The following is a 144,179-nucleotide window of genomic DNA, read 5'->3' on the forward strand; positions in this document are numbered from 1 at the left end:
TGCATGAAATAATGTTCCAGTTACTTGCAATATAGCAGGATTTTAGGCTGCCATCCTTTCGATTATGTTTAAATGTTAGCAGCACTGCTAGCTGGACTGGGTAGTCCCTAACGTTAGTTAGTTAGCTTAACGTTATCTGTCAGTACAGCTTTTGAGTCAACATCTTGAAAGGAAAGTTCCTCGAATATGGCTTACTGTGAGGTCAATAACTCTGAATAACATCATCATGGGCTAACAACATGTACTATAGTAATAGCAAGATAAAAGTTTACCTCTTGTTCTCCTTCTCAACTTTGGGCTCTCTCCCTCACAGAGTGAACATCTTCTTCTTCTTCTTCAATGTGGTTTAACGGCGGTTGGCATCCAATTTGTTGCATTACCACCACCTACTAGACTGGAGTTCAACTCCCTTATCTTTCCTTGAAAAATAAACCAAAGCAAAGAAATATCCTACCATCTAACACTACACTCACACCTTCAACACTACAACTAATAATTAACCCCACCCTTCTCCACTGTTTAAATACACTCACTCCTACCTCATGCCCTCAACCTGAATTGAAGGACATCACCACTTAACACTCCCTGTAACTCTTCTGCTGTCAAGTCTCACACACCCAAATACCTCTCTGCAGCTGCCACCACCACCTCAATTTTCTTCGATTTGCATTCCATCCCTGCAGTACAATGAATAACCATTGCTATAAACGCTAAAAATCCAATCTTGTTGAACCATATATCACTTTTTGGTTTATCTCTCTGTACTGGTACATCTCTACTACTCACACCATTTCTCTCAGGATCCCTCCCCCTTGACTCATCTTCCTCTACTTTCTTCACTGCCTCCGCATATGACAACTTCTTCTCTACTCTTACCCTGGATACCTCAACCTGCTTCTCTCACACTGGACATGTCTGATCCCCAGCCCCATGTCCACCCCTACAATTAGCACACACCACCACTTTCCCCACTGCTTCACACTCCTTTGTCTCATGCCCTTCTGCACACTTTTCACACCTTGGAATCTCCCTCCTACACACTGCTGCCACATGCCCATAAGTTTGACACCTGTAACATCTTAAGGTATTCGGCACATATGCTCGCACTGGATAACATATATCCTAACCTCACTTTCTCAGGCAAAGACTCAACTTCAAAACTCAAAAGTACAGACAATGACTCTTCTGTTTCCCCACTCTCGCCACCCTGTTTACGTCGCACCAAACGATGAGCATCACACATCGGGAATCTTCCCCTTCAGTTGGTCAACTTTTACATTCACTGCTACTCCAGTAATCACTCCTCTCAATGGCGCCCTTTTCTTAAGAGCGAAACAATTCACAATTCTTTCCCCCATTTGTTTAACTCTGAGCGCCTTCTCCCTCTGCCCAACAGAAACACAAACAATTATCACTAGACCACTTCTGGTTACCCTCACCGATTCCACTTTACCCAACGCTCTTTTCACCCATCTTGAAACCACAATTGGATCAGCCAAAAGGCAAGGATCTATTTTTTCCACAAACTTCACTCCTACTGTCACAGACTAATCTTTATCCTGACCCGCTGTGCAATCCTCGGGCTCCGAGTACTTCACCACACCTTCCACCTCCGAAACATCACCCTCATTCACTTTGTCACACCCTGGCTCTAGGACTCTATATGTTGAGCCAGGGTGTGGATATTCTATAGGTTGTATTTCTGTGTTGGCCAGAGTGGTTCCCAATCAGAGGCAACGAGTGTCAGCTGTGGCTGGTTGTCTCTGATTGGGAGCCATATTTATAGAGGCTATTTGCCCACATATGTTGTGGGATCTTGTTTCTAGTCTGTTTGTGTTAGACCGTGAACTGTCACGTTATCGTTTTGATCGTGTCTCTAATAAAGAGTATGTTTGCCTGCAACGCTGCGCCTTGGTCCTCCTCTGTATACGACGATCGTGACAGAAGATCCTACCAAACCAGGACCAAGCAGCGTGTCCAGGAACACACGCAGGAGGTAACGCTGGTGGATGTCCTCCTCGGCTGGGGGCAGATTACGAAGGAGGAGGCCGTCCGGTACCGGAAGGCGATGAAGGGGGAGACCCAGGCAGGAGTGGAGAAGCGGCGTCAACCGGGCCGTGGTCGGACAGGCGAGAGGCACCCCCAATAATTTTTTAGGGGGGGGCACACGGCATGGGCGACTGGGCAGCAGGAGGCTGCCACAGGGCGAATTGGGAGATTAGGAGAGGAGGCCACCGGGTTTTGGGGGCCAGAAGGCAGGTTGGCGGAGCCTTGATGGAGAGCAGAGCCAACTCCCCGTACTCAGGCATGGCAGCATGAGACTGGGCAGGTTCCGCGGTATGCGGAGCTGCGCACTGTGCCACGAGTGGTCCGGCATAGTCCGGTACGTCCTGTGCGAGCACCCCGCACGTGTTGTGCGAAGGTGGGCATGCAGCCAGGACGGAGTGTGCCGGCTCAGCGCTCGTGGCCTCCAGTGCCTCTCCTCGGTCCCGGATATCCTGCGCCAGTGTCACGTGCTGTTATGCCAGTACGGGTACACAGCCCTGTACGTCCTGTGCTGATGCCTCACACAGAGTGTGTGAAGGTAGGCATTCAGCCAGGACGGGTTGTGGCAGCTCTTCACTCCAGGTCTCCTATCCGTCTCCACATCCCGGTCCGGCCTGTCCCTGCTCCACGCACCAAGCCTACGGTGTGCGTCGCCAGCCCGGTCCGGCCTGTCCCTGCTCCACGCACCAAGCCTACGGTGTGCGTCGCCAGCCCGGTCCGGCCTGTCCCTGCTCCACGCACCAAGCCTACGGTGTGCGTCGCCAGCCCGGTCCGGCCTGTCCCTGCTCCACGCACCAAGCCTACGGTGTGCGTCGCCAGCCCCGTCCGGCCTGTCCCTGCTCCACGCACCAAGCCTACGGTGTGCGTCGCCAGCCCGGTCCGGCCTGTCCCTGCTCCACGCACCAAGCCTACGGTGTGCGTCGCCAGCCCGGTCCGGCCTGTCCCTGCTCCACGCACCAAGCCTACGGTGTGCGTCGCCAGCCCGGTCCGGCCTGTCCCTGCTCCACGCACCAAGCCTACGGTGTGCGTCGCCAGCCCGGTCCGGCCTGTCCCTGCTCCTCGCACCAAGCCAGGGGTGCGCATCGTCAGCCCGGTCCGGCCCGTTCCTACTCCACGCACCAAGCCAGGGGTGCGAGTCGTCAGCCCGGTCCGGCCCGTTCCTACTCCACGCACCAAGCCTACGGTGTGCGTCGCCAGCCCGGTCCGGCCTGTCCCTGCTCCTCGCACCAAGCCAGGGGTGCGCATCGTCAGCCCGGTCCGGCCCGTTCCTACTCCACGCACCAAGCCAGGGGTGCGCATCGTCAGCCCGGTCCGGCCCGTTCCTACTCCACGCACCAAGCCAGGGGTGCGAGTCGTCAGCCCGGTCCGGCCCGTTCCGGCTCCACGCACCAAGCCAGGGGTGCGCGTTGTCAGTCCAGCACAACCCGTGCCTGGGTCACCGGAGCCAAAGCGGTCCGCTTCTACGATGTCCGGTCCAGCTCCAGCCAGCGGGGCCAGACCGGACCAGGGGCGCCACGGGGGGATGGTGGAAGGGTGGTGGTCAAGCCCGGAGCCGGAACCGCCTCCGAGGAGGAATGCCCACCCAGCCCTCCCCTGGTGTGTGTACGTTTAGGCGCGGTCGCAGTCCGCGCCTTTAGGGGGGGGGGGTACTGTCACACCCTGGCTCTGGGACTCTATATGTTGAGCCAGGGTGTGGATATTCTATAGGTTGTATTTCTGTGTTGGCCAGAGTGGTTCCCAATCAGAGGCAACGAGTGTCAGCTGTGGCTGGTTGTCTCTGATTGGGAGCCATATTTATAGAGGCTATTTGCCCACATATGTTGTGGGATCTTGTTTCTAGTCTGTTTGTGTTAGACCGTGAACTGTCACGTTATCGTTTTGTTGTTTTGATCGTGTCTCTAATAAAGAGTATGTTTGCCTGCAACGCTGCGCCTTGGTCCTCCTCTGTATACGACGATCGTGACACACTTCCATTTCTACTTCTGTCTTCAGCTCACTTTGCTTACATTTCCTACCACTCTTCTTTAACAAACCTTCTCCCTTTTTCCCGCCATTTTTAACTGACTCAAACTCACAATCTTCCTCCATCTCTCTCTTAGACTTCCTCTGCCTCTCTTTTTCCCTCCATTCCTCCTCATTCATCCAAGTATACGTCTCCTTATGATTATACTGCATTTCTCCAAACCTATATCTGTTTCTTGCCTTCTGTAAGGACCCCATTTTCCCCCTCCTTTCCCTTCCGGCGTCTATTCTATCCTCGGCCTTGACCTCTTCATTGCTCTCCTCTTCTGATCCGCTGTCTTTCTCTCCTGAATCACCATCGTCTTCCGATCCCTCATCCGAGCTGTTATCCTCACTATCATCGGGACTTACTCCCTTTCCAACTGCTCGTCTTTTCGCTGAAGAAGCCATGCTCGACCGCTTGTCTTCTGCTCGGGTAAAACACAGAGTGAACAGTCGCCCGTGCGCGCCAAAATATAATTTATTTGGACGAATCAAAAATGACTTTGGAAAACCACTTTGACTCCGCCTCCTGAAGTGCCACTGTACACAGAAATGCTGGTTTTAGGCAGCACTAAAAAGGCAGGGCAGGGCAGGGCACATGATTAGCACGTCGACTGACCTGTATGGTGGACGGAGAAAATAAATTCACTTCATCCATGCTACTGTTCTTTGATGAAGAGTCTCTCCCTTCTCATGTAAAGTTAGGATTCATGAGATACCCTGTAAGAGCTTTTGTGCACAAGCCCCTTCAGTGTCATGAATGTAAAAGATTTGGTCATGTGTCAAGTGTGTGCAGAAGGGAAAGGTTGCAACTGTGGAGGTGAACATGCGCCTGAATTCTTGGAGTGCCCTGTTAGGGTGAAGGAGAATGAAGTGGCAAGGGTAAGGCGTGTCCAGCGTGTCTCCTATCTGGAGGCGGTGAGAAAATTGGAAGGAACCAGTGACGGGGAAGAAGCAATGGTAGTAGAGCCCCCACGACCAGTGACGGTTTCTCATCACCCGAGGGATAGTGAAATGCTACATGTTAAAAAGGTGGACTTTGTATTATTTATTGCAACTGTACAGCACAAGCGGAGAAGAAGTCTAAGAAAATTGGAATGATTGTGAATGCTGCTGAACGCTTTTTGGGTCCTCGTGATTTCACAGCCGAGGCCGTGCAAGAAATCCTGGCGGTGAACGTACCCATATCACAGGCCCCTGAGCCTGTGTAGGGATGTATTTTGGAGTGGACTTTGATTGAAGGAGTGTGATGGGTTTTCTTTTGTATGATGTCGTTTTCCCCCTTTCCCAAAATGTATTTTTGTTGTTTCTTATTCAACACCCCGTCCAGCTGGTGGCGGTAATGCACCATTAAAATTGGATGCCAAATGCCGTTAAACCCCATCGAAGAAGAACAAGAACAAGAAGAAGGCACATGATTGGAGTATTCATTGCAGTGTGTAATGCAGTGTAGGCTAGTTTGTTTTACACCATCCCAGCAGGGCAAAAGAGTCAAGGCTGAGAAAAAAATCATTCGGGGCTAGAGCCCTGAAAGCCCAGGTCTGGTGACCCCAATGCCCATGGGACTGAAGATCGGAGGTGTCCGATGAGAGAAAGGCAGGTTGAGGTTGCCAGGGTTAGAGTAGTACAGAAGGTGTCGTATCCTGAAGCAGTGAAGAGAGTGGTAGAGAAAGATGGGTACAGGGTGAGGGTGGCGGCAGCTGCAGAGAAGTACTTAGGATTGAGAGGTTTTACTGCAGAAGATTTGCAGGGGGTGTTGAGTGGTAGTGTTCTGTCCTCCCAGACCGTTGAAGTAGGATTAGATAGGGTTAAATAGTGGAAATAGCCTAATAGTTGGCAAGGTAGTTTTCCTTTTCCTTTTTCCTAATTTTGTATTACTGGAAGTTAATGTTGGTAGGCCGTGACTGGTCTCACACTCCAGTACAGTAGGTGGCGGTGTATGCACCTAAAAGGAGGATGCGATCCGCCAACCCAACCCCAACGAAGAAGAAGAACTCCACTATCTTGGTTGTGGAACTCTACTCTACTATCTTGGTTATGGAATTGTGTTTTGCCACAAAAGTCCGGTTGTGACTGGTTTGATCCAGTCTTTTGAGCATGCGCAATCGGTGTAAACAGGAAGAAGCTGCGAAAACCAGGGAAAATCTAGAAGACGACTAGATATTCAACGGAAATAATCATAACGTTCATTGATTAATCGTGATTATATTATTTTACCGCACGAGTATGTCAACAAATACAATATTATATGATATTTATTCTGAATGAAGTATTTTAGCACAGTGGTACACGACGATAGTCAGCATTGCCAGCAACGTTACGTTAGCTAGTAAATTTTTTTTTGACAGATTGGCAACTAACTGAAGCTAGTAGCTGTCGTTTCGTTTTACTAGAAAATTGTTCGCAAGAACCTAATTTGGACAGACAAGTCGAGCAATATTTTTGCACACTGCGGCCTGTGAACAACGCCGGGGATTGTCAGTAAACTAACGTTACACGTTAGTAAACTACACGGTGTATTTCCCCTCTCCTTTCAAGTCCTCGCGATGGCCTGCTAACCTCCTATTGTCGGAGTTTCAGGTCAGACTCCCCTCTTGTTCAAACAAGTTTTTTTTACAACAGACAGTCTATAGAAATGGTTCAGAAAGGTAAGGCGGTGGTGGGGACGTCTCAAGTGGAGGTTGAGGCGAGCCCAAACTCGGGGCCGTCTGAGGCTGGTTCCGAAGCCCCTGGCTCAGTGGAAGAAACGAGAAGCATCGGGGTGGAACTATCGGGCCGCAGGAAATTCATCAGTGGAGTCGTGGAGGGTGAGCAGAACATATTATATTGAAAAAAGCACGTTGATTTGCTATAGCTAGTGATTTTCGTGTTATGATTTTGATGCATATAGGATTTGCAGACTAGTCAGATGCAGAAAGAATGCCAGAATAATTAGAGAATGATTGTGATTATGCAGGACTCTTATTAACACTGTATTGTGCTATTAACAACTACTCAAGGTCGATGACCCATCCTGGATGTTGTTATTTTTTAATCGATCAGGGCCTGGTTTCCCAAAAGCATCTTAAGGCTATCATTAGAAACTTCTTAGGAGCATCTTAAAGCTGCAATATGTAACTTTTTGGGCCACCTGATCAAATTCACATAGAAATGTGAGTTATAGATCTGTCATTCTCATTGAAAGCAAGTCTATAAGAAGCGATCGTGTGCAACTGCAGCCCACAATTCGGGTTGTTCCTGCATGTGGCCATTCCTGCATCTGCAGGAACGCCCCTCTCCCGGAGCATCCCATTGGTTCCTTCATGAACACCCCCCCTCGAGCCTCCCATTGAATGTATTATCAGAGTTTTTTGCGCCTCCCGGAGTCCTCCTTGTTAGCGAGCGGGAGCGACACCAGTAGACAGGGTTATTTTCTCCCGCCTCCCGAACACCTGCACTCACTGTCATTAACAGAAATGTGGGAAAACGGTGCCTGATGGGCGGGGCGAAAGGACACTGTCTACCGGTCGCGCCGCACGTCCACCCCCCCCCCCCGCTAGCACAGCAGGCGGGAGGCTGGGGCGACACCATGTGTTCACTAACTATAGCACACAGTGTCACCCCTGCCTCCCGCCTGCTGTGTACCGGACTAGCTGGCTAAGCTAGCACACAGTGTCCTTTGCTCCCGCCTGCCGAACACCTGCCCACGCTGTCATTAACAGAACTGCGAGAAAACAGTGCCCGACAGGCGAGGACGAAGGACAGGGTCTACCGGAGTATGGCTACCTAGCTACCGTTGTGCCCCCCCCCCTCCTCTGTGTGGTTTATCAGTGGCTGGCATACAACGTTTATTGTACATTAACACCACCTACTGTACTGGATCGCTCCCACCTCCCGCCTGTCCTAGCTTCAAAATGTACCAATAGAGAAGTATAGAGGGGTTCCTGCAGATGCAGGAATGCCCACATGCAGGAATGCCCCGAATTGCAGGCCACAATTGCACCCTTCTCCTAAGAAGTGGTAGATCTGTTCTATGTGAGCAAATGTTTTTTTTTAACGTCATTTAGCAGACTTACAGTTAGTGACTGCATACATGTTTTTTTTTTATACTGGCCCCCCGTGGGAATCAAACCCACAACCCTGGCGTTGCAAACACCATGCTCTACCAACTGAGCTACACAGGACTATTTCTTAGCTTCCCCTTTATTACGTTTTGTACACCAGCTTCAAACAGCTGAAAATACAATATTTTTGGTTATGGAAAATACATTTCACAGCGCTTTAGATGGTACAATGATTCCCTACACTATACTTGCTTGTTTTGTCACAAACTGAAATTAGGTGAAGCCATTAATGTTGTACTTAAATGCTCGTAATCTAACGCCTGAATCAGACCACTCGTAGAACAGCGAAGTGCGTCGCTAGATGCTTTTTTGCCCTCCTGTGTCACTGTATACACAGAATATCTCACCTAAACATAGAATCACATGGTTTATCCACCTCTCAGATTTTTTTTGTAATGACAGTAAAACATTGAGTATAACATTTGTTGGCACCTTCAATTCTTGCACATTTTCTAATAACAAGTATTTTTCAACACTCTGCCTACTAAACCAACCAGAACTCCCGTACATACCCCTCGTGATGAAGGCAGCCAATGGCCTGCTTCTATCTACGATGTAAACAGTCTCTTGTGAAAACGCTAGCTACTCTGCGTTAGCACACTCCACCAACCCTGATGTTCTAGCAGTGTCTGAATCAAGGCTTAGGAAGGCCACCAAAAATTCAGAAATGTCCATCCCCAACTACAACATTTTCCATCTAGATAGAACTGCCAAAGGGGGCGGAGTTGCAATCTACTGTAGAGAGAGCCTGCAGAGCTCTATCATACTATCCAGGTCTGTGCCCAAACAGTTTGAGCTTCTACTTCTAAAAATCCACCTTTCCAGAAATAAGTCTCTCACTGTTGCCGCTTGCTACAGACCCCCCTCAGCCCCCAGCTGTGCCCTGGACACCGTATGTGAATTGATTGCCCCCCATCTATCCTCAGAGTTCGTACTGCTTGTTGACCTAAACTGGGATATGCTTAACACCCCGGCCATCCTACAATCCAAACTAGATGCCCTCAATCTCACACAAATGATCAAGGAACCTACCAGGTACAACCCTAAAACCGTAAATATGGACATCCTCATAGATATCATCCTGACTAATTTACCCTCTAAATACACATCCGCTGTCTTCAACCAGGATCTCAGCGATCACTGCCTCATTGCCTGCGTCCATAATGGGTCCGCGGTCAAACGACCACCCCTCATCACTGTCAAATGCTCCCTAAAACACTTTAGCGAGCAGGCCTTTCTAATTTACCTGGCCCGGGTATCCTGGATGGATATTGACCTCATTCCGTCAGTAGAGGATGCCTGGTTGTTCTTTAAAAGTGCTTTCCTCTTCATCTTAAATAAGCATGCCCCATTCAAAAAATTCAGAACTAAGAACTGATATAGCCCCTGGTTCACCCCAGAATTGACTGCCCTTGACCAGCACAAAAACATCCTGTGGCGTACTGCATTATCATCGAACAGCCCCCGCGATATGCAACTTTTCAGGGAAGTCAGGAACCAATATACACAATCAGTTAGGAAAGCAAAGGTTAGCTTTTTCAAGCACTAACACCAAAAAGTTTTGGGACACTAAAGTCCATGGAGAATAAGAGCATCTCCTCCCAGCTGCCCACTGCACTGAGGCTAGGAAACACTGTCACCACCGATAAATTTCAATAAGCATTTTGCTACAGCTGGCCATGCTTTCCACCTGGCTACCCCTACCCCGGCCACCAGCTCTGCCCCCCCCCCCCTGCTTCTCCTTCACCCAAATTCAGATAGCTGATGTTCAGAAAGAGCTGCAAAATCTGGACCCCTACAAATCAGCTGGGCTAGACAATCTGGACCCTTTCTTTCTAAAATTAGCCGCCGAAATTGTAGCAACCCTTATTACTAGCCTGTTCAACCTCTCTTTCGTATCATCTGAGATCCACAGAGATTGGAAAGCTGCCGCGGTCATCCCCCTCTTCAAAGGGGGTGACACTGTAGATCCAAACTGTTACAGACCTATATCCATCCTGCCCTGCCTTTCGAAAGTATCTCACCTGCCTCAACGACGCACTTAGCGAACGTTCTCTCTGTGTTGTGTTTTGAGAAACATATGTTACATCTTCGGCCGTTGTAGGAATGATGCGTCGTTAAAACACTCGTTAGCCAAAGTTCCATCGCTATCAGGAAACCGGGCCCAGCTTCGATAATGGCTTCTGCAGAAGCTTGAAATGGGACCCTAGCTACAGTTGGAGTCATTAAAAATCGTTTTTTTCAACCACTCCACAAATGTCTTGTTAACAAATAATGGTTTTGGCAAGTCGGTTAGGACATCTACTTTGTGCATGACACAAGTCATTTTTCCAACAATTGTTTACAGACATTATTTCACTTATAATTCACTGTATCACAATTCCAGTGGGTCAGAAGTTTACATACACTAAGTTGACTGTGCCTTTAAACAGCTTGGAAAATTGCAGAAAATGATGTCATAGGCTTTGACATCATTTGAGTCAATTGGAGGTGTACCTGTGGATGTATGTCAAGGCCTACCTTCAAACTCAGTGCCTCTTTGCTTGACATCATGGGAAAATCAAAAGAAATCAGCCAAGACCTCAGAAGAAAAATTGAGGCTCAGTAGTGCTTGAAGTCTGCGATGCATCGACATCACCAGACGCTGGGTATCTTCCCTGGTGATGCTCTGCCAGGCCTGTACTGCAGCCATCTTCAGTTCCTGCTTGTTTCGGGGACTTATTGCCTTCAGTCTCATTTTACATTTACATTTTAGTCATTTAGCAGACGCTCTTATCCAGAGCGACTTACAGTTAGTGAATACATATTTTTTTTATACTGGCCCCCCGTGGGAATTGAACCCACAACCCTGGCGTTGCAAACACCATGCTCTATCAACTGAGCTACATCCCTGCCGGCCATTCCCTCCCCTACCCTGGACGACGCTGGGCCAATTGTGCGCAGCCCATGAGTCTCCCGGTCGCGGCCGGCTGCGACAGAGCCTGGATTCGAACCAGGATCTCTAGTGGCACAGTTAGCACTGCGATGCAGTGCCTTAGACCACTGCGCCACTCTTCAGCATGTAAAATGCATGTTCAATTGGATTCAGATCCGGTGATTGACTCGGCCAGTTAAGGATTTTCAACTTTTTGGATGAAGACAAGTGAGCCTGTTCCACTGGCAGCCATACAGGCCCAAGCCATAACACCCCCTCCACTATGCTTCACGGATGAGGTGGTATGCTTTGGATCATGGGCATTTCTTTTCTCCACACTTTCCCCTTTCCATCACTCTGGTACATGTTCATCTCTTGGGGCTCTTTTTAGGTGCTTTTTAGCAAACTGTAATCTCGCCTTTCTGTTCTTCAGGCTTATCAGTGGTTTGCATCTTGTAGTGTACCCTCTGTAGTCCTGCTGGTGTAGACTTCTACGTACAGTGGGGAGAACAAGTATTTGATACACTGCCGATTTTGCAGGTTTTCCTACTTACAAAGCATGTAGAGGTCTGTAATTTTTATCATAGGTACACTTCAACTGTGAGAGATGGAATCTAAAACAAAAATCCAGAAAATCACATAGTATGATTTTTAAGTAAATCATTTGCATTTTATTGCATGACGTAAGTATTTGATCACCTACTAACCAGTAAGAATTCCGGCTCTCACAGACCTGTTAGTTTTTCTTTAAGAAGCCCTCCTGTTCTCCACTCATTACCTGTATTAACTGCACTTGTTTGAACTCGTTACCTGTATAAAAGACACCTGTCCACACACTCAATCAAACAGACTCCAACCTCTCCACAATGGCCAAGACCAGAGAGCTGTGTAAGGACATCAGGGATAAAATTGTAGACCTGCACAAGGCTGGGATGGGCTACAGGACAATAGGCAAGCAGCTTGGTGAGAAGGCAACAACTGTTGGCGCAATTATTAGAAAATGGAAGAAGTTCAAGATGACGGTCAATCACCCTCGGTCTCCATGCAAGATCTCACCTCGTGGGGCATCAATGATCATGAAGAAGGTGAGGGATCAGCCCAGAACTACACAGCAGGACCTGGTCAATGACCTGAAGAGAGCTGGGACCACAGTCTCAAAGAAAACCATTAGTAACACACTACGCCGTCATGGATTAAAATCCTGCAGCGCACGCAAGGTCCCCCTGCTCAAGCCAGCGCATGTCCAGGCCCGTCTGAAGTTTGCCAATGACCATCTGGATGATCCAGAGGAGGAATGGGAGAAGGTCATGTGGTCTGATGAGACAAAAATAGAGCTTTTTGGTCTAAACTCCACTCGCCGTGTTTGGAGGAAGAAGAAGGATGAGTACAACCCCAAGAACACCATCCCAACCGTGAAGCATGGAGGTGGAAACATCATTCTTTGGGGATGCTTTTCTGCAAAGCGGATAGGACGACTGCACCGTAATGAAGGGAGGCTGGATGGGGTCATGAATCGCGAGATCTTGCCTCAGTAAGAGCATTGAAGATGGGTCGTGGCTGGGTCTTCCAGCATGACAATGACCTGAAACACACAGCCAGGGCAACTAAGGAGTTGCTCCGTAAGAAGCATCTCAAGGTCCTGGAGTGGCCTAGCCAGTCTCCAGACCTGAACCCAATAGAACATCTTTGGAGGGAGCTGAAAGTCCGTATTGCCCAGCGACAGCCCCGAAACCTGAAGGATCTGGAGAAGGTCTGTATGGAGGAGTGGGCCAAAATCCCTGCTGCAGTGTGTGCAAACCTGGTCAAGACCTACAGGAAACGTAATTGCAAACAACGTTTTCTGTACCAAATATTAAGTTCTGCTTTTCTGATGTATCAAATACTTATGTCATGCAATAAAATGCAAATTAATTACTTAAAAATCATACAATGTGATTTTCTGGATTTTTGTTTTAGATTCCGTCTCTCACAGTTGAAGTGTACCTATGATAAAAATTACAGACCTCTACATGCTTTGTAAGTAGGAAAACCTGCAAAATCGGCAGTGTATCAAATACTTGTTCTCCCCACTGTATGGTAGACTTTGACACATCTACACCTGCATCCAGGAGAGTGTTTTTGATCTGTTGGGCTGTTGTCAGGGGGTTTTCTTCACCATGTAGAGTATTCTCCGGTCATCCACTACAGTGGTCTTCCTCGGTCTACCGGGTCTTTTGACATAATTGAGTTCACCGGTTTTTTTCTTCTTCTTGTTAATGATGAACCAAACTGTTGACTTGGGCATGGCCAGGGTTTTTGCAATGTTCCTGTTTTCATTTCTGAGCGTTATGACGGCCAGCTTCATTTGCATCGACACTGCTGTCTTCCTCATGTTGTCACACCCCAACAACAACCTCCAAAGGCAATAGCAAAGTCTAGAATCAATACTATTCATCAACAGCTCTCCTGCATTGACTAACGACACAAATGAATACCCCTGCCTAACGACACACATCTGTGAAGCCAATTTAACAGATACTTAAAATGGGGGGACCATGTACAAAAGGTGCTGTCATTTCTAAACGGTTCATCCGATATGTAGGAAAATACCCTCAAATTAAAGCTGACAGTCTGCACTTCACCCTCATTGTCATTGTATCCTTTCAAACTCAAAGTGCTAGAGTACAGAACCAAAATAACAAAACAATGGTCACTGTCCAATGAATTATGGAGCTCACTGTAGATACTTTTGTACCTGTTTCCTCCAGCATCTTTACAAGGTCCTTTGCTGTTGTTCTGGGATTGATTTGCACTTTTCGCAACAAAGTACGTTAATCTCTAGGAGACAGAACTCATCTCCTTCCTGAGCGGTATGACGGCTGCGTGGTCCCATGGTGTTTCCACTTGCATACTATTGTTTGTACAGATGAATGTGGTACCTTCAGGCATTTGGAAAAAAATTTCTGAGGTCTTGGCTGATTTCTGTTGATTTTCCCATGATGTCAAGCAAAGAGGCACTGAGTTTGAAGGTAGGCCTTGAAATACATCCACAGGTACACCTCCAATTGACTCAAATGGTGTCAATTAGCCTATCAGAAGCTTCTAAAGGCATGACATCATTTTCTGGAATTTTCCAAGCTGTTTAAAGGCACAGTCAACTTAGTGTATGTAAACTTCTGACCCACTGGAATTGTGATACAGTGAATTATAAGTGAAATAATCTGTCTGTAAACAATTGTTGGAAAAATGACTTGTGTCATGAACAAAGTAGATGTCCTAACCGACTTGCCAAAACCATTGTTTGTTAACAAGACATTTGTGGAGTGGTTGAAAAACTAGTTTTAATGACTCCAACCTAAGTGTATGTAAACTTCCGACTTCAATATGTTGTATGTTTCTGGACAATGCACCATGCTGCCTTGTTGACAACATGACCGAGGTGCGCAGATTACTGTTCATTTGAAAAGGGCGCTCCTTCCGCTTTTGGCTATTTACGTCACAGGCTATAGACCGGTGCACCGCGGCTCAGGTTAATAGAACTCCTTCAATGGCCGTGTTCGAGTGCATCAAAACCTTGATATATCTGGGGTAAATTGTGACTGTCTGATCTACAAGGAATGAGTCGTTATTTATGTTGCAATGTGATTTGTAGATCAGTCAGTCGCCTACACTGTAGGCAGCAATGTCGAACAAGCCCAAAGAGCATCGCATCAAGGCAGTGTTTTTCATTAGCGCTGGCTGTCGGCTAATCAGCCGGTTACAGACACATTTTCAGCCGGATACATTTTACACTTCTTATTAACTAGGCTACTTTTCATTTAAAAGTTTTAATTCGCTAGTCCGTCGAGCCCTCTTCTGCTGGAATGAACGATATGCATCTTCTAGCGATCTATTGATAGGATAGACGCATGTCAGTCACAAAGCGAGTGATGACAGAGAAACGCTGCAGAGAGGAAGAGCGGAAGCGAGAGGTTTCACTCTCGCCTAAATCTGTCCAAAATAAGCCTTTTTGCCGATTTTAACTGACAATTTAAAATAATGAAAACATCAGAAAAAGATGGTCAATCATCACTGCAGGAACAATAAGTAATGGAGAGCTCCTTCTGGTCCAAATATGATAATTGTGACCCTCACGGAATCCTGGCATTAAAACGGAATTCAACAATATAAAAAAATATCTTGACCTTAGTAGGGAATCAACTAAATGTATTGAAAATGAATTAATTTGCCCAATTTTATCATAATACATTAACATAATGCATCAGTGATTCATATTTCCTGCAACTTTCTGAAGAGGCATTGAGAATGCCCCTGCCTGTGTGTGTGTGTGCGGTGCGCAAGTCTACCTACTTTGTGTAGCCTTTAGCAATTATGCTAATGTGAACAACCTTCTGGGAGATGGAAAGGCTTTCCCAAAAACCTTCTCAATTAAATTTTAACTACAAAGTAGCCCAATGATATGACCTGGCAGAATGATATCATTATTATTTTCATCAATCCAGTTGGTTTTTGTTTTGCAAACTCTACCAGCACATGCGCTACAAAAAACACTGCTAAACAACAGCCTCTTGCTATGTGTGGAAAACACTGATCAAGGAGGAGCCCAAAGCAACACCCATACTGTCTTCAGGGCAAACACGTGGCAGCTGAATGTACACTGCCAGGGGAATAGATAAGGGTGGATGTCTGCAGGCCTGGAATGTTTGCTGTGTGTGTGTTAAGGGATACTGCGAGATTCTTTAATTTAAGATTCTCAAATTTTTCTACTTACCCAGAGTCGGATGAACTCGTGGATACCATTTTTATCCAGTCATTGCGCTCGCTAGTTAGCATTGGCTCGCGAAACTACCGCTAACTTCCTTCATACTGCACGTGGAGACATAGTATCCACAAGCCTCTGGGTAAGTAGAACAAGGGCTTAAATGACAATCTTTCTTATTTTGTTTGCAACAGGCTTCTACGGCCGGCCATGGACAATGGAACAAAGGAAAGAGCTGTTCAGGAGGTAATATAATAGTTATGTCCAGCAGGCTGGCATATGGTGTTGACTAGTGCTCTATCATAATGGAATCAGTGAATGTACTGAAGTTTTCAATATCATCAAATTAGAAGTGGCTTAAATCTATTTTGACAATATATTATATGATAAACAAAGCAAACCATGTCGCACAAAGCATGTGTTAATCACAATATGTGTTTTTCCCCAGACAGCAGAAATGGGGCTTGAACACATACCTCTACGCTCCTAAAGATGACTACAAACACAGGATGTTCTGGAGAGAGATGTACTCAGTAGAAGAAGCAGGTGAGGCTGTCTCATCATGGCCATGGGTTGAAATGATTCCTGTCACATATACATACAAATATGTAATAAACAAACCAAGCCTCACATATTTCACATCAATACTGAGTGAGTGTCACACTGATGTGAAATAGTATCTGTAACTAATGCATCTCTCTCTTATAGAACAACTGATGACCCTGATCAGTGCTGCAAAGGAGTATGGGACCGAGTTCATCTATGCCATCTCCCCGGGCCTAGACATCACCTTCTCTAACCAGAAAGAAGTGTCCACACTCAAGAGGAAACTGGACCAGGTAACACAACCTGTTTTAAAAAATGCATCTCTCCTTCTTCCTTACCTTTCTGCTAATACCAACTGCTAATGTGCTGATTGAGATTTTTAGGATTGTGTTAGAGGAGTACTGTCTTATCTACATCCTTGACTGTCTGCACTCACTCATTTACCGGAGTCGTAACATGAAATTCATTCTCTCCCTTAGGTGACTCACTTTGGCTGCAAGTCATTTGCCTTACTGTTTGACGACATCGACCACAACATGTGCCCCGCAGACAAGGAAGTGTTCAGCTCCTTTGCCCATGCCCAGGTGTCTATCACCAACGAGATCTTTCAGTACCTGGGAGAGCCTGAGACCTTCCTATTCTGCCCCACAGGTAACACATACACCCTGTATCTATGTATGTTGTTACTGAAATTTGGGCTGAATTCAAAGTCGAAGGAAGATAGAGTTCATGTATGTTTTTCTTTGTATTTCCCTAAACCAGAGTACTGTGGAACGTTCTGCTACCCCAATGTGGCCCAGTCCCCCTACCTGCACACAGTGGGCGAGAAGCTGCTGCCTGGTATTGAAGTGCTGTGGACGGGTACAGTAGATCCAAACAAGTTCATATCCCACATGTTTTGGCACTCATTAGATGGAATTAACCTTACTATTATAAGATAAAAACACAGTAACAGACCTTGTAACATATATTTTAATATACTTTATAACTTGCATGACTCCTACATCTACAGTTGAAGTTGGAAGTTTACATACACTTAGGTTGGAGTCATTAAAACTCGTTTTTCAACCACTCCACAAATTTCTTGTTAACAAACTATAGTTTTGGCAAGTCGGTTAGGACATCTACTTTGTGCATGACACAAGTCATTTTTCCAACAATTGTTTACAGACAGATTATTTCACTTGTAATTCGCTATCACAATTCCAGTGGGTCAGAAGTTTACATACATTAAGTTGACTGTGCCTTTAAACAGCTTGGAAAATTCCAGAAAATGATGTCATGGCTTTAGAAGCTTCTGATAGGCTAATTGACATCATTTGAGTCAGGTGGAGGTGGAGGTGTACCTGTGGATGTATTTCAAGGCCTACCTTCAAACTCAGTACCTCTTTGCTTGACATCATGGGAAAATCAACAGAAATCAGCCAAGACCTCAGAAAAAAAATTGTAGACCTCCACGTTCATCTGTACAAACAATAGTACGCAAGTATAAACACCATGGGACTACGCAGCCGTCATACCGCTCAGGAAGGAGACGCGTTCTGTCTCCTAGAGATGAACGTACTTTGGTGCGAAAAGTGCAAATCAATCCCAGAACAACAGCAAAGGACCTTGTGAAGATGCTGGAGGAAACAGGTACAGAAGTATTTATATCCACAGTAAAACAAGTCCTATATCGATATAACCTGAAAGGCCGCTCAGCAAAGAAGAATCCACTGCTCCAAAACCGCCATAAAAAAAGCCAGACTACGGTTTGCAAATGCACATGGGGACAAAGATCGTACTTTTTGGAGAAATGTCCTCTGGTCTGATGAAACAATCAAGACATCAGTCAGGAAGTTAAAGCTTGGTCGCAAATGGGTCTTCCAAATGGACAATGACCACAAGCATGCTTCCAAAGTTGTGGTCCAACACCCAACTTATTGTGGGAAACTTGTGGAAGGCTACCCAAGTTAAACAATTTAAAGGAAATGCTACCAAATACTAATTGAGTGTATGTACACTTCTGACCAACTGGGAATGTGATGAAAGAAATAAAAGCTGAAATAAATCATTCTCTCTACTATTATTCTGACATTTCACATTCTTAAAATAAAGTGGTGATCCTAACATGGCATTTTTACTAGGATTAAATGTCAGGACTTGTGAAAAACTGAGTTTAAATGTATTTGGCTAAGGTGTATGTAAACCTCCGACTTCAACTGTATGTGGCATTATGTTTCAAGGTCCTAAGGTGGTATCCAAAGACATCACAGTGGAGTCCATAGAGGAGGTCTCTAAGATCCTGAAGAGAGCTCCGGTAATCTGGGACAACATCCATGCCAACGACTACGACCAGAAGCGTTTGTTCCTGGGGCCGTACAAGGGGCGCTCCACGGAGCTCATCCCCCGCCTCAAGGGGGTTCTCACCAACCCCAACTGTGAGTTTGAGTCCAACTTCGTGGCCATCCACACCCTGGCCACCTGGTACAAGTCCAACATGAATGGAGTGCGCAAGGATGTCGCCATGAGTAAGTCTGATTTCTGGCACATTCGGATTTGGGTATAGTGAAATTACACATAACATCATCGTCATGGGTACGTCTAACCAGGATGGACTTCATTTATTTATTTGTTCACTTACTTTATTAGATGTATTTGTCAGGGACATTTATGTTCTGTAATGTGCCAGATTGAGCCAAAAATACACATTTCTTAATGCAGGGATGTACAGCTTTGGTCCTCAACGACTGCTGTGTGTGTTGGTTTTTATAGTTGTCCTGAATCTGAGAGTGGTATTGCCAATTAATGACAATAATTGATCAACATAGAAACCAAGAGCAGCAGGACAGGACTGTAACCCTTGTAGTCATCCCTGTCTTAAAGGCTTAGGGTCTTTAGCAGTGTTATGCATGCTTGTTAATCCATGTGTGAATTCCTCAGGGTATCGTGTTGGAGACACGTGTCTATTTGGACCAGTGAATATGTTTGTTTTGGTATTTATAGAGTAGAGTAGGGTCACACAAGGTACACGAAATGGCTGCCCAAGTCTCGTGTCTGTTGGTTTTTAAGAATGACAGAAAAATATGATATGGTCTCGAAAGAGGACAGCATTGTGTCCATTCAGATTACATGGCTTTCAATTAAATCCAGTCACATTATTGATTACTCCAATAGAAGAAGGGAAGGAGGCACTTTCCCAGTATTCAAACAGGCCTCTACTTATCAGTGTGGCAGCCCCACGCACCTCTCCAAAACCTGTATGTGTCTTTCGGATGGGTTGGGTTAAAGCAGTATTCAAATTTCGGTTGGACTTTGTGTGCAATTGACCAATTAAAGTAATCTTAATCTTATTCATCTCCCTCTCTTCCTCCTCTTCTCCCTTCCTTCCGCCATCCTCCTCCCTCCTTCTCTCAGCGGATGGAGAGGACAGTACCGTGTCTATCCAGATCAAGCTGGAGAATGAGGGCAGTGATGAGGAGTTAGAGACAGACATGTTGTACAGCCCTCAGCTGGCCCTGAAACTGGCCCTCACAGAGTGGCTGGGGGAGTTTCTAGTGCCTCACCAGTACAACAGTAAGCACCGTCACCTACCTATCATCTCTAATGTATACAACGGGTGGGTCTAATCCTGAATGCTGATTGGTTAAAAGCGCATTCCAGCCGGTGTCTATTCCACAAGTTACCACCGGCTAAATCTATGATGTTAAAATGCCTATTTACTCTGTTCCATCTGACTGCGCAATCCACTGTCTCATCAGCCCAGCCAGGCATTTTATAAACTTGATCTCCACTATAAAAAGCATCTAGACATGATCTCACATTTCTTTTAGACTAACATTTCGTTTTCAACTGCGGAGATTTGTATAAACCTTGCTATCTGTCTCTCCGACATTTGCAACATTGTTTCAATATTCAAATTCGATCTCCAGCTGTCCCATAGTAATGAACGTGTAGGGGTCGGGAGTCAGGACTAGACAGAGAGGCAGGCAGCGTTTCTCAGCCAGTCAAAATCATGAATCAGCTGGCATCATTTATATGGATATATACAAAGAAATTTAAATTGAAAAAAGGTCAAACGAAACGAAGTGCAGCTAGTTTGCAGTCTTTCCAGCTTCAGTTTGAAGTGATTGTATTAACTGTGTTGTTGGCTAGCTCCTCTGAACAACCGTGTCCTGACGAGAGAGCACATTTTCTATGCCAGGCGAAATCGCCCCTCATTAGCTTATTGTTATGGATGTATCCAAATATATGTCACTAGAAAACAGCTTAAACAAATGCAAATGCAGCTACTGTTGTTATTCTGTCTGCACTGTTTGACGTGACTGTAAGTTAGCCGTAGTTGGCTAGCTAGCAAGCAAGGGATAAGAACGTTGCCAGCCAGTATGGCAATGGAACATTTAGAATGAAAGACTGGGTCGCGTCCATAGATACAGAACAAAAAGACTGAACGACTGGGTCGCGTCTCTGTCAACAGAACCAATAGAACGAACGACCAGCTGGCTTGGTTAGCAACCCTAGATTTGTGTCGGGACTATATCTTGTGGAAGTATGAAATAGTATGAAAAAATGCATCAAAATAACGTTTTTAATGAAAAACAGTACCATTCAAAAGTTTGGACACACCTACTCATTCAAGGGTGTTTCTTTATTTTTACTATTTTCTACATTGTAGAATAATAGTGAAGACATCAAAACTATGAAATAACACATGGAATCATGTAGTAACCAAAAAAGTGTTAAACAAATATATTTGAGATTCTTCAAAGTAGCCACCCTTTGCCTTGATGACAGCTTTGCACACTCTTGGCATTCTTTCAACCAGCTTCACATGGAATGCTTTTCCAACAGTCTTGAAGGAGTTCCCACATATGCTGAGCGCTTGTTGGCTGCTTTTCCTTCACTCTGTGGTCCAACTCATCTCAAACCATCTCAATTGGGTCGAGGTCGGTTGATTCAGGTCATCTGATGCAGCACTCCATCACTCTCCTTCTTGGCAAATAGCCCTTACACAGCTTGGAGGTGTGTTTTGGGTCATTGTCCTGTTGAAAAACAAATGATAGTCCCACTAAGCACAAACCAGATGGGATGGCGTATCGCTGTGGTAGCCATGCTGGTTAAGGGTACCTTGAATTCGAAATAAATCACAGACAGTGTCACCAGCAAAGCACCATCACACCTCCTCCTCCATGCTTCACGGTGGGAACCACACATGTGGAGATCATCCGTTCACCGACTCTGCATCTCACACGGCGGTTGGAACCAAAAATCTCCAATTTGGACTCATCAGACCAAAGGACAGATTTCCACCGGTCTAATGTCCATTGCTCGTGTTTCCTGGCCCATGCAAGTCTCTTCTTCTTAATGGTGTCCTTTAGTCGTGGTTTCTTTGCAGCAATTCGACCATGAAGGCCTGATTCACGCAATCTCCTCTGAACAGTTGATGTTTAGATGTGTCTGTTACTTGAACTCTGAAGCATTTATTTGGGCTGCAATTTCTGAGGCTGGTAACTCTAATGAACTTATCATCTGCAGCAGAGGTGACTCTGGGTCTTCCTTTCCTGTGGCAGTCCTCATGAAAGCCAATTTCATCATAGCGCTTGATGGTTTTTTGACTGACCTTCATGTCTTAAAGTAATGATGGACTGTCGTTTTCTCTTTGCTTATTTGAGCTGTTCTTGCCATAATATGGACTTGGTCTTTTACCAAATAGTGTTATCTTCTGTATACCAACCCTACCTTGTCACAACACAACTGATTGGCTCAAATGCATTAAGATGGAAAGAAATTCCACAAATTAACTTAAGAAGGCACACCTGTTAATTGAAATGCATTCCAGGTGACTACCTCATGAATCTGGTTGAGAGAATGCCAACAGTGTGCACAGCTGTCATCAAGGCAAAGGGTGGCTACTTTGAAGTATCTCAAATATAAAATATATTTTCATTTGTTTAACACTTGTTTTGTTATTACATGATTCCAGATGTGTTATTTCATAGTTTTGATGCCTTCACTATTATTCTACAATGTAGAAATTAGTAAAAATACAGAAAAACCCTGGAATGAGTAGGTGTGTCCAAACTTTTGACTGGTACTGTATGTCAATCATTATTTGAATATATTGGTAACCCGTTGTATAAAAGTGATAATGCCCTAAAAGCCGGTGTTTGGAGGATATATTGGCACAGTTTGCCTGCCCTCCAAGGGCCTAACAACTCCTGTGCCAATATATCCTTCAAACCGGCTTCTCGGGCATTATCACTTAAATAACACCTGTGTGTGTTTCCTTAATTCATGCTGTATCATTTGGAGCAATGGTAAATGTCTCTCCAAACATCCATCACTGGATTTTAAACACTCTCTTATTTCACTCATGCATTAAAGCTAGCCATTATATTTTTGTCTAGTATGTTGATATTTGTTATAAAAGCCTCTTGTATAGCATGTTGACAATGTCTCTGTTCTTGTCTCCTCCAGGTCGCCAGGTACCCCACAGCGGAGCTAAGTGTTCAGCTATTGACGTGTTATCACTAGGTGCCTCCTCCCTCTGCTCTGCTACTACAGTCACTACAGTGTTCCAACAGCCCATCATGGCCCCTACAGGCGCCCCCGACCCCAACAACCACCCCATGGCCAAGAGACTGCAACAACAAGAGGTGGAGGAGGTAGTTACTGATTTAACTTTGATCATTTTATATTAGATAGGGAAGAACATACAGTATGCAGTGCACATCCAATGGTTTTGAGTGTGTTTCCCTGGTTTGTCTCCATTGTGTCAAACAAGTCTCAGTCTACAGACAGTACAACAAAACAAAAGATTTCATTCCAACTGATCAAGGATAAACACACAATCGAACGTTTAAAAAAAATTCCACATGGGATCACCAAGATGGTGAGGCAATAACTTGTTTTCTAAATGTTTATAATGTTGTTCAGGTGGATGTTGAGAAGAAGGAGTCTGACGAAGAGCCCATGGAGATGGTTGTGGAGAAACCAGAGGAGACGGACCCAGAGTCAGACCCTCTAGCAGAGGCTGCAACTGAGACCAAGAGCAGCCTGGTCCTCATAGACAAGATGGCAGAGGATCTGAAGCCCATGGACACAGACAGGGAGGTCCTGGTTCCTGAGTCCAAGTCTCCAGAGGAGGACATTGACATGGCCCCCATGCAGACAGACGAACAGCTCAAACAGGTAAGTTGTTTGTGTGTGTGTCTGACCTGGGTTCAAATGCATGTGTATTTTGTTATTTAAATACTTATGTTCTGTGTATTTTAGTATTTTAAAATAATGCGGCCCTACTTCTATTGGAAGTATTTGAAAGTACTTTCAAAACAGTTCCTACAAATAGCTTAGTATTTGAAACTATTTTCAAATACTTTTTTCCAAACATTATTTCAAATACCAGACCTGGGTCCAAATGCATGGGAGTATTTAAATATTTGTATTTGAAAATACACTTCTCTGTGTATTTCAGTATCTTCAAATACATGCCAAGTTTATTCCAATATTCAACTACTTGTATTTTCAAACAAAAAATATACAAATTCTTACTTTCAAATGTCTTTTGAGAGTAATTGAAATACCTTAAATAGTGTGTGTGTGTGTCCGTGACTCAGATTATCCAAAGTGATTTATGTTTAAACAATTACTTTTATTTGTCTTTCAGGATGTCTTTGTGCCTGGTCCCAATGAGAAGGCATTGTACACGGCAGAGCCTCTCTCTCTGGAGGACCTGACCCTACTAGCTGAGCTCTTCTACCTGCCCTATGAATACGGACCCAAGGCCCTGCACATGCTCAAGGAGTTCAACTGGCTACGGGCCAATAGCAGCACCGTCAGCGTCAACTGCGAGGGCAAGGAGCCAGAGAAGGTAGGTGGGAGAGAAGTAGGGGATGGGTAGGGAGGAGGGAGATTGTCCTTAAGTTAGTCATTGAGGTTAGTCATTTGAATTTTATTCTGATATTCAGAACTATGAAATATTCAGATGTGGTGGTGATCACCACTGCGTTTCAAAATGGTATTTGTGTAGTACCTTTATGCAGCCATTGGAGGTGGGTTTAAAAAAATGAAACTGTATCCATGCAGTGGCACACACACTGTAAAATCTCCTCACAGAGATGACAGTTTTGTCGTGTCAATACATTTAGTTCTAACAAAGGCTGTGTATGAGGGAGGCAAGATAGCGGCATGAGAGGTTGTAACGTTTCTAGCTGAAGAGCAATTTTAGGGTTTTCTCACAAAGTTGTTAATTTTAGGCTGCAGTTGCAACAACAAAAATATATATAGCCATACAGTGTAGCTATTTTTAATCATTTTGTAATTAATCAAGCCATTGAAATATTTTTTGGGACGATTTCCAACGAACAAGCTAGCTAGCTATCAAAAAGTTTCAGCGTGTTTAGCTAACATTAGCTAGCTAACATCTTCATAGATAGCAGCATGGAGTCAGGACGTAACCAAACGGTTGCTGAGATAATGGATGTTGAGACTTCCAAGGAGAAAAGAGGCTTTGCTGAAACTCATTCATATGCTTGTAGTGTAGAAAAGGGGGGTAGGCCTCCCGAGTGGCGCAGCGGTCTAAGGCACTGCATCGCAGTGCTTGAGGCATCACTACAGACCCAGGTTTGATTCCGGGCTGTGTTGCAGCCGGCTCCAACCGGGAGACCCATGAGGCGGTGCACAATTGGCCCAGCGTCGTCCGGGTTAGGGGAGGGTTTGGCCGGCCGGGATGTCCTTGTCCCATCGCGCTCTAGTGACTCCTGTGGCGGGCCGGGCGCATGCACGCTGACACGGTCGGCAGTTGTACAGTGTTTCGTCCGACACGTTGGTGCGGCTGGCTTCCGGGTTAAGCAACCAGTGTGTTAAGAAGCAGTGCGGCTTGGCAGGGTCGTGTTTCGGAGGACTCATGGCTCTCGACCTTCACCTCTCCTGAGTCCGTACGGGAGTTGCAGCGATGGGACAAGACTGTAACTACCAATATATATATATATATATATATATACTACCGTTCAAAAGTTTGGGGTCACTTAGAAATGTCCTTTTTTTAGAAAGAAAATAGTACCCGCAAAACACCAGTCTTAACGCCAACAGTGAAGAGGCAATTCCGGGATGCTGACCTTCTAGGCAGAGTTGCAAAGAAAAAGCCAAATCTCAGACTGGCCAATAAAAAGAAAAGATTAAGATGGGCAGTCTGAGATATGGCTTTTTCTTTGCAACTCTGCCTAGAAGGTCAGCATCCTGGAGTTGCCTCTTCACTGTTGATGTTGAGACTGGTGTTTTGCAGGTACTATTTAATGAAGCTGCCAGTTGAGGACCTGTGAGGTGCCTGTTTCTCAAACTAGACACTCTAATGTATTTGTCCTTTTGCTCCTCTTTCTATTCTGGTTAGAGCCAGTTTGCACTGTTCTGTGAAGGGAGTAGTACACAGCGTTGTACGAGATCTTCAATTCCTTAGCAGCTTCTCGCATGGAATAGCCTTAATTTCTCAGAACAAGAATAGACTGACGAGTTTCAGAAGAAAGTTATTTGTTTCTGGACATTTTGAGCCTGTAATCGAACCCACAATTGCTAATGCTCCAGATACTCAACTAGTCTCAAGAAGGCCAGTTGTATTGCTTCTTTAATCAGCCCAACAGTTTTCAGCTGTGCTAACATAATTGCAAAAGGGTTTTCTAATGATCAATTAGCCTTTTAAAATGATAAACTTGGATTAGCAAACACAACGTGCCATTGGAACACAGGACTGATGGTGGCTGATAGTGGCCCTCTGTACGCCTATGTAGATATTCCATTAAAAATCAGCAGTTTCCAGCTACAATAGCCATTTACAACATTAACAATGTCTACACTGTATTTCTGATCAATTTGATGTTATTCTAATGGACAAAAAAAATGCATTTCTTTCAAAAACAAGGACATTTCTAAGTGACCCCAAACTTTTGAACAGTAGTGTATATACAGTTGAAGTCGGAGTTTACATACACCTTAGCCAAATACATTTAACGTTTTCCACAATTCCTGACATTTTAATCCTAGTAAAAATTCCCTGTCTTAGGTCAGTTAGGATCACCACTTTATTTTAAGAATGTGAAATGTCAGAATAATAGTACAGAGTGATTTATTTCAGCTTATATTTCTTTCATCACATTCCCAGTGGGTCAGAAGTTTACATACACTCAATTAGTATTTGGTAGCATTGCCTTTAAATTGTTTAACTTGGGTCAAACGTTTCGGTTAGCCTTCCACAAGCTTCCCACAATAAGTTGGGTGAATTTTGGCCCATTCCTCCTGACAGAGCTGGTGTAACTGAGTCAGGTTTGTAGGCCTCCTTGCTCGCACACGCTTTTTCAGTTCTGCCCACAAATGTTCTATAGGATTGAGGTCAGGGCTTTGTGATGGCCACTCCAATACCTTGACTTTGTTGTCCTTATGCCATTTTGCCACAACTTTGGAAGTATGCTTGGGGTCATTGTCCATTTGGAAGACCCATTTGCGACCAAGCTTTAACTTCCTGACTGATGTCTTGAGATGTTGCTTCAATATATCCACATAATTTTCCATCCTCATGATGCCATCTATTTTGTGAAGTGCACCAGTCCCTCCTGCAGCAAAGCACCCCCACAGCATGATGCTGCCACCTCCGTGCTTCACGGTTGGGATGGTGTTCTTCGGCTTGCAAGCCATCCCCTTTTTCCTCAAAACATAACGATGGTCATTATGGCCAAACAGTTATATTTTTGTTTCATCAGGCCAGAGGACATTTCTCCAAAAAGTACGATCTTTGTACCCATGTGCATTTGCAAACCGTAGTCTGGCTTTTTTATGGCGGTTTTGGAGCAGTGGCTTCTTCCTTGCTGAGCGGCCTTTCAGGTTATGTCGATATAGGACTTGTTTTACTGTGGATATAGATACTTCTGTACCTGTTTCCTCCAGCATCTTCACAAGGTCCTTTGCTGTTGTTCTGGGATTGATTTGCACTTTTCGCACCAAAGTATGTTCATCTCTAGGAGACAGAACGCGTCTCCTTCCTGAGCGGTATGATGGCTGCGTGGTCCCATGGTGTTTATACTTGCGTACTATTGTTTGTACAGATTAACGTGGTACCTTCAGGCATTTGGAAATTGCTCCCAAGGATGAACCAGATTTGTGGAGGTCTACAATTTTTTTGGCTGATTTCTTTTGATTTTCCCATGATGTCAAGCAAAGAGGCACTGAGTTTGAAGGTAGGCCTTGAAATACATTCACAGGTGTTATGATGAGTTTCTAGGGTATCAAGTGATTACGAATATAAGGATGTACTTGGACACTTTTGATGGGGAGTTCATATAATATATTTAATATGGTACCATGGTTAGTTATAACAGACATAGCCCTGTCTCTTCCAACTTCCTAACTCCATAACAAAGAGATCCCTCAGCTTATATACACTCTGTTACAAGTCTCTTCACGAACATCTGGTAAACCTCCATGGGCACTCCCATTCTTTGACGTTATTACTCTTTACCCCTGTCACTATATCCTGTCCATCAATTATTCTAAGATCAACCTCAGTAATCTCCTTTGACATAACGGAATATAGACTGTCTCACCAAACCACTTATCTACTAACTCTAACCTGGTCCACACAACACAATGACATCATTACAATCCACTTTTTTTTTTTCTTCTTTTGTGTTAAGTAAGATTACTTAACCCCCAACAATTCATATTAAATACAATATTCCCAATCAGTAGTGTGTATACAGTGAGGGAAAAAAGTATTTGATCCCCTGCTAATTTTGTACGTTTGCCCACTGACAAAGAAATGATCAGTCTATAATTTTAATGGTAGGTTTATTTGAACAGTGAGAGATAGAATAACAACAAATAAAACCAGAAAAACGCATGTCAAAAATGTAATGAATTGATTTGCATTTTAATGAGGGAAATAAGTATTTGACCCCCTCTCAATCAGAAAGATTTCTGGCTCCCAGGTGTCTTTTATACAGGTAACGAGCTGAGATTAGGAGCACACTCTTAAAGGGAGTGCTCCTAATCTCATTTTGTTACCTGTATAAAAGACACCTGTCCACAGAAGCAATCAATCAGATTCCAAACTCTCCACCATGGCCAAGACCAAAGAGCTCTCCAAGGATGTCAGGGACAAGATTGTAGACCTACACAAGGCTGGAATGGGCTACAAGACCATCGCCAAGCAGCTTGGTGAGAAGGTGACAACAGTTGGTGCGATTATTCGCAAATGGAAGAAACATAAAATAACTGTCAATCTCCCTCGGCCTGGGGCTCCATGCAAGATCTCACCTCGTGGAGTTGCAATGATCATGGGAACGGTGAGGAATCAGCCCAGATCTACACGGGAGGATCTTGTCAATGATCTCAAGGCAGCTGGGACCATAGTCACCAAGAAAACAATTGGTAACACACTATGCCGTGAAGGACTGAAATCCTGCAGCGCCCGTAAGGCCCCCCTGCTCAAGAAAGCACATATACATGCCCGTCTGAAGTTTGCCAATGAACATCTGAATGATTCAGAGGAGAACTGGGTGAAAGTGTTGTGGTCAGATGAGACCAACATTAAGCTCTTTGGCATCAACTCAACTCGCCGTGTTTGGAGGAGGAGGAATGCTGCCTGTGACCCCAAGAACACCATCCCCACCGTCAAACATGGAGGTGGAAACATTATGCTTTGGGGGTGTTTTTCTGCTAAGGGGATAGGACAACTTCACCGCATCAAAGGGACGATGGATGAGGCCATGTACCATCAAATCTTGGGTGAGAACCTCCTTCCCTCAGCCAGGGCATTGAAAATGGGTCGTGGATGGGTATTCCAGCATGACAATGACCCAAAACACACAGCCAAGGCAACAAAGGAGTGGCTCAAGAAGAAGCACATTAAGATCCTGGAGTGGCCTAGCCAGTCTCCAGACCTTAATCCCATAGAACATCTGTGGAGGGAGCTGAAGGTTCAAGTTGCCAAACGTCAGCCTCAACCTTAATGACTTGGAGAAGATCTGCAAAGGGGAGTGGGACAAAATCCCTCCTGAGATGTGTGCAAACCTGGTGGCCAACTACAAGAAACGTCTGACCTCTGTGATTGCCAACAAGGGTTTTGCCACCAAGTACTAAGTCATGTTTTGCAGAGGGGTCAAATACTTATTTCCCTCATTAAAATGCAAATCAATTTATAAAATTTTTGACATGCGTTTTTCTGGATTTTGTTGTTGTTATTCTGTCTCACTGTTGAAATAAACCTACCATTAACATTATAGACTGATCATGTCTTTGTCAGTGGGCAAACGTACAAAATCAGCAGGGGATCAAATACGTTTTTCCCTCACTGTACCTACTACCCAAATTAGCAAATTGAGATAAATCCAATTTTATTATCAATACAGCTAAGCATCCCCTCTTTCTCCCGGCACTTAAATCTTCTGGCGTCTTTTCATTATGTTCTTCAGACAGCTTCATATTTCAAAACGACTTGCCCATGACAATGTCACAATTACAATGTGTCATTCGAGTCACCACCTTTTCTACAACCTCATTATCTTGTCCATTTGCCAACCATTATGCCCACATCATTAAAAATGTTGCATTTGAACATATCTTTCTCCATTCTCACTCAATGGTGGACTCCTGTCCCACTCCTTCGAGATAGAAATATGAGAAAATCCTTTGATAGCTTCCATTGTCTTGTTGTACACCAGTTGCATGTAAAAGTGGTATTTTACAAAATATCTTCAACGCCTCTGATATTCATCTTCAGCCGGTTCATAGTTTGTTACTTTTATTTAGGTTCACACCCTTCTAGGCCAAATTATCCCTGATATGCATCAAGACAGCATCTGTATTTACCTCACTAGAAGACAAACATAACATTTTAATTGATTTAATTTCTAATCCAATAAATCCATATAAACATTTACCACATGACAGATTATTGTTTTAACAATTATTCTTTAATACCAATTTCTAATATACTTCCCAATTTCTGTTCACATCGCTCTGTGTAGGGTGTTCTCCTTTCATCGCACCAATATGGATTCAAGATTCACTGCTGCAACGACACACAGACATAGACACAAAAACAAAAACAATGCTCCACATTAACAGTTCCATCTTCCTCCTCTGATTTTTATTACCTCCTACAGTGGGACAAATAGATGTACAAATCTGTCTCTGCTACTGTCCCCTCCATTGAGGTAGCCAGCGACACCTAGTACTAACCACCACACCTAGATTCTGTCCAGCTCTTACTTCTGTAATCCTCTACTGCCACACAGTCTCCCATGCACAGAAAATGCCCAGATTCTCCTCTTAGTTCTTTCAAGAAACCTTCACCTTTTTGAAAGAAAGTCTGCAGAACATTGTTAGTTGAGACACAATATGCTACTTTACACTGTCTTCTTATCAATCAGTCAGGAAAGTCCTCGATTAGGAAGTGCACATTCTTGCATCTTGTTATAGTCACTCTTTCCATAGACATGCCTCCACTACATTCTACCTTATACCACAAATACATTTTCACCGAAAACATTTAATCTAACCCATAACACATTAATTACTACTGCTCATATTCTTACTACAGTATGCACATGTACCAATAAATCCTCATACCATCAGTACTACCCCCTGTTCTGAACACATGAGTCACAACGTGATTCATGCTTTCAAAAACAAAACACTAACTTTGCCTATTAAACCAAAATAATAAATGAAATTAAAATGACAACATTTGATAATACCTCAACTTACTTCTATCCCGTAAAGTAATTCAAGATTAGTACAATTGACTAGCAACAGTTATCCCTCATTCAGAGAAAGCTCTCTCTCTCTCTCTTTTGTTATTTTATGCTTTGAATCATATACACTGCTAAAAAAAATAAAGGGAACACTTAAACAACACAATGTAACTCCAAGTCAATCACACTTCTGTGAAATCAAACTGTCCACTTAGGAAGCAACACTGATTGACAATACATTTCACATGCTGTTGTGCAAATGGAATAGACAACGGGTGGAAATTATAGGCAATTAGCAAGACACCCCCAATAAAGAAGTGGTTCTGCAGGTGGTGACCACAGACCACTTCTCAGTTCCTATGCTTCCTGGCTGATGTTTTGGTCACTTTTGAATGCTGGCGGTGCTTTCACTCTAGTGGTAGCATGAGACGGAGTCTACAACCCACACATGTGGCTCAGGTAGTGCAGCTCGTCCAGGATGGCACAACAATGCGAGCTGTGGCAAGAAGGTTTGCTGTGTCTGTCAGCGTAGTGTCCAGAGCATGGAGGCGCTACCAGGAGACAGGCCAGTACATCAGGAGACGTGGAGGAGGCCGTAGGAGGGCAACAACCCAGCAGCAGGACCGCTACCTCCGCCTTTGTGCAAGGAGGAGCAGGAGGAGCACTGCCAGAGCCCTGCAAAATGACCTCCAGCAGGCCACAAATGTGCATGTGTCTGCTCAAACGGTCAGAAATAGACTCCATGAGAGTGGTATGAGGGCCCGACGTCCACAGGTGGGGGTTGTACTTACAGCCCAACACCGTGCAGGACGTTTGGCATTTGCCAGAGAACACCAAGATTGGCAAATTCGCCACTGGCGCCCTGTGCTCTTCACAGATGAAAGCAGGTTCACACTGAGCACGTGACAGACGTGACAGAGTCTGGAGACGCCGTGGAGAACGTTCTGCTGCCTGCAACATCCTCCAGCATGACCGGTTTGGCGGTGGGTCAGTCATGGTGTGGGGTGGCATTTCTTTGGGGGGCCGCACAGCCCTCCATGTGCTCGCCAGAGGTAGCCTGACTGCCATTAGGTACCGAGATGAGATCCTCAGACCCCTTGTGAGACCAAATGCTGGTGCGGTTGGCCCTGGGTTCCTCCTAATGCAAGACAATGCTAGACCTCATATGGCTGGAGTGTGTCAGCAGTTCCTGCAAGAGGAAGGCATTGATGCTATGGACTGGCCCGCCCATTCCCCAGACCTGAATCCAATTGAGGACATCTGGGACATCATGTCTCGCTCCATCCACCAACGCCACGTTGCACCACAGACTGTCCAGGAGTTGGCGGATGCTTTAGTCCAGGTCTGGGAGGAGATCTCTCAGGAGACCATCCACCACCTCATCAGGAGCATGCCCAGGCATTGTAGGGAGGTCATACAGGCACGTGGAGGCCACACACACTACTGAGCCTCATTTTGACTTGTTTTAAGGACATTACATCAAAGTTGGATCAGCCTGTAGTGTGGTTTTCCACTTTAATTTTGAGGGTGACTCCAAATCCAGACCTCCATGGGTTGATAAATTTGATTTCCATTGATAATTGTTGTGTGATTTTGTTGTCAGCACATTCAACTATGTAAATAAAAAAGTATTTAATAAGATTATTTCATTCATTCAGATCTAGGATGTGTTGTTTAAGTGTTCCCTTAATTTTTTTGAGCAGTGTATATTATTATCAAATTATAAACTTTTTCACTATTTTCAGTATTATAAATTACCCTCAACTCGGTAAAATAAACTATCTTAAAGTCCTCATCTCATGCCATTAGAATTACCAGTGTGGGTAATCAATTCACACTAGAAAGTCAGTACAGAGTGCAGAGGTAATTGAAATCATTCAACGAATTGTTCCATTCTATAGGATACTAATCATTACCAACATTCAAAACATTTCATAAATGTTGTGTATCCCAAGTGTACATTAAGTCCTCATGGCATTTCTTCTCATATGAAATCATGTGTATACCCAAAACTCCCTCAAAAAAGAAAAAGGAAACTTGATAAAATTCACTGTGTGCTCCTTTAAGACTTATCACCTTTGAACTGTTGAAACCCCCCTAAAATCAAAATAACAACCCTTTATAAACATCATACTAGGTGTGTTGTGTGCTTTATTTGAAAAACCCAATTGAAAACAACAAATAAAAATAGCCAGGCCCTACTTAATTTGGTAGCTCCCTTTTACGACCTAATACTGCCTAACTTCACTAAACTGCTCCCCCTAGCCCTGGGCAACATTCCAATGAGATAAGGAAATCCCCTTTCTCCTGGAAAATAAATTATACATTTCATTAACATTCAATTACAATCAGTAATCCAAAGATAGTAAGTACACACAAAACATGATACAGATATACACAGTCCTATCTCATCAATAATCATTTGTATCAATCTAATTCCTCATAACTACTCCATAAAAATATTATATAAAATCTCTCAAAAGATGAAAACCACTCAAATTTCTCTTAGTATATAATGAGTATGTTTAATTGATTACTCTTCAGACTTTATCCTCTGTAATTCTCACACTGATCATTGAACCCCTAAATCTGCTCCATGTGATCCCATATCAAATTATCCCTTATCGTTTACTTGATAACAACATAGGAAATACCTGTTTCCCCTTATATTGTTCCTGTCACCCCTATAAATGTCATATTTCATTAATTAGCCAATACAATCACGTACTCTGCGCAAGTAAGCCAGGTGTCGCTATTTTAACAGGCAACTTTAAGGGTCATATACTGAGTCATGAAGCAGATGATGCAGGGAGATGGATTATGCTATTGGTAGATGTCAACCACATTAAATTAATTGTTGTGAATACTTATGCTACCAATAACAAGTCAAGTAACTGTATTTTATTTAGAGACATTGAGAGGAAAAAAGTAAAATTGTCTAAATTTTTGTTTGCCAAAGTAATATGGGGTGAAGATTTTAATACAGTATTACATGATAATCTAGATAGATGGCCTCCTAAGGATAGCAACTCAGATTGTGAGATAAGGAATATTTGTTTAAGATTAGGTGTTCTAGATATTTGGAGACATAAGAACACTTATAAGAAGATGTTTACATGGAGTACCAAAGATTTATCTATACAATCCGTATTGATTTCTGGTTAATATCTGAAGTTATGGCTGACAAGGTTGGTACAGTCTCAATTGAACCATCGATTTTAACAGATCTTAAAGGGATTTCAATAATGATAAATATGCATGGTTTGTCAACATAAAAAGTTAAAGGTTACTGGAAACTGAATAAGACTTTACTAGAGAATTAAGTATTTATGAAGGAAGGAGCAGGAATTGTTGATAAATATTGGAACCGTGCGTGTGTTATGAATACGCTTGGAAGTTACTGGGAGCTAATTAAATTTGATATAAGGCTTTTGGCTATTTCAATGGGGAAAGAAATTGCTCGTGCCAAGAGAGAGAGAATATAACATCATAAAGGGAATAATGGATTGTACAAAAAAAAACGGATCTAACCAATCAGGAATTACTGACGCTATCATCACTGCAAATGCAGTTAGACTGTATTTACGAGGAAATGGCCCGGGGAGTGTTTGTAAGATCAAGATGAAAATGGATGGAAGAGGGAGAGGAAATACAAAATATTTATTTAATTTAGAGAAAAGGGCAGGCGAAATGACTTCTGATGTAAATTTCAATAGTACTCCCAATGAGAATCCTAAAATAAATCTCTCAGCATGTTGCCCAGTTTTTATCAGAATCTGTATACATCAGCCCAGTCAACTTCCAATATGGATTTTTTTTGGGACACTGTAGCAAACACTTCTAAGAAGATTTAGAATGATTTCAGGGATGTTTGTGATGAGGTATCTGAAATTGAGATAAAATATTGTATTAAAAGCCTTAAGGACAATAGATCCCCTGGAAATTATGGTTTAACAAGTGAGTTCTCTAAAACATTCAATGATCGATTGATTCCGTTCATTCTTACTATGTTCCAAGAATCAATAGAAAAAGGGGAGTTACCGGCTTCCTTAAAGCAAGGTGTAATTACTTTGATTCCCAAACCTAATAAGGGTAGTCTTTTTATAGACAACTGGAGGCCCATTAGCCTGTTGAATAATGATGGAAAGTTATTTGCCCTTGTATTTGCTAAGAGGTGGAAACAAGGCTTACATCATATAATTGAAGAACAGTCTGGTTTTATGCATGGTCAACACATTAGTAGTAACATCAGGTTAATCTTAGATATGATTGACTATAATGACCTCATCCTTGATGATAGTTTTCTTAAGTTTGTAGATTTTTATAAAGCTTTTGACACTGTAGAACATGAGTTTATGTTCAAAGCAGTACGTTTTTTGGGGTTTGGTGATAAAAAAAAAAAAAAAAGCAATCCAAACTTTATACAGTGGTTGTATTAGCTCACGGGACATCCCAAAGATTTGATGTTGGGCGTGGCATTAGGCAGGGCTGCCTAATTAGTTCATTTTTATTTTTATTGGTTACTCAAATTATGGATTTTCAAGGTATTTCAGTACTTGGCAAGGAATGTAAACTATGTCAACTGGCTGATGATACCACCATATTTTTGAGAGACAGGAATGAGGTTTCTAAAGCAGTTTCCAGTATGGTAGAGCTTTCCTTGGTTTTAGGTTTGCAAATTAATATCACTAAGTCAGTCTTATTTCCATTCAAGGACTGTGTTTTACAGGAGGTACAGTATATGGTATCCCAATGAAAGATAAGGTAACTTATCTTGGAATTGTTATATGCAAGGATGAAAAACAAAGGAGTAATTTAAACGTTAACCCTATTATTGAGAAAACAAATAAGAAATTGAACCTCTGGTTACTGAGAGATATTTCATTATATGGTCAGGTTTTATTGTCCAAAGCTGATGGTTATCCAGGTCGGTTTATGTCTCGTTATCACTTGACTTATCCCCCTTTATAATTTTATTTGGAGGAACAAGCCTCACTATCTACGGAAAGATATTCTCAGTAATACCAAAGAACAAGGAAATCTTGGGGTTTTAGATTTCAATACTCTAAATAATACTTTGAAAATAAATTGGATTCAGAAGTATATTAAGAACCAGAATAGTATTTGGAATGTCTTCCCTAAGTCATTATTTGACTCTGTTGGTGGTTTCGAATTTCTGCTTCGGTGTAATTTTGATGTTGATAAAATCCCTGTAGGCCAAATTCCATAAGCAGGCACTTTTAGCTTGGATGTTAGCATAGAAACATAATTTTCTCCCTCACAGATACTTTCTATGGAATAACAAAGATATACGATTTAAAAATAAGTATTTTTTTCGTAACTGGTTTGAGAATAACATTATTTTATTTGGTCCGTTACTGAATGAGGATGGATATCTACTCTCATATGGGGAATTTCTTGATAAGTTTAGAATTCCAATAACCCCGAAAGAATATGCAATTGTTTTTGATGCGATTCCAAGTAAAGAAAAAATATATTCCTCTGTGGTTGATGTAAGTACCATCGATTTACATGAAAATATATTCATTGGCAATATTAACATCCTCAAAGATAAATGTAGTAATAAACAGATTAGGAATATTGTTTATGATACTATATTTTCCTCACCAAGATTGTTTTGGTCAAATATCTATAGTATATACAAAGGGGCAAAGCATGGAAAAGATTGTATCAGTAACAAGGTAAAGGAAGTTTCATTTAAAATGTTACATAGAATTTATCCTGTGAAACAACATGTTTTAGAAAGATTCAAGCTGAATATTGACTATAATTGTGATTTCTATGGAATGTAGAAGGTGACCATTTTTCATTTGTTTTCTACCTGTATTAAGTTTTAAAAAATTGGATTGATATACAGAACTTTGTTACAAAGAAAACAGGACAGGTTGTAATATTTAATGGTTTTGATATAATTATTTGTTTTAGAAATTCTGACATTGATAAGGATGTAGTATATTTAATTAATATTAGGTACGTTTCATATTCACAAATGCAAATAGTCTAATTCAAAACCTAACTTGTTTCACATTATAAATTAATTTAAATAATATGGCACGATAACTAAAATGAACAACAAAACGGCAATTAAAACTTGTATTATTAATGAACATGATTTGTTTGTTTAGGTTTTCCTGGCAATGTAAAAAGTTTGCATGGTACTATTCTTCTTTTGTTTGTTTAATTGTTTGTTAATAAAACATATATTTTTTAAAGGCTGTGGATGAGTTCTGTCAGTGACCATGGTACCGTTGGAGATGTTTTCTTTAAACAAGTCTCAACTGGGTCATGTTCATTAAGCACCAAATGGAAGAAAATTGACAAACAGGGAGAGACTACATGGATTTTAGACATTGAGCAGACGCTCTTATCCAGAGCGACTTACAGTTAGTGCATTGATCTTAAGATAGCTAGGTGGGACAACCACATATCACAGGCATAGAAAGGGGGATTATTTAAGATTCTGTTTGAAGAGGTAGGGTGCCCTAAAGAACACCACCCTGTTGTCTGCCCCCAGGTTGCGGAGTGGAAGTCCCGGGCGGAGAAGTTTGAGGAGATGTGTTGCTCGGTCATCCAGATGTTCACCAGGCTGTCTAACTCAGCCAACCGCACCATCCTCTACGATCTCTACCCCTACATCTGGGACATCAAGAGCATCACTTCCATGGTCAAGTCCTTTGTCCAGTGGCTAGGTACGCATGGACACACACACGCTCACACAAACACACTCATAGGCAGGGCAAACCCGTTTCCGTGATTTTCTGGTATATCATCTAAATCAGGGGTGTCAAACTCATTTTAGCTCGGGCCACATGGAGGAAAATCTATTCCCAAGTGGGCCGGACCGGAAAAATCATGGTATATATAACTTAAAATCAACAACTTCAGATTGTTTTCTTTGTTTTAATACGATCAACATACAACATAAAGCTGGAGCCTGAGGACAGTGTGTCCAAAATAGTACAAGCACAACATCACTATTAATCATAAAACACGTCAAGTTTATTTGAAAATTCTAAAGAAAAAGAACACACAAACACACAATGCCTCAGTGATTAACAGAACTGTTTCACAGATCACAGAACTATATCAGGGTGTCATTTCTCAGGCAGAAATGTAGATAAAAATAATGAAATCCTGTTCCCCAAACAAGTGCAAGAACCACAGAGTCAATAATAGGTTAAATATACAAATAAAATAAAATCAATTAAAAACAATAGCACATCAACATAAAAACATATAAACATAAAGCTGGAGCCTGAGGACAGTGTCCAAAAGCACAACATCACTATTAATCATAAAACACCAAGTTATTTGAAAGTTCTGAGGACAAAGAACACACAAACACACAATGCCTCAGTGATTCACAGAAGTATATCACAGATCACAGAACTATATCAGGGTGTCATTTCTCAGGCAGAAATGTAGATAAAAATAATGAAATCCTGTTCCCCAAACAAGTGCAAGAACCACAGAGTCAAGAATAGGTTAAATATACAAATAAAATCAATTAAAAACAATAGCACATCAACATAAAACATAAACATAAATCTGAAAGCGTTGCTCAAACTCCCGTAACAGTCCCGTTATTTTATCTTTGAACCGCTTCATGTCTGCCACATGTTGGGTCGCGCACACATTTTTCAGACAGGGGAAGTGAGCTGCATCACCACCGGCAAGTTGCGTCTCCCACAATGACAGCTTCAACTTGAAAGAACGTGTGCTGTCATAATACTGCGTGACAACTTTGTTGCGCCCTTGCAGCTGTTTGTTCAAGTTATTCAGGTGCTCTGTAACATCCACCATAAATGCAAGGTCCTGCATCCATTCTGCGGAATGAAATTCTAACACTGGTTTGCCCTTTTCTTCCATGAACTGTTCAATTTCTTCTCGTAAATCAAAGAAACGCCTCAGCACAGCACCTCGGCTTAACCATCTTACCTCAGTGTGGTATGGCAGGCCATAGATGTGGTCTTTCTCTCTGAGAAGGCTGTCAAACTGACGGTGATTCAGGCTTCTGGATCGGATGAAATTAACAGTTTGGATGACCACCTTCATGACGTTATCCATCTTTAATGACTTGCAACACAAAGCCTCCTGGTGCAAAATACAGTGAAAAGTCAAAAAATCACGTCCTCCATTTGCAGATTGCACTTTCTCTCTGAACTTTGTCACAACGCCTGCTTTTTTCCCGATCATTGAGGGCGCACCATCTGTAGCCAGGCTGACAGCGCGGGACCAGTCCACTCCGACCCTGTCCAGCGCGCCGACGAGTGCGGTAAAAATATCAGCTGCTGTCGTTGTATCTGTCATCGGCACCAACTCCACGAACTCCTCGGTGACGGTCAATGTGTCATCAACTGATTAAAATGGCCAGTTGTGCAACATCTGTAATGTCCGTGCTTTCATCAATTGCAACCGAAAACGCAATAAATGACTTTACTTTTTGCTTCAACTGGCTGTCCAAATCCACTGAAAGATCGGAAATCCTGTCTGCAACTGTGTTTCTTGTCAGGCTGATATTTGCAAAAGCCTGCCGCTTTTCAGGGCACACAATCTCCGCTGCCTTCATCATGCATGTTTTTACAAATTCACCCTCACTAAATGGTTTTGAAGCCACTTCGATTTCATTAGCAATGAGGTAGCTAGCTTTCACTGCAGCGTCACTGATGTCTCGGCTGTGAGTAAACACAGACTGCTGTTTCTTCAGACCCGCCAACAGTTCATTCACCTTCTCTCATCTCCGCTGTCCTTGAAAGTTGTCATATTTGTCGGCATGAAGACTCACATAGTGGCGACGAAGGTTATATTCTTTCAGCACTGCAACATGCTCTGAACACACCAAACATACAGCTTTCCCATTCAATTCCGTGAATAAATAGGATGACCATTTTTCTTGGAACACTCTGCACTCTGCGTCCACTTTTCTCTTTTTTGACAGAGACATATTGGGGCAATGAGGGTGCCAAAGCACATAATGTTAAAAGTAGAAGCCGTAATAAATATCGCGGGCAAAACAAAGTAGCTCATTGGCTGCACGTGCTTGACCTACTTGCTCTGCCCCGGTATAAACAGTTTGCTTGCTTAACACAATTGCTATTGCGCCATCCAGTGGACGCAATTGGAACAGCAGTTTATTTTATTGAAAAATTGCAGCGCATTTTTATACTTTACAAAAAAATAAAAAATAAAAAGTTCTTTTTTTTTTTTTTTTTTTTTTTTTGAAATCATCTCGCGGGCCGGATTAAACCTGTTTGCGGGCCTGATCCGGCCCGCGGGCCGTACGTTTGACACCCCTGATCTAAATAAATCAATCGCTGCACATTTTTGGAATCATTCAGCAGTTTTTACCTGATTTTAAGTATAATACCATTGGAAATGAAATGTCTTGTCAAGTTGAAAATGATGCTGATGCTGCCTCCTGTTGACAAGACATTTTCATAAATAGCCCCATGTCAAAACAGTTTTAACGTGTCCAAATCAACAACTAGTATGCAGAAACAGTTTGTGATACATTGAAAACAGAAACATAAAATGTTCTATCTACACATACATGTACAGCGATAGTAATCATATAAGCCCCTTATAAACTGCACATGCACCAAAAATCCAGTTGTTTTGACAAGTGGCAATAAATCACTGATATAGCGGGGAAATCAGGTTGTACATACTTTTGAAACTAACACAACAACAAAAAACACATGGAAACTGAGATTTTTTACATCACTGGTTAGACAACCTGCAAAAGACAGTCTGTTACATTTTGGAGTGATGCATTTTGATTTGGGGGTCGCCGAAACGGAAAGAGAAATGCAACACTTATTTGTCAACCACTCATATCGATATCATGTTGAAATCAATTGCGCGAGAGGGGGGAGATGAGGTTGCACTTCCTGTTATAACTAACACAGCTCAAAAAACACACTGAATCTGGGAATAATGTGTACCTCACTGGTTATAGGACAATTTGTAGAAGACAGCTAGCTACATTTTGAAGTGTTGCTTTTTGATTCAAGTGGGTTGCCAACGCTGTCAGTGTAACGCAAAAAATTTTTTGTTAATCACTTCCATCGATAAAACGCTGAAATAAATAGAACAGGAGGCAAACATTTGGGGTGTAGCGCTGTTCAAACTAACACTATTCAAAGGCCACACTGAAACTTGGAATAACCTATACATGGTTGGTTAGATGAGAACTTGTAGAAGGCTTATATCTATATTTTGGAATATTGGATGTTGATTTCGGGAGGCTGCCTTCATGGAAACGGGAATAGACCTAGTTTTCTATTAGTTATTGTAAACGAATCACGACGTGGCATAGGACATCAACAGTGACAATTGTTGGCTGCTATTTAAGTGAAAGTTTGAATGTCAGATCCATGGATTGGTGTGTGGCTAGCGACTTTGATAGAGAGACTGCCCCGAATGTTCCGTGCCATTTCATTAACTCCGCATTCTAAGTCCTGCGATGCGTTACGTGTTACAAAATCAACGGTACACAACCAAAGATATTGATCTGTTTTAAGCAATCAATCTTATGTCATCATGATGACTATAAACTTTTATACTAACATCACCAATCTGAGGTAAAAAGGATGTGTAATTCCACTTAATTTTATGGGGTGAAAATGCAAGCTTGTGTAAGGTAGTAACACAAACTGTCCACATTAGGGAAATTAGTGCAATATACAATAATTTCATATGAAATACTAAATATTCAACATGTCAATTTAAGATGATAGTACATGTTGCCCACTCACAAACTATTGCAACAAGGACATCTATTTCTAACTTATTTAAGCGTTTAGAGAGTTTAAAAATGCTCTAGACTAGAGCCTCCATAGTGTCTGTGCAGCAGCCTGAATGTTTGATGTCCCTACTCATACACACCAACTAGGTACGTATGGTATGGACACCTGGAACGATTCAGCATGACTCCGACTCCTCAGAGCAGCAGAACAGTTAGTACAGTGAGGGAAAAAAGTTTTTGATCCCCTGCTGATTTTGTACGTTTGCCCACTGACAAAGACATGATCAGTCTATAATTTTAATGGTAGGTTTATTTGAACAGTGAGAGACAGAATAACAATACAAAGATCCAGAAAAACGCATGTCAAAAATGTTATAAATTGATTTGCATTTTAATGAGGGAAATAAGTATTTGACCCCTCTGCAAAACATGACTTAGTACTTGGTGGCAAAACCCTTGTTGGCAATCACAGAGGTCATACGTTTCTTGTAGTTGGCCACCAGATTTGCACACATCTCAGGAGGGATTTTGTCCCACTCCCCTTTGCAGATCTTCTCCAAGTCATTAAGGTTTCGAGGCTGACGTTTGGCAACTCGAACCTTCAATTCCCTCCACAGATTATCTATGGGATTAATGTCTGGAGACTGGCTTGGCCACTCCAGGACCTTAATGTTCTTCTTCTTGAGCCACTCCTTTGTGGCCTTGGCTGTGTGTTTTGGGTCATTGTCATGCTGGAATACCCATCCACGACCCATTTTCAATGCCCTGGCTGAGGGAAGGAGGTTCTCACCCAAGATTAGACGGTACATGGCCCCGTCAATTGTCCCTTTGATGCGGTGAATTTGTCCTATCCCCTTAGCAGAAAAATACCCCCAAAGCATAATGTTTCAACCTCCATGTTTGAAGGTGGGGATGGTGATCTTGGGGTCATAGGCAGCATTCCTCCTCCTCCAAACACGGCGAGTTGAGTTGATGCCAAAGAGCTCCATTTTGGTCTCATCTGACCACAACACTTTCACCCAGTTCTCCTCTGAATCATTCAGATGTTCATTGGCAAACTTCAGACGGGCCTGTATATGTGCTTTCTTGAGCAGGGGGACCTTGCAGGCGCTGCAGGATTTCAGTCCTTCACGGCGTAGTGTGTTACCAATAGTTTTATTGGTGACTATGGTCCCAGCTGCCTTGAGATCATTGACAAGATCCTCCCGTGTAGTTCTGGGCTGATTCCTCACCGTTCTCATGATCATTGCAACTCCACGAGGTGAGATCTTGCATGGAGCCCCAGGCCGAGGGAGATTTACATTTATTTTGTGTTTCTTCCATTTGCGAATAATCGCACCAACTGTTGTCACCTTCTCACCAAGCTGCTTGGCAATGGTCTTGTAGCCCATTCCAGCCTTGTGTAGGTCTACAATCTTTTCCCTTACATCCTTGGAGAGCTCTTTGGTCTTGGCCATGGTGGAGAGTTTGGAATCTGATTGATTGCTTTTGTGGACAGGTGTCTTTTATACAGGTAACAAGCTGAGATTAGGAGCACTCCCTTTAAGAGTGTGCTCCTAATCTCAGCTCATTACCTGTATAAAAGACACCTGGGAGCCAGAAATCTTTCTGATTGAGAGGGGGTCAAAAACGTATTTCCCTCATTAAAATGCAAATCAATTTATAACATTTTTGACATGCACTTTTCTGGATTTTTTTGTTGTTATTCTGTGTCTCACTGTTCAAATAAACCTACCATTAAAATTATAGACTGATCATTTCTTTCTCAGTGGGCAAATGTACAAAATCAGCAGGGGATCAAATACTTTTTTCCCTCACTGTAAGTGTAGGACATTACACGCATATACTGTAGGCATGAAAAAATTAATGTCACGTCTTTAAGCTTTGTGGTGAAGTTATTAATCCAGTGAAAATGCAGCTAGTCTCATGGCTAGTTTTATATAAGCTCAAAACATACACAAAGGTGAATATCATTGAGGTAAGCTTCTGTATGAGCATTACAGATATGTTTATGCAGTTTCTCCATGATAAAGATTGATAGTGCAGCTGTATGATCTTTCATCTGCCATCCCAGTCTTAGGTAGTTTAGTCATACACATATTAATCATCTGCACATGTACTGTAACTATAGTGCCCACTGCCCAGTCTGCTTAACAGATGGCTAAAGCATATTTGTAGACTTGGCAATGCAACATTTCACCTCTTGGCTTTCACCTGTGTTCAAGGTGAGTCTAGAGCACTCTTGTTGTCAGCTCTTACAACTAGTATTAGGATAATTTAGGCTTATCTTATATATCCACCAGTGACAGACAGGCATCTGCTACATTGCTTTTTAATCGTTGTTTTGATTCTGTTTTATTGCACTTTTTGATTAGTTGATTTTACTTTTTGACTGACTGAATGCCGCTTGCACTGCTAGCCCCCTACATAAATTGGTCCACCACAACTAAGTGAATTGTCAGTATCAGTGGTGACAGGTCCAGATATGGGGTATTGCTGCTTGCTATGTGTCTAGTAACTGGCTTCTGCGTTCACACACACACCTGCTGCCAGCCCTCTGTCTGGGGGGTGGGACACAAGGGGAACCGCGCCACTCCCACCCCCAAGCGTGCCAACGAGCTTGGAGAGCAAGGTGACTAACTGTGGAAGGCCATTCTAGTGCATAAACAAAGATAACGATGAAATCTCTGAGCCAATGTATTACTGGTACAAAATGTTACCATATTGAAACTCACTAATACAGTAACTGCAGAGGTCTACAAAGTCAGTGCAGAGCCTATTCTCAACACATGCTCTGTGTACCAGTGTTATTGCTGGCTCCGAGTGCCTGGCCTCTCCTGAATAGTTTCTTCTAGCTGTATCAGAGCCAATTCTCTTTGGAATCAAAAACACTCCCGTCTTACACACACACACACACACACACACCTCACCTACATGTTACATGTCTTGATAATGAGTCAACCAGTCAGGGATCCCAAATGCACTCTTATACAGTTAGAACAACTTTTCTGTGAGAGGTCGTCTGCAGCCATAGGAAGCTGTTTTGATCAATCCTGAAGCACTAGCATGGCCTGTAGGTTACACAGTAACCATGTTTCATTCACAGGTTTCTGTCCAGAGCAGAAGACTAACCTATACAGTAAACAGCAGGCAGCAAACCCACACTGACAGAACCACTGCTAAATCATAGCTATAACGGCATTATAAACCAGTATAACATTTTAGACGGTAGATAACCATTTTGTAGGTCTTTATGAATCATTTAATGGAGGTCTCTGTCTTTCTAAAGCAGCACCAGCTGTGGGCTAGCTAAACAGAACATAAAGCAACATAAAGGCTTTTCCTCATCAGGTCAACCAGTTGTTGTGTAGACAACAGCTTCTCTTTTATAACTAAACCGCCCTCAAGGCCCAATCTAAGAGCTCTATTCTATGTATCAACCCCTTACTGGTCTGTAGTTGTGCAGCCGGCAGTCAGTCTTACCTTCTCCTCCCTGGTGTTGTTACTGAGACACATTTACTAACGACTATCTTCTACTGTTCTCTCCTTTCATCGTGTGCAGATGGACAAATCCTCAGTACCAGTTTCTACTGCTATTGGATCGCCACTGGCCGACGTATGCTCACTGCAGGCCTTGTCACCTTTTTGATTGGTTTTTGTTTTGATTGATTTACATATCCGATTAAGAGATTTGATTTGGGTGATGGAAGGAAAGCAGCCCTCCGGATGAAGTCACAGTCACATTTTGCGCAGCGAGCTGTAGTAGCGAGTGATAAGCGTTAACGTGTTTGAATCTTTTTTCTCTGATAGCGTTTGTTTCTCTCTAACATGTTTGTTTTTACCAGTAGGCCTTTTCATAGATGTGTCTTGGACCGGCACTGGATGCACCTACACACTGGGGTTCACACCTGGCTTTCAGAATGTTAGTCTGTCTACCATCCTCCGTAGTCTGGGGGTACTAACTACAGTATACACCATATTTTTCTGTCTTTAATATGCTTTGAAAGTGACTAGTCGTTCGTTCACGACTAGAAACTTACATTGCAACATGACACACTGAGGTAAGCAGAACAAAACTGAAATAACAGTTGTTTTATTAAGATAGAGATACGTGTCTCCAGTGTGGTGGTGCTTCACTCCCAAGCAGCTAAAAGCTAGCTGTGAGTTCCTGTCTGTGGGTGCATCTGTGTGATGAGTGGAGCCAGCCTCGTCAGAGGAAGTGTTCTAGTCAGGGTGAGGTTGTTACTGTATGTTATAGCAGCGTCTGTCTCTTCACATGACAGGAGACCTCATCACCAGGTGTGGCATCGTCTATCAATCTGATCTATATAGCACTTTCTTGTCACAAAGTGCTTCACAGGCACAACAACCGATGATGGCAGTCACTCATATGTTTGAAAGGTGTGACTGACAATACGATTTTCAAGGCTGCTCTCGTAAGAATGCCAACACCACAGTAGGTACTCCCCAGTCAAGCGAGCACTTGAGGTGCACTGAAACTTTGCAACCTTTTTAGTGTGTGTGTTTTTTAAGCCTTCTCTCGCTCTTCCTGGTTTGAGTCCTGCTCCCTGGTCAGGTGCTGAGGCAGGTTAGATGAGAATGTGACTTCAGATGAGGTGCTGGGATCAGTGGGGCGACGGCAGCTGAAGCTTACACAGTAGGACGAGTTCCAGCTAAACACTGATCGAAGGTCAGTTAAGCTAGTTAGAGCATGGATGACTTGGAAGTTCTCACTGCAAGTGAATCAGAATCCGACTGTCGATTGAGTCTAATTGATTCAGGCTTTATAACCTCAATCATTCCTCCCAGTGAGACACACCAAAGTAAGCTTTAGTTGCTCGAGCCCCAAGTCCAACCAAACCCATTTTATTATTTAAAAAAGCTTTTTATTTTCTTTAGAGTGATTGGAAAATAATGATAACCTAAGACCCTCCTCGAACCCCCCACCACCACGACCACCATCTGTCAGCAAGTCCCGTCTTATCTCTGGTCCCCATGGTAACACTGTGTCCCTCCGCCGCTGTGTGCTCCTAACAGGGTGCCGTAGTCAGGCCACTGCACAGTTCCTTAGTGGAGACCAAGAGCCTTGGGCCTTTAGGGGCGGTCTAGCAGGAGAGTTCCAGGTATATACCTATGCACTGACTTCACAGATCATAAATGTGGTGTAATGCTAGTAAAGAAAATACGAGTTTTGTGTTGAAGAGAAAGTGGTTGTTGCGCACAGCAGACGCGAAAGGGTTTGGTCTGTCTAAGGTGGGCTGATCATGACTAGGTCTGAATGTCTTAAAAGGTGTATACCTCCGAATCCTTATATAATAAGTCCATGTCTTGGACAGAGAGTGCCTGTGAGTTTCTAAAGGTATTGGTCCAACCAGTCTAAAAAGGGAAAGGGTGAACTGACATCATAAAAAGCTAAAGCAGTCACACTGTGGTTTTCTCAAATTTGAATTTCTTTCAGCCGACTGCCCAAAGGAGATGCTGCTTTTCCTTGGCGCACGCGTTCTGCCATCTCTCCTGAACGTGTGGCATGGCTAGGGTTGGATTTCCATGACATCTCATTTCTTTGCAGGAAAAGCTCAGTGCAAAAATCCCCCCTTTGCACACGCAAGCTCATGCATCGCAGCGCCAGCGAGAACGCAAGCGAGTCCGCCCGCACAACAAACTCCATGAGCAAACACGATACTCCTAGACTAGAATAGACTGTTGAACGATACTCCTAGACTGTTGGAAACAGGGTTTTTTCAACTCTGTAGTAGTTGATCTTTAAAAGACTTGGTGTATCTAATGTTTAATTTAATGTTCAAATAATGTTTTACTTCTGGAGTTTTGCTCCTGGAGTTTTGTCTCTGTGTCAGCGCCAGCATCATGACTTCTCTCTACAGGAGGGCCCGGCCCTGCCCAGCGCAGCGACTCGAAGCGATGCCTTAGACCAGACACGGGGAATGGAGCAGCAGCATCTCCTTTAGCCAGCAGCACCTTTCTCAGACCAAGCCTCTGCTCCTCCCATTTACACCTGTAACTCATATTCCGCTGTCTTTAAAAAGAAAACATGCTGTATGTGCTATGCTCTCATAAAAACAGATGTGATGATTTGCTACTGCTGTTCACTGTCTAGCCAAAAGTGCCACAGAAGCCATTTTTAGTAACGTTACTTCCATGTCTTGGACCATTGGCTGGTTTAACCTTCCTTTGACACTGCTGTTGTTGGTGCCACAGTGTCTTAGCAGTAGCAAAGGAGCTCTGAGTCTGAGACAGTGAATGCAGAGACCCAGTGCCTGATGTCGGTTATACTGAACCTGTCTGTTTTGATCCCTCGACAGAGATTGTTGCCAATCGACGGGGCAAACGATCTTTTCTTCCAGCCTCCTCCCGCACTGCCAACATCCAAAATCTATTCCATCAGGCCCTACTATGCTAAAGATGAGGTGAGGAGAGTTTTTATGGCACCTTTGCCTTACATCAGTAGGTGTGTCTGTCTGTGTGTGGGTATGGGTGGGTGTCATTTCCCTTCTGGAGCAATGATTCCTGTATGCAGTCAGTAATTAGCTGTACAGACTGGGTGTAACTGCACACTGTTGGTATCTGAGCTGTCCTAGTTTTAAACACTGCTTTGAGGTTCTTTTGCAGGACTGTTTATCCATTCTGCACTGTCAGCAGTCTCCTCCATTCCTGTGTGTGTGCGTGCGCGGTGTGCTGAGTCCTCTAACTGCTCGTGTGTGTTCCAGCATGCGGTTTATAAGATCTGCAGAGAGATGTACTCTGAAGGAGTGGAGGAACTGCCCTTCTCTGGAGAGGAGCCAGACCTCATAGGAGACAGGTAAGTACTTTTTTATTTTAGTTGTCATCTAACATTATTTTGAAAACTATGGAAGTGGAGACAATTCACCCTAATGTAAATTGTTCTCCAGGTTAGTAGGAGGGTTTCTGAACCTGAGTCCAGACTATGGGTTTGTCCTGGAGGACGAGGAGGGGATATGTGGTTACGCTCTGGGCACTGTGGACGTCAAGCCCTTTGTCAAGAAGTGTAAGATGAGCTGGATACCCTCCATGCAGGAGAAATACAACAAGCCCGACTGCCAGAAGGACCTCTCTGAAGCCGAGGTAGGAGACTGGGTTGACTTTGAGTCTCTTTCAATTGACTGTTTTTATTCTAGTGCTGTGATACTTTTTTTTATTTTCATAAGTTGCGCAATGAACATGATATCTGGTTGTCTTACCTACTTCGGTCGAATTCACAATACCTCTTTCACACTACTGAACTGAGCCGAACCAAGCCGAGCTGTACTGGGCTGGCCTGGTTATGCATGCACCATAGTTGCTGGAAAGTACAATGTCAAAGGAAAATAACCGAGACCGTACAGTTCAGGTGGGCATGATAGTGTGAAAGGGTTATTATTGTACGTTGCTCTGGATGAGAGCGTCTGTTAAATTACTAAAATGTCAAACGATCTCTCTCCCCCTCCTGTAGAAGATGATGTTGAGTTTCCATGAGGAGGAGGAGGGCCTCCCAGAGTCGTTCCTCTCCAACTTCCCGTCCCTCATCAAAGTGGACATCCATGCCAAGGTCACCGACCCCAGCGTGGCCAAGAGCATGATGGGGTGCCTGCTCTCCTCCCTCAAGGCCAATGGTAGGTGGAGTCTACAGAACCTGTCTTAATCAATCAAGCACATTTGCTGGGGGGGGAACTCATCTATTAATCGTCCCTAACAAACATCTATGATCCATTATCGAAAACTTCAGTCATCCACATCCCATTTATAATGCATAAGGATGCTTGTCATGAAATTGTATGATCCACTTATGTTGTATCATCATCTCGTAATGGTCCTAGCTAAATACCAGCCATTTTGAGTCAGTTGAAAAAGTCCTACATAGAGAGACGTAACATTATTAGCCGTATAGTAGTACATTAAGGCTCATACGTGCTTATAACAAATTATCAAGCATATCTGCATGTTTTAAGTAGTGTTATCGTAACTGTTACTTACTTATGTTGCTAAGCTGTTTACTCTTTCTCCCCCAGGTTCCATTGGTGCGTTCTGTGAGGTGCGTCAGGCAGACAAGAGGATGATAGACTTCTACAGTAAGCTTGGCTGCTTCGAGGTCGCCAAGATGGAAGGCTTCCCCAAAGACATCATCATCATGGGCCGCAGCCTCTAAGAACAACTACGACATCATCAACACGGGACGCATCTTCTGAGACAGTTAGCCTGGCTAACCAAGCAACCATGGAGCTGTATAGAGAGCTTAAGTCAGCCAGGCTAAGGATCACTGTCTGACTGTCTGTTACCTTTACAAAACAACCAATACTTGACGATTTTATACTTCAACCACCTGGACTAGACAAGGCTAGAGGCAGCCTGTTTTTAGACAGTGTTCAGAAACATGGCATCTTGTACAGATTCACTGTGCTGCCCTTAGAGGCCCAGAGCTCTGCCGGATTGAAACAGAATCCGAAACTGTAAGAGCCACAGAGGTCATCTGCAGCCCTGTAAAGCCCTGTGTGTGTTGATTTGAGCCAAGATGGCGGACGGTTTCCTTCTGTATTTGGTCTCCAGAGTGGAGTCGGTGGTGACTGTTCCCCGTACGGCTGCAGGAAGTAGGAGCTGGTCAGGTGCCATCCACTTCCATTAGCCTTTCAGACCATTCGACTTGACTGTCAGTAGCCCCGAGTGGGGGTCTGTCTGCGTCTCACACAGACACAGTCAGGGGGTGTATTTAGATATTACTTCATCTGAAATGGCACCCTATTCCCCATGTAACACATTACTTTTGTCTGAAAAAGGTAGTGCAGTGTAGAGAGAATAGGGAGTGATTTGAGACTTGGTAGTAGGTCCTGACACTGCACCCTAGTATAGGCCTAGCTGACGGGGGTGCTGGTTGGGGAAAAGGGGCCTTTTAAAGTATATTACCGTTTTCTCGTGCACCACCTCTTCAAACAGGTGGTCCTCCTAGCTAACAGAGTGGAGAATGGTTTATGATTCCACCTATACTGTAGAGTTTTCCAGTGCATCCATTTCACTCTTGAGTTTGAAAAACCAATTGTCTCATTGTGGTGTGTTACAGATTCCTCAATAGTTTACCTAAACGGTGACAAACATGCAGAGGAAATCATATGTTTGAGTGTTCGAGGAAACTTCTGAAGACTAGTAGTAACAAGAGTTGTTTTCTGGAAACCCACCTGAGTAGGAATGGATAACCTTGAAGAGAGAGAAAGGAATATGTGGAAGTGGTCACTTCTGTTATGGTTCTCAGTCTATTCCCTTAACCCTTTGCTTTTGGCCATGCTTTTTTACTAGGGATGTAGCGATTTACCGATACGCATTGGTCTCCATTTAAAATGTTTGAAGATATAAGTGCACCGGTCCGCGGACCCCAAACCGATCCAAATGTAGCATACATCGGTCAGAAAATCAATTTAAATGTTACGAATCGCCGGTTCACCAACATCTTTTGCTCATATTACATTCTTTCTACCTTCCAAAAATACTTCTAAACTTTTGTGACAACTGATGCGTCCTCTTTCCTTCCGTGTCGAACTGCATGTAACTGTTGACAGTCATTGATCTACAAGTCATTTTGCATGCCGAACAACCCCAGGCAATATCAGTAGCCTAGTCAAACTGATACACTTTACAGACAGACTTTACGGTATGTTGCCTGTAAAAAAATTTTTTTTTTAAATACAGGCAATGTTTTTTAGAGCCCAATTCATACAGTCACATTTTTACCACATTCTTGCCAGGATAAGCCTTTTTTTAATATCTCCCGTGCACATGTCTGCAAGTGTAGGAGTGAGAGTAGACGTGGGCCAATGTGGGTAATAAATCAATTGAATATACACCATCACAAATAAATCCATTATTAATTAGTTTTAGGCAGGATCTAAGAAACATAAGACTCATTTTGTCCCCCAAAATAATAGAATGCCATATTTTGAGATCAATTATGTTACTGGTCTCTGCAGCCTATATGGCTGCGGCATCCACATGAAATACATTTTTATTTTGTTAATTAAACAGACAGGACATACTTAGGCTACCCGGATCAGTCGACACACATATTTTATAGTAGGCTAAGAATATAATTAAATATAACAGAATAAAATACAACAAATATATTTCCCACACAACTTGCGTCACGGCAATGTGTGGAACCGATGTCATATAAAAAAGTGATATTTTGAAACAGCCCAGGGCAAGCCCATGTTTTTTTGATCCACGTTTCATCTCTTTCCTACCCTCACTCTGCTTTGTTAGGGAGCAGGCATAGGGTCTTACATTGAGAGTATCTTCATCATGATACCGATAGAAAATAATAGCAATCTATATTTTCAAAAGCATTTGAGTCTCGGGTTCATATTTCACAACCTCTGCAGGCTTTTGTTGATTGTAAGTGATCGAACAAAATAATAGGCCTACACTTAATTTCGGCTACATTATTGCATGCTAAATGTTTCTGATCAGTGATGGATGAGCAAACGAATAGATGAGCTATACCACCTCCACTTATTTGCCCAGCCAGAGAATTAACCAAATATACAGACGGAGATTCAGTTAAACAAAATCACATTGATTGATTAAGACAAGTCGCAGGCTTTTGGTATTGAGTAGGCCTAGGCTACTAAAGCGACTGCCAGTGAATTCACATAACATGCTGGCAATATGTTCTGATCAGTGCTAATAAATGAGCCAACTAGACAAGATGATCATGAGCTGCACTCACCTCAACTTCACTAACATTTCAACAGCCTAATTGTAGTCTAACCAATATCCAAACGGAGATTCAGTGAAAATAAAAATTTGACATTGATTTATCAAGACCCATGCTTGTCTCAAAGCAGCGCGAAACGGTGCTGAAATAGTTGACCACACGCAGGTAGGCTATTGCGTCAATCAAATGTATTATAACAATTGGATGACTTTGGGAGTTTCAGTAAGCAACAATTTGATGCCTTCAATTGGATTAGCCTACTTTATTCCAATATTTGTGTCATTCAGTGATATTTACTCCCACGGTAATTCTTTTTGGATCCATCCAGTAGTAGTTAAGAAAACAGTGCATGTGGTGGGCTATTCGAAGATGGGTGAAGTGACATGTCTCGCAAAGTTTAGAACTGCCAGGATGAGAGTAGTAACGGGCGCTGCCTAGCAACCATCAATAACTTAAGAGCGTGCCAATGCCGCCTCAGCATTACGGCTACATTTCATACTAAGCTGTAGGCAGAACTTTACCACAATCAAGTCTCCGGGAATACCTTTCATATATAAAGAGAAGTCTGCAAAAAGTTGGCGGGATGCTAAAGTTAGCTGAAAAAACGTATTGGTTTGAAAGGTGTATGAGAAGGGTGCAATTGCGGCCCGCAATTCGAGGCGTTCCTGCATGTGGGCATTCCTGCATCTGCATATTCAGGAAAGGAATGCCCACATTCAGGAAAGCCCGGAATTGCGGGCCGCATTCACACACTGCGCACAGTGCCCAGCTTCGCGCGCTGACCAACACAATGTAGGCGGCCTGTTCCTGCACTTGCATATCTGTGCGGCACCTTCAGCATTTAAATGCTAAAATGGCTTGCTTGATATTAGGCTTTATTAGTTGAGTGACAACCTATGTAATTTGCTAGGTTATTGTTATCTATGTGCTGTTGAAAATTGTGTTTTACTGGAGGAGACAACTCTCTTCTGCCTATACCTGCAGAACAGGGTTTACAATATGTTTTGATTGTTCAGGTTCACCATCAGCAATAGTTTGGTAGTTTTACTTTAAGCAATCAGTGTATATGGTCATTTTTAGATATACAGGGTAAAGTTGATCATTTCATAACGAGGACACCAATCACCTTTGGGAGGCGCACTGCATGGTCGAAGCGAGAGGATAACATCACTCCATAACTTCCGAACAGTAAAAACTATTCAATTTTGAAAAAGGTTGTGCTATATATTCATTGCCTATGTCATAGCTAATTTGTAAACAATTAGCTATGACTAATTTTGTAAACAATAAATATTGATACATTACTAGCACTAACACTTAATCTGCATTAGTGGGTGTTGGTGATTTCAGAATCAAAGTGGGGGGACAAAAAACATATGCTACATTGCCCCCCCCCCCAATCTGATAGTTGTAGTAGGGTGGTAGATGCCTAGTCTCCCTTATGGCTCAGCTCAGGTGCCTGCATAGTACATACACCGCATAGAAATACATCATTTACACGAACACACACACACGGAGAAGTCAGCTCGGACAGTTCCAGCTCAGAGAGGCCCAGCTCATGAGCTCCATCAGCAGCAGATTTTAATTCAGAATGGAAAATGAATGTGTTTATGCAACAAATGTTAGTGCATCGCATCGAACCGAATCGCATCGATTCGTTCTCTAATCAAACCGAATCGCACCGAATCGTTTCAAACTAAAACGTATCGTTCCTGTATCGTATCTAGATACGTATAGAATCGTTTTGGAAAGGAAAGATGTACGTCCCTATTCTTTACAGTATGTTTATATATTGCTTTTATATTGCGTTTTGGTTCATTGCCTTTCTATATGATTTTTCTACCTGTGGATATCTCCAAGGGGCCTATTGCCCTGTACTGTAGATCACAGGTGATTCTCATGCACTCTTATCTACTGTCAATCCACCTTCCACCTGACAAATACACAAGGGGACTTGAGAATGGGTGGGTTCATTTTAGCTTGCTTGGTGCCCAGGGTGGGCTGTTTTGACATTTTATTTAGCATGGAATAGTCTAAAAAGGCAAACTCCGACCTCCCAGTACCCCAGGAGAGCTAAAAACGAACGCACCTTAACTCAAGGGTGGGCCATCTGCTCTGAAATGTCTCTAGATTCAGTCAAAAATCCAGTGCTCTGGCTATTAAACCAAGAGAGATTAACCTTATCTTAATGTTAGAAAACGTGAAAATACGACAAAATAGTTTGCAGATGCTTCAGCACTCCCGCTATAATACAGCTGCTCTATTTCTCAACTTCCCGCAATGTGCTGAGGAATGCTAACCACTAACCTGAATCTTATCCAGGACAGAACGTTCAGTTAGAAATATACTGTGTAGGACAGACGCAATTACCTGCCAAGCAGAATGAGGAACCATGTCGGCTCTGTACCCCACATTTCTATCTGCAACGTCCTACAACATTGCACCCACTTGAATACCATTGCTGCCCTTCTCCCGGTTAGGGTTGTTAAGCTAGAGTGGCACTAACTGACTACCTTCACTGGCCCTGGCCGTGCCAAGAGAGAAATGGAGGGGGCGATATACTATACCTAGGCCTTTTGTATCTACGTATGTGTTAAATGTTTTATACTCCAAACGTGTTTCTCATTTTGCTGTTTTTGTTAATGTAAAGCGAGTAAAAAAAATCACTTTGATCCTAACATGAAGCCTTCTCTTTGTAACATGAGGAGCAGCCGTAGCTCATGTTGTTGCTTTGTCCTAGCTGCCTGCCAATGTGATGGTTTGATACATACAGTACATCTGTGCTGTGCATGATGCTTATTAGATTTGTTTGGTTTAGCAAACATAAAATTAAAAAAGATACATCCATATTACAGTCTAGTTCATCGGGGGAGTTGATAGCTTGATTCCCGTCCTCAACCTATGACGTCGCCGCAGACACGACCTACATAGACAAGTCAATTAAAACATGTAAAGGAGTAGGGAAAAAAGAAGACAAGTATTTGGTTTGCTAATTTTTGTTTTCTGACTTTTGTCATTTCTCAATGAGCACAAGCCTGAATCAGTTTAAATATTTTAAACACTAGTTAGATTGCAGTCCTTTTAGTCTGCTCTATTCAACACGTCACCCTCCCGACTATATTATTCTGTGATGGTCAAGTCAATTTCCCAGAGAGAATAGCAACATGTATCCTCCCAGTTCTCCACTGGTATTGAAGGATTCACTTTTCCATAACGTCAGACATTTTGTCATTGCTTGTGCTATTGTGACGATTGCTTTTCTTCTGCCTCCTGATTTTGAAAGTATAGCTGCAGTTGAAAGAGATTATTGTAGGCCTGCATTTGGTGATACATACATGGGGACATTTTTTTTGTTTGTTGCGGGGGACGTTTATTGATAATGTAACTATAATTTCTGTAAAATTTGTATGTAAAAGGAAAATTATGGTTCATAATATTAATAAACAATGTAAAACGTGTTTTGAGTAGTGTATTATTGTATGATCTCGTGAAAAAGGTGTTATGATTACACAACTCAACACCCAGTCATATCAGTAAACAGCTGCAACTATGTAACAGGTATTATGTAGACTACTGTATTTATTAGGATCCCCACTAGTTATATAGCCTAAGCAGTCGACAGTGCATGTTCGCTATATCTGCACTAGGCTGGATGTGCCCAGTAACACACTCGTGTTCCCCATGGACCGGCTCATACAGAAAGCATCCTCCATTCAGGCTGCAAAGGCATAATTTCCCTCCTTAACTAGCTTTAATGACGAGAAGGTGGGTGAAATATGTGTAGGTCTACTTTCTTTATGCACCACCATTTTGTAACCACGTTTCCATCCACAGTTTTTATTCGCGGAAAGTCATACCCAAAGATAGACTGTCGTTTCCAATAGGAGCAAGTTAATCATAGTGGGCAGAACAAGCAAGGAGGTGGACATAGCCAAGCACGAGCTAGTGAGATCCTATTGGCGTGTTCTAGCATTTATTTGCATATTTCCGTTAGGGAACGCCTACTCAAGTGCGCAGGTGCAATAACTCAATTTTCCCTTGCACTCCTAAACTAAACTTGATTTGAAACTTTGGCAAAGGGTAAAGTCTAAAAAACGCAGTCCACTCTGTTTGTTACAGATTCTAGTTTTGAAAACAGAAAACTGTATGGAGATCAAATGTTTAATGATAAGAAAATGTGCAGAATGTCGCTCCATCTTCTCCCACTGCCGGCCACTGGGCTTCCTCATCACTATCGGTAGAGTTGAAAATGCGATGGAAACATATTAACTTTTTATTTTTATTTGGTGCATGAAAACTTCAGTGAAAAAGTACATTGTGTGTGAACTATGTCATAACGCACTGATTTTTATCCACAAGTCCATTTGGTGGAAACACCACTGGTGGGAAAAAGCGCATATTTTCGTTATGCGGATTCTACAATATTCGCATGAAATTCTGTCGCCAATTGGATGGAAACTTAGTTTATGATAAGGAATTCGTTTTTCTAACTTCTTATCTTGATAGACAAACAATAACTGATGCTGTAGATCCCCGGGACCACCCATACACAAAAATGTATGCACGCATGACTGTAAGTCGCTTTGGATAAAAGCGTCTGCTAAATGGCATATTATTATTTATTATTAGACTCCAGACTCAAACCAAAGCCCAAACCTTTGGCCCCTTCCCTTCAAACACATGTCGATGACGTATTTACCCCTGCGACGCGATTTGTTTTGGCGTCATATGTTGTATCTCTTGAACGCAAGAGTGATCTTCCATCGAGCTAGCTAATACATTTACTTTATTTTCACACAATCAATTATGTCGCACAGTCACGGAGAAGACGATTGCTGCTCAGAAGACCACGGGAGTGTTGGCCAATCGAGATTGGAGAGTTATGTATTCAGTAAGGATCGCCTTTTCCAAAGCAAAGTGTTGTATAAAGTCCGTGGTAGCAGCACACGTGGGGATGCCATCATGCTGTATTTTGGATCGTGTTTGATTGCACTTTTTAAAAATGTATTTTTTTTTACAATGAGAGTAACCGATTTAGAGAGAAATGTATTATAAGAAAGACTGCTAAAATATTTACATTTTATCATAATTATTATACACCACAGCTGTACGCGCTAATGTTACACCCGCCTCTGAACCACACTTGTAATGTTAGCTAAAATTGCAACATTGTATCTTCGTAGGTTGTGAATTATCCTCCAAAGTACCGTTCTACACTTTCCAAGGGGACGAAGAGGAGGATTTGGAACACTTTCTCGAGCTACGGACGGTAGGTCTTACTTTAAGCTAGCTAACTATATCACTTCACTCTCTTTTGTACAGTTAGACTAACTTTTTTCTGAGACATGATAACGTTACTCATGAGATTGGAACCAATTGTTCTCAGATGTGCCAGGGTCTAGAGTTCTGTTGCTGTAGCATAGCGTACACGCCTCTGATACAGAAAAGTTAGCGAATCAATGTTGTAATGCCTCTTCAAATCCACTGTATGATTCTATTTAGAGGGAGCGAAGTCCCTGCTGTACAAATACTGGATAAATCTGTTGTCTTCTATCTCTAGGTTTGCCTAGGAGAGGGAGCGAAGGAGGAGAGTAATGTGGTGGAGGTGACCGCTATGAACCACCAGGGGAAAACTATCTCTGTACCCGTCGCCAACCTCCATATCAACTGCCTGCCCATGGTGAGTGGCACACATACACCACCACCTAGTTCAGACTGGGAGGGGAAGGAATTCAAAAGAAGACGCTTCTACAATCTCCTACACGCTGCTTATTTGTAAAGTTTCTGACTTTCCACATGTGGGAAATGAAACAATCTCATAATGCACTGGCCACCTGTAACACTTGGAGGTTTCAGATGTTTGTCTAGTTCTTAGGCATTTGTGTGGATCTGAAAGGGCTAGGGATCGATTTTGGATTAAATGTCTGTCTTGCGGTGTGTGTGGTTGGCAATCTCAATTGTTCTCTTCCTCAGGTGAGTCTTGGGGAGTTTGAGTTGAAGGCCCCCGTCACCATCAGACTGAAGTCGGGTACCGGACCAGTGACCGTTAGCGGTCTACACCTCATTGGTAAGATGATTGATTGATTGAATAATTGGCCTGTAAGGACATGATCTTGACCACATATACATTAAAGGAAAGATTCACCCGTCATATGATGCAAAACTCGTCATACCGGCTGTATTTCTACCTGCTTGAACGGCAATAGCTCAGATACACATGAAAACATGAAATGACCCTGGGAATTGATAAAACATCGCTTAGAGATGCACAAAAACTATATAACATTCAAAATGGGTGAATCTTTCCTTTAAAGGGACAGTCTGTAAGTTCTCTGACCTGTTGGCAGTGAGAGAGTAAACGGTCCTAACCGAGGACCCCTTTTTTCCTAGTGATTGATAACTTGTCCTCTTCTCTACCAGCCTCTGACAATGCTGACACTGACATGTCTAGCGAAGAAGAAGACTTTGACGAGGAGATAATCCCCATCAAACCAGCCAAAAAGAAACAGAAGTTGTAAAGGGACTGGATCTCGTGTCCTGGATATAAGATTAATACATGGGTTTTTAGGGAATAAAGGCAAGATCTTCTTGTACCTATAGGAAATTCAAATATTCTCTATCCCACTGCAAAGTTGTTTAGGAATGTGGGAAGAAAAATACTGGGGGGAAATTATGGATGAAAGGTGCGCGAATGTGGACCTCATGTTTGATCTTTGACTGTAGCCATGTTTGGGTTGTGGTTACTGAACCATGTCCAAGGGGTAAGTCTACTCTCTGGCCTGTTGGAAAGAGCTCTTGGTCTGCAGTGTTTTCAGCTGCAGAAATGTTTTGTTTCATTGCAATTGATTCTTTAAAATGTATTAAATACAATTAAGATCCTAAGATGTTTTTTTTAGTATTATTATAACAAGTGTTTGGTTGAGTGGAGATGGATAACTAAGCTTTTAGGAAATATCAGGCCGGGATTCAATCCGATTGGCCCTTTTCGGCTATGCGGAAACCACATTGACGGTGAACGGTGCATATGTCGGTTCAACCGGAAATGACCTTTTAAATGTCAATGATCTAAAGCTGATCGGAATGAATCCCTGCTATAGTTTCCTAAATACTTTTTCATGGTTACAGCACCAGCAATTGACTGAATTTTTTACTCCTGGCTTTCAGGAAAGTTACCTTTTTGTGGGTGAAAGTGGAATATACATTCATGTTTGCATGCTATCGTTTATTTGGAAAACATATTAAACCTAATTGTAAATGGGGTTTCCAGGTTGGTGGGGAAGGGGGTTGGAGAGGTGGGTGTTAATGTATTGGTGTTTTCCTTGCTCTTCTGGCTGGGTTGGATTTGAACAAATCTGGATAAATAAGTTAAGTCAGGTAACTTTGAGAAACACTCACTAACATTGAACATAGGTTATTAAAATTAGCCACACACAAAAATTACGATCCGTTTCGTACTATTTAGGGAAATGAAAGCTGGCAAATTTATTGATCCTTTGTAATATTACCTTTAATTTTTTTGTGTGTGTAAATTTTCAGATTGTATCAATAAAAACAGTTTTGGTTATTATTAAGAAGTCTCATTTATTGGCTTTTTAACAAATCAATTGAACCGGGAAGTCTCAAGGTTTTGCTCGCCTGAGGTAGAGTATCTCATAATAAGCTGTAGACCACACTATTTACCAAGAGAGTTTTCTTCTATATTTTTCATAGCTGTCTATTTACCACCAAAAACCGATGCTAAGATTGCACTCAATGAGCTGTATAAGGCCATAAGCAAACAGGAAAATGCTCATCCAGCGGCAGCGCTCCTAGTGGCTGGGGACTTTAATGCAGGAAAACTTACATCCGTTCTACCTAATTTTTACCAGCATGTTAAATGTGCAACCAGAGGGGAAAAAACTATAGAAAACCTTTACTCCACACACAGAGATGCGTACAAAGCTCGCCCTCGATTTGGCAAATCTGACCATAATTCTATCCTCCTGATTTTAAGCAAAAACTAAAGCAGGAAGCACTGGTGACTCGGTTAATAAGGAAGTGGTCAGATGACGCAGATGCTAAGCAACAGGACTGTTTTGCTAGCACAGACTGGAATATGTTCCGGGATTCTTCCGATGCCATTGAGGAGTACACCACATCAGTCACTGGCTTCATCAATAAGTGCATCGATGACGTCGTCCCCACAGTGACCGTACGTACATACCCCAACCAGAAGCCATGGATTACAGGCAACATCCGCACTGACCTAAAGGGTAGAGCTGCCTCTTTCAAGGAGCGGGACTCTAACCCGGACGCTTATAAGAAATCCCGCTATGCCCTCTGATGAACCATCAAACAGGCAAAGAGTCAATACAGGACTAAGATTGAGTCGTACTACACCGGCTCCAACGCTCGTTGGATGTGGCAGGGCATGCAAACTATTACACACTACAAAGGGAAGCACAGCCACGAGCTGCCCAGTGACACGAGCCTACCAGACGAGCTAAATCACTTCTATGCTCGCTTCGAGGCAAGCAACACTGAAGCATGCATGAGAGCATCAGCTGTTCCAGATGACTATGTGATCAGATTTTTAAGCAGGTCAACATTCACAAGGCCGCAGGACCAGACGAATTACCAGGACGTGTACTCCGAGCATGCGCTGACCAACTGGCAAGTGTCTTCACTGACATTTTCAACATGTCCCTGACTGAGTCTGTAATACCAACCTGTTTCAAGCAGACCACCATAGTCCCTGTACCCAAGAACACTAAGATAACCTGCCTAAATGACTACCGACCCATAGCACTCACGAGAGCATCCTGACTGGTTGCATCACCGCCTGGTATGGCAACTGCTCGGCCTCCGACCGCAAGGCACAACAGAGGGTAGTGCTTACGGCCCAGTACATCACTGGGGCCAAGCTTCCTGCCATCCAGGACCTCTATACCAGGCGGTGTCAGATGAAGGCCCTAAAAATTGTCAAAGACTCCAGCCACCCTAGTCATAGACTGTTCTCTCTGCTACCACACGGCAAGCGGTACCGGAGCACCAAGTCTAGGTCCAAAAGGCTTCTTAACAGCTTCTACCCCCAAGCCATAAGACTCCTGAACAGCTAATCATGGCTACCCGGACTATTTGCATTGTCCAAATGTTATTGCGGGTGTAGCGAAATGCTTGTGTTCCTAGCTCCAACAGTGCAGTAGTATCTAACAATTCACAACAATGCACAAATCTAAAAGTAAAAGAATGGAATTAATCTAAATATTAGGACGAGCAATGTCGGAGTGGCATTGACTAAAATACAGTAGAATAGAATACAGTATATACATATGAGATGAGTAAAGCAGTATGTAAACATTATTAAAGTGACTAGTGTTCCATTATTAAAGTGGCCATGTCTATGTATATAGGGCAGCAGCCTCTAAGGTGCAGGGTGGAGTAACTGGGTGGTAGCCGGCTAGTGATGGCTATTTAACAGTCTGATGGCCTTGAGATAGAAGCTGTTTTTCAGTCTCTCTGTCCCAGCTTTGATGCACCTGTACTGATCTCACCTTCTGGATGATAGCGGGGTGAACAGGCCGTGGGTCGGGTGGTTGATGTCCTTGATGATCTTTTTGGCCTTCCTGTGACATCGGGTGCTGTAGGTGTCCTGGAGGGCAGGCAGTGTGATGCATTGGGCAGACTGCACCACCCTCTGGAGAGTCCTGCAGCACACTGTCTGTGTGGGTGGACCATTTCAGTGATTGTCAGTGGTGTATGCCGAGGAACTTGAAGCTTTTCCACCTTCTCCACTGTGGTCCCGTCGATGTGGATAGGGGCGTGCTCCCTGTGCTGTTTCCTGAGTCCACGATCAGCTCCTTTGTTTTGTTGACAGAGAGATTATTTTCCTGGCACCACTCCGCCAGGGCCCTCAACTCCTCCCTGTAGGCTGTCTCGTCATTGTTGGTAATCAGGCCTACTACTGTTGTGTCGTCTGCAAACTTGATGATTGAGTGGCCACGCAGTCATGGGTGAACAGGGAGTACAGGAGGGGGCTGAGCACGCACCCTTGTGGGGCCCCAGTGTTGAGGATCAGCGAAGTGGAGGTGTTGTTTCCTACTTTCACCATCAGGAAGTCCAGGACCCAGTTGCACAGGGCGGGGTTCAGACCCAGGGCCCCAAGCTTAATGATGAGCTTGGAGGGTACTATGGTGTTGAAGGCTGAGCTATATTCAATGAACAGCATTCTGACGTAGGTATTCCTCTTGTACAGATGGGATACGGCAGTGTGCAGTGCGATGGCAATTGCATCGTCTGTGGATCTATTGGGGCGGTAAGCAAATTGAAGTGGGTCTAGGGTGTCAGGTAAGGTAGAGGTGATATGATCTTTAACTAGCCTCTCAAAGCACTTCACTACAGGGCGATAGTCATTTAGTTCAGTTACCTTTGCTTTCTTGGGTACAGGAACAATGGTGGACATCTTGAAGCAAGTGGGGACAACAGACTGAGATTGAATATGTCCGTAAACACTCCAGCCAGCCGTTCTGCACATGATCTGAGGACACGCGTCCTCTGGTCCGGCAGCCTTGCGAGGGATAATACGCTTAAATGTCTTACTCACATCGGCCACGGAGAACGAGAGCTGTGTTTGAAATTGAATCTGTGTTTGAAATTCACTGCTCGACTGTGGGACCTTACAGATAATTGTATGTGTGGGGTACAGAGATGAGGTAGTCATTCAAAAAAATAATGTTAAGCACTATTATTGCACAAAGAGTGAGTCCATTCAACTTATTAAATGACTTGTTATGCACATTTTTACTCCTGAACTTATTTAGGCTTGCCATAACAAAGGGGTTGAATACTTATTGACTCAAGACAATTCAGGTTTTCATTTTTTATTAATTTGTAAACATTTCAAAAAACATAATTCCACTTTAAAATTATGGGTTATTGTGTGTAGGCCAGTGACACAAAATATGAATTTAATCTATTTTAAATTCAGGCTGTAACACACAAAATGTGGAAAAAGTCAAGCATGAATACTTTCTGAAGGCACTGTAGCTCAGTATTTGTATTATTTATCTTATACAGACTTTTTTGCTAATCTTTATCAAGGGTGCCAATAATTTGGACCTGAATGTATGTGAAGACATTGAGTCCTTGCAGAAGGCAAAGGAGGTGGTGGCAGAGATAAGACAAGTTGAGACATTTTTTACATTCATTATCACTCCATCAAGGGAAATACAGTATTCTTTCTAACAAATATATCTACATATATTTCAGGATTTTCTGTATCCCTAGGAAATAATCAGAATTCATGTAAACATTACAGTTTTGAAAACATAGCTTGTCCAAAAAAAGTGGTCTCTTGGCACAACTTACCCCGGGTATAATAATAATAGTAATAATAATTTGGGGGGGTGCTAATATTTGTACTGTTATATACAAGTGTGTAATGGAAATGTGTTTTTTCATATTCCAACTCCCCCTGAGACACCCACAGGGAGTGGGATCACGGCCGGGGTCGCCCTGGAGCAATTAGGGCACTTGCTCAAGAGCACAGCAACAGATATTTTTTCACCTTGTCGGCTGGGGTAAGTTGAGCCGTGGGTCAGGGAAAGTTAAGCCACCTACACATTTCTGTACTTACTGAAATATTACCACTACCTTTTAAAAACCATATCTATCTTTATTTCCCAAACATAATTCAACACAATCACTATTGCTTTTTTGTCTTTTAATCATTTGAAGCATGTTTTAACACAGGTTTAACACCTAACAAACACTTAAAAAAAAAAAATACACTTTTAACATAGGTCCTGTTGTTACCTCATATCCCAGTGATAATGCCTGGGAAGAAAACACTTCAATTTGCTCAACTTGCCATTGGCTCAACTTACCCAATCTTGACTATATTAGCCCACACAGCTACAAGGATGCACTTTCATGCTAGGTGTAGGACGTCATATTGAAGCTTATAGAAATCCCAACTGATGAATAGAACAATCTTAAAATCATTTACTTTGGTTTAGATACAAGCATCATCAAACCTCTAACACAAATTCATTTGACTTGGTGAAGATATTTTGGAGGGAATTAACTTGCTTACCACTTTTTTAATGTGGTTTCTTCCTTCACAGACTTCATGAAATGATGACCGCTTCCTAAATATTTGGTCAAATTATACATTTTGTGTATGGTTTCCTAGAAACAAGGGAGGCTCAACTTACCCCACTCTCCTGTACAAAAGAGAATGGCCTTCAAATCCAATCCAATCAAATTGTATTTGTCACACGCGCCGAATATGTAGACTTAACCGTGAAATGCTTGCTTACGTGCCCTCCCCAACGATGCTGCGTAAAAAAATAAAAATAGTAACACAAGAGGAATAAAATACACAAGAATGAAGCTATACTGAACAAAAATATAAACGCAACCTGTAAAGTGTTGGTCCCATGTTTCATTAGCTGAAATAAAAGATCACAGAAATGTTCCATACGCACAAAAATGTAGCTCAAATTTTGTGCACAAATTTCTTTACATCCCTGTTATTGAGCATTTCTCCTTTTCCAAGATAATCCATCCAGCTGACAGGTGTGACATATCAAGAAGCTGATTAAACAGCATGATCATTACACAGGTGCACCTTATGCTAGGTACAATAAAAGGCCACTCTAAAATGTACATTTTTGCCACACAACACAATGCCAGAGATGTCTCAAGTTTTGAGGGAGAGTGCAATTGGCACGCTGACTACAGGAATGTTCACCAGAGCTGTTGCCATAGAATTGACGGCTCCAACGTACTTTTAGAGAACTTGGCAGTACGTCCAACCGGCCTCACAACTGCAGACTACCTGTATGGTGCCGTGTGGGCGAGCTGTTTGCTGATGTCAATGTTGTGAACAGAGTGCCCCATGTTGGTGGAGGGGTTATAGTATTTGCAGGCAGAAGCTACGGACAACGAACAAAATTGCATTTTATCAATGGCAATTTGAATGCACAGAGATACCGTGACGAGATCCTGCGGCCCATTGTCGTGCCATTCATCCGGCGCCATCACCTCATGTTTCAGCATGATAATGTCGCAAGGATCTGTACACAATTCCTGGAAGTTCAAAATGTCCCAGTTCTTCCATGGCCTGCATACTCACCAGACATCACCCATTGAGCATGTTTGGGATGCTCTGGATCGACGTGTATGACAGGTGTTCCAGTTCCCGCAAATATCCAGCAACTTCGCACAGCCATTGAAGAGCAGTGGGACAACATTCCACAGGCCACAATCAAGAGCCTGATCAACTCCATGCGAAGGAGATGTGTCACGCTGCATGAGGCAAATAGTGGTCACACCAGACACTGACTGGTTTTCTGATCCACGCCCCTACCTTAAAAAAAAAAAAAGGTATCTGTGACCAACAGATGCATATCTGTATTACCAGTCATGTGAAATCCATAGATGAGGGCCAATTGAATTTACTGATATACTTATATGAACTATAACTTAGTATAATCTTTGAAATTGTTGCATGTTGTGTTTATATTTTTGTTCAGAATATATACAGGGAGTACCAGTACCAAAACAATATGCAGGGGTATGAGGTATTTGAGGTAGATATTTACATAAAGCCAGGGTAAAGTGACTAGGTATCAGAATAGATAATAATAAGAGTAAGAATAACAGAGTAAGTAGCAGCAGCATATGATGTGTGAAAGTTGATGTATGTGTGTGTTATGTGTGTGCGCATGTTGTGTATGTGAATGTGTGTGGACTTTGTGTGAGTGTCAGTGTAGTGTGTGTGTGTGTGTGTATACACTGAGTGTACAAAACATTAGGAACACCTGCTCTTTCCATGACATAGACTGACCAGGTGAATCCAAGTGAAAGCTATGATCCCTTATTGATGTCACCTGTTAAATCCACTTCAATCAGTGTAGATGAAGAGGAGAAGACAGGTTAAAGAAGGATTTTTAAGCCTTGAGACATGGATTGTGTATGTATGCCATTCAAAGGGTGAATGGGCAAGACAAAATATTTAAGTATCTTTGAACGGGGTATGGTAGTAGGTGACAGGTGCACCGGTTTGTGTCAAGAACTGCAACACTGCTAGGTTTTATTTTTTTTTTCCACGCTCATTTGAAATAATACAATGACTATGAGGGTTAAAGTGCAGACTGTCAGCTTTAATTTGAGGGTATTTTCATTCATATCGGGAAAACAGTTTAGAAATTACAGCACATCTTTTACATAGTCACCCCCATTTTAGGGGACCAAAAGTATTGGGACAAATTTACTTATCTGTATTGTAGTAGTGAAAAGTTTAGTATTTGGTCCCATATTCCTAGCACACAATGACTACGTCAAGCTTGTGCCTCTACAAACTTGTTGGATGCGTTTGCTGTTTGTTTTGGTTGTGTTTCAGATTATTTAGTGCCTAATAGAAATTAATGGTAAATAATGTATTGTGTAATTTTGGAGTCACTTTTATTATAAATAAGAATAGAATATGTTTCTAAACACTTCTACATTTATGTGGATGCTACCATGACTACGGACAGTCCTGAATGAATCCTGAATAATGATAAGTGAGAAAGTTAGATGCACAAATATCATACACCCCCCAAGACATGCTAACCTGTCACCATTACAATAACGGGAGGTTAGCATTTTTTTTACGATATTTGTGTGATACATAGACTGGACTGGGTTATGTGTTTATATGATTTATTGTTGAGCAAAAAATAGAGCAGAGATCAGTGGTGGAAAACGTACCCAATTGTCATACTTGAGTAAAACAGTGGCTTGCGAAAGTATTCACTCCCCTTGGCATTCTTCCTATATTGTTGCCTTACAACCTGGAATTAAAATGGATTTTGGGGGGGGTTGTATCATTTGATTTAAACAACATGCCTACCACTTTGAAGATTCAAAATATTTTGTATTGTGAAACAAACAAGAAATAAGACAAAAAAACTGAAAACTTGAGCGTGCATAACTATTCACCCCCCCAAAGTCAATACTTTGTAGAGCCACCTTTTGCAGCAATTACAGCTGCAAGTCTCTTGGGATATATCTCTATAAGCTTGGCACATCTAGCCACTGGGATTTTTGCCCATTCTTCAAGGCAAAACTGCTCCAGCTCCTTCAAGTTGGATGGGTTCCGCTGGTGTACAGCAATTTTTAAGTCATACCACAGATTCTCAATTGGATTGAGGTCTGGGCTTTGACTAGGCCATTCCAAGACATTTAAATGTTTCCCCTTAAAGCAATCAAGTGTTGCTTTAGCAGTATGCTTAGGGTCATTGTCCTGCTGGAAGGTGAACCTCCGTCCCAGTCTCAAATCTCTGGAAGACTGAAACAGGTTTCCCTCAACAATTTCCCTGTATTTAGCGCCATCCATCATTCCTTCAATTCTGACCAGTTTTCCAGTCCCTGCCGATGAAAAACATCCCCACAGCATTATGCTGCCACCACCATGCTTCACTGTGGGGATGGTGTTCTTGGGGTGATGAAAGGTGTTGGGTTTGCGCCAGACATAGCGTTTTCCTTGATGGTCAAAAAGCTCAATTTTAGTCTCATCTGACCAGAGTACCTTCTTCCATGTGTTTGGGGAGTCTCCCACATGCCTTTTGGCGAACATCAAATGTGTTTGCTTATTGTTTTCTTTAAGCAATGGCTTTTTTTCCTGGTCACTCTTCCATAAAGCCCAGCTCTGTGGAGAGTATGGCTTTAAGTGGTCCTATGGACAGATACTCCAATCTCCATTGTGAAGCTTTGCAGCTCCTTCAGGGTTATCTTTGGTCTCTTTGTTGCCTCGCTGATTAATGCCCTCCTTGCCTGGTCCATGAGTTTTGGTGGGCGGCCCTCTCTTGACAGGTTTGTTGTGGTGCCATATTCTTTCCATTTTTTTATAATGGATTTAATGGTGCTCCGTGGGATGTTCAAAATTTCAGATATTTCTTTATAACCCAACCCTGATCTGTACTTCTCCACAACTTTGTCCCTGACCTGTTCGGAGAGCTCCTTGGTCTTCGTGGTGCCGCTTGCTTGGTGGTGCTTCTTGATTAGTGGTGTTGCAGACTCTGGGGCTTTTCAGAACAGGTGTATACAGTTGAAGTTTACATACACCTTAGCCAAATACATTTAAACTCAGTTTTTCACAATTCCTGACATTTAGTCCTCGTAAAACATCCCTGTCTTAGGTCAGTTAGGATCACCACTTTATTTTAAGAATGTGAAATGTCAGAATAATAGTAGAGAGAATTATTTATTTCAGATTTGATTTGTTTCATCACATTCCCAGTGGGTCAGAAGTTTACATACACTCAATTAGTATTTGGTAGCATTGCCTTTAAATTGTTTAACTTGGGTCAAACGTTTCGGGTAGCCTTCCACAAGCTTCCCACAATAAGTTGGGTGAATGTTGGCCCATTCCTCCTGACAGAGCTGGTGTAACTGAGTCAGGTTTGTAGGCCTCCTTGCTCGCACACGCTTTTTCAGTTCTGCCCACACATTTTCTATAGGATTGAGGTCAGGGATTTGTGATGGCCACTCCAATACCTTGACTTTGTTGTCCTTATGCCATTTTGCCACAACTTTGGAAGTATGCTTTTGGGTCATTGTCCATTTGGAAGACCAGTCCCTCCTGCAGTAAAGCACCCCCACAGCATGATGCTGCCACCCCCGTGCTTCACGGTTGGGATGGTGTTCTTCGACTTGCAAGCCGTCCCCCTTTTTCCTCCAAACATAACGATGGTCATTATGGCCAAACAGTTATATTTTAGTTTCTTCAGACCAGAGGACATTTCTCCAAAAGTATGATCTTTGTCCCCATGTGCATTTGCAAACCGTAGTCTGGCCTTTCTTATGGCGGTTTTGGAGCAGTGGCTTCTTCCTTGCTGAGCGGCCTTTCAGGTTATGTCGATATACAACTCGTTTTACTGTGGATATAGATACTTTTGTACCAGCTTCCTCCAGCATCTTCACAAGGTCCTTTGATGTTGTTCTGGGATTGATTTGCACTTTTCGCACCAAAGTATATTCATCTCTAGGAGACAGAACACGTCTCCTTCCTGAGCTGTATGACGGCTGCGTGGTCCCATGGTGTTTATACTTGCGTACTATTGTTTGTACAGATGAACGTGCTACCTTCAGGCATTTGGAAATTGATCCCAAGAATGAACCAGATTTGTGGAGGTCTACAATTTTTTTTCTGAGGTCTTGGCTGATTTCTTTTCATTTTCCCATGATGTCAAGCAAAGAGGCACTGAGTTTGAAGGTAGGCCTTGAAATACATCCACAGGTACACCTCCAATTGACTCAAATGATGTCAATTAGCCTATCAGAAGCTTCTAAAGCCATGACATAATTTTCTTGAATTTTCCAAGCTGTTTAAAGGCACAGTCAACTTAGTGTATGTCAACTTCTGACCCACTGGAATTGTGATACAGTGAATTATAAGTGAAATAATCTGTCTGTAAACAATTGTTGGAAAAATTATTTGTGTCATGCACAAAGTAGATGTCCTAACCGACTTGCCATAACTATAGTTTGTTAACAAGACATTTGTGGAGTGGTTGAAAAACAAGTTTTAATGACTCCAACCTAAGTGTATGTAAACTTCCGACTTCAACTGTCACATGATCATGTGACAGATCATGTGACACTTAAATAAAGTCCACCTGTGTGCAATCTAACTAATTATGTGACTTCTGAAGGTAATTGGTTGCACCAGATCTTATTTAGGGACTTCATAGCAAAGGGGGTGAATACATATGCACGCACCACCGTTATTTTGTTTTTTGAATTTTTTGAAACAAGTAATATTTTTCATTTTACTTCACAAATGTTGACTATTTTGTGTATGTCCATTACATGAAATCCAAATAAAAATCCATTTAAATTACAGGTTGTAATGCAACAAAATAGGAAAAATACCAAGGGGGATGAATACTTTTGCAAGGCACTGTATGTAAAAGTAAGACACCCTGTAAAATACTGCTTCAGTAAAAGTCTAAAAGTATTTGGGTTTTAAATATAGTATAAAAAGTAAATGTAATTACTCAAATATACTTAAATATCAAAAGTGAAAGTATTAATCATTTCAAATTGCTTATATTAAGTAAACCAGACCGCACAATTTTCAAATTTTTTTTTTTTTACGGATAACCAGAGGCACACTCCAACAATCAGACATAATTTACAAATGAAGCACTTGTGTTTAGTGAGTCCGCCAGATCAGAAGCAGTAGGGATGACCAAGGATGTTCTCTTGATAAGTGCGTGAATTGGACAATTTTCCTGTCCTGCTAAGCATACTTTTTTTTTTTACTTGTACTTTTGGGTGTCAGGGAAAATGTATGGAGTAAAAAGTACATTATTTTCTTTAGGAATGTAGTGAAGTAAAAGTAGCCAAAAATATAAATAGTAAAGTACAGATACCCCAAAAAATGACTAAAGTAAAAATACTTCAAAGTACTACTTAAGTACTTTACACCATTGGCAGAGATCAATAAACATAATAATTTCATAGACCGTTCCCTTTGATGCGTGTGCCTATGTGCGTGTTACAGTGTAAACTGGTGGGACAGGCCTGGAATCACTGCTTTGTATCATTTTTAAGACCTTTGTCGGGTGGCAGACAGCATATTGCTCCTGGAAACAGAGACGGACTCTAGTTTATTCCAAAGTAGCCTCTCTGCTTACAGCTGGCCATGCTTACAGCACTTTACCTGGATACCCAAACTCCTTGCTCCGGCCAAACGCTACGCCACGCCACGCACATGGACGTAGAGCAGTGGAAGAATTCAGTTTGAGTCGTCAGGCAATACAGCACTATGGCTGGGAACCAGACTAGTGCTAGTATACCAGAACCAACATCATCTCGCCATCTCCAACTGTAACAGCAGCCAGGCAGTCTGAACATGTCTCAGTCATGTTTTTGTTTTTTTACCCCCTGTTTCTCCCCAATTTCGTGATATCAAATTGTGATCTTGTCTCATCACTGCAACTCCCCAACGGGCTCTGGAGAGGCGAAGGTCGAGTCATGCTTCCTCCGAAACATGACCAGCTAAACTGCGCTCCTTAATACGTTAACCCAATTAATCAACATATTCATGATTTCATTCACAATCCTCACATTAACTTCCATGTTTGAAACAGTATGATTCAACAATGTCTACTCAAAATAAATCATATAAAGTGTATCCTAAGACATTACCATAATGTATCACTGTTTTAACCCATAATATTTATATACAATTTAACAATCAATATCCTTCATTTTGAAAATAATTATACTAATACATACGAGTCACTTAAATCACTCATTCATGTTATAAATTATAACCAACCAAATTACTTAACTCAACCAAATTTAAAATTACAATTGTTATTGATTCACTTTATCCTTATCAATGAAAATTAAAACCCTCAACCTTATCACCTATTACAACTGTCATAATTTACACTTATATTAACATACATTATAAACATCCATAATTATATTATGACTTTCCTCATCTTGATAATAAATACAGATCATTATCTCAATGCATTCTTAATACTATTAATTTAGCAGTGTATATACAGTGGGGAGAACAAGTATTTGATACACTGCCGATTTTGCAGGTTTTCCTACTTACAAAGCATGTAGAGGTCTGTAATTTTTATCATAGGTACACTTCAACTGTGAGAGACGGAATCTAAAACAAAAATCCAGAAAATCACATTGTATGATTTTTAAGTAATTCATTTGCATTTTATTGCATGACATAAGTATTTGATCACCTACCAACCAGTAAGAATTCCAGCTCTCACAGACCTGTTAGTTTTTCTTTAAGAAGCCCTCCTGTTCTCCACTCATTACCTGTATTAACTGCACCTGTTTGAACTCGTTACCTGTATAAAAGACACCTGTCCACACACTCCCTCATCTCTCCTCAATTCACACTAGAAAGTCAAAACAGAGTTCAGAGGTCATTGAAATCCTTCAAAGAATTGCTCCATCCAATAGTATACTAAACATCACCAACATTCAAAACATTTCATAAATGTTACTTATCCCAAGTGTACATTAAGTCCTTATTACATTTATTCTCATAAGATATCATGTATACCCAAAACTCAGTCAAAAAAGAAAAAAAAAACTTCATAAAATTCACTGTGTGTGCTCCTTTAAGACTTATCACCTTTGACCTGTTGAAGACCCCCTAAAATCAAAAGAACAACCCTTTATAAACATCTTATTAGGTGTGTTGTGTTTTATTTGAAAAACCCAATTGAAAACAACAAACAAAAATAGCCAGGCATTACTTAATTTGTTAGCTCCCTTTTAAGACCTAATACTGCCTAACTTTACTAAACTGCTCCCCCTATCCCTGGGCAACATTCCAATGAGATAAGCAAATCCCCTTTCTCCTGGAAGAAAAATTACACATTTTGTTAACATTAAATTACAATCAATAATCCAAAAATAGTAAGTACACACAAAACATGATACAGATATACACAGTCCTATCTCATCAATAATCGTTTGTATCAATCTAATTCCTTATAACTACTCCATAAAAATATTATATAAAATCTCTCAAAAAGATGAAAACCACTCAAAATTCCTTGAATATACAATGATTATGTTTAATTGATTACCCTTCAGATCATATCCTCTTTAAATCTCACAATGATTATTGAACCCCTAAATTTGCTCCATGTGATCCCATATAAAATGATCCATTATCGTTTACTTGATCAACAACATAGGAAAATCTGTTTCCCCTTCTATTGTTCCTGTCACCCCTGTAAATATCATATTTCATTCATTAACCAATACAATCACGTACTCCGGTTAAGTAAGACGTGATATTTTATCCCATGCATCTATTTAAAAATAGTTTGATACGTTGTCTCCTACTCTCCACTTAACATAATGCTATAGGAGACTTCCATCAATCCTGGAAAACAAAACAAAAACTCCCACTCACAAAAAACTAGATAATACCACGTTTCATTAAGTTCACTACACCTTCTAATATAAACCTATAACCCCTTTCTAGTAATTTAATCAATGCAACCTGTCTCCACTCTGATGTTATTAAAATGTTGTTTGCTTATTTAGACTTTTGGTGCTATAATACAAATGGTTTACTTATCTCTGCTCTGGTTCTTTCTGTCGTATGACTTATTGCTTTCTCTTCCTCCTTCCTGTTTGGAGCAACTTCACACGCCTTATTCTCTTGTTACTACAGCACTCTACCTCTCAGAAGGTTGACCCTCCTTAATTTGTACTTCTCCTCTATATTGCTCTTACTCCCGTAAAGAATTACGGCTTATTTTAATTGTAACCTTCTACCAGGGATTTTAACCTTTATCCCTAACCTCGCTGAGGACTTGAACCTCGCACCTTTCTACGTTCGTCTACCAAGACGTTATCACTGAGGACCTGAACCTCGCATCTTTCTACATTCGTCTACCAAAGACGTTTATCGCTGAGGACTTGAACCTCGCATCTTTCTACGTTCGTCTACCAAAGACGTTTATCGCTGAGGACTTGAACCTCGCATCTTTCTACGTTCGTCTACCAAAGACGTTTATCGCTGAGGACTCGAACCTCGCATCTTTCTACGTTCGTCTACCAAAGACGTTTATCGCTGAGGACTCGAACCTCGCATCTAATAATGTCTATCCTGTCGTCACAGGACTGACATTACCCATCTATCTTACTTCAGGACACAAATCTAACTTATCATAATAAAAGAGCCTACACCCAATGTTGTTAAAACCCACTCTCCTACTTCTGTTTTGTGTTTGGTCCTTTACTCAGACCAAACCCTGTTTAGAATAATAGCACCCTATTATCGTCAAATTTAATTAACTCCTTACATCTCATTACATAACTCAATACAACTCATCTTCCCCCTCTTAAAATATAGAATTGTAACGTTCTTTACAGCTCAGCCTTACCACAGATAAGCAGAGTTTGACATAATCAAAAAAAATGAAAGTCTGCTTACCTGTTAGTTTGGCTGTGAACTGCATCCTGTTCGTTTAGACGCCAATCTGTTATGATGAGTTTCTGGTATTGAGAAGTTCAAGATGCAAGAATTTACTTAGACATTCTGTGGAGATTTTACCAAGTATTTATTTGATCACGAGCACGTGGGTTCATCTAACAAAAGGACATAGCCTTGCCCCCTTGTCAGGTGAACTCCCACACACAAATCTCACATATTTTATGCTCTTGGTTAAACATTTCCTCAACCACATCTGGCCATCGTCAATGAGCACTACCCCTTCTATGTCATGACCTCTTACCTCTAAGCAGGACATTCCCTCCGTACATCATTCTAATATAAACCCCACTATCTTCCTTGGACAGATTGGAATTTACTACCCCAGACTTAAGAGTCACCCAGAACCACTTCTCTCTACTAACTTTAAACTAGTTACACACTCATATGAAATGGCCCCATATCCTCATCATATCAGGTGGCTACATTGAAGAATCTCAAATATAAAATATATTTGGATTTGTTGAACATTTTTTTTTGGTCATTTATCAGACGCTCTTATCCAGAGCGACTTACATGAGCAATTAGGGTTAAGTGCCTTGCTCAAGGGCACATCAACAGATTTTTCACCTAGTCGGCTCGGGGATTAGAACCAGCGACCTTTCGGTTACTGGCACAACGCTCTTAACCACTAAGCTACCTGCCGCCCCACTTCTTTGGTTACTACATGATTCCATATGTGTTATTTCATAGTTTTGATGTCTTCACTATTATTCTACAATGTAGAAAATAGTAAAAATAAAGAAAAACCCTGGAATAAGTAGGTGTGTCCAAACTTTTGACTGGTACTGTACATACAAAAAAAAAATCTTATCAAACACAAACTTGGTTACACATGTCATGACTGTCCATGAGAATCCAAATAGGTCAGATCAGGTTTGCAATGAATAACTTCAATCAGACCCCCTCTCACCCGTAGAGGGGGGGTTAACAGCTCACACCCTGTTGTAAATCAACAAAGGCGGCCAGGCTCTCCCTTTCAAGATCCCCCAAAGGAATGTCTTTGTGCCAACAGACTTTTTCCAGCTGAAACTCTAACACGTTCAAAAGCAAATACTGGAACAATATTTCTAACATAGAACGTGGGGAATGGTCGGAGGCGATCTATAGAACACTAATGACATTTGGTTTGTTATTTTGTGATGTCATTAAAAATGTTATAAAGGAAATACTGTAACTTGGAAAGTATACCCACTACATGTACTAAGTGTCCATCCTATGCGTTGGGCATATAATATGAAAAATTATGAAAGTGTTTTTGTTAAGAAAGGGATGTGATTTGAGAGGTTATAAGAGATAATTGTTTTACATAGATTTGCACAGTGAGTAATCGCCGCCCAAAGTGAGGTCAGTGAGCGTGTCAGCCTGCCGAAAACGCCCCTTTTGATCAAAGTGTATAAATGATGAATAAAGAAATTAACATACCAGACTAGAAAGATGTGAAGCAGCCGCTACATGTTTAAAATAGTTGGAACTTTGAATCTCAACACGAGGTGGAGAGAATAAACTCACCTCCCCGGACAATCACTGGTACGGCTGGTTAGCTGTCCTAAGTAAAGTATCTTCGAAAGCGAATTTAAGTAGGCCCATCCTATTACTCTGCTCAAGCCATCCTGTTACGCGACGCCCATCACCCCACTGGGAATCATCAATGCTGCTGGCTAGCCTATCTTCAAAGAAGCATCTTCAAGAGCGAATGGAAGGAAAATCTACTCTGTAGTTCTGTTCAGGACTACACGACAGGTAATCGGAGACCGGACAACTACGAAGAAGAGAACAACAGTAGAAGACCTGTTGGAACCTTTTTGGAGAATCAGAGACTTACAAGCGTGCAGCGGGAAGGACCAACTCCCTTTCCAGGGTGGTCCTGTCCACCGAGAGAGATACACGGAGATCCAGGCATTTCACGATTTCTTACTCAAAGAGGGCGGCAGTTCGTGTGCCATGTTTGTCATTACTGTAGGTGAGAGTCGTTTCTGAATGTATCAAGGTTAAGTGTCTCTGTCCCTCTCTTTCCTCCTCTCCCTCTCTTCTTTAACAAGCCATGCTGTTGTCATTCCACTAGGGACCTGTTTTCTCCAGTCAATAACTGGTGCAGAGTGTGTAAGTTTATCCTGTGTTCCCATTTAATTAGCTAGTTCATAAATAATTAATTTGTGAGGTACTGAATCATAAGTAAGGCTCGGGTTTTTGCAGATGCAAGGAGGTTACGACTTTCAGAATGATGATATGATACGAGGTTATAATTGATAAGTTGACTGTTTATAGATGTGATAGGTAAAAAGACCTTTTAGAGTTCCGGAGATGGTGCCCCAAATCCTAATGAGTTAATTGTTACATGATTAATTTAAAATCGGGTAACAATTAAACATAGTTAGTTGATAAGATAAATAACAGTCCTCAGATTAATGTTAAAGTCACGTCACGACACACGTGTGTCCTTCACTAAAAAAAGGTGCAAAAATAGAAATAAGTTGAACTATTTACAAATGGTATTCGTGTTAGTTTTACATCCCAGGTGTAGATGATTAGATTTCACTTTCACCGTATATTGTGCATGTCGTGATAGTCTTTGAAGCAGTCCCTCTCAACCAGGAAACAAAAAGCGAACTGGCATTTCGGACAGAAGATCTGTCATTTCCCCCTTTTCCCCCCAGTGTTTTGTGCAATGCTTGCAGTTCTTCCTTTTGTCTTTTGGCATGTGTGTTAGATAGTGGCGCTCAGCTTGAGTGGGGGATCTTGTGATGGTTGTGAGGTTGCTTTGGGCCCACAATTCAGCCATTTCCAACACCAGGTGCTCTCTGAAGGCCAACTGGGAGAGAGGGGTTTGACCTTTTGCTTTGGCCATCTGCTTGTGGAGAATGAAAGCATTTACTGTAGCAATGTCCACAAAGTGGTAAAAAAAAGTATTATACCACTTCCTGGACTTGTGGAGGACCTGGTAGTAGCCTATCAGAGCATCAGATAGGTCAACACCCCCCATGCTGGCATTGTAGTCCTTCACAGAAACAGGGACATTCTTCCTTTTTCACCCTCCCTGAGACATGGTCATTATTGAATGCCTTATGCTGTGTGGTGAGTATGGTTACTTCCCTAGTGTCCTTCCATTTCACAAAAAGCAGCTTGTTAGTCCTGATCCAACATATGGTCCCCCTCTCCGCTGTCTTTGTCATGTGGTCTTGGGGAAACCGATTCTGTTAGGACGAATGGTGCCACAAGCCCATATTTTATTTTTCAAGAGGTCTATGAAAAGTGGATGTAGAACCATCAGACGGGGTGATTGACATAGCAGTGGGGGGTGAAGACCTTGACCGGCGGGGGCGCTTGCTGGGGAGGGGTGGCTCCCTAACGTCATCATCCAAATCATCTGCATCCTCCACTCTGTGGTGAATAAAATAAAGGGATATATTGTTTTAACACACACAGAATTACAGTTGACTAAATTTACAAAATGACATTACTGTAAAGTAAAAACACCAAACCTAAACTTTATCTGTACAGTGACTCACATAGAAGGTGTGCAGCACACACACACACACAACGCAAACAGTAACACTTTGGAGACAAAGGCAGAGGTGAGAACCACAAAAAAAACAATGGCCATGAGAGTTTAGTGGCCTCCAAAGTTACAAGGATGAAACTTAGAACAGCAAACAGTGAACTAATATGAAACAGACAACTACTTTGGAATTATATAACATTGAAATTACTTGTTACATAGGCCTATGTAAACTAAATCCAAAGCACAAAAGCCAGACAACTTATAAAAAATGAAAACATATAGTAAATTAGCTTAATAAAGTCAGGAAAAGAATTTACTTACAGATCTAAAAGTGGATACAATCCTTCTAGAAAGCAATCTTCGTCGGCTGAGTCGAAATCCTCATCCAAATCGCTCCCCTGATCCGAGTCCGACCAGTATTTTATGTCGGTATACTTATTCATAGCTGCCTTCTTTTTAGCTTCCTGTTCGATATTCTTAGTTTTCCCCTTTTTATCTCTTGAGAAGCCATCTTTTATGCTAAAGCTATGAAATTTGTTTACAATGTAATGTAGCGTGCTCAGTGCGTCTCGTCTCTGAGCCAGGTAGCAATAGTTTGCATTAGTGTTGTGTCGAGAAAACGTTGCTAATTATGCTGTGTGACCAAGGAGAACCGCTGACGCTGTATTTTCATCATAAAGGTTTATTCATAACAAAGGGTTACAGCGTCGATTTACAGATACCTGCAGATATCTGGAGAATAATCGCCCATCTCAAATATGATTATTCTGTCTTCCTTTGTCCTAAGTGTGGTATATATCCTATGTAATCTGATATGGGTGTTCCCCTACAGACCAATCACCTGTCTCCACACAACAGACTTCCTCTGTTCTATGGGGTGTCCCCCTAAAACTGCTCCCCAGATGCTCCCTCTAAGCTGAATAAACCTCCTCTCAGGTTCCATTTGAAAACGTTAGCAAAGTCATAATTCCTCAGATACTACATTAGCATAAAAGGTTCTAGGCCTTGCATTGTCCCACCCAGGTCAACTGCATATCCCTGGAAAGCTCATCTGATTGGCTACAAGACTGTCAAGGTGCCATAGTAGCCAATCCCCTTTGTAATGGATGCCTACGGCACGTAAGCATGCAACGTCATATTTTTCATGGCAAGATATAGTCACTCGGTGGACATTTGATGTTGCCATTAAGTCATACATCATCAGATAACATTGGCAAGATATGTTCCTACCAACCTAAGGATTAATTTCATACCCCCCATGTAGCTATAGCTCAAACACAGACCAAATCAAAGCTTACCTTGTAAGATGTTTGCTGTTTGGTGAAAACGTTGTGTAAAATAAATATTTTGACTCTCAGGGATGGTGATCAATAACGGTAGGTCACAGGCAGACAAATAAGACATCCTCATGATCTGTGGAGTCCCGGCTTTCGGTGTGTATCAATGTATTCCATGTTTATTTCATTTATGCTTCACAACGCTAACTGGAACGTAGGTAGCAGCCATCTTGAAATGAGGTCATCCGCACGGCCTGCCCTTACACATTCGTATGCCCATATATAGTAGTAAGTCACACCAAAGATTTTAAGGCACTGATCAGTAGCCAAGATACTCAGCTTTCCGCAGACACCCTGCTTTTGCAGATAGGGGCTACAGACTGAATTGAATAAAACTAATTTAATAGGGTCCCCAAATATGGGAACTTTACATTTATGAGGTTAAACCACATCAATCTGATTGGGTGTGCCTGGCTCCCCAGTTGGTGGGCCTCTGTCCACCCAGGCCCATCCATGTCTACGCCCCTGATGCAAACTGCTCATGATGACAATTGCGCATCTCAAATAGCCTACTAACAAACACATCAGACGAAACTTTTTCAATACCTGGTTTGCATACCAATGGTTGCCTTAGTTAGCATTTACTGGTAGATATAAGTTAAAACGTCTTTCCTACCCTACCGGCTACCGATGTCATTCTTCTGTGAGCTGCTCCATGCAATAACCAGTTGAGAGCTGCACACACTTGCTGCCTGCAGATGATATTCCGCTGAAACTAGGCTATGTGTGCGGCGCACATGTGAATTTATTTCACGTGCTTTACGATTGTGTAGGCTACATTGGGCATGATTTCTCTATTGTACTACATAATTGATAAATCGTATACCTCCACTACACTACTTTGATATGCATCAGTAGGGATTAAGAAGTGAGTATAAGCAATGCCCACTGAAAAAAAAGTAGGTACACGGTTACCTGCGTATGCAACACAATTTCACACTCAATTCGTGCAAATATGTACAAAAAGTATTTAAGCAGATTTGTGTTTTTGTGTTTCTTAATTTGTGTGAAAATACGAATTTTTGTGCGACTTAATTCATAGCTATTAGAGCAATGCATGATGGGCAATGGTGTTTTACACTGCCTTTTTTTGTGTCCCACATTTATTTATATATATTTTTTTTTAAACGTGTTAACACCACAATATTGTTAATCAACCAGGTTGTCACCAAAAATAATTATAATATAATAGTAGCCTTAACTTTTTTTTTTTGTTAATGCCAATACTGTTTTCTATGCTTGTTTTCATTTAATACTTTGGGATACTGGTGCACTTGGGAGTCAGAAAAGCCCCATTTTCGTGAAGGCAACAGTAGGCCTACATGATTTTCTTCATAACTCATTTCATATTTCGTGGAGCCTATATTACACAATTTTATTCATAATGCATTTAATACAAGGCTCCACTTTTCGTGTACATTACACCATTTCTTTCATAATGCATTTTATACAAGGCTATGCCAGATTGGAGATGTTATATATTTTTTATTGATGAAGGTATTTGGGGAATGGGGATACATTTTTATGATGGGACATTATAATGGTCCTCTGTAGCTCAGCTGGTAGAGCACGGCGCTTATAACGCCAAGGTAGTGGGTTCGATCCCCGGGACCACCCATACACAAAAAAAATGTATGCACGCATGACTGTAAGTCGCTTTGGATAAAAGCGTCTGCTAAATGGCATATTATTTTATTATTATAATACACACCATAATACACACACACAAACACTTACACACACTCACATTTGTTTGTACTCATGTTATAGCCAACTCTTGACTTTTGCGTGAATTATTTTTAATACAATATTTTTATCTAGTTGTCATGTATTCATTATCTTTAACTGGTTAAATGTTTGTAGTTTGCATGTTTCGGTATTAATTAACATGGTTAATAGTCTTAAATCTCTGCTTGATTTAACTTTTGGTATATTTGGCATTTTTATACATATTCTGTATTCCACTGAAGAAAGCAATAATTAATCAACACACTACCCGTTATAAAATGGAAATTGCTCTCTGTAAATAAATGGTGAGAAATGCTCAGTCTGAAGCCATTCGGCTATGGGTTTCACAGCCCTATAATAATGATACAAGTTATATCAGCTTAAAAATGATTCATTTACAACCTATGGAGTATAAGATGTTGGGAATAGTGGCATAGGAGAGTCAGAAATGTATTAAATACCCTAACCCTAAACTATGTTCAATGTCAGCAGCAATTTCCAGTGAGAAATGCTCTGTCTGAAGCCATTCAGCTATGGGTTTCACAGCCCTATAATAATACAAGTTATATCACCTTAAAAGGGTTTATTTACAACCTCTGGGGTATAACATGTTGGGCAAAGTGGTATAGAAGAGTCTGACATAACCCCTAACTTTAGTTTAGCCTTTGCCAATGAGAACCAATAGGGGCCTAGCGTCGCCCTTCATGACTGGGAAAGGCCTCGATTTTAGGCCATGGAAAATCCTACATCCATCTCATTAGATCAGAACAGGATGGCTCAATAGTGATTCATATTACTGGTTTGCATCCTAAAAAAGGATAGTTGTGTTTTGCTGCATAACACACATTATTTGTCAACCCACATGATGTGGATCATTGTCAAGTTATGTGATGTATAAGCTTCAGTAACAAAAGAACACCATGGTTGTAATAACACTTTAAACAGATAGTTTGTAAATGTGTAGAATGTGTTTTTTGTTTTGGGTCCTCACTGGTATGTTAACTTATGTAAATTAGACAGTCAGAGGATTTTCTTCTGAATAACTGGTTAGGCCATAGCACTTTCCATTCAGCTTCAGGCAACTTTGATGTAAGGCTTGATCACACCTGTAGTGACTACTTCTATCTGTCACGCCTGTTGTTGCTTATCTATTGTTCACTAGATATATCAATGTAATTACACCCAACACAATGTTGCAAAACAGAATGCTTCCCATCACTAGATCACATAACTAGACATGAGCTGGACGTGATCCTAACGCTGCCACTAATGTAGCGGAAGAAAGTGAAAGCTGCAACAGGGACTCTAACCAGGGCTCATACGTGGCAAAGTGAGCTCTAACAGCCATTGCCATGAAGGCCTACTAGACCTTTGGGCAGAGGCAGTAGGCCTACAATGCTGGCATATGCATTGTTACAATAGTCTATGTATATAACATGATTGACATGACCGTAATAATCATCATGAAACGGCCTTGGAAGTGCCATAAGTGTAAGCTAACAATTTATTTTACATTAACTGCACTGATATGGCTTAATTGATCATAGTCCAGACTCGTTATAGTTGCAAATACCATGCAGTTGCACCAAGGGAATTTCCCCACATTTATTGATTAATTAATTTCCCATCATGAACATGTATCCCCATTCTCTATTCAAATACCTTCAATCGATACCACCAAAAAAATGACAAATATGGCTTACTCCAATCTGGCAACCCCCATAAAATCCGACATAGCACCAGTATCCCAAAGTATTAAGCGAAAACAAGCATTGAAAGAGCATTGGTATTAATATATACAGTGGGGAGAACAAGTATTTGATACACTGCCGATTTTGCAGGTTTTCCTACTTACAAAGCATGTAGAGGTCTGTAATTTTTATCATAGGTACACTTCAACTGTGAGAGACGGAATCTAAAACAAAAATCCAGAAAATCACATTGTATGATTTTTAAGTTATTAATTTGCCATCTTTTGCATGACATAAGTATTTGATCACCTACCAACCAGTAAGAATTCCGGCTCTCACAGACCTGTTAGTTTTTCTTTAACAAGCCCTCCTATTCTCCACTCATTACCTGTATTAACTGCACCTGTTTGAACTCGTTACCTATATAAAAGACACCTGTCCACACACTCAATCAAACAGACTCCAACCTCTCCACAATGGCCAAGGCCAGAGAGCTGTGTAAGGACATCAGGGATAAAATTGTAGACCTGCACAAGGCTGGGATGGGCTACAGGACAATAGGCAAGCAGCTTGGTGAGAAGGCAACAACTGTTGGCGCAATTATTAGAAAATGGAAGAAGTTCAAGATGATGGTCAATCACCCTCGGTCTGGGGCTCCATGCAAGATCTCACCTCGTGGGGCATCAATGATCATGAGGAAGGTGAGGGATCAGCCCAGAACTACACGGCAGGACCTGGTCATTGACCTGAAGAGAGCTGGGACCACAGTCTCAAAGAAAACCATTAGTAACACACTACGCCGTCATGGATTAAAATCCTGCATCGCACGCAAGGTCCCCCTGCTCAAGCCAGCACATGTCCAGGCCCGTCTGAAGTTTGCCAATGACCATCTGGATGATCCAGAGGAGGAATGGGAGAAGGTCATGTGGTCTGATGAGACAAAAATAGAGCTTTTTGGTCTAAACTCCACTCACCGTGTTTGGAGGAAGAAGAAGGATGAGTACAACCCCAAGAATACCATCCCAACCGTGAAGCATGGAGGTGGAAACATTATTCTTTGGGGATGCTTTTCTGCAAAGGGGACAGGACGACTGCACCGTATTGAGGGGAGGATGGATGGGGCCATGTATCGCGAGATCTTGGCCAACAACCTCCTTCACTCAGTAAGAGCATTGAAGATGTGTCGTGGCTGGGTCTTCCAGCATGACAACGACCCGAAACACACAGCCAGGGCAACTAAGGAGTGGCTCCGTAAGAAGCATCTCAAGGTCCTGGAGTGGCCTAGCCAGTCTCCAGACCTGAACCCAATAGAAAATCTTTGGAGGGAGCTGAAAGTCCGTATTGCCCAGCGACAGCCCCGAAACCTGAAGGATCTGGAGAAGGTCTGTATGGAGGAGTGGGCCTAAATCTCTGCTGCAGTGTGTGCAAACCTGGTCAAGACCTACAGGAAACGTATGATCTCTGTAATTGCAAACAAATGTTTCTGTACCAAATATTTAGTTCTGCTTTTCTGATGTATCAAATACTTATGTCATGCAATAAAATGCAAATTAATTACTTAAAAATCATATACAATGTGATTTTCTGGATTTTTCTTTTAGATTCTGTCTCTCACAGTTGAAGTGTACCTATGATAAAAATTACAGACCTCTACATGCTTTGTAAGTAGGAAAACCTGCAAAATCGGCAGTGTATCAAATACTTGTTCTCCCCACTGTATATATATATATTTTTTTTTTTTTTTTTGTCTTTTGGTGACAACCTGGTTTATTAACAATATTGGGTTGTTAACATGTTTTTTTTATACAGTACCAGTCAAATGTTTGGACACATCTACTCATTCAAGGGTTTTTCTTTATTTTTTACTATTTTCTACATTGTAGAATAATAGTGAAGACATCAAAACTATGAAATAACACATATGGAATCATGTAGTAACCAAAATATATTTTAGATTCTTCAAAGTAGCCACCCTTTGCCTTGATGACAGCTTTGCACACGTGCATTCTCTCAACCAGCTTCATGAGGTAGTCACCTGGAATGCATTTCAATTAACAGGTGTGCGTTGTTAAAAGTTAATTTGTGGAATTTATTTCCTTCTTAATGCGTTTGAGCCAATCAGGTGTGGTGTGACAAGGTAGGGGGGGTATACAGAAGATAGCCCTATTTGGTAAATTACTAAGTCCATATTATGGTAAGAACAGCTCAAATAAGCAAAGACAAATGACAGTCCATCATTACTTTAAGACATGACGGTCAGTCAATACGGAACATTTCAAGAACTTTGAACGTTTCTTCAAGTGCAGTTGCAAATACCATCAAGCGCTATGATGAAACTGCCTCTCATGAGGACCGCCACAGGAAAGGAAGACCCAGAGTTACCTCTGCTGCAGAGGATAAGTTAATTAGAGAGTTACCAGCCTCAGAAATTGCAGCCCAAATAAATGCTTCACAGAGTTCAAGTAACAGACACATCAACTGTTCAGAGGAGAATCAGGCCATCATGGTCGAATTGCTGCAAAGAAACCACTACTAAAGGACACCAATAAGAAGAAGAGACTTGCTTGGGCCAAGAAACACGAGCAATGGACATTAGACCGGAGGAAATTTGTCCTTTGGTCTGGAGTCCAAATTGGAGATTTTTGGTTCCAACCACCGTGTCTTTGTGAGACGCGGAGTGGGTGAACGGATTATCTCTGCATGCGTATTTCCCACCGTAAAGCATGGAGGTGGTTCTGTTATGGTGCTTTGCTGTTGACACTGTGATTTATTTAGAATTCCAAGGCACACTTAACCAGCATGGCTACAACAGCATTCTGCAGCGATACGCCATCCCATCTGGTTTGGACTTAGTGGGACTATCATTTGTTTTTCAACAGGACAATGACCCAACACACCTCCAGGCTGTGTAAGGGCTATTTTACCAAGAAGGAGAGTGATGGAGTGCTGCATCAGATGACCTGGCCTCCACAATCACCCAACCTCAACCCAATTGAGATGGTATGGGATGAGTTGGACCGCAGAGTGAAGGAAAAGCAGCCAACAAGTGCTCAGCATATGTGGGAACTCCTTCAAGACTGTTGGAAAAGCATTCCAGGTGAAGCTGGGTGAGGGAATGCCAAGAGTGTGCAAAGCTGTCATCAAGGCAAAGGGTGGCTATTTGAAGAATCTCAAATACATTTTGATTTGTTTAACACTTTTTTGGTTACTACATGATTCCATATGTGTTATTTCATAGTTTTGAGATCTTCACTATTATTCTACAATGTAGAAAATAGTAAAAATAAAGAAAAACCCTTGAATGAGTAGGTGTTGTAAGACTTTTGACCAGTAGTGTATAACTGCCTTAATTTTGCTGGAAGAGTAGCTGCTGCCTTGGCATAATAAATACAAATGATCCTATTAGCCAGCATCTACACCTGCAGAGAACGGGGAGGTAAACAGATGTAAACTGAACTTATTAAACTCTGAATTGATTGCTTAGACTGCCTACTTGCCTCCAACCACACAGATCTAGGATCAGATGATATCCCTTATCCTAACTATCAGTGGGGATGATACAGTGGACCGTGGCAGTCTTTAGTCCAGGCCTCAGGGATGCAGCCGCGGCAGAAGTTGTGTTTTCACGGAAGCTGGATGGGTTCAGTGAACACATGGAGACAGATGGGGCAGATCAGCTCCTCTTCTAAACAGTTCTTCCAGCTTTCAGCAGCCATGGTGAAGATACTTTAAATCCCCCAAATCTATGTTAGGATTCCCAAATTAATTGATTGGTACAAGGTATCCTGCTAAGATTCGTTATCTTAGTCCAAAGTGTGTCCTCTGAGATAGACCTAATTGAAATATTGTTGATTTTGAAGTCTTCAGGTCTCTATTAAAACAGTTACTCATCACACAAACATGTTTTATCGAACCAATACCGTTAAATAAGGACACTGGGAAAAATAGTTGGTAAACATAGACAAACTGTTCGTTTTCTCCACTCAAAGTTCCTTAGAAGCAGTTAAGAGCAATTATAATCCACAGCAGAAAGTAAAATCATTAGACATCAATAAATTGAAAGCATGCATCCATCCAATGTTGAAGAATAATCGCAAGCGAAGTTCCTGACAAAGAATTACAAGTTTTTCCTGATAAAACCCTGTCAAAGCATTGGCGAATAGGTCTAGTAGACCATAAAAAGACAAGCCAACACATCAGTGACAGAAAGTTGCCACCGTCCTGGCTTTCATGTACTGGAAGATTGAACGGATCACAATGTTAACTGATATTTGCTTTTACAAAAGAAAAACTCAGATACATCCAGAATGAATGTTACTTCGCAATAATTTCTTCGCAATCATTTCGACACACTTGGCAATGAATGACAAGGACATAGATTGGAATTACATGGGAATGCTAAAGGGGGCGGGGCTGACAGTATTTTGAAATGCAGCTATATCAATGTGATGCCAATCTGTAGACAGAAAGAGAGCTGACAGAAGTTAGTCAAAGTGCATAGTCAGTCTACTCTCAAAACAACCGGTCCACCAAATGTCTCTAAGGGGAGAAAAGCAAAAAGGTGCCTTTGTTTCACTTTCCCTATAGAAATATCATGTATCAGGTTCCATTCTTGCAATAAAAGCTTTAGCTAGCTGAAATAAATAGAAGGCTGTAGTATAGTCATATACGTTTGACGTTTCTCTAACAAGTATGAATTGTAAAAGCTCTTTGCAGACGCAGATATGGGGAGCAAAAGTGACAGCAAATATATTCATGAATTCCCTTGCAAGAAAGTTAAGGCAATCAAGCAAACAAAAACACATTGTAACTGTCACTGCCAAACGGTTACAATTTAACACACTAAACCTAACACACATTGTGTACTGTATCAGCTTTCCTAAAATAGTTACAAGATTCGCATAAAATCCATTTAATTTGGTTTTAAAAGCGACGCCACCGTTGTCATCACCAGCCATCTTGCTTGACTCCAAGAATAAAAAAAGCAACGTTACTATGTATTTACCATCTCTTTATGGACAAAACGCTTTAGTCCAGAAAAGCAGAAAATGTCAAACGTTTCACCACAGAGAAAGCATTTCTTTAGGTGTCCATGTCCTTCGACTGTCTGTTTGCTCTGCGCTTTATTCTAGTCCCATCTCTACAATAGTTTAGGCTGTTCTTTCTTTATATCGATCTCTCCGGATGAGAGGAATGTAACACACTCACACTCAGGATGCAACTCTGAATACCGCAGAGCCTTCATGCCGATCACGTGACCTGTCACTGACACAAAAGGGAAGGAGTCGAGAGGGATTTCAACTATAAAAAACAACACATGAATACATTTATGCAACAGTTGAGGACACGCATTGTGACAGTGAAGGAAAGAATGAGTTTCCATGAAGAAAGTAGTGATCAAAAATGTGGTGGACCTAGGCTCTGACAAGTTCTATTGGCTTCCTAAAAACACAGAGGAGGCAGTTCTATCAACAGAACTGTGATCCAAGTAAGGACAAGAACACAATACAGTAACTGTTCATCAGTGAAAATGTCACTAACTTTATTTGTGGACACATGGGGAGTTCTCTGAAACGCTTTCCAACATTTCACTCTCTCACAGGCCTATAAACTCTTACAAACACAAATCTTTCCTCTAATAGTAGTTAACAGTCATTGTAGAGCTTCAGAGATACATTTCATGAGAAAGTTATAGAATAGGGTAAAACAGTACATAAACAAAATATTACTCTATAAAATAATCAGGCTCCTGGCACCGGGGGACAAAGATTTGACAGAGGAAACAATAGAATGAGAGGATTATGTGGTTTGATTGATTTTCAGAGTCTGCATCCCAAATGAAAGCCTATGCCAAGGGTCAAACTTTTCTTGCCCAGGGGCCTACTTTTAAAGAGAACACTTAAAATGGAATGTGGCCCTAGAAAGCCAAAGAACAAGATCCTTAAACTAAACCAACTGACCCTGCATCTTCGCCTGTGCTACAAACTTATTGAGTCTAGTGGATGTCACATCCTAACTAGACATTTGACCCATTCACAAGACATGGTGACTATGTCTCATCTAGCAAGGCAGCTATCTGGAGAAACAGGTTTCCGGAACATCTCCAGACATATCTAAAAGGTTTGAAAAACCAGTAGAAAGGTGGGTAGGTCGGAAAAGGCAGTAACAGTCTACAGTCAAAGGCAGATGTGACAGAAAGAGATCCTGCAGTAGCTAGGTCAGGTGTTCTCACCCTGGGGATAGAAGGCAGACCAGAGCATGGTTGTGTTCAGTAAAACGGAAGATAACTTACAGGAGGTACTATCTGAAAAAAAAGAAGTGTTTTTGCCTTCTGTTGCGAAACGCTTTGCTACGATGTGGCCTAATAAACATAACCCATTTAAAAGGTGAACAGGTCCAGAGTATTCTGAAGAGAGGAGTGGGTCCCATTCTCACTGCAGAGGGCTGTCGAACACAGAGTCAGGCAGGACCGAGATCTTCAGTTTCTTCTCTGGCCAGCTGTATTCCTTCGGTAACTTGGTCTGGAAGGAGGAATCAAACAGGAGAAAAACATTTAATGACAGATACAGAACATGGAGTTAAACTCTGTAAACTTTGCCGGGTTTTTCACCTCCCTGCTTACTCTGTGTATCCTCCAACCAGGATTTCTGAAAAATCTAGGAACTTTTCTGGAATTTTGCAAAAGTAATATTACAGGATTACCTAACAGCTTCTTTATAGGCTGAGGATCCGTAGGTAACCTCCCCATTGCACCCCTGGAAGCCTTCCTCAGAGCCAAAGATCTGAATCACGTTCTGCGCATGCGTTTCTTACCTCTTTATGCACACATTTTTGGTCACCCCCACTATACATTTCTAACTGTCAATGGTGAATGATAGTTCAAGTTTTACCAGTGAAACATCCATGCAGCATCTGCATAACAACCATTTGATCTGAATCTATTTAATGGGAATTAGCATTTAGATCTTCGAGTTAGTGGGTATCATAAGTATTCACCCCAAAGATCTTTTCACATTTTGTTGCATTACAAAGTGGGACTGAAATAGATCACTGATCTAAACAAAATACTCCATACAGTGAGGGAAAAAAAGTATTTGATCCCCTGCTGATTTTGTACATTTGCCCACTGACAAAGAAATGATCAGTCTATAATTTTAATGGTAGGTTTATTTGAACAGTGAGAGACAGAATAACAACAAGAAAATTCAGAAAAACACATGTCAAAAATGTTATAAATTGATTTGCATTTTAATGAGGGAAATAAGTATTTGACCCCCTCTCAATCAGAAAGATTTCTGGCTCCCAGGTGTCTTTTATACAGGTAATGAGCTGAGATTAGGAGCACACTCTTAAAGGGAGTGCTCGTAATCTCAGTTTGTTACCTGTATAAAAGACACCTGTCCACAGACGCAATCAATCAATCAGATTCCAAACTCTCCACCATGGCCAAGATCAAAGAGCTCTCCAAAGATGTCAGGGACAAGATTGTAGACCTACACAAGGCTGGAATGGGCTACAAGACCATCGACAAGCAGCTTGGTGAGAAGGTGACAACAGTTGGTGCGATTATTCGCAAATGGAAGAAACAAAATAACTGTCAATCTCCCTCGGCCTGGGTCTCCATGCAAGATCTCACCTCGTGGAGTTGCAATGATCATGAGAACGGTGAGGAATCAGCCCAGAACTACACGAGACGATCTTGTCAATGATCTCAAGCCAGCTGGGACCATAGTCACCAAGAAAACAATTGGTAACACACTACGCCGTGAAGGACTGAAATCCTGCAGTGCCCGCAAGGTCCCCCTGCTCAAGAAAGCACATATACAGGCCCGTCTGAAGTTTAGCAATGAACATCTGAATGATTCAGAGGAGAACTGGGTGAAACTGTTGTGGTCAGATGAGACCAAAAGCGAGCTCTTTGGCATCAACTCAACTCGCCGTGTTTGGAGGAAGAATGCTGCCTATGACCCCAAGAACACCATCCCCACCATCAAACATAGAGGTGGAAACATTATGCTTTGGGGGTGTTTTTCTGCTAAGGGGACAGGACAACTTCACCGCATCAAAGGGACGATGGACGGGGCCATGTACCGTCAAATCTTGTAGTGAGAACCTCCTTCCCTCAGCCAGGGCATTGAAAATGGGTAGTGGATGGGTATTCCGGCATGTCAATGACCCAAAACACACGGCCAAGGCAACAAAGGAGTGGCTCAAGAAGAAGCACATTAAGGTCTTGGTGTGGCCTAGCCAGTCTCCAGACCTTAATCCCATAGAAAATCTGTGGAGGGAGCTGAAGGTTCGAGTTGCCAAACGTCAGCCTCGAAACCTTAATGACTTGGAGAAGATCTGCAAAGAGGAGTGGGACAAAATCCCTCCTGAGATTTGTGCAAACCTGGTGGCCAACTACAAGAAACGTCTGACCTCTGATTGCCAACAAGGGTTTTGCCAACAAGGGTTTTGCCACCAAGTACTAAGTCATGTTTTGCAGAGGGGTCAAATACTAATTTTCCCTCATTAAAATGCAAATCAATTTATAACATTTTTGACATGCGTTTTTCTGGATTTTGTTGTTGTTATTCTGTCTCTCACTGTTCAAATAAACCTACCATTAAAATTATAGACTGATCATGTCTTTGTCAGTGGGCAAACGTACAAAATCAGCAGGGGATCAAATACTTTTTTCCCTCACTGTATACAAAAGTATGTGGACACCCCTTCAAATTAGTGGATTCAAATGTCTGCCCTGCTAGAGCTTCCCCAGTCAACTGTAAGTGCTGTTATTGTGAAGTGGTATCGTCTAGGAGAAACAATGGCTCAGCCGCGAAGTGGTAGGCCACACAAGCAACTTCAGCACAAGAACTGTTCATCGGGAGCTTCAAGAAATGTGTTTCCATGGCCGAGCAGCCGCACACAAGCCTAAGATCAGCATGTGCAATGCCAAGTGTGGGCTGGAGTGGTGTAAAGCTCGCCGCCATTGGACTCTGGAGCAGTGGAAACGCATTCTCTGGAGTGATTAATCACGCTTCACCATCTGGCAGTCCGACGGACAAATCTGGGTTTGGCGGATGCCAGGAGAACGTTACCTGCCCCAATGCATAGTGCCAACTGTAAAGTTTAGTGGAGTGAAGAGAGATCTTAATGCTACAGCATACAATGACATTCTAGACGATTCTGTGCTTCCAACTTTGTGGCAAAAGTTTTGGGAAAGCCCTTTCCTGTTTCAGCATGACAATGCCCCCGTGCACAAAGTGAGGTCCATACAGAAATGGTTTGTCGAGATCAGTGTGGAAGAACTTGACTGGCCTGCACAGAGCCCTGACCTCAACCCCATCGAACACCTTCGGGATGAGTTGGAACGCAGACTGAGAGCCAGGCCTAATCGCCCAACATCAGTGCCCAACCTCACTATTGCTTGTGACTGAATGGAAGCAAGTCCCCCGCAGCAATGTTCCAACATCTAGTGGAAAGCCTTCCCAGAAGATTGGAGGCTGTTACAGCAGGAAAGGGGGGACCAACTCCATATTAATGCCCATGATTTTGGAATGAGATGTTCGACGAGCAAGTGTCCACATACTTTTGGTCATGTAACGTATATTAGTTTTATTTTTCATTAATCTTTACGAAATGTTAGAATTTTTCTTCCACTTTGTCAGAGTATTTTGTGTAGATTGTTGACAAAAAGAGACAATTAAATCAATTTTAATCCCATCAATACCGTTGAAACTATACTGAAACAAAATATAAATGCAACATGTAAAGTGTTGGTCCCATGTTTCATGAGCTGAAATAAGTTAGCAGAATTTTTCCATATGCACAAAAAGCTTAATTCTCTCATTTGTGCAAAATCTGTTTACATCCCTGTCAGTGAAAAAGTCTCCTTCACCAAGATAATCCATCCACCTGACAGGTGGCATATCAAGAAGCTGATTAAACAGCAATAGCATTAAACAGGTGCACCTTGTGCCAGCAACAAAAATGTGCAGTTTTGTCACACAACACAATGCCACAAATGTCTGAAGTTTTGAGGGAGCGTGGAATTGGCATGCCGACTGCAGGAATGTCCACCAGAGCTGTTGCCAGAAGATGTAATGTACATTTCTCTACCATAAGCCGCCTCCAACATCATTTTAGAACATTTGGAAGTGCATCCAACTGGCCTCACAACCGCAGACCATGTGTAACATTCTGATTGGCTGGGCCTGGCTCCACAGTGGGAGGGTCTGGCTCCTAAATGGGTGGGCCTATGCCCTCCCAGGCCCACCCATGGTGCACTTCTGCCCAGTCATGTAAAATCCATAGATTAGGGCCTAAGGAATTTATTTCAATTGACTGATTTCCTTTATGAACTGTAAGTCAGGAAAAACGTTGAAATTGTTGTATGTTGCATTTATGTTTTTGTTCAGTATATTTCTTGGAAGTTTTTTTTATTATATACATTTGAATATTTTTAGCTAAGTAAAAACCTGCAGTCAACCTGTGCAATACGTTAGGAGATAAAGCAAATCACGTTCTTCATTTCACCTGGCAAATTATTATACATTATGAAGCTTACCAGTAGTCCCCAGTCACATGGTTGTTTGTTTACAAGCAGACGACGAGAGACCGGAGCCTTGTTAGTAAATCACTGGTGTGCAGCACATACTGATCTAGTTACAGTATGGAATTCACAACTAAATGTTTGCCAGTTAGATATCTTAATTATTCAGTTAAGTCTAAGATGCTCTGCAGTTGTGATAATGGTTAGCTTCTTGCAATCATGCCCCTCTTGGTAACAGCAGAGAATCCCTCCTGGATCAAGAGCCTTTGCTTTCTAATATTTGTTTTGTGCATGCAGCAAATTGTGAGTAGCATTTTTTAGTTACTTGTATAACTTTATGAGCTAGGATGTCAGAGACTGTATAAAATGTTCGCATGCGCTCGTTATTATTCGCTATGGGCTACTGTCTCCTGAGTGGCGCAGTGGTCTAAGGCACTGCTTTGCAGTGCTAACTGTGCCACTAGAGATCCTGGTTCGAATCCAGGCTCTGTCGCAGCCGGCCGCGACCAGGAGACTCATGGGCGGCGCACAATTGGCCCAGCGTCGTCCAGGGTAGGGGAGGGAATGGCCGGCAGGGATGTAGCTCAGTTGATAGAGCATGGCGTTTGCAACGCCAGGGTTGTGGGTTCGTTTCCCACGGGGGGCCAGTATAAAAAAAAAAAAAAATGTATTCACTAACTGTAAGTCGCTCTGGATAAGAGCGTCTGCTAAATGACTAAAATGTAATGTAAATGTACTTGTACTTGTTAGCATTACTAACCATCGGATTGAAAATAGCACCCCTTGTGTTCAGTGCCGGTATTACTGAATATCCCAGGATGGTACAAGGTCGGTATGAAACACCTGTGTTTTATTTGTATTTTTATCAAAACACATATTTTGCCTAGTGGCGTGCGCTGTTGAGTTTTGGCCACGAAAGAAAAATGCGACCATTCGCACAATCATCCTAAAATCTCATAAGAAATTAAGTGGTGTTTTTTGTCTTACAGTAATGTTATATGCCATTATATTCAGTTCTGTTCAGTTCATTACCTGATCTTGCAGACATTGATTCAGCTTTAATCTAACTTTATTACACGAGCACCATTCATCACTGAAATTCGCCAGTGTAGCCTGTTCTCTGGGTAGCCAAACGAGTAGAACAGAGATTGCGTAAAGTATAGAATCCCACACATGCACAGGTGCTTCAAACCTTTAGCTGTCAGGAAGAGGTTTCCAGAGCACTCAGATCCACAGCCAGTCCATTATTTATGTTACCACTGTAAAGAATGGTAAAAGGTGTTTCCCCTCACCTCCTCTCGAGTGTTGAGCTCCGATAGATCTCCAAGCATCTGTTCAACAAACTCCTCAGTCAGCAATATCTGAGGAGGAGATATGGTAACATAAGTACATGCAGTAAACACATGCAGCAAGTATGCACTTGAAGCAGCTTGTGTGTGTATCAGGAGCCAGGGTGTGTGTACCTGTAACCAGGGTCCATGTGCGGCATACGGGTGTTCCTCAGTAGCAAAGGCCCCCTCTACTCCAGTGGAGACGAAGGTGATGGCTGTGTCTCCATTTATACTCTTATAGGTGAAGTGTCTACCATGGAGCAAACGACCCCTAAGCACAGAATACGACCAGCACAACAATCATTAAACATCACTGAATACGTACTGTATGGAAGACGTCTGCTGGGTTAGAGAACCTGCTTCTTCTCACCCTCTGTCTCTCTCAGCCCCCTATCTCTCCCCCTTTCACATACAAAGGGCTCTCTGTCAGATGACCCTAGTCTTGTTTTATGTAATGGCTGTGTGTGGGAAGACCCAGGCTCATCCCCAACTCCAGCGTGTGTGTGTGTGCGCGCATACCTGAGACAGAGGGGCAGCAGTGTTCCTGACTCCTGGTTGAATTTCAGATGAACACTCTCCAGTTGTCTGGTACGAACTAGCTCGTGAGGAACGATGGTCGCTGAACTCTCACTCTCCAGACTGTCCTTACGACTCCTAGAGAAGGAGAGTCCGAGAGATTCAAATGACCACTTAAGTACAGGGGAAACATCAAGTCTGGTGGTGGCCTGTATCTCCTTATAAAGTGTGTGAATGAGTTTGCTATGGTTTGTAACAACCTTGCCCCTCATCTCTCATGTTTCTCTTACCTGTGATACTGCTGGCTCTGCAAATGGCCCATTGTTTGTCTATGGAGAAACCAGGGGAAGAATGGTACCACATACAATATCATACACCTATCATGTGTTCAATGTCCCAGTACTTTGTACTCACTGGGGTTTCATGGCTCTGTCTCTGGCTGGGTTAAAGGGAGGGGTATGGGTGTGTACGGTGAGTCTACTCTAGAGAACACTAAAAAGGAGGGGGTGAACGCTGTTGGTGTGACATCACTGCTTGAGAGGAAAGAAAAAACACGAGAGGAGTGCGTGTCTCAATGCTGACTCAGAATGAAAATTTGGAGTGGGAAAGTGAGTAAAGAAAAGCTTAACTGTGTGTGTATGTACTCACTGAGGCCTGTCATGTCCTTGTCTCTGTGAGTTGATAGGGGGTAGTGCTGCTTTAGGGTTGAACTCCAGTCCTTTTCTCAGGGCTTCTCTGATCTGCTCTGTATCTGCAGGGGACAAAACCATTGGGTTAGTTTTGGGACAGACAATAACATTAGGACACAAAACTACTCAGTAACGACTTCATTCACCCTATTGCTTACATTTATCTTGGTAGTGTTCAATATTGCACACAAAAAAATGTTTTAAATAGTTTTGCAACAGAAAACAAATAGGAGCGGTTCTAAATTGGACAAGTCCAGGAGGTACCTCCCTGTTTCAATCTGTTTTCTTACATTTGGTGCCTATTGAACACAACGCATGTCAGATCTACGAGAGCCCATTAGAAGTGTCTAGTGCCTTCAGAAAGTAGTCATACCCCTTGACTTATTTCTCATTTTGTTGCGTTCCAGCCTGAATTCTTCCTTACACATCTACACAATACACCATAATGAAAGTGAAAACATGTTTAGAAATGTTTGCAAATGTACTGAAAATGAAATACAGAAATACCTAATTTACATAAAGTATTCACATCCCTGAGTCAATACATGTTAGAATCGCCTTGTCTTGTTAGTCTTTCTGGTTAAGTCTAAGAGCTTTGCACACATGGAGTGTACAATATTTTCAAGTCTTGCAATAGATTTTCAAGCCGATTTAAGTCAAAACTAACTCAACCACTCAGGAACATTCAATGTCGTCTTGGTAAGCAACTCCAGTGTATATTTGGCCTTGTGTTTTAGGTTATTGTCCTGCTGGAAGGGGAATTCATCTCCCAGTGTCTGGTGGAAAGCAGACTTAAACCAGGTTTTCCTTTAAGATTTTGCCTGTGCTTAGCTCCATTCAGTTTTTTTTTATCCTGAAAAACTCCCCAGGCCTGAACGATTACAAGCATAGCCATAAAATGATGCAGCAACCACTATGCTTGAAAATATGGAGAGTGGTCCTCAGTAATGTGCTGTATTGGATTTGCACCAAACATTAGGAGTTAGGAAGGACGCCTGAATCTTTGTAGTGACTGGGTGTATTGATACACCATCCAAAGTGAAATTACTAACTTCACCATGCTCAAAGGGATATTCAATGTCTTTGTGGTTGAATCTGTTTGAAATGTACTGCTAGACTGAGGGACCTTACAGATAATTGTATGTGTGGGATACAGAGGTGTGGTAGTCATTCAAAAATCATGTTAAACACTATTATTGTATACAGAGAGTCCATGCAACTTATTATGTGACTTGTTAAGCAAAGTTTTTATTTAGGCTTGCCATAACGAAGGGGTTGAATGCTTATTGACTCAAGACATTTCAGGTTTTCATTCATTTGTAAAATGTCTAAAAACATAATTCCACTGACATTGTGGTTTATGTGACACAATCTCAATTGAATCCATTTTAAATTCAGGCTGTAATAACAAAATGTGGAAAAAGTCAAGGGGTGCGAATACTTTCTGAAGGCACTGTAGGTTAGGTGTGTGTGTGTGTTACCTTTTTCTGACAGTCTTCGTGGTTGAGATCCTATACAGATGGAGCGGCTGTCCTCTTTGTCCTCGGGCGGTCGGCTGAGGTCGTCCCACACACACTTGGCGCTCACGCCGCTCAGGTTGGAGCCCTCGGTCTCTATACCCTGGTCCACACGTTCCTGCTTAGGATGAGCAAACACACGCAAACATTAACACTAGCCCACACACATTAACACTAGCAAAGACACACACATTGTGGGGACTGAACCAGTAGGTGGAGCTGTTTGAATGAGAATACAATTTGAATGAGAATACAGTAACTAATCAAAGCCTTACTTGTAAATGAGGGTCGATGTCAAAGATAGTCTCTCCTCTCCTCATGTCAGTTATCAACCAGGGCCCTCCAGCACTAAACACAGATAGCATGGAGGGGAAAATATAATCATTAACATGGACTTGGTCACACTGGGTTAAAGTTGATGTGAAATAAGACTGGTAGACTGGCAGGGAGGTACACTAAATATACCCGTTGCTGACAGGTGTATAAAATCGAGCACACAGCCATGCAATCTCCATAGACAAACATTGGCAAAAAAATTGCCTTACTGAATAGCTCAGTGACTTTCAATGTGGCACCATCATAGGATGCCACCTTTCCAACAAGTCAGTTTGTCAAAATTCTGCCCTGCTAGAGCTGCCCCAGTCAACTGTAAGTGCTGTTATTGTGAAGTGGAAACGTCTAGGAGCAACAACGGCTCAGCCGCGAAGTGGTAGGCCACACAAGCTCACAAAACGGGACCGCCGAGTGCTGAAGAGCGTAAAAATCGTCTGTCCTCGGTTGCAACACTCACTACTGAGTTCCAAACTGCCTCTGGAAGCAACGTCAGCACAATAACTGTTTGTCGGGAGCTTCATGAAATGGGTTTCCATAGCCGAGCAGCCGCACACAAGCCTAAGATCACCATGCGCAATGCCAAGCGTCGGCTGGAGTGGTGTAAAGCTCGCCGCCATTGGACTCTGGAGCAGTGGAAACGCGTTCTCTGGAGTGATTAATCACACTTCATCATCTGGCAGTCCGACGGACGAATCTGGGTTTGGCGGATGCCAGGAGAACGCTACCTGCCCCACTGCATAGTGCCAACTGTAAAGTTTGGTGGAGGAGGAATAATGGTTTGGGGCTGTTTTTCATGGTTTTGGGCTAGGCCCCTTAGTTCCAGTGAAGCGAAATCTTAATGCTACAGCATACAATGACATTCAAGACGATTCTGTGCTTCCAACTTTGTGGCAAGTTTGGGGAAGGCCCTTTCCTGTTTCAGCATGACAATGCCCTTGTGCACAAGCGAGGTCCATACAGAAATGGTTTGTCGAAATCGGTGTGGAAGAACTTGACTGGCCTGCACAAAGCCCTGATCTCAACCCCATCGAACACCTTCGGGATGAATTGGAACGCAGACTGCGAGCAAGGCCTAAATCACCCAACATCAGTGCCCAACCTCACTAATGCTCGTGGCTGAATGGAAGCAAGTCCCCGCAGCAATGTTCCAACATCTAGTGAAAAGCCTTCCCAGAAGAGTGGAGGCTGTTATAGCAGCAAAAGGGGGACCAACTCCATATTAATGCCCATGATTTTGGCATGAGATGTTCGACAAGCAAGTGTCCACATACATTTGCTCATGTAGTGTATCTCATATTTCAAACTCACACATGGACCCCTCGGAGCAGCTCCAGTATTCCTTGGCCGTTCCACTGCTGGGCCGCCTGCAACTCTTCTGTACACACACCCACAATCTATATAGAGAGGACAGGGAGTTACCAAAAAAAAAGGGGGAGTAAGAAAGAAAGGGTAAAAGAACACACGCACAGATGAGGGGACAGACATCATGCTATTATAGACTGAAAGGAGGGAGTTGAGAGGGTAGGCCGGAGAGCCTGGGGCTAGATTAGCTCACCTGCAGGAAGTTGACCAGGCCGAAGGGGGTGTGGACCGGTGTCATCTGGGGGTCTTCAGTGAGCAGCATGTGTTGGATACGAGACTCACTGTTGTCCAGGGGACTGTGCCACGATATGTGGTCTCCACTGCAAAACGTGTTTTCTACAGGACAGAGGAGAGACATGGAGGTGAAAGACTACTCAGTGATATATTGGAAAATACTAGGGCCGGGATAATACCAGTATTGCGATCCTCGTTAGTATCGTGGCAAGGAAACAAAACAAAGTGGATTTAACTTCTTTAGGAAAACAGTCCTAATGTTTTGCCATGGATAAATATTGCGATACTGGTATCGTCCCGGCCCAAGAAAAGACATACGTTTTCTCAGCACTAGTCTAAGAGCAAATGAGAAAGTCAAGTGAAAGAGTGAGAGAAAAAAGGGAGTGTGTATATGTGTGAGAGATCAATTGAGAAGGGAGAGAGAAATTGAAGAGAAAGGCAATGAGAGGGGGAGAGCGCGGGTAAGCGATCCAGAGGAATCCATCTGCTTGGGAGGCAACAGGTACCTAGTCCAGATATACTGGAAAAGAGAGGGGGAGGAAAAGCAGTATAGGAAGGAGGGCCAGGGATCGAGGATTCATCCATCCAGTGCAGGACCCACGTTTAAATTGACCCCAGCTGAAGAGCAGACAGTAGGGGTGTAACGGTTCACCTTGTCTCGAATTGCCATTCCTCTAAAATCATGTCATTGTTATGCTTCCCTTTGAGGTCTGGAGAATGTTGTATTGCAAAAACGGTTTGAATAGTCTGCTGGCTCACCGCAGCAAGATTTTGATTGGACATTACATTTCAAGAACAACCCCCACACGCCCGTAGAACGGGCGCTGTGTTATGTTTGTCAAAGTTTTAAGTCTGGGTAGTTGTTGCCTGTGCTAGTTTGAAGTGCTAGTTTTCAAGTTGTCAAGTGTGGCTGACAGTCTGCGATTCATATTTATTGAAATTGAAAGTGGATTACGCTGGTAAAGTCAAACGTCACAACACGTTCTAAACTGTGAAGATCGCCCAATATTTTGTTTTTGTAAGGAAACCAAAAAACTGAGGCATTGGGAGACCCTATTCAAGCAAGTAAATACATTTCTAAAAAGGTGCAACACAGGATTAGTTTTTGCATATTTGCATTGTAATTTCAGAAAATGTCCATAATATATCTGCTGCTAAAAGTGGAATGATAGTGTTTCACAGTATTACTTAGCCGCCAGTGTTGTGATTGGAGATCTTACAATTACAATATCACAGCCAATCTGTTAAATTTGATTGTCACGCTCTCTCAATATAATCAGCTGTGTGAATTGATATTGCAGCTTATCATATGGCATGTATCACCAATGCAGCCATAGGCCTAGAGTATGATGGCATTACTGGTCTTACAGGCAAATGTAATCTGAAGCACAGAATAGCTAAACTCATCGTTTACATGTTGAGCTACACTACCAGTTAAATGTTTTAGAACACCTACTCAATCAAGGGTTTTTCTTAATTTTTTACATTGTAGAATAATAGTGACGACATCAAAACTATGAAATAACACATATGGAATCATGTAGTAACCAAAAAAGTGTTTTAATGTCGTCACTATTATAAAAAAATATTTGAGATTTTTAAAATAGCCACCCTTTGCTTTGATGACAGCTTTGCACACTCTTGGCATTCTCTCAACCAGCTTCACCGGGAATGCTTTTCCAACAGTCTTGAAGGAGTTCCCACATATGCTGAGCACTTGTTGGCTGCTTTTCCTTCACTCTGCGGTCCAACTCATCCCATACCATCTCAACTGGGTTGAGGTTGGGTGATTGTGGAGGCCAGGTCATATGATGCAGCACTCCATCACTCTCCTTCTTGGTAAAATAGCCCTTACACAGCCTGGAGGTGTGTTGGGTCATTGTCCTGTTGAAAAACAAATGATAGTCCCCCTAAGCCCAAACCAGATGGGATGGCGTATCGCTGCAGAATGCTGTGGCAGCCATGCTGGTTAAGTGTGCCTTGAATTCGAAATAAATCACAGACAGTGTCAACAGCAAAGCACCCCCACACCATAACACCACCTCCTCCATGCTTTACGGTGGGAAATACGCATGCAGAGATCATCCGTTCACCCACACCGCATCTCACAAAGACACGGTGGTTGGAACCAAAATCTCCAAATTGGACTCCAGACCAAAGGACACATTTCCTCGGGTCTAATGTCCATTGCTCGTGTTTCTTGGCCCAAGCAAGTCTCTTCTTATTATTGGTGTCCTTTAGTAGTGGTTTCTTTGCAGCAATTCGACCATGATGGCCTGATTCTCCTCTGAACAGTTGATGTTGAGATGTGTCTGTTACTTGAACTTTGTGAAGCATTTATTTGGGCTGCAATTTCTGAGGCTGGTAACTCTCTAATTAACTTATCCTCTGCAGCAGAGGTAACTCTGGGTCTTACATTCCTATGGCAGTCCTCATGAGAGCCAGTTTCATCATAGCACTTGATGGTTTTTGTGACTGTACTTGAAGAAACTTTCAATGTTCTTGAAATGTTCCATATTGACTGACCTTCATGTCTTAAAGTAATGATGGACTGTTCTTTCTCTTTGCTTATTTGAGCTGTTCTTGCCATAATATGGACTTGGTCTTATACCAAATAGGGCTATTTTCTGTATACTCCCCCTACCTTGTCACAACACAACTGATTGGCTCAAACGCATTAAGAAGGAAAGAAATTCCACAAGTTAACTTTCAACAAAGCACACCTGTTAATTTAAATGCATTCCAGGTGACTACCTCATGAAGCTGGTTGAGAGAATGCCAAGAGTGTGCAAAGCTGTCATCAAGGCAAAGGGTAGCTATTTGAAGAATCTCAAATATATTTTGATTTGTTTAACACTTTTTTGGTTACTACATGATTCCATATGTGTTATTTCATAGTTTTGATGTCTTCACTATTATTCTACAATGTAGAAAATAGTACAAATAAAGAAAAACCATTGAATGAGTAGGTGTTCTAAAACGTTTAACCGGTAGTGTATATGTTCTCAATTTAAAATGATACCAGTAGACGATGTATGAGGCAAACCATATACCAGATTTTGTACATTCCTTTTAGGTACTGACCTAAAATTGTTAGTGCAAATCCAACACTTGTAATTTAGGTACACTACGAAAATAAGATGACGACAATTTGGCTACACGAGATGAGCATTACAGGTAACATTTTATGAGGTTAATTTAATTTAATTCATTTTAGCAATGTTGCTTGCAAAATTATTGCAGTGGTTCCCATAGATATACAGTACATGTTTGTTCTATGTATCACTGACCCTGGATAAGTTAGAGACTGGGCTAACACAGCTAACCTTTTAGGTCAATAATATGCTGTTTTTAATCAAAATGTTGTGTGCTTTATAATCCTGAGAGAAATTGAACTAGCTATTAGCTAGTTAGTTAGTTATACCTAGGTAGCTAACAAGGTTAGCTGACTTTTCTCAAAACTAACATCATTGTGGCTAGCTACTTCTTGTCCCTCATACTAGCCTTTACAGCCAAATATCACTTCAGAAACGTGAACCTCAAAAAGATTGATATGGCCAGCATTGTAGACCATATCTCTCTTCTTGCTGCAGCTTTAGCTCATCTCGAAATAACAGAAATGCTGTGAAAACCAGCGTGCTGCAAAAATGTCACCAGTGCTTGTTTTGTTGAAATGTTCTGTCCTCACGCACTGTAGCTCCTACGCCCAAGCAAGGCATTTGATTGGTTTGACGTGTTGCGTGGTGTCACTGATTTACACCGGGTTCCAACCCCACTTTAGCTGATTTCTGCCATGGAACTTCCCCAGGCTCCCATTTTAGGAAAGCCAGGTTCGTGAAGCGGTTACGGTTCAAACCCACGGTTTGGTACATATTGCGGTTTTGGGATCACGGTTCGGTTTCAGTACAGAGGGAAAATGAAATGCCAACAGTAACTGTAGTTAATTTTTGCTTATTTAAGAAAATACAAAGTCAGGTATTCCTGATTCCATATATGATCATGAGTCAAAATGACTAATGAGAGCACAATCAGGAATACAAACACTTTGTATTTTCTTAAATGAATTCACGATTTCTCAACACTAAAATAAAGTGCAATATGCGTGTGAAATCAATAAGTAAACATAGGTCAGATCTTGTATAGGCCTATGCTTTAATGTTTTCTTACAAAGATAAACATATGCGCACTTGTGACTCTCAAAGGGGGCGTGTCTGTAGCACATACTTCTCATTTCCCATTCCGGGTTAATGTGATGGGCTGTCACTGTTAAGTAGCTCTCTGTAGCCCTGGAGGTCCATCCATCTGTAGTAAGCGCAACACCGGGTGCAGTGGCCAATTCATTGACAACTTCAGCTTTAGCTTGCTTATATAGAGTGGGTACTACCTGTTTGCTGAAATGGGTGCGAGAGGGCGAAGTTCGTAACGTCGCTCGAGCACTTTCACAAGGAGCTGAAATACCCTAATTGTTCTCAACCAACAAGAATGGCCGCATATCCACGGCTATAAACATAAATATCGCTCTTCTAACTTCTTTGGCACACTCAGAATCAACTGCTAAGTGCTGCTTGAATGCAGAGCGGAGACGAAATTGTGTTGTTTTTTTGTGCCGGTGGTAGGAATACTGGGGTGCTGTCGGTGAAAATGTGTCAACATCTTTTGAGGTTTTGGCAGTTCCATAGGCTAATTTCGTTGAGCAATGGCGACATACTCTCTGTCCATCGCCGTTGTAATCTACTGGGAAGCCAAAATGTTCCCCAACTGGAGATTTAAAAGATGGAGAATCCTCCTGGTTTATTTAGTACCCCACCACTTGGCATCGTACAGAACTAGTTCCCGGCTGCACCTCACAAAGGGGAAGTTTGAAATACGCCAATTAAGATTACAATTCTGATTATTACATGCGCATAGGATCTAGTTAGTTTTTTTCCAGCTCAGATTTACTCAAGAGGCATACAACGCAGCGTAGGCATAACCTACACGCCTAGTGTTTTAATGTATATATATATATTTTTATGTATTCATTCGGTTTCACAGTGCGGACCGAACTGAGATCCCTGTCCCGAATGGTTGGAAACAAATACATGAATCGTTACACCCCTAGCAGATGGGGGTAGAATAACCTAGAGAGAATGGGCCCCCCTCCTTCTCTGCCTCCCAGACTGGCTTTTAAACACTCCCACCCTCCCCTCCTCAATGTAATCTTTACACACGGCTAGATTATTTAAAGGACTTAACAAAGTGGCACACACACCAGGAACGGTCTGTGAGAATGGGAGAAACGTATTTTCCACAGCTGTAAAGAAAATACTGCTAAGATTAGGAAGTTTCTCAGCTAAGACAACGTTTAACACACTTCTCCCATCAGAGAGAGAAAGGGAAATTAGACTTGTTGAGATTCCCCAGATCCCAGAAGAACCGTACAGAGCTGGCTAGGTCTTTAAAAACACAGGGGTCATACATTACATAACATGCTCTTCTAGTCCGCATTTTCTTCTATTTAGCCCTAATAGGTCAGCTGAATGAGAACACATTCTCTTTTACAGGCTACATGAGGAAGTTGTAGCGGAGAAGCGAAGGGTTGAAAGAGCCTATGGGAAGCTGGGGATGATTGGGCTGAGTTCCACTAAGTGTTCTCCTTAGAGAAACGTCACTGACGTAGAGTTACATGAGGTTAAATACTGACATGCTCCATGTCCATGCAGAGGCAGCGGAGCCCTCTGTGCGGTGCATGGTGAAGTAACAAAACGGTTGGGAATACATAATGCCCTGAGTGCCTGCCTTGTAATTGATAGACAAACAACTACCTTCTCCTCACCTTACTCTACCTACCATATCCCCTCCACACTAGAGACACACAGAGCCTGGGTCCTTACCTGATTGGAAGACATAGCGGGCCAGGCCCTGCATGAGTTCAGCCGGCCAAGTAGGAGGCGCTGTCTCTCCCACCTCTCTCTTCAGCCTGAACGTCAGCTCAAAGCCAAAGCCACTGGAGCCTTCCTGGCCTGTAAACCTGACAATACACATACGGAATGCCCACACTTAATTTAAGCTGTCTCTCTCATCTCTCTTCAGGTTTGTGTGTGTTAAAAAGCCAAACCCTGGGCCCTCCTAATTTGACCGCGAGTCAACACAACACCATAAACCCAATACAGATTCTCCTTTCCTTTAGTTACTTTTCATTACTCAATCCACCCATTCAGTTACACTCCAAAGTTATGACAAACATGCATTTAGAATGACAGCTGTTTGAAGGGGAGATTGCAAACAGGGAGATTTCTGGGAATTGTCGGGGAGCAGAGCTATTACATTTTGCATTTTAGTCATTTAGCAGACGCTCTGATCAAGAGCGACTTACAATTAGTGAATGCATACATTTCTCATACTGGCCCCCCGTGGGAATCGAACCCACATCCCTTGCGTTGCAAGCGCCATGCTCTACCAACTGAGCTACAGGAGACCACTGCTATCAAGTCTACTCAAGAACACTACGAACAAGGGGGTGAAAACTGTTGGTGTGAAATAACTGTTTCAGAGGAACAAGAAGAAAAAAAGTGTGTTAGTGTCTCAATGCTGATTCTGAAGAATGACACAAAGGAGTGAAAGTAAGTGAACAACAGCTGCACAAACCATGTGTCAGTGTGTTGTTAGTAACTGGGCAACTTGGTCCACCAGAGCTCTAACCTGAAGTACTGTACTACTTACTCATGTACTCTGTTGTCTCCATACAGGTCACTGAGTCCGAAGCTGACGTAGTGCCAGTGTTCCTGTACGTCCTGCGCTGCACAGCCCATGTTACGGTACATACTGATGTAGTCCAATGGATCAGGACCTCCTAACCTGTAGATACACACTACTGTTAAAAGCGCAATCTGCAATATTTACTGCCAGGGCCTAAAATTAAAAACACCCGCCAAATGCGGGTAGATTTTGGCATTGGTTGGTAAGATGTCCATTTCACCAGCCACGTTGGCGGGTGGTCAGGGCTCCACAGTGCGAGCAACATGTGAATAAAAAGTCAAGTATGATCACATTTATAGTAAAACAAATGCTACAATAGCTGGTTTCAAAGTATTTCTACCCTTTTGTTTCATAGCTGGTAAATTAAATTGCACAAAGTAAAAAAACTACAAATCCTAAATAGCCTATGGGGGCTGTGCGCATGTAAAGAGCTGAGTGAAATATTCATTTTTAAAAGCGCTGCGCACAGGCATAACATTTTATCTACTGAAGTGAGAGTTTGTCCTTGTGTTTCTTGGCTATTTACATTGTTTTGTTCACAAGCTAGGTTGTTTTTCTATGTTTGAGTTTCAACTGCTAGGGAAGAGAAGACAACGCTTCTTCTAGTCTAGTCAGACCAAATCTCACAGGCACAAACATGACTCCAGTCATGCTACCACGGTAACCTTCCGCCCTGAAAGGAGCAGGTTAATTTGTCTCATCTGTGATATTTTGGTTAAAAGACTCAGGTCACAAAGCAAATGTAATTAAACAATATACCACATTACTTCTTACTAGTAATACATGTATTGTTTTAGAAACATGCTCATCCGTTTGTGTTTTGTTGGTGTAATTTTAGCACCCCAAAAATATTTTGGCTGGTAAATAAATCTGAGTGGCTGGTAGATTTTTAAATCTACAGTGGCTGGTGGACCAACAATTTTAAGTTATGCCCTGTTTACTGCCATTTTAATTAATTACACAACCATTGATTCTTGAACTTATCAATGCCTAATCAGCTTAGGACAACTATATAATAAATTACCATCATAACCCAAAATAAGGTGTTTTACACTTGTTTGTAGACAAAGTGTTTGTTTACAAACTCTGTAGGCTTCAGCTTTAAAATAATATGCTTCGCTATATCTATCACGTTGGTCTCATGGACTATCAGTCCTTGAGGGAGTTAGATTAACCTGAGCCGCAGTGTACCGGGCTAGGCCCGTGACGTGAACGGGCAAAAGCAGCAAGAGAAGCAGCGCCTATTCATACACCTTGACTTATTCCACATTTTGGTGTGTTACAGCCTGAATTCAAAATGGATTTTTTTTAAAATCTCACCCATCTACACACATAATTACAAAAAGTAAAAACAGTTGGCAAATGTATTGAAAGTAAAAAACTGAAATACCTTATTTACATAAGTATTCAGACCCTTTGCTATAAGACACGAAATTGAGCTCAAGCGAATCCCGTTTCCATTGATCATCCTTGAGATGTTTCTTCAACTTGGAGTCCACCTGTGGTCAATTCAATTGATTGGACATGATTTGGAAAGGCACACACTCGTCTATATAAGGTCCCACAGTTGACAGTGCATGTCAGAGCAAAAACCAAGCAATGAGGTCAGTAGAATGCCAAGACAGGATTGTGTCTCCTGAGTGGCGCAGTGGTCTAAGGCACTGCATCGCAGTGCTAACTGTGCTACTAGAGATCCTGGTTCGAATCCAGGCTCTGTCGCAGCCGGCCGCGACCGGGAGACTCATGGGCGGCGCACAATTGGCCCAGCGTCGTCCAGGGTAGGGGAGGGAATGGCCGGCAGGGATGTAGCTCAGTTGATAGAGCATGGCGTTTGCAACGCCAGGGTTGTGGGTTCGATTCCCACGGGGGGCCAGTATAAAAAAATTAAATAAAAAATGTATTCACTAACTGTAAGTCGCTCTGGATAAGAGCGTCTGCTAAATGACTAAAATGTAAATGTAAATGTGTCGAGGCACAGATCTGGGGAAGGGTACCAAAAAATGTCTGCAGCATTGAAGGTCCCCAAGAACACAGTGGCCTCCATCATTCGTAAATGGAAGACGTTTGGAACCACCAAGACTCTTCTTAGAGCTGGCCATCGGGGGAGAAGGGCCTTGGTCAGGGAGGTGACCAAGAACCCGATGGTCACTCAGAAAGAGCTCCAGAGTTCCTCTGCAGAAGCCACTCCTCAGTAAAAAGCACATGACAGCCAGACTCTTAGACCATGAGAAACAAGATTCTCTGGTCTGATGAAACCAAGATTGAACTCTTTGACCTGAATGCCAAGCGTCACGTCTGGAGGAAACCTGGCACCATTTTTCCCCATCGGCAGGGACTGGGAAACTGGTCAGAATTGAAGGAATGATGATGGCGCTAAATACAGGGAAATTCTTGAGGGAAACCTGTTTCAGTCTTCCAGAGATTTGAGACTGGGACGGAGGTTCACCTTCCAGCAGGACAATGATCCTAAGCATACCGCTAAAGCAACACTCGAATGGTTTAAGGGGAAACATTTAAATGTCTTGGAATGGCCTAGTCAAAGCCCAGACCTCAATCCAATTGAGAATCTGTGGTATGACTTAAAGATTGCTGTACACCAGCGGAACCCATCCAACTTGAAGGAGCTGGAGCAGTTTTGGCTTGAAGAATGGGCAAAAATCCCAGTGGCTAGATGTGCCAAGCTTTATAGAGACATACCCCAAGACACTTGCAGCTGTAATTGCTGCAAAAGGTGGCTCTACAAAGTATTGACTTTGGGTGGTGAATAGCTATGCACGCTCAAGTTCTGTTTTTTTGTCTTATTTCTTGTTTTGTTTCACACCAAATAATATTTTGCATCTTCAAATGTGGTAGGCATGTTATGTAAATCAATTGATACAAATTCCAGGTTGTAAGGCAACAAAATAGGAAAAATGCCAAGGGGGGTGAATACTGCATCTCAGTGCTAGAGGCGTCACTACAGACCCTGGTTCGATTCCAGGCTGTATCACAATCCGTCCGTGATTGGGAGTCCCATAGGGCGGCGCACAATTGGCCCAGCGTCATCCGGGTTAGGCCTGGGTAGGCCGTCATTGTAAATAAGAATTTGTTCCTAACTGACTTGCCTAGTTAAATAAAGGTTAAATAATAAAAAAGATCTTACAGTAACAGGACATGAAGGGTTATAGTCAGCATTGTAAACTGCAGTAGTCCAAGCCCATTTTTAAACTATTACTGTGCCCGAGATCCACTTGACTGGCTGGCAGAGTGTGTGCGCCCATGGGAGAGAGAGAGATTTGTTGAGTGTCATTTTTGCATGCATGTGTCAGAGTGAAAAAGATGTGAAAGAGATATAGGCCTAGGCCAGATTAGAGTATTGTGTTACTCAGTCACCTGCTCATAATTGACTAGTTAAAATTAGATACAATTATTATTATATAACAAAAAGTAATTCTAATAATAAATGATACATTTTCCATTGAAATGAATGGAACGTTGCAATTCACTAACTAAATATTTTTGTTATATTCATTATTTGGTATTGCTTTGTTAAATTGTTCAAGCCTCCCAGTTCTGCATAAAACAAAAAAATATGTTAATATGACCACCTTACTTTAAATGAATGGGCTTAACATGCTATGTATTTATTTAATCCGTACATACTAATTAGCATATGAAGTACCCAATTTGCATACAGTGTAAAAAGTTGCTTTATAATTTCATAAATTCTTACAAATTGTAACAAACTTTCATTTTTGCATAAAGCATAAGGATTTGTTAATAATGACCACTCTACCTTAAATGATTGGTCTTAAATTACTGTAATTATGTATTCCATACTGCCTAATTTGCATATAAATGCCAGATGTGCATAATACTGCATTTTAATTTAATACCTTTTACTTTTATTTGAATCAACTCCGTGTTCTACATTTTATGAAAAAGTCATAACAATATGACAACCCTATCTTGAGATATTGGACAAAAAAAAGTGTTGAAATTAAGAATCCAGACGGGTGATTTGGTGCCATTTCTGACTAGGGATTAATATTGACCTATCTGCAACCTTTACCTTTTCCGATCACTTGAAAATAAGATCTCCGCAATGGTAAGTCCTATCCTCATTAAATAAAGTATTCTTTGTTCCTGAGAAGCTTCTCTATAACATGGAATAAAAAGTATAACACCAGAACCAGAGTTTTATTTGGACCCCTTTACACCCTATTGACTTTTCACCTCAAAGCTATTCAGTGGAATAATGGTAATATCAATATTAAAAACAAAAGTATTTTTATGCAACATTGGATAGAGAAAGATATCTTTGCAGGTGACATGTTTGATAGTGGTGGCCAAATGTTAAGTTATGAGGTCTTTTTAAGAGTCAAAGCCTTTTCTGTTACATGCCAAGAATATATCTGTGGTTAATGCTATTCCCTCAGGTATTTCCCAGCTAATGAAAAGCCATATGTTTTTTCACTTAGAATAGAACCTAGTCTATTAATGGTATTGATATCAAAAGTCCAAAGTGGTATTGATAAAATGACGTCAAATCACGTTATATGTACAGTAGCTTTGATTGGACTGATCATGTCAACATCTTAGTTTCAAAACCTTAGCTAGCAGCCATCATCATGAATCAAGTCGACAATCTATTGGCAAATTCTTATTAATCCTTGTCATATGAAGAGAAAATAGAGATAAAATGTATCGTTGCTCATCGGCCATTGGACATAAACATTACACAACAAGTTGGAAATCGCAAATTCAACAATGAGTAGTTTGGAAGGAATCGGTGACAGTGGCTAACTGCAAGCATTGCAACTGGGAAGTCGGGAATAAACGAGCTCATACTGGGAAAATACGCTTTGAACGGTCATTCAACTCGGAATTGTAAATCCGGCCTCTTTCTCTTTCTTTGATGACAAACTTTGCCCACGAAGGACTGCTGCGCCACATTCCTGTTCAAGTAAGCACATCACAACAAGGTGACTCCAAAAATGTCTTATATGCTGCTGCATAAATGATGTAATATATGCCAGGGAGATATGTATATTGTAGCTAAGAAAGTAATACTAAGTGTATGTTGTTTAGTAAGCTGTTAGCAGCCCATGTGCCTCACCCTAATAATTTGGTATATTTTCACCTCTTAATTTCGCCTACTGTTCTGACTCGGTGGTGCACATGTAGCCTATAACATGTTTTTGAGAAATGTAATCATTGAATATTGTAAGAGCTTTATTTATCCTACGGTTTGACTTGGTGTACAGGGAGAACACTAAGAACGGCCCATGTTCTGAATTCTGTCGCTCTACATAAGTGCTGAACAAATAGTTATATTGACTACGACCGTCCTGGCTCGCTCAATATGTCTTAATTGAGATTGCCTCTTATCCGCTTGTTGTCCCCTTGTGCCATAGTTTGTACATCTCAATTGTCAGTAGAAACCACATTTGTTTAAGCAAGTCAGCCATATCAGCTATGTATAATTTTTTTTTAAAGCAGTAAATGAGGCTGAATGAACTGTTTCGTTGCCAGACAAGGCTCAGCTGATAGCCAGGTGTAGCAGTGGTAAGGTGTTGGGACTCTGCTGTTGGGACAACTTTATGTAGGCCCTAACAGTTTGTAGGCACCGTTTGTCACCGTTATAGTGCAATTAATGTATTGTTTAGTGTTGTGGCTTTGCTGGAATGCATTTTTTTGCCCCACCAAGATTTACATGCTAAAATCGGCACTGACACTATTAGATTTTGGAGAGCTATGGAGGAGTAAAACGGGTCACTATTGAAATGAAATGCAATAATGTTATAACCTTTTCTGACAGTACTCTGAACTCTTTGAAATGTATAACTAATGTCATGATAGTGTTTGGTAAACGTTATATTCACAAAACTCTTTTTTTTAAAATTAACTCCCTAATTTAAAAAGTGTTTTTGATAGGCTGTTTTTAATTGAGTCTGAAATTACTAAATAATAAGAAAAGCTTGTCGACAGTCCAATATTATCGAATTATTTTCTGAATAAGTGTCATTGTCACATTATCTTACGTTGTCATAACTATTTTTTTCTGTTTTTGTTTGTCTTTTATGTTCTTGTCAATTCTTTAATTCGATGTCTGTTATATTTGATTCAATAAAAATACTCAATCGTAAATCGTTGAGTTTATTCGGCTACTAGCTAATTTAGCTAGTTAACTTTCTCGCCGTGTCCTCTGTTAGCTAGATAACAGTTAACTTAGCTGGTTTTCGATTAATCGGACGTTACAAAGTTATGTATCCAGAAGAAGACGTTATCTACTCACCAGTATTTTACAATGGCTGTAACTTGTAAGGGGTTGGCTTGGTCGGGGTAGAGGCGCCTGCATTCCCCGTAGATTGCCTGCAGACCCGGGGGGAAGAGTGACGCCAGGCTGGGGGTTGCTAGTCCGCTGGTAGGCCGCACCTCGTCCATCCCCCACTTCTGCCTTCAGAAAGGTGGGAATACCTCAAAGGTCGACACAAATTACTTTCTTCGCAAAGATAAGGGAGAATCCCTCGACTTACTGTTGGTTGATAGAACAACAGGCACTGTATTTTGAATTGTTGATATTGTTTACAATAAAAAAGTATACTGTCGCCCCACTATCGTTTTCCTCACTCATTGTTGCTCACTCCCACCTATGAAAACTTTTCCTCTTCTTCTTCTTCATCTTCATCTTCTTCTTCTTCAGTGGGGTTTATCGGCGGTTGGCATACAACGTTATGGTGCATTACCGCCACCTACTGTACTGGAGTGTGGGCCAGAGACAGGGAGAAACTAAGTCCTACCTGCCAGCACCATTGCTCTTAAAAAAGATAACAAAATATTTGAGACTATATCTAAGGACGTTCTACTCAATATACTCTTTAAACTAATTTCCTGTATCCCCTTCTCCCTCATACTAGATCTCATCCTCAATCTTTCCCTCTGATATTGCCCACACTGTAGCAATACATGCTCCACGGTCTCTGTTTCCTGACAATAATCACACTTTCCTGTTGGATGCTTTCCTATCACATTTAATGTCTTATTCAACTGGCTGTGTCCCACCCTTAATCTTGTAAAAATAGCCTCCTCTCTTCTGTCCCTTCCTGCTGTCCTCCCCTCCCCGACTTTCCTCTGTACTTGAAATAAATGCCTTCCCTTGTTATCTTTATTCCACTGCTCCTGCCATCTCTGCACCATCACTGTATATATCAGTATTTTTCCCTTTGCCTTGACTTCCTGCACCCACTAACAGTATGGCCATCAGCTCTGCCGTATATACAGCCAGATTATCTTTAATACGTTTCCTGACTTCCACTCCACATTCCTGCACTACAAATGCTGACCCAGTACGTCCTGTCCTTGGATCTTTTGAACCATCTGTGTAAATGGCCACAAAATCCTGATACACAGTTTCCAGACATCTCTTAAACAAACCAGATGGATCAACACCCTCCCTATCTTTATGTAGTCTCTCCAACACTTCTAGATCAACTACTGGAGGCGGGAGTTGCCATGGTGGATTTACAGGAATATCTACCGTTGGACTAAACTCCCTTCCATACAGTCCCATCTCCTTCGCCTGGGTAAACTTTTACTCATTGGTTTGGGCTGTAGAAAGGAACGGAGGAACTGGTCAAGTTCGTTTTGCATGTCCCGGTGCCCCGGGTGAACAGAGTTTACATAATTTTAGACCATTCCATTGGTCTTAAGTGAAATATCCACTCACCTGGTGTACCGGGACATGCACCACCAACTTGGGTGACATTTACTCAATCCAATCAAAGTGCCAGTTTTGAGTAGGCAGAGTTATACAGAGTTCTGGTTGGCTGAACAATTGTCAATCATTACGTGAGACCCTTTTGCAAGAACATGAAAACACTTTTCCTCAAGTTTTTGATCACATTGAAATTGATCATAATGTGTGTTTATTTTGGAGGGTGAAAAGTTCTGAATGTTGCAGTTATTTTCCCACCTAAGAAGATACATGTTCAATACTACATATAAGAAATCCCGCTATGCCCTCCAACGAACCATCAAACAGAAAAAGCGTCAATACAGCACTAAGATTGAATCGTACTACACCGGCTCCGACGCTCGTCGAATGTGGCAGGGCTTGCAAACTATTACAGACTACAAAGTGAAGCACAGCCGCGACCTGCCCAGTGACACGAGCCTAATAGACAAGCTAAATTATTTCTATGCTCGCTTCAAGGCAAGCAACACTGAAGTATGCATGAGAGCATCAGCTGTTCCGGATGACTGTGTGATCACGCGCTACGTAGCCGATGTGAGTAAAACCTTTAAACAGGTCAACATTCACAAGGCCGCAGGGCCAGACGGATTACCAGGACGTGTACTCCGAGCATGCGCTGACCAACTGGCAAGTGTCTTCACTGACATTTTCAACATGTCCCTGACTGAGTCTGTAATACCAACATGTTTCAAGAAGACCACCATAGTCCCTGTGCCCAAGAACACTAAGGTAACCTGCCTAAATGACTAACGAACTGTAGCACTCACGTCTGTAGCCATGAAGTGCTTTGAAAGGCTGGTCATGGCTCACATCAACACCATTATCCCAGGAACCCTAGACCCACTTCAACTTGCATACAGCCCCAACAGATCCACAGATGATGCAATCTCTATTGCACTCCACACTGCCCTTTCCCACCTGGACAAAAGGAACACCTACTTGAGAATGCTATTCATTGACTACAGCTCAGCGTTCAACACCATAGTGCCCTCAAAGCTCATCACTAAGCTAAGGACCCTGGGACTAAACACCTCCCTCTGCAACTGGATCCTGGACTTCCTGATGGGCCGCTCCCAGGTGGTAAGGGTAGGTAACAACACATCTGCCACGCTGATCCTCAACACGGGGTCCCCTCAGGGGTGTGTGCTCAGTCCCCTCCTGTTCACCCATGACTGCATGGCCAGGCACGACTCCAACACCATCATTAAGTTTGCCGACGACACAACAGTGGTAGGCTTGATCACAGACAACAATGAGACAGCCTATAAGGAGAAGGTCAGAGACCTGGCCATTTGGTGCCAGGATAACAACCTCTCCCTCAACGTGATCAAGACAAAGGAGATGATTGTGGACAACAGGAAAAAGAGGACCGAGCACGCCCCCATTTGTCGTCGACGGGGCTGTAGTGGAGCAGGTTGAGAGCTTCAAGTTCCTTGGTGTCCCATCACCAACAAACACAGTCATGAAGAGGGCACGACAAAGTCTATTCCACCTCAGGAGACTGAAAAGATTTGGCATGGGTCCTCAGATCCTCAAAAAAGTTCCACAGCTGTACCTTCGAGAGCATCCTGACTGGTTGCATCACCGCCTGGTATGTGCCTGTGCTGCCTCCGACCGCAAGGCACTACAGCTGGTAGTGCGTACGGCCCAGTACATCACTGGGGCCAAGCTTCCTGCCATCCAGGACCTCTATACCAGGCGGTGTCAGAGGAAGGCCCTAAAAATTGTCAAAGACTCCAGCCACCCTAGTCATAGACTGTTCTCTCTGCTACCGCACAGAAAGCGGTACCGGAGCGCTAAGTCTAGGTCCAAAAGGCTTCTTAACAGCTTCTACCCCCAAGCCATAAGACTCCTGAACAGCTAATGAAATGGCTACCTGGACAATTAGCATTCCCCCCCCCCCCTCTTTTACACTGCTGCTACTCTCTGTTTATTATCTATGCATAGTCACTTTAACTCTACCTACATGTACATATTACCTCAATTTCCTCGACTAACCTGTTCCCACGCACATATTATCATGAAGTGCTTAGTCAAGGATCATATCATCTCTACCTTACCTGTCACCCTAGACCCACTTCAATTTGCTTACCGCCCCAATAGATCCACAGACGATGCAATTGCCATCACACTGCACACTGCCCTATCCCATCTGGACAAGAGGAATACCTATGTAAGAATGCTGTTAATTGACTATAGCTCAGCATTCAACACCATAGTACCCTCCAAGCTCATCATTAAGCTCGAGGCCCTGGGTCTGAACCCCGCCCTGTGCAACTGGGTCCTGGACTTCCTGACGGGCCGCTCCCAGGTGGTGAAGGTAGGAAACAACATCTCCACTTCGCTGATCCTCAACACTGGGGCCCCACAAGGGTGCGTGTTCAACCCCCTCCTGTACTCCCTGTTCACCCATGACTGCTTGGACAAGCACACCTCCAACTCAATCATCAAGTTTGCAGACGACACAACAGTAGTAGGCTTGATTACCAACAATGACGAGACCGCCTACAGGGAGGAGGTGAGGGCTCTGGGAGTGTGGTGCCAGGAAAATAACCTCTCACTCAACATCAACAAAACAAAGGAGATGATCGTGGACTTCAGGAAACAGCAGAGGGTGCACCCCCCTATCCACATCGACGGGACCGCAGTGGAGTAGGTGGAAAGCTTCAAGTTCCTTGGCGTACACATCACGACAAACTGAAATGGTCCACCCACGCAGACAGTGTGGTGAAGAAGGCGCAACAGAGACTCTTCAACCTCAGGAGGCTGAAGAAATTTGGCTTATCACCTAAAACCCTCACAAACTTTTACAGATGCACAATTGAGAGCATCCTGTCTGGCTGTATCACCGCCTGGTACGGCAACTGCACCGCCCACAACTGCAGGGCTCTCCAGAGGGTGGTGCGGTCTGCCGAACGCATTACCGGGGGCAAACTACCCGCCCTCCAAGACACAGCACCCGATGTCACAGGAAGGCCAAAAAGATAATCAAGGACATCAACCACCCGAGCCACTGCCTGTTCACCCCGCTATCATCCAGAAGGCGAGGTCAGTACAGGTGCATCAAAGCTGGGACCTAAATAATGAAAAACAGCTTCTATCTCAAGGCCATCAGACTGTTAAATAGCCATCACTAGCACATTAGAGGCTGCTGCTGCCTATTGAAGTCACTGGCCACTTTAAGAAATGGAACAATAGTCACTTTAATAATGTTTTCATATCTTGCACTACTCATTTGTGTTCCTCTGTAGCTCAGCTGGTAGAGCACGGCGCTTGTAACGCCAAGGTAGTGGGTTCGATCCCCGGGACCACCCATACACAAAAAATGTATGCACGCATGACTGTAAGTCGCTTTGGATAAAAGCGTCTGCTAAATGGCATATTATTTATTATTATTATTCATTTACATTTACATTTTAGTCATTTAGCAGACGCTCTTATCCAGAGCGACTTACAGTTAGTGAATACATATATATATTTTTTTTATACTGGCCCCCCGTGGGAATCGAACCCACAACCCTGGCGTTGCAAACGCCATGCTCTATCAACTGAGCTACATCCCTGCCGGCCATTCCCTCCCCTACCCTGGGCCAATTGTGCGCCGCCCATGAGTCTCCCGGTCGCGGCCGGCTGCGACAGAGCCTGGATTCGAACCAGGATCTCTAGTGGCACAGTCAGCACTGCGATGCAGTGCCTTAGACCACTGCGCCACTCAGGAGACTCATCTCATATGTATATACTGCATTCTATTCTATAATATTCTTCTGTATCTTAGTCCATGCTGCTCTGTCATTGCTTGTCCATATATGTATATATTCTTAAATCCCATTCCTTACTTTTTTGTGTGTATTGGGTATATGTTGTGTAATTGTTAGATATTACTGCACTGTCGGAGCTAGAAGTATATGCATTTTTCTACACCCGCTATAACATCTGCTAAACACGTGTATGTGACAAATAACATTTGATTTGATTTGACGCTGTACCGGTACCCCCTGTATATAGCCTCGCTACTGTTATTTTACTGCTGCTCTTTAATACATTTTTTTATTTATCTATTTTTTACTTAACACTTATTTTTCTTAAAACTGCATTCTTGGTTAAGGGCTTGTAAGTAAGCATTTCACTGTAAGGTCTACACCTGTTGTATTCGGCGCATGTGACGAATACAATTGGATTTGATATGTTATTTATTTCCAATGCAAAGTTATTTACCCTTATTTTACCAGATAAATTGACTGAGAACATAATTATCTTTTACAGCAACGACCTGGTGAAAAGAGTTACAGGGGGAGGAGAGAGGACGAAGCTGGGGATGATTAGGTTCCCATGATGGTATGAGCATAGACATTAAAAGGGTATGAGGCCCATTTTGGAAATTTCGCCAGCAAAAAATATATAATACATTTCAATATATTTAAAAGGTATTCGAAATACATGAAGATAAATTTGCATCTTTGCTAAAATGCATGTAATGCCTTAAAACAGGGATGGCCAACTCCAGTCCTCGGGGGCCTGATTGGTGTCACACTTTTGCCCCAGCCCCAGCTAACACACCTGACTCCAATAATCAACTAATCATGATCTTTAATTTAGAATGCAATTAGTTTAATCAGCTGCGTTTGCTAGGGATGGGGGAAGAGTGTGACACCACACCACTCCGGCCCCTGAGGACTAGAGTTGCCCATCCCTGCCTTAAAATGTATTCCAGAGATGCATGTACATACATTTGCATCTTTGCTCAAATGCAACATTCCAGAAATGCATGGCTATGATATCAAGTATACAGAGTGGCCAAAGTGGTTCCTAATTCGGATTCTTAAATTATTCTTTGCTTTTTGATCAATGGAGATAATTTTTATGGCCACCAAGCCAAAACTTTGGCAGTGATATAATTAGTTAGCTGGGAAACCTATTGCTATTCTTATATGTTTTTTTTTTTCTTGACATGGTCAAATAACTCAAGTATAGCTTGGTAACTTATTTTTCTAACTTGGCACACAGAAACTAGAGGCCACTAGTAACTTGGTCAAAAAGAATGGCACCAATTGGCCTATAGGTGGCACTGTTGTAAGCAGTCTCACTTACAACCTCATAGCCGCGTGTATGTCAGTGTCTTTCCTCATGCTGAACAGATTTACTTCAAGGACCCATAAGGTCCGTCAGGATAGATTTTCCTCCATCTTGGACATTTTGGAAAACCTTTGAAAAATGTATTCTCATGAACCATAGGTCCAAATTACACCAAATTCGGTATGCCCATGGTCCATCTCTTAACTTAGTTAAGTAAAATCTGATTTTACGTGTTAAATCCTTTGTAAATCCACTTCACAATGGGCTATCAACTTGAAACTTTTTAGGATCATCATAGCAGGCACGTGCACAGATAGGACTCTACCTTTGCAGAGCACATGCCCCTTTGCCTTTCCAGCCTCCAAGGTGGCCTTTTCGGTGGTGGTATAATTTTTTTGTCGTTGTTGTTCTGAACCCACTGCACGCAAGTCGTCATTAAATTGTCATCTATGCTTCAGAACCAAAAAGTTGCGCGTCTTGATTGTTGACCAATGACCAGTCATCAGCATTGGCGTGCAAAGGCACATATCCAGATTAGTAACCAGAAATAACTTATTCCTTACTAATTTCCTACAGTTTGGCCTGGCAAAAACAGAGTATGCCTCATCCATATAAAATATAGTTTAGCAATCTACTACTGACTCATCTTTGCCTAGAACAATAGGCTACCTGGTGATTTGATTGATCATTTTTATATTTCAGATAGGCCTAGCTTGGGTGGCTACTGGACATATGTCTAACAGTGTATACAGAATAACACAGATTAAATGACTATCACCAATTGGCTAAGACTTAACGAGGTTACACGTGTTCAGTTCAGAATAATCTTTAAGAGAAAAAACTGTGTGTCTGATACACACAGGAGCTTGGTAGCAAGTTCTCAAAGTATGAACAAATTCACTGTCCTTTTAACCAAATTCAAGCAGAAACTCACGCCCAACCCGAATTAACATTTCTTTGCACTTTGCTAGTTAAAACAAAATACAGGAAAACACACCCAAATTCTAATCAACTCAATTTAAATGATAGGAGTGCACCCTTGTGTCGCTCCCTCTTTCAACTATCTGCCGTCCGACGAACAAAAATAACAGATTCCCTGTAACAATAAATCCATGGCACTTACAGCACAATAAAATATATCAAAATTAATAGCTCTTTATGAACTCTTGAAACGATCCAAACATTACAATTTAATTCACACAGTAACATAAATTTAGTTGATTCACGTTTTCATCTGTCTTCACACCTCTCATGGCGTCAGTGACCCCAGGACTCAACTCACCATCTCATACTTTTAATGTGGGGCTATGATGACAGTCAATTGCAAATTAGTCTGACATAATGTATCTTATCTCACCACCACTAATGAGATGGGTGTGCTTGATGCATGTCATGTCAAAACTTCTCAAAGTCAGGGGGTGTGGTCGACAGTGCGCACCTCATCTCTGCTGTCACATCGAACCTGGATCGATATTTGGTTTAAATGCAAACGAGAGCACTTATGGTGCTTTCAAGACAACTGGGAACTCTGAAAAATACGAGGTCAAATCATGATGACAGTGATTTTCAGGTCGGAAAGTCGGAGCTCTAGAAAAAGGCCTGAGTTCCCGAGCTGGAATTCCGAGTTGGATGACCATTCAAAATGATTTTTCATTATTTCTTTCTGAGTTCCCAGTTGTCTTGAACTCAATGAAGTCGGATGTCTGAGATTTCCAAGTTCCCAGTTCTCAGTTGTTTTGAATGCGGCATTAATGCTCAGAGGGAGACGCTAGGGTATTCCCTTTGAGTCAGGAACCAAAACTCTGCCATAGTGACCCATGAATGGATTTGGTGACATGACAGCTCGATCAGCTGTTCAATTTCACTTACTGGCATGTCAACTGAGCCAGGATCACAGTCAAACGTATTGGGAAGTAGGTCCCAATGTGCTCTTCCAAGCGTTGGGGGTGAGCAGTCTTCACTCGTGTGGGACACTTACTGATGCTGTTTTCTGTTAGAAACATGCACAGCCGAGGGAAGTGGGCAGGGTTCGCTTTTGAAAGACTCACTCTACAAAGATAATTCTTACCTCTGAATCCACTGATTCGATCACTCATCTGCATAATGTTTCCCCTGCATCCTTGCGTTCAGTTCGTTCAGTTTCACAAATATGTCTGTTACATAGGCAAGGAGACACATTTTCTTGGTATCTTACCTAGTTATTTTCAGATTATCTCATTTTGCTCTTTTGTAGCTTTGGCAACTATGTGTGTGTTTTCTATACCTGTTCGCTCCTTTCCCTGTAGGCTTTACAGACGGTCCCCACCCCTTGGCTGCAACCCTTCTAATTTAGTGTACCCTGCGCGCACAACCCATGTGGAATTCCAGGTCTCTGGCAGAGTTTGGAACTGCCAATCCGCGGTCAAGAACGCCAAGTTCATTTCAGCCTATGCTGCCCTTCAGTCCATTGACCTTTTGGCCCTGACAGAGACATGGATCACCCCAGAGAACACAGCTACTCCAGCTGCTCTCTCTTCATCTGATTACGTTTTCTCTCATAGTCCAAGACCATCTGGTCATCGCGGTGGTGGCACAGGGCTACTCATTTCTCCTAACTGGAGATGTTGTATTTTTTCCCTCTCTCACCTGTCAGTCCACTCATTTGAATTCCATGCTGTCACTGTCACTTGTCCACTCAAACTTAACATTGTTGTCAGCTATAGCCCACCAGGTGCCCTTGGAGAGTTCATCAATGAACTTGACACCTTGATAAGCTCATTTCCTGATGATGGCTCACCGCTCTTTGTACTTGGCGACTTCAACCTCCCGAATTCTGCCTTCGATTCATTTCTTTCCAACTCTCTTTATATGATATTAGTGATATTAGCCTATCACTTGTGAATTATAGATTGTCACTTGTGAATGATAACCAGCTTGTGCCCAAACTTTTGACTGGTACTGTATATTTTATTTATTTATTTTGTGGTATCCAATTGGTAGTTACAGTCTTGTCTCATTGCTGCAACTCCCCTACGGACTCGGGAGAGGCGAAGGTCGAGAGCCATGCATCCTACGAAACACAATCCTGCTGAGCCGCACTGCTTCTTGACACACTGCTTGCTTAATCCGGAAGCCAGCCGCACCAATGTGTCGGAAGAAACACCATCCAACTGACAACCGAAGTCAGCTTGCAGGCGCCCGGCCTGCCACAAGGAGTCGCTAGAGCACGATGAGACAAGGACATCGCCGGCCAAACCCTCCCCTAGCCTCATGGGTCTCCCGGTCATGGCAGGCTGTGACACAGTCTGTAGTGACGCCTCAGCATTTCGATGCAGTGCCTTAGATCACTGCGCCACTCGGGAGGCCTACTCTCTCCTCTTCTATCCTATCGTCTCTCCATTCTGCTAAATCCTTCTCCCTCCTGTCTCCTGATTCTGCCTCTTCGATCCTACTCTCCTCCCTTTCTGCATCCTATGACTCGTACTGTCCCCTTTCCTCCCGGCCGGCTCGGCCCTCCCCTCCTGCTCCATGACTGAGCGACTCATTGCGAGCGTACAGAACAGGGCTGCGAGCAGCTGAGCAAAAATGGAGGAAAACTAAACTTCCGGAGGACCTATCATCCTTGCACTCCCTCCTCTCTACCTTCTCTTCCTCTGTATCCGCTGCTAAAGCCACTTTCTATTAATATACATTTCAAGCTTCTGCCTCTCTGCGGACGACTTTGTCAACCACTTTGAAAAGAAGGTTGACGACATCCGCTCCTCATTCACTCAGCCTATTGAGTCCACTGGTCCGACTCACACATAACTACCCTACGCCTTGACCTCTTTCTCCTGCAACTAGTGAGGTCTGGCCGACCGACAACCTGCCCACTCGACCCCATCCCCTCCGACCTTCTCCCGACCATCTCTGGAGACCTTCTCCCATTCCTCACTTCCCTCATCAACTCATCCCTGACCACTGGCTGCGTCCCCTCTGACTTCATAATGGCCTGAGTCGCTCCCCTCCTCAAGAAACCAACACTCAACTCATCTGATGTCAAAAACTATAGACCTGTTTCCCTTCTTTCTTTACTTTCCAAAACACTTGAGCATGCTGTCTCTGATAAACTCTCTCGCTATCTCTCTCAGAACGATCTTCTTGACCCTAACCAGTCAGGCTTCAAGACAGGTCACTCAACCGAGACTGCTCTTCTCTGTGTCACGGAGGCTCTCCGCACAGCTAAAGCTGACTTTCTCTCCTCTGTTCTCATCCTCCTAGATCTATCCGCTGCCTTCAACACCGCGAACCATCAGATCCTCCTTTCCACCCTCTCAGGGCTGGGCATCTCAGGCTCTGCACACTCTTGGATTCCGTCCTACCTGGCAGGCGGCTCCTACCAGGTGACGTGGAGAGGATCTGTGTCTGCACCACGTACTCGCACTACTGGTGCCCCCAAGGGCTCGGTTCTAGGCCCTCTCCTCTTCTCTCTATACACCAAGTCACTCGGCTCCGTCATATCCTCACATGGTCTCTCCCAATTTCATCACTGAGCAAATTTCAGGTCTGCTGAGCACAAACTTGAATGTTTTGAAAATTCTGTGCAACTTCTGGCGCACATTTACTGTGAACACTGAGGCTGTACCCGCTTTAAGTTAGTTTTAACAGTGGTCAAGTAGGCTACTGTGGCTATGTGATCATAATGTAGGCCTACCAGAGTGGCCTACCATCAAAAACAATGGAGAAAATGCATCCCATAACATTTTAACATAGAAATAGCTGTTATATCCGCCTACAGTAGCAGCCAATGTGTGGTGTTCAATGTAGGCCTACATTCCATGAGACTTTTGAAAAAAAAACATGCAGGGCTTTGACATTAACCTATTTATACACTTGTTCTTCAGACAAGGAGGTGACTGAAAATGTTGTTGTATTGTTTGATGCAAGAAACCACTTTACAAAATAAAATGCATCATTATTCCCATACCATTATTACAGAAAATCTGACAAATTATGCTACCCTCTGCCTATTGGCTACTTAGCTTATTCAAGTCTGTCGCAAAATACAACACTGCCCCTTTAAGACAAAAAAAAGCTCTTTACCTGACTCGCTTTCAAAGATCTCTAGAAATGCACATGTTTTGTGCTCTTGTAGGAAGCAAGCACTCCCCCATTGTTGACTACAAATGATCTATAACAGGGCTAATAACTCATTAACTAGCAAAGGATATGAACAAACGTACAAATGTCGCTACATTTTAGCTCTCGCTTTGATCTCAAAACAAGCACATCTACCCACGGCCGCTGATGCTGTAAAAACAGTCCAGTTCAAAGTGAATGGCACAGATCCATATATGCCAATGGTCTATTTGCATTTAGGCCTCCTGCAGCTCTGATTGGTTACGGCACACCGGTCTGTGTAGAATACATGCCTGAGTCGTGCCTGTCAATGCAATAGAATCCAACTCCGATGTGTTCTGCCTACAACAAAATATATTGAATAGTTAGTATTGCATACTAAGTCTTGCATAGTTCGTTTTATTTCGGTAGTTTGCATTGAAAGTGGCTAATATTGCATTGATTCGATCACAATTCCCACAGTAAAGGGAAACGTTGATAGTGTTAACTATCGGGGAAAATTCTAGAAAGTTGAGTGAAGTTCAATCTCGTGCTTCTCTGCGCACGCTGATATTTCTTCTGCGTGGCAGTCCCGGGGTAGCTGTGCGCCCATGCACGCGAGCAGCTTAGAGGGAACATTGGGCTCTCCTATCATTGCTATGCGGATGACACTCAAACTACTTTTCTCCTTCCCCCCTTCTGACACCCAGGTGGCAACACGCATCTCTGCGTGCCTGGCAGATATCTCAGCTTGGATGTCGGCCCACCACCTCAAGCTAAACCTCGACAAGACGGTTCTGATCTTCCTCCCGGAGAAGGCCTGCCCGCTCAAAGACCTCTCCATCACGGGTGACAACTCCACAGGTTCACCCTCCCAAAGTGCAAAGAACCTTGGCGTGACCTAGGGCTATGGCGGTCATTAAATTTTGTCAGCCGGTGATTGTCAAGCAAATAACTGCCGGTCTCACGGTAAATGACCGTTAATTAAGATAAACACATTTAGCATCTCCTGGCTTCCATGCAGAGCCTACAAGCTACTGAAGCAGATCTTTGGAACATATACAGTAGATTTGAAAAATTCTAATAAATCCATTTAATATAGCCTACATGTCACGGTTTCGGCCGAGGCTGCTCCTCTTCCTTGTTCGGGCGGACTTCGGCGGTCGTCGTCTCCGGAGTACTAGCTGCCACCGTTCGATGTGTTTTGTTCTTTTGGTTTTGTCTGTGCATAACACCTGTCCCTTATTTGTGTCTTGATTATTCTCCTTATTTAGTTGGTTTGTTTGGGGCAGGTGTTATGCGTGATTGTTGTTGTCAGCCTGCCTCATCGAGTTTGTTCTCTCGTTGTGTTATTCCGAGAGCTCGCACTGTGTGCGCTTTTCCTTATTTTCTCGCACTGTGTATTTTTCGTGCGTAATTGTTTCGCGCCACCCGGTTGGGTTGGCGACGTATACTGTTGTTTGGACTAGTAAAGTTCTGTTGACGTCCTCCTGGTTTCCTGCGCCTGATTCCTATCATCCACCTACACCACTCTGACAGAATCACGCATCATCATGGAATCAGCAGGAGCGACCGCGCCGACCGCCGATCTGGACGAACGGCTTCGTGGTCAGGAGGACCGTATGAACCAGGTGTGTCACGCCCTGGATAGGGTGATGACCACCCTACACCGATGGGAGACCAGCGGGGTGCCCACACCTCCAACCACCGACCCAGCTCCAGCGGTCAGCCCTCCGGGTACATCTCCGGAACCCAGTGGGATTCGGCTCTCGCTCCCGAGGGCGTACGACGGCTCCACCGCCGGGTGTCAAGGGTTCCTGCTGCAGGTGGAGCTCTACCTCGCCACCGTCCACCCGGCGCCCTCGGGACACGAGAGCGTCTCAGCCCTCATCTCCTGTCTCACCGGCAAGGCGTTGGAGTGGGCCAACGCCGAGTGGAGGAGAATGGACGCCGCAACCACGAACTATGCGGAGTTCTCCCGCCGCTTCCGTGCTGTATTCGACCATCCACCAGAGGGGAAGGCGGCGGGGGAGCGTCTGTTCTACCTCCGACAGGGGATGAGGAGCGCACAGGACTTTGCCTTGGAGTTCCGGACCCTAGCGGCTGACGCAGGGTGGAATGAGCGGGCCCATATCGACCATTTCCGCTGCAGCCTCCGGGAGGACGTCCAGCGAGAGTTGGCGTGCAGGGACACGTCGTTGACGTTCGACCAGCTGGTCGACATGGCCATCCGGCTGGATACCCTGCTCGCCACCCGTGGGCGTCCCGGAGGGGGGGGTCTGCCCATTCCACTCTCCAGCACCTCTGAGCCTAGCCCTATGGAGCTCGGAGGTGCTGGCGCTAGGGAACGTAGGAGGAGGAGCCCGAGGGGGCCTGGCCCTTGCACCAACTGTGGTCGTGGAGGGCACACTGCGGCTAGGTGTTGGGGCGGGTCCTCCAGGGAAGGAGATGGCAGGTCTAGCATTGGGGGGTCCCCCCAGGTGAGTAGGCGCCCTGCTTACCCAGAGCTTTCTGTCGCGCACCTAACCTTGCCTGTTTGTTTCCCACAGGTTGCACCTCGTTCCCAGCATAAGGCGCTGGTAGATTCAGGCGCAGCTGGGAATTTTATAGATCGCCAGTTCTGTTTAGAGTTAGGGATTCCCCTCCTTCCTGTTGATAAGCCTTTCCCCGTCCATGCCCTAGATAGCCGTCCGTTAGGGTCTGGGTTGATTAGGGAGGTCACAGCACCACTTCAGATGATGGCGCAGGAGGGTCATGAGGAGAGTATTCAGCTTTATCTGATTGACTCTCCTGCGTATCCGGTGGTGCTGGGTCTTCCCTGGTTGATGACTCATGACCCTATTATTGGGTGGCGAGAGAAAGCTCTTAAAGGGTGGTCTGCTCAATGTGAGGGGCGGTGTCTGGGTGTTTCCATAGGGGCGACCTCGGTGGAGAGTCCGAATCTAATGCCAGCACTGCAGATTCCCCCCGAGTATGAGGATTTGGCACTGGCGTTCAGTAAGACTAGGGCTGCGCAGCTGCCGCCTCATAGACGGGGGGATTGTGCGATAGATCTCCAGTCAGGCGCAGCTCTCCCGCGGAGCCATGTGTATCCCTTGTCTCAAGAGGAGAAAAAATCGATGGAGACGTACATCTCTGAGTCTCTTAGACAGGGGTACATACGGCCCTCCGTTTCACCCGTTTCCTCAAGTTTCTTTTTTGTGAAGAAGAAGGATGGAGGTCTGCGGCCGTGTATTGATTACCGCGGTCTCAATCAGATCACAGTGAAGTACAGCTATCCACTTCCTCTGATTGCGACTATGACGGAGTCACTGCACGGCGCGCGGTTCTTTACAAAATTGGATCTTAGGAGCGCATATAACTTGGTGCGCATCCGTAAGGGCGATGAATGGAAGACAGCGTTTAGCACGACTTCAGGGCACTACGAGTATCTAGTCATGCCATATGGGTTGATGAATGCTCCCTCAGTCTTCCAATCCTTCGTTGATGAGATTTTCCGGGACATGCAGGGACAGGGAGTGGTTGTGTACATCGACGACATTCTGGTGTATAGTCCTACCCGTGCTGAGCATGTAGCCCTGGTGCGCCGAGTATTGCGGAGGCTGTTGGAGCATGACCTATATGTCAAGGCAGAGAAATGTCTGTTTTTTCAGAAGTCGGTCTCCTTTCTGGGTTACCAGTTATCTGCGTCAGGGGTGAAGATGGAGGTAGACCGGGTGTCAGCTGTGCGTAATTGGCAAACCCCAACCACTGTGAAGGAGGTGCAACGGTTCTTGGGTTTTGCGAATTACTACCGGAGGTTTATCCGGGGTTTTGGACAGGTGGCAGCTCCCATAACGTCTCTGTTAAAGGGGGGTCCGGTGCGCTTGCAGTGGTCAGCTGAGGCGGACAGGGCATTTGGGAGACTGAAGGACCTGTTTACCTCGGCGCCGGTGTTGGCGCATCCGGATCCCTCTTTACCGTTCCAAGTAGAGGTGGACGCGTCAGAGGCCGGAATAGGGGCCGTTCTTTCCCAGCGTTCTGGTACTCCACCTAAACTCCGTCCCTGTGCGTTCTACTCTAAGAAGCTCAGTCCGGCGGAGCGGAATTATGACGTAGGGGACAGGGAGCTGTTAGCCGTGGTACAGGCCCTAAAGGTGTGGCGGCATTGGCTCGAGGGGGCTCAACACCCTTTCCTCATTCAAACTGACCATCGTAACCTGGAGTACATCCGGGCAGCTAGGAGACTGAATCCTCGCCAGGCTCGTTGGACTATGTTCCTGGCCCGGTTTGTGTTTAAGATCACATACATCCCTGGGTCCCAGAACGGGAAGGCAGATGCTCTGTCCCGGCGGTATGACGCGGAGGAGAGGTCAGTTGAGTTCACGCCCATACTACCGGAGTCTTGTCTGGTTGCTCCGGTGGTGTGGGAGGTTGATGGTGAGATCGAGCGGGCGTTACGCACCGACCCGAGTCCTCCTCAGTGTCCTGTGGGTCGGACGTACGTTCCGCTCGAGATACGCGATCGCCTCATTTGTTGGGCTCACACGTCTCCCTCCTCTGGTCATCCGGGTATCGGCCGGACAGTGCACTGCCTTAGCACGAAGTACTGGTGGCCAACGTTAGCTAGGGATGTGAGGATTTATGTTTCCTCCTGTTCGGTGTGTGCCCAGTGTAAGGCGCCCAGACATTTGCCCAGGGGTAAGTTACAACCCCTGCCTATTCCACAACGACCCTGGTCCCACCTCTCGGTGGATTTTGTTACCGACCTTCCCCCCTCACAGGGAAACACTACCATCCTGGTCGTTGTGGATAGGTTCTCGAAGGCCTGTCGTCTCCTTCCCATGCCGGGTCTACCCACTGCCCTGCAGACCGCGGAGGCTCTGTTCACCCATGTCTTCCGGCATTACGGGGTACCCGAGGATATAGTGTCTGACCGAGGCCCCCAGTTCACCTCGAGAGTGTGGAGGGCATTTATGGAACGGTTGGGGGTGTCGGTAAGCCTTACCTCGGGTTACCACCCGGAAAGTAATGGGCAGGTTGAACGTGTCAACCAGGATGTGGGTAGGTTTCTGAGGTCATACTGTCAGGGCCGGCCGGAGGAGTGGGCGAGATATGTGCCCTGGGCGGAGATGGCGCAGAACTCTCTTCGCCACTCCTCCACCCAACTAACCCCGTTTCAGTGTGTGTTGGGGTACCAGCCGGTGCTGGCACCATGGCATGAGAGCCAGATCGAGGCCCCCGCTGTGGATGAGTGGGTAAGGCGCTCGGAGGAGACGTGGGACGCTGCACACGTCCATCTGCAGCGTGCCATACGTCGACAGAAGACGAGCGCCGACCTACACCGCAGTGAGGGGCCAGTGTACGCACCTGGAGATCGAGTCTGGCTCTCAACCAGAAACCTGCCCCTCCGCCTGCCCTGCCGGAAGCTGGGTCGGCGGTTTGTGGGGCCGTTTAAAGTCCTGAGGAGATTGAACGAGGTGAGTTATAGGTTAGAACTACCTGTTGACTACAAAAATATTAACCCCTCGTTCCATGTGTCTCTCCTCAGGCCGGTGGTAGCTGGTCCACTCCAGGACTTTGAGATTGAGGAGACTCCTCCGCCCCCGTTGGACATCGAGGGGGCTCCGGCGTACACCGTGAGGTCCATTCTGGATTCTAGACGCCGGATGGGGGGTCTTCAATATCTCGTGGAGTGGGAGGGGTACGGTCCGGAGGAGCGGTGCTGGGTGCCAAGGAGGGACGTGCTAGACCAGTCCCTACTGACCGATTTCCATCGGGGTCATCCTGCGCGCCCTGCTCCGCGTCGTCCGGGTCGTCCTCGAGCTCCGGGTCGGCGCACGGCTGGAGCCGCGCGTCAAGGGGGGGGTACTGTCACGGTTTCGGCCGAGGCTGCTCCTCTTCCTTGTTCGGGCGGACTTCGGCGGTCGTCGTCTCCGGAGTACTAGCTGCCACCGTTCGATGTGTTTTGTTCTTTTGGTTTTGTCTGTGCATAACACCTGTCCCTTATTTGTGTCTTGATTATTCTCCTTATTTAGTTGGTTTGTTTGGGGCAGGTGTTATGCGTGATTGTTGTTGTCAGCCTGCCTCATCGAGTTTGTTCTCTCGTTGTGTTATTCCGAGAGCTCGCACTGTGTGCGCTTTTCCTTATTTTCTCGCACTGTGTATTTTTCGTGCGTAATTGTTTCGCGCCACCCGGTTGGGTTGGCGACGTATACTGTTGTTTGGACTAGTAAAGTTCTGTTGACGTCCTCCTGGTTTCCTGCGCCTGATTCCTATCATCCACCTACACCACTCTGACACTACACCATCACAATAAATCTATTCTTTATTTTAGACAGGTCTAAAGAAACATGATATGAAAAGAAGAACTATTTCAGAAGAACAGAATAGCATACTTTGAGTTGTCCTTGTGTTAGGCCCTGATCTGGCTATGCCATATGGCTGTGGGCTACACTAGTTCATTTAGCAGACAAGATTTGCTTAGAATTACGTGGCATTATTTTATATAATTTTATAGTATGAAGAATACAATTTAACATAGTTTAATAAAATAGAAAGGATATTTTCTCCAAACAATTTCTGAGGGAAAAAAAAATTCTGTGTTATTCTGTGTTGAGCTGTTAACAAAGAAACAGGTACTCCTACAGTATATGCTTAATTTAGAGTTATTTATGCAACTTTAGTTGTGATACAAACATTGGGCTATATGTTTTGATTTTTAATACATTCTAAGGCTGCATGATGCAACTCTAATGATGATTTGAAAAAAGTTGCATGAAACGCATGAGCTCTGCATTGTTTTTTGCGCAGGCTGCACACACTTCATCAGTCTCTCATTCACAATTTTATAAGCACCTGATAATGCCTTGAATTTCCCGGCAGCATCCCCCTTGTGTGGCCGTAACGCCCCTAAAAAAATCCATGCCTTTTGCGGCCATTGTGCCCTTGGGCTGAATATAATAATTATAATTCCCTTCTCCCGGCTGTGTGCTCACATTCCAGCTCCGAAGTAGGCTACAAGTGAAGACAGACACATCGGGGAAGCAACTGCGCCCGTCCTTCTTATCGAATTCCGAGGCGCATATTGAAGATGTTGGAAAAACTGTCCACATTTACATTCCGTCAGCTAACAAAAAGATGAGTAAGCCTAACGAACAGCAAAATAACTAGCCTATGTCAATCTACTATCCCCCATAGTACAACAGTTGACCTATTCTACTTGTCAACTTGTCCTTCTGTGCGAGAAATAAATATTCCAAACATAGTCTGGGACAGTTGTGGGATCCTATAGACCCCAAATTAATACAACCACTAGCATCAAAAAACATTTTAAAAGCAATGAGGCTGATGCAACAGATTAGAACATTTAGCTTAAAATGTTGATAAACTATTAGGCTATTTCTTCACATTATAAGCACAGCAATGTGCACACAACAGTAGGCTATAAGCGCGAATGTTCCAAAATGCAATCAATTAGCGGGAAAGCAGCATTCTCAAAAGTAACTGCAAATGCGATAATGCATGTAATGCTTTATTATAAAGGTGAATTATTATGGTGAAAATTATCTTCCCGAAACATGAAAACTCACGCGCCGCCTATGTATGCCAGTTAAGCAGATTAATCTTAAGATGTTATTTGGCCACTTTAGTTGTGATACAAACCTTATCAAAATGTATAGACCTATGGGCTAGGCTAGAAAAAGTAGCAAAAAAATTCCATGCGCTGTTTCTTGCCTTACAAGCTGGTTATCATTCACAAGTGATAATATATCATTCACAAGTGATAGTCTAATATTGTCACCCATCACACTATTCTTGATTTTATCTCATCTTTACATACACTAAATAATACACTACCAGTCAAAAGTTTGGACACACCTACTCATTCAAGGTTTTTCTTTATTTTTACTATTTTCTACATTGTAGAATAATAGTGAAGACATCAAAACTATGAAATAACACATATGGAATCATGTAGTAACCCAAAAAGTGTTAAATAAATCTTCAAAGTAGCCACCCTTTGCCTTGATGACAGCTTTGCACACTCTTGGCATTCTCTCAACCAGCTTCACCTGGAATGCTTTTCCAACAGTCTTGACGGAGTTCCCACATACAGTGAGGGAAAAAGGTATTTGATCCCCTGCTGATTTTGTATGTTTGCCCACTGACAAAGACATGATCAGTCTATAATTTTAAGGGTAGGTTTATTTGAACAGTGAGAGACAGAAGAACAACAAAAAAATCCAGAAAAACGCATGTCAAAAATGTTGTGAATTAATTTGCATTTTAATGAGGGAAATAAGTATTTGACCCCTCTGCAAAACATGACTTAGTACTTGGTGGCAAAACCCTTGTTGGCAATCACACAGGTCAGACGTTTCTTGTAGTTGGCCACCAGGTTTGCACACATCTCAGGAGGGATTTTGTCCCACTCCACTTTGCAGATCTTTACCAAGTCATTAAGGTTTCGAGGCTGACGTTTGGCAACTCAAACTTTCAGCTCCCTCCTCAGATTTTCTATGGGATTATGGTCTGGAGACTGGCGAGACCACTCCAGGATCTTAATGTGCTTCTTCTTGAGCCACTCCTTTGTTGCCTTGGCCGTGTGTTTTGGGTCATTGTCATGCTGGAATACCCATCCACGACCCATTTTCAATGCCCTGGCATTGGGAGGTTCTCACCCAAGATTTGACGGTACATGGCCCCGTCCATCGTCCCTTTGATGCGGTGAAGTTGTCCTGTCCCCTTAGCAGAAAAACACCCCCAAAGCATAATGTTTCCACCTCCATGTTTGACGGTGGGGATGGTGTTCTTGGGGTCATAGGCAGCATTCCTCCTCCTCCAAACACGGCGAGTTGAGTTGATGGCAAAGAGCTCGACTTTGGTCTCATCTGACCACAACACTTTCACCCAGTTCTCCTCTGAATCATTCAGATGTTCATTGGCAAACTTCAGACGGGCCTGTATATGTGCTTTCTTGAGCAGGGGGACCTTGCGGGCGCTGCAGGATTTCAGTCCTTCATGGCGTAGTGTGTTACCAATTGTTTTCTTGGTGACTATGGTCCCAGCTGCCTTGAGATCATTGACAAGATCCTCCTGTGTAGTTCTGGGCTGATTCCTCACCGTTCTCATGATCATTGCAACTCCACGAGGTGAGATCTTGCATGGAGCCCCAGGGAGATTGACAGTTATTTTGTGTTTCTTCCATTTGCGAATAACCACACCAACTGTTGTCACCTTCTCACCAAGCTGCTTGGCGATGGTCTTGTAGCCCATTCCAGCCTTGTGTAGGTCTACAATCTTGTCCCTGACATCCTTGGAGAGCTCTTTGGTCTTGGCCATGGTGGAGAGTTTGGAATCTGATTGATTGATTGCTTCTGTGGACAGGTGTCTTTTATACAGGTAACACGCTGAGATTAGGAGCACTCCCTTTAAGAGTGTGCTCCTAATCTCAGCTCGTTACCTGTATAAAAGAAAACTGGGAGCCAGAAATCTTTGATTGAGAGGGGGTCAAATACTTATTTCCCTCATTAAAATGCAAATCAATTTATAACATTTTTGACATGCGTTTTTCTGTTTTTTTTGTTGTTACTCTGTCTCTCACTGTTCAAATAAACCTACCATTAAAATTATAGACTGATCATGTCTTTGTCAGTGGGCAAACGTACAAAATCAGCAGGGGATCAAATACTTTTTTCCCTCACTGTATGTTGGGCACTTGTTGGCTGCTTTTCCTTCACTCTGCCATCCGACTTATCCCAAACCATCTCAATTGGGTTGAGGTCGGGGGATTGTGGAGGCCAGGTCATCTGATGCAGCACTCTATCACTCTCCTTCTTGGTAAAATAGCCCTTACACAGCCTGGAGGTGTGTTGGGTCATCTCCCTCTGATACTGCCCACACTGTAGCAATACATGCTCCACGGTCTCTGTTTCCTGACAATAATCACATTTTCCTGTTGGATGCTTTCCTATCACATTTAATGTCTTATTCAACTGGCTGTGTCCCACCCTTAATTTTGTAAAAATAGCCTCCTCTTCTGTCCCTTCCTGCTGTCCTCCCCTCCCCGACTTTCCTCTGTACCTGAAATAAATGCCTTCCCTTATTATTTATATTCCACTGCTCCTGCCATCTCTGCACCATCACTGTATATATCAGTCTTTTTGCCTCTGCCTTGCTCATTGACACTTCAACATCAACATCCCCACTACTAAGTGCTTGTTTAGCCTGTTCATCTACTGCCTCGTTCCCCTCCACCCCCACATGGGCTGGGACCCAAGTAAATCTTATCGGAATACCCATCTGTTTAATCCTGCCATGGGTTTGTAGCACCTCATAAAGCAGGTCTTGTCTGCTACGTGAGCTAAAAGGCTGGAGACTCATTAACACTGCACATGAATCAGAGCAAATAACTACTCTGTCTTGTTTGACTTCCTCCACCCACTGCAAGGCCAACAGTATGGCCATCAGCTCCGCCGTATATACAGCCAGATGATCTGTAATACGTTTCCTGCACTACAAATGCTGACCCAGTACGTCCTGTCCTTGGATCTTTTGAACCATCTGTGTAAATGGTCACAAACTCCTGATACAACGTTTCCAGACGTCTCTTAAAGAAATCAGATGAATGAACACCCTCCCTATCCAGTGGCGGCTCCTGAAAAAATTCTCAGGGGGGGCAATTTTTCTGATGATTTAGGTGACCTACACACATTTAAAAAAAGATATGTCCAGCAACAACATGAAGACAGGGGCAGCATATAAGTCAATCCCAGAAGCATTTATTGACTGATCTCAAAAGTGTTGGCTTACAAAAGCAAAATAAGTTATCACAGTAAAAATAATCAAGGGTGTTCTTTCACATTCCTCAACACTGCATAAACAACATGCATTTCCATAAAACACCTCATCTAATTGTGCCACAAAGTTGACAAGTCCAAGAAAAATACCAGGGTTGGTGGAGCCCTCAGTTTCATCTTTGCCTCGCAAAGCTAACTCAAACACTCCGCAAAACTTCACACACTGGATTAGCCGGCTGAGGATGTGGCGGTTCTTGCTAACCTCATCGTTGTGGCGGCGGACAGCCTGTATCCCTCATCCAGTTGAGTGGCAATGTTCACTCTCCCCAAAGCAGACAATCTCAAACAGCTATCCATGTGGGTCTTTGACAGCTCATGTTTCTTAATCTTTTCTGAAAGATGGTGCATGTCCGTTACACCAGTCGCTGTCCAAGCGGTGCTGTCTGCCGTGCCGCCTTCAGGGTGAAAGAGTAAGCAGGGGTAGCAGAAGACTGCATTAGCTACATCGCAGCCTGCTAGCCAGGTTTTTCGTTCGTACCAATTTTTGGAAAATCCTCGGGTGTAGGACTTTCCCCCTTTAGTAGAAACCTGTTGAATTATTAAATTTGGTCTGGGAGGTCCTAATTGTTTCGTTGCCAATTTATCTTGATTTGTTCGCCGACAAAAAGGAACTTATTTCAAAGAGACAATCGAGTTGCACTGAACGCTAGCCATCTTGACAGTAGTACGTGAATTGATTGACGCTGCTACCCGCTCTTTTCTTAGTTACGTTCATGGTTATGTTACGTATGACGAAAGCGCGTAAGTGCAAGCCCTCCCGGAACCCATAGAGATTGTATTGAAAGCTCTGATATTTGAAAAAAATAGATTTTACATGAGAGTCTATGAGAGACTTCTGGGGCGATTTTCAACCTGACTGAAATCGCCCCAAAAGGGGCGGGGCCATTTGAAGCACGACTTTAGCCTGATTGGACATTTAGTGGCAGATCAGACGTCTAGATTAGAACACTGATAACTACTGTTGCCGTGATATAATTGATTAGAAAAAAAATCCCTTCCTTTTCCCGTTTGGCAGTGCGTCGCCCATATCGCCCTAATGAACACATCGCCCCTGTCCCTATCTTTCTGTAGTCTCTCCAACACTTCTAGATCAACTGCTGGAGGCGGGAGTAGCCATGGTGGATTTCCAGGAATAACTACCGTTGGACTAAACTCCCTTCCATACAGTCCCATCTCCTTTGCCTGGGTATTACCCACCCACCCAAAGCTCGTGTTCTGTCTTCGCTCCCAGCATGCCTGTAAAATCCCTTTCGCAGGATGAGACACCCCATGTCCTTGTAGGTTGACCTAATAATTAATTGTCAGTTGCTGTCTCCTAATCTGCAATGGCATATCCCCCATCTCCACCTGTAATGCAGCCACTGGGGACGTCCGAAACGCCCCACTACATATTCTGAGTCCTTGCCCCTGTATGATATCTAGCCTTTCCAGTGAGGTCCGGGCTGCCAAACCATATGCTATACTGTCATAGTCTATTACAGATCGGATCAATGCAACATACATGGTCTTCAATGAGGAACGCCCAGCCCCCCCACTCCTTCCTCGTCAGACAGCGCATCACATTTAGCACCTTCTTACACTTTCCCACCACTCTCTCAATGTGTTCTGCCCAGGTCAGTCTAGTGTCAAAATACACTCCAAGGAACCTGAAGGCCCCCACCCTCTCCAAGTTTCTCCCATATAACCTCAAGCATACCTCATCTCCCACCTTCCTCCTGGTAAAGAACACTGTTTGAGTTTTCTCTACGGAGAACCTGAATCCTCACATTAATGCCCACCGCTCTACCTCATTAATTGCTTCCCGTACCTTACTGACTATGCACCCCTGTGGTGTACCGTTATCCACCAAGTAGCTGCCTGATAAAGATTTCCCCACCCTCACCTGGATAGACCTTCCAAACAGGAAATCCTTTATCCAGTTGTACGTTCTTCCTCCTACCCCCATAGTATCAAGCTTGATTAACAACCCCTCCTTCCACATCATATCAGTCGCCTTCTCCACGTCAAAAAAGACAGCTACAACAGTCTCCTTGTTCACCTGAGCCTTCCTGACCTCTGCTTCTAAGCAGAGCACTGGATCCATAGTTCCCCTACCCTTCCTGAACCCACTCTGATGTGGCGATACTAGCCCTCTGCTCTCCAGGAAGTAAGTTAGCCTCTCCGTAATCATACGTTCCATAATCTTACATACATGTGATGTTAAAGCTATTGGCCGATAGCTTGTTGGCTTCGTTGAATCCTTCCCGGGCTTCCGGATTGGTACCACTACTGCCTCCTTCCAACTGCCTGGTAGTTTCCCCTCCTCCCACACTCTGTTGTACAACACCAATACCTTATCCATTGCCTCATCACTAAGATGGCCCAACATAACATAGCACACCTCATCTTTCCCAGGTGAAGTTAACCCAGCCTTACCTATTGCTCTTTTCACCTCTGCCCTGGTAAATGGTGCATTCAACGCATCATTTACATCCTCCCTCCTATCCAGCACTCCAGGATGCTCCTCTCTCGTGTTCTCTCTCCCCCTCTGCCCCTCTGACAGATTGGCGGAGCTATGCACTTGGACAAATGCTTTGGCCATCATCTCTGCTTTCTCCTCATCTGTTACTGCCACATCCTCCCCACTTGTCAACACTGGATAATCCCACTCCCTTCTGACCCCACTCATCCGCTTAATCATCCCCCACACTTCTCCCACAGGTGTCTCCCTTCCAATGGTGTCACAGAACCGATGCATGACCTCTTTGCCTGACGCATAGTTCTCCTCACCATGGCCTGGGCCTGCTTATACTGAATCAGATATTGGAAGTTATGCGTCCATTTCAGTACTCTAAATGCCCTGTTTCTACTCCTCACCATTGCCCCACATTCCCCCTCTTCCTCCCTGAACTCTTAGGTATAGCCTCAGTAGCTGCCCCCACTAACGCTGTTCTCACCCAGTTATTCATACTATCCACATCCCTCTCATATCCACCCGAGCCATCACCTGCTCACTCAGCTCCTGAAACTGATCCCACTTTGCCCTTCCAAACAACCACCTGCCTACTCCATCCACTGACACCTCCTCCTCCCTCCGGCCTACTGTGCATACTATGGGGTAATGATCACTCCCTACTGTTGACTCCTCCCATACCTCCCACTCACAGATTCCTGCCATCGTACTAGATACCAGAGTGAGGTCCAAGGCAGACTCTTTCCCTGTGGCTACATCAATCCTGGTCCCTCGGCCATCATTCAGGCACACCAGATCTTTCTTTTCTATAAAATTCTATCAAGCACTTCCCCGCACAAAACACATTGTGGGCGCTCCTCGTTATTTCTCAGTTTGTATGAAATCAAGAGAGAGAAACTCTCTCACGAAGCACACACACATCTCCCTCCCACTTGCGCAGCTTCCAAACTCAGCAGAGGCACGGCTGCTAAGCAGAGAGCGCACTGAACTGAGCGCAGTTACACATGGCCAAATCAATTCCAGTAATTAATGAAATCATTATACATTTACTCTGACACGTCGCAACCCATACATTAAGAAAGGCTGGGTTATACGTAAGAATGAAACAGCACTGAAATGAATAGCCTGATTCAATGCGATTCTCCTGTAAAAAAGTGTTTTTCTGTTAAGCTGTTTGGTCTATGAATAGACCCATACCGTTTCTATACAGATTTTATATTTTTGCTATTTTGCTATAGGCATAGCCTACCACTAATATCCTAAATTAAGGATAATTTAAAACAACCATATTTTCCGTGGGATAATGACACTTGCTTTACATTTAAAAGTGAACCTTTACCAGTGGCGACCCATCATTCAGGGCAGGTGGGGCAGAGCATAGGCGTTGGTAATGTTCTCTAGTTGTGCCGTGATTGGCTCAGTATTCTGTCACTCATGGGGACACCACGTCACCGCCAAGTCTAAGCGTAGAGCTCGAAAATTCAAGCCCCTTGGGTGCTGCCATAGAGTTACATTAGAAGTGCCCATCCAAGAAGGCTCAAGGTCATTGGCCACAGATAAAATGACGTCAAATCACGTTATATCTACAGTAGCTTTGATTGGACTGATCATGTCAACATCATACTTTCAAAATCTTAGCTAGCAGTCATCATCATGAATCAAGTCGACAATCTACTGGCAAATCCTTTTTAATAATGAAGAGAAATTATAGATAAAACATATCGGTGCTCATCTGCCATTGGACATAAACATTATACAACAAGTTGGAAATCTCAAATTCAACAACGAGTGGTTTGGAAGGAATCAGTGGCTAACTGCAAGCATTGCAAAGCAGTCACTAGCCTGCTATTCAGTGGAGTGGCTGTGTGGTCCCAAGTCTGTGATTAAGGGTTAACTCGGAACTGCGAAATCTGACTTCAGTGAGTTCAAGACAACTGGGAGCTCGTGAAAAATGAGCTCCGACTGGGAAAATACATTTTGAACAGTCCTCCGACTCAGAATTGTAAATCCGGAACTCGGGCCTCTTTCTAGAGCTACTACTTGAAGATCACTGATGTCATCATGATTCGACCTTGTTTTTTTCCGAGTTCCCAGTTGTCTTGAAAGCACCATAAATCCAGAGAATGCCAGACTTTGATGACAAAGTTTGATGACAGAATTTGCCCACGAAGGACCGCCGACGTTTTGGAGTTCGGTAAGTTTTTTTGTTTTTGTTTGGGCACACAAATTTTTTTCTTGAAAGTTGGTGGCTGAAGTCTACGTTCCTTCATCAGTGATTGGTCAACAGTAGGGATTCTTCAGGAAAGTCTGTCATTCAACGAGAGACGACTCATTTTCATGCAAATTTTTTCATTGAGAAAGACTGGACCAAAATGTAACGACTAAGATATCCTTGGCAAAAATGTCTAAATGAATCTTAGATTAATTCGGTCTATTTTGGAGGGAGTGTATACTGGCTACGGCGTCTCAACATGGACAAACAGTACTATTGCCGCTTTTTTCTCATTTTTCAAGCGACGGTCTTTTAAGGGAGTATGCCAGCACTCTGGTTCGGTTCGCCTAGCCGACTTCGGAATGCTGACGCCTTAAGGAATGCATGGTGGCAGTAATTGTGTCTGTTAAACAGGTAAACTGGGAACCTTCAGGTCAGAAAGTCGGAGAAAGATGTCTGCATTTCAGAATTGGAATTCCGAGTTGGATGACCATTCAAAAATATGTTTCCTAGTCGGAGCTAATTTTTTTTAGAGTTCCCAGTTGTCTTTGCCTGCACTGAAGTCAGAAGTCAGAGATTGGCGAGTTCCGAGTTTTCAGTTGTTTTGAACGTGGCACTAGAGACCTAGGCTACCTCTTATTTCTGAATAGGGCTCCAACAAAGAAGCCCTTGTGTCAAAGAAACGAAACAATGATATCCCCCCATATGCACTTGAGTCACCTCTTTCCCAGGTATTTTACAGCTTGTTTCTAGCATAAAGCATTGCAGACCAAAGCGCTGTTATAGATCACTTTATATAATCGGATCTGTTTTATTTATTGCAGCTTCTCTTCTGTCATTATACAGTGCCTTGCAAAAGTATTCATCCCCCTTGGTGTTTTTCCTATTTTGTTGCATTACAACCTATAATTTAAATTGATTTTTATTTGGATTTTCATGTAATGGACATACACAAAATAGTCCAAATTGGTGAAGTGAAATGAAAAAAAGAACTTGTTTCAAAAAATTCGAACAAATAAATAACGGAAAAGTGGTGCGTGCATATGTATTCACCCCCTTTGCTCTGAAGCCACTAAATAAGATCTGGTGCAACCAATTACCTTCAGAAGTCACATAATTAGTTAAATAAAGTCCACCTGTGAGCAATCTAAGTGTCACATGATCTGTCACATGATCTTAGTATATATACACCTGTTCTGAAAGGCCCCAGAGTCTGCAACACCACGAAGCAAGGGGCACCACCAGGCAAGTGGCACCATGAAGACCAAGGAGCTCTCCAAACAGGTCAGGGACAAAGTTGTGGAGAAGTACAGATCAGGGTTGGGTTATAGAAAAATATCAAAAACTTTGAACATCCCACGGAGCACCATTAAATCCATTATTAAAAAATGGAAAGAATATGGCACCACAACAAACCTGCCAAGGGAGGGCCGCCCACCAAAACTCACGGACCAGGCAAGGAGGGCATTAATCAGAGAGGCAACAAAGAGACCAAAGATAACCCTGAAGGAGCTGCAAAGGTCCACAGCGGAGATTGGAGAATCTATCCATAGGACCACTTTAAGCTGTACACTCCACAGAGCTGGGCTTTACAGAAGAGTGGCCTCAAAAACGCCATTGCTTAAAGAAAATAATAAGCAAACACGTTTGGTGTTCGCCAAAAGCCACGTTGGAGACTCCCCAAACATATGGAAGAAGGTACTCTGGTCAGATGACACTAAAATTGAGCTTTTTGGCTATCAAGGAAAACGCTATGTCTGGCGCAAACCCAACACCTCTCATCACCCCGAGAACACCATCCCCACACTGAAGCATGGTGGTGGCAGCATCATGCTGTGGGGATGTTTTTCCATCAGCAGGGACTGGGAAACTGGTCAGAATTGAAGGAATGATGGATGGTACTAAATACAGGGAAATTATTGAGGGAAACCTGTTTCAGTCTTCCAGAGATTTGAGACTGGGACAGAGGTTCACCTTCCAGCAGGACAATGACCCTAAGCATACTACTAAAGCAACACTCGAGTGGTTTAAGGGGAAATATTTACATGTATTAGAATGGCCTAGTCAAAGCCCAGACCACAATCCAATTGAGAATCTGTTCGGCACTTAATTTTTTTTCTGGAGGCAAGCCGGAGTTCAGAGCCGAAGTCTACGCCAGGGTGATTGGTCAACAGTAGGAATTCTTCAATAAAGTCTTTGTTGTTATTCAACGAGAGACGACTCGTTTTCATGCACATTCTTTTGTTGAAAAATACTGCACCAAACATCTTAGTTAGTATAACGACACAGGATGAGACCCAGATGCAGACACAGGAGGCAGATGGTTAGAGTCTCTGATATTTATTAAAATACAAGGAGCAGGCAAGAGGCAGGTCTAGGACAGGCAGAAGTTCGTAAACCAGGTCTGGCTCCGAAAGGTACAGGGCGGCAGGCAGGCTCGAGGTCAGGGCAGGCTGTCTGTCCAGTGCTCTGGCATTCATGGGAAAGGAGAGGAGTTGTGTAGAGATACCCAGCTCAGATACCAGAGTAGCGTCCATGAAGCTCTCATCAGCCCCAGAGTTAATGAGCACCCGGAGAGATTTAGACCGGTCACCCCACAGCAGGATAACATAGAAAGGGATACGAGTAATAGGTGTCGAAACCCTCCCAGCATGGAGTTAAGCCTGTGTAATCGTTCCTGAGGCGACAATCTAGCTCTGCCCAGTTGCATAGGCTCAGGAGAAAGCGAGTCTCCCGTTCCCGATGATTCCCGAGTAGACTCGGGTGACTTCGGATCCTCTCGGAAATGCAGGCGTTGGGGACTTCCGGGGTTCTTCGGTGGCGAGCAAGCAGCCGTGGATGTCCTGAGTTCCTGTAGGCGCCCATCGATCCTTATGGTTAAGGCTATGAGGGAGTCGAGGTCCAGGGGTGACTCCCGAGCTGCGAGCTCGTCTTTAATCTCCTCTGATAATCCATGAAGAAAGGTATCGAACAGAGACTCCGGGTTCCAGGCACTCTCGGCGGGCCAACGTGCGGAAGTCTACTGCTTAGTCTGCCACACTACAGGGGTCTTGACATAATCGAAGTAGCTTTCGGGCCGCCTCTCTCCTGGACACCGGAGAATCGAACACCTTCCTCAGCTCCGCCATGAAATCCTCAAAACGAAGGCAAATGGCGGACTGTTGCTCCCAAACCACCGTAGCCCAGGTGAGCGCCCTTCCAGATATTAGCGTTATCAGATACGCTATTTTCGAACGGTCCGAAGGGAACGAAGAGGGCTGCAGCTCAAAGATGAGGGAACACTGCGAAAGAAACGCCCGGCAGGTTCCAGGGTCCCCAGCATAGCGCTCTGGAGGAGGTAAGCGGGGTTCTCGGAAAGCCGGGGTAGGCTGTACAAAATCACCACTGGTAGGGGGATTACTGAGCGTCCAGGAGGTCTCCATTGTGGCATGCTGCCTGATAGATAGTCCACGGAATTGCTCCAGTAATGTTTTGAAACCCTGGTCATAGCGTCCCGCCAGCATGTAGAGTCCTTCCATAAGGTTCTGGAGTAACTCCTCATGGATTCCAATGGTGGCTCCATGCATGGAGGCAGTGTGGTGGAGCTGGTCCGAGTCTGCTGGGTCAGTCATGGCCAGTTCGTACTATAATGACATAGGATGAGACCCAGATGCAGACACAGGAGGCAGATGGTTCGAGTCTCTGATATTTATTAAAATACAAGGGGCAGGCAAGAGGTAGGTCGAGGACAGGCAGAAGCTCATAAACCAGGTCTGAGTCCGAAAGGTACAGGGCGGCAGGCAGGCTCGAGGTCAGGGTAGGCTGAATGGTATGGCAGGCGGGCTCAGTGTCAGGGCAGGCTGAAAAGGTCGGAAGCGGGAGGACTAGAAAACAGGGACTAGGAAAAAACAGGAGTACAGAACAACACGCTGGTAGGCTTGACGAGACAAGACGAACTGGCAACAGACAAACAGAAAACACTGGTATAAATACACAGGGGATAATGGGAACAAATGGGAGACACCTGGTGTGGGGTGGAGACAAGCACAAGACAGGTGAAACAGATCAGGGTGTGACATAGTTAGATTCAAAATTGCGCAACTAAACGTCAAAAACTTCAAAATGAATGACAGATTTCTTGAGTTATCTTAGATTAATTCCAACTATTTTGAGGAAGTGCATACTGGCTACCGCGTCTCAAAATGGACAAAGAGTACTATTGCCGCTTTCTTCTAGTATTTCAAGCGAAGGTCTTTTAAGGGAGTACGCAGATCACACTCATTCGGTTAGCCGCGTTCGGCTAGGCCCCAGCTGAGCTGAAGCATGCTGATGCCTTAAAGGTGTCTGCATGATTCCCAGCTGAAACAATTCGGAAGAGTTTGTGCATATATTATGATGATATTTTGTGAAGTTTTTGTTTGTTGTTGTTCGGCAAGGGTTTTTTCGGCTGTTTGTGCACACCACATTTTTTCCTGAGGCAAGCCGAAGTTCGGTAGTCAAAGTCTACGCCCCTTCTTCGGTGATTGGTCAACAGTAGGGATTCTTCAATGTTTGTTCAACGAGAGATTACTCATTTTCATGAACATATTTTCACTTGAGAAATACTGCACCAAACATCTTAGCTAGTTAGATATAGACTATTTTGAGGAAGTGTATACTGGCTATGGCGTTTCAAGAGAGACAAACAGTACTTTGTCGCTTTTTTCAAATTTT

At 43.1% G+C, this 144,179-nt stretch overlaps 3 protein-coding genes across 6 annotated transcripts; 2 read left to right on the forward strand and 1 right to left on the reverse strand.

The window, feature by feature from the left end:
• Positions 1 to 6,595: 6,595 nt before the first annotated feature.
• Positions 6,596 to 51,504, forward strand: LOC311135382 (protein O-GlcNAcase-like). The gene is made up of 18 exons (XM_084169318.1): positions 6,596 to 6,857; positions 16,000 to 16,051; positions 16,254 to 16,351; positions 16,514 to 16,644; positions 16,831 to 17,002; positions 17,114 to 17,212; positions 18,577 to 18,861; positions 19,748 to 19,906; positions 22,808 to 22,995; positions 23,267 to 23,521; positions 23,997 to 24,200; positions 37,607 to 37,781; positions 46,877 to 46,962; positions 48,160 to 48,264; positions 48,565 to 48,656; positions 48,748 to 48,940; positions 49,308 to 49,467; positions 49,864 to 51,504. Exons 1-18 carry the CDS (start codon positions 6,686 to 6,688, stop codon positions 49,998 to 50,000), a joined length of 2,763 nt encoding a protein of 920 aa, XP_084025444.1. The 5' UTR covers positions 6,596 to 6,685; the 3' UTR covers positions 50,001 to 51,504.
• A 5,768-nt stretch (positions 51,505 to 57,272) lies between these two features.
• On the forward strand, positions 57,273 to 60,120 carry npm3 (nucleophosmin/nucleoplasmin, 3). The gene is made up of 5 exons (XM_084163747.1): positions 57,273 to 57,444; positions 57,737 to 57,822; positions 58,114 to 58,233; positions 58,527 to 58,620; positions 58,974 to 60,120. The coding sequence occupies exons 1-5, from the start codon at positions 57,360 to 57,362 to the stop codon at positions 59,069 to 59,071; spliced, it is 483 nt and encodes a 160-aa protein (XP_084019873.1). The 5' UTR covers positions 57,273 to 57,359; the 3' UTR covers positions 59,072 to 60,120.
• A 28,232-nt stretch (positions 60,121 to 88,352) lies between these two features.
• On the reverse strand, positions 88,353 to 112,775 carry LOC311136225 (suppressor of fused homolog). 4 transcript variants are annotated; one of them, XM_084170343.1, is made up of 14 exons: positions 112,731 to 112,775; positions 112,376 to 112,537; positions 106,063 to 106,197; positions 105,234 to 105,370; positions 99,320 to 99,462; positions 99,073 to 99,158; positions 97,707 to 97,779; positions 97,396 to 97,552; positions 95,874 to 95,976; positions 95,516 to 95,554; positions 95,229 to 95,363; positions 94,842 to 94,980; positions 94,671 to 94,739; positions 88,353 to 89,362 (listed from the first exon to the last, which is right to left on the reverse strand). In XM_084170343.1, exons 1-14 carry the CDS (start codon positions 112,766 to 112,768, stop codon positions 89,273 to 89,275), a joined length of 1,506 nt encoding a protein of 501 aa, XP_084026469.1. In that variant the 5' UTR covers positions 112,769 to 112,775; the 3' UTR covers positions 88,353 to 89,272. The 4 variants fall into 4 exon arrangements, with proteins under 4 accessions (XP_084026469.1, XP_084026470.1, XP_084026471.1 ...); XM_084170344.1 differs by having other exon boundaries at positions 112,376 to 112,734; XM_084170346.1 differs by lacking the exon at positions 95,516 to 95,554 and adding an exon at positions 89,544 to 89,610 and having other exon boundaries at positions 88,360 to 89,362; positions 112,376 to 112,734.
• Between the last annotated feature and the right edge of the window lie 31,404 nt (positions 112,776 to 144,179).

This window comes from Coregonus lavaretus (assembly GCF_964263955.1).
Source record: "Coregonus lavaretus genome assembly, chromosome: 1".
Classification (NCBI taxonomy): Eukaryota; Metazoa; Chordata; class Actinopteri; order Salmoniformes; family Salmonidae; genus Coregonus; species Coregonus lavaretus.

Bases quoted from the DNA above. Each gene is read 5' to 3' on its own strand.
- LOC311135382 (XM_084169318.1), top strand. From the start codon at position 6,686: ATGGTTCAGAAAGGTAAGGCGGTGGTGGGGACGTCTCAAGTGGAGGTT. The intron at 16,052-16,253 runs GTAATATAATAG...GTTTTTCCCCAG, and splicing joins AGGAAAGAGCTGTTCAGGAG to ACAGCAGAAATGGGGCTTGA. The intron at 18,862-19,747 runs GTAAGTCTGATT...TCCTTCTCTCAG, and splicing joins GCGCAAGGATGTCGCCATGA to CGGATGGAGAGGACAGTACC.
- npm3 (XM_084163747.1), top strand. From the start codon at position 57,360: ATGTCGCACAGTCACGGAGAAGACGATTGCTGCTCAGAAGACCACGGG. The intron at 57,445-57,736 runs GTAAGGATCGCC...GTATCTTCGTAG, and splicing joins ATTGGAGAGTTATGTATTCA to GTTGTGAATTATCCTCCAAA. The intron at 57,823-58,113 runs GTAGGTCTTACT...TTCTATCTCTAG, and splicing joins ACTTTCTCGAGCTACGGACG to GTTTGCCTAGGAGAGGGAGC.
- LOC311136225 (XM_084170343.1), bottom strand. From the start codon at position 112,768: ATGAAGATGAAGAAGAAGAAGAGGAAAAGTTTTCATAG. The intron at 95,555-95,873 runs GTGAGTACATAC...GTTTCTCCATAG, and splicing joins CAAGGACATGACAGGCCTCA to ACAAACAATGGGCCATTTGC. The intron at 89,363-94,670 runs GTGAGGGGAAAC...TCCTCCTTCCAG, and splicing joins AGCTCAACACTCGAGAGGAG to ACCAAGTTACCGAAGGAATA.